Here is a 144179-nt window from a genome sequence, read left to right as displayed (position 1 = left end):
TCACCACACCACACTGAAACTTGGAAGCAGACAGCCTGGGGATGGGTACAATGCATGGGAGCTGTTACAGGACCACAAAGGCTATAGGCACCTTCGATTTGACTCAGCAGAGATGCTAAGGTAAATCAGCTGTCACCCCTTGTCTTTGATCTCCGAAAAGCATTTGAAGATTAATTTAAACATCAAAGGTAGACTACATGAACAGAATGCCTTCCAACTTCTGCCAACTATTATGTTTTTTTTTTTTTAGTTGAATCAGGTGTTTCAACCAAATTCACATCTAGGGGAGTTTCCGTCGTGGCACAGTGGTTAACGAATCAACTAGGAACCAGGAGGTTGTGGGTTCAATCCCTGGCCTCGCTCATTGGGTTAACCATCCAGCATTGCTGTGTGAGCTGTGGTGTAGGTTGCAGACGCGGCTCGGATCCTGAGTTGCTGTGGCTCTGGTGTAGGCCGGTGACTACAGCTCCGATTCGACCCCTAACCTGGGAACCTCCATATGCCGAGAGAGCGGCCCAAAAAAAAAAAAAAAGAAAGAAAGAAAAGAACAAATTCACATCTAGGATTAAGTGCCCTTCCCTTCCTCAAATTCTTTAAATCTGTTAGAAAACTCTGAGCTGTTTAAACCTTTAGATCAAAACAGTGTTAACTTTTAAACACCTGAAGCTAAAATAAGCTCTGAAGAATTTAGAAAAACCTCTGGCAGCATGTAGTTTAGGCTTAGCCTTCATTGGATCTTCCAAGATTTTCATTAAATTATTAATTTGCTTTTTCTTCAGAGCCTTTGTAATACATTTCCTGGATAAAAGCCTAAACCCTAAATTCAGTTTTATAGAAGCTTGTACACAACTCTAACATATATACTTACACAAACACATAGAGTAATCCATTATTACATTCAAATTCTTAGCTCATGATTTTAACGAAAACTTTTGGCCTTGATTTTACTATATTTGTATACACATTTAATATTCTTAAATGTATTCCATAATTGAGCACACATTCAAGGATGGGCAATAAATACTGCTTCAACTTTAGTTTCAATCATCTTGTTCAAAATATGATTATGAAATAATTTCTAAGAATTTAATGTTTCTTTCCTCAGATAATCTCTTTGGGATAACTAGATTATTTAATCTTGTATTTTAAGCTCCTTTTATTCCTAGGCATCTGGATTAAACAATTTCGTTGATAACAAAAAGTATTCATTCCATTGTTCTGCTCTCACAGGCGGGACTGCATTAACTATCTGTTTCCAAATGCCTAAAACAGTGGCTGGCTTACAGCTAGTGTTCAATAAATAAATGTTTATAAAATTAATGACAATTTAAAAGTACTGGCCTTTGGGGTGAAGAAGTGAATAAGAAGCTCATTCAATAAAAACTGTAATATGAAAAGGCTTCAAATCACTTTCCTAATGTATATGTGAGACACTACATCTTCAATAGAAAATATTTAGATAAGAAACACATGCCAATTTACCTAGGTAACACATTAGATATATATCCAGGTTTTTTTGAGTATTGGATATATTGCCTCAAGCTTTAGCAATGTTCAAACTTTAAGCCAAAACCAGTAAATAGGGATTGAAAACCTGAGAGCACATGAAAGCACTGAGTTTGTGGCGTGAATTTGAGATGGTTGAAAAGGAGACTGCATTTTCCAAAATGAAAATATAATTCTCAGAAAACAAGAGCAACACTGATCTTTTGAAAGTGAAGATTGTCTTTACACAATTTGGCTTTTGTGCTCTAATGTAGTTTACCCAAGATAAGGTCTGTACACACAGAACCTGCTCTGGGAAAGCCATAGTGGTTTCCTCCATAAGTGGAGAAGGATATGGGACTTTGGGGAACACTAGCCTGACACTGAACTTCTTGCTCTGACATCCCTGGAATAAGGATTCCACCCTAGAGGTCACGGCACACTCACGCAGTGGTGCAGCCCCGCTCAGTTCTGGGTTGCCATGAATGAACTGCATTGAAGGAGGATTTCAAAAGTAGCTATTTGTTGTCAGTTATGGCATGAAATTGCTGATGATCACTTAAATGAGAGATTGGTCCATTATTATCTTCCTATTTCACACTGTTTGAGCTCAGGTCCTATAAGGAGATAAGGAGCCTTTCATTTCACTCTTAAATGATTTCCTGGTCTTCCAAGGAAAAGGCGAAGTGCTCTAGAACAAGACAGTAGCTGGTCCTCTCAAGGAAACAGGCTGGGGGGCTAAAGAGGGATGTCCCAGCTCCTTAAAATGTTCCTTACATTCTTGCTCCATCCCTTTCCTCCCCACTTAGAAAGAAAGAAATAGTGGATGCTGTCAAATAATTTCCCAAATCCCTAGGGCAGCCATTATCCTCAGACCACGAGTCACAACAATCAGGTCCAGATCCATGGGGTCAACCAGTCACCTACCATCCTCTAGGGTGACTGTTATTCAGAATCTGTAAACAAAGACCCTGGGCAGGTATGAACCTCCCAGCCCAGCACCTGGAATGAAATACATGCTCAGGAAACAGTGTTTATTATTTAACCTTGTGTCCCTTATGGAAGTGAAACTATCACATTTGCATTTGAGAAAGAAGAAAGATCAAAAGCATCCACACCCCTTAGGAGAAGGAAGGGCCCTTCATGTCAATGAAGTCTTTAAGAAGAGCCTTAGTAATGAAGTGGGGATCAGGGCCTGAAATGCTGACCTGACCGGACACAGCCAGGGTGAAGTCTGCGTGGGGCAAGGGTCCTGGCCTGCTTTGCCCCTCCCTCCTCAATAGCCCTAAGTCGCACCTGGAGAGCAGACTTGACAGCTTCGGGGGCCAGGGTTACCAAAGAGAGCAGCGCCACTGTAAGAAGCGGCATGAGTCTGCTGCTTCAGAGAACCTGCTGAGGGTGGTGGGGAGTGAGGTCAGATGGGAGGGCAACACTCATGCCACCCCCCTCAGTGGGGCCCTGCCGCTCTATATTGGGAACTCTCCAGCTGTCCCACACTCCATCTCTCACAAGGTATGGCCCATAAGAGCAGCACTGCCCAAGTGCTTTCCGATCTCCCCACCTGCTCCTCTAGAAAGAACCAAACAATCCAGTGCTTTGAAAACAGTCCCCTTGGAGATTCAGAACAGATCTGAAGGATTCGAAAACCTCAGCAATGGAGGCGCTTGTTGTATTTTGTTCAACAGAACATATTCCAAGTGTCTTTAGCCAAGAGCTCTTTTAAATCCTAACCCCCATTGGCTTCCCCCGGAACTCCCTTTCAGAAATATCTAAAGAGGCTGAAGATAGAACACATTGGGCCCTTAGACAGGAAAAATATGTACATCTTTATTTTCACTCACCACTAACTAAAGTTCAGCATTTCCTTCCATTATGAATGCAGGCAGCCCACCAAAGTGAGTGGTACCTGTGTCCTCATCACCAAGAGAAATCATATTTTCATTTTTATTTTATTTCATTTCATTTTCATTTTCATTCCAATTCAACAATTATTGCAAATACCATTCACATTCATCACTACTTCTTCTTTTTTTTTTAGGGCCTCACCCATGGCATATGGAGGTTCCCAGGTTAGGGGTCAAGTCAAGAGTTGTAGCCACTGGCCTATACCACAGTCATAGCAACGTGAGATCTGAGCTGCATCTGCAACCCACAGCACAGCTCACAGCAATGCCAGATCCTTAACCCACTGAGCAAGGCCAGGGATTGAACCTGCCTCCTTTTGGATACTGGTCAGATTTGTTTCCGCTGAGCCACAGCAGGAACTCCCCATCACTACTTCTAAATCATCTTGGTCACTGATGCATGGCCAGTGCCATTAATCCATTAATAAAGCACATATGTTAGTATATCACAAATTTATTCTTTTAATAGTTAGATACTGCATTTTAACATAATTAGTTTCTCTGCAAATTTAGGGCTTTGTACATTTAAAAACATTATTCTAAGAAGGGGTCCATGCACTTCACAAGAATAGCCCAAGAGATCCAGGGCACAGAAAAGGTAAATAACCCTATTTTGCTTGCCTTTGAATGGGGTGGCCAGGCAGCCAGATCACCATGTACTATTTTCTTAAAAGTCTAAGGCTACGTCAGAGGCTGCTTTTGGAAACGTGAGACCAGTGTGAGGCCAGTAAACAGGGACACTGATGTCAGTAAAGAGCTGGGAGGGCCCTGTGAGAAGGTGAGCAAAGGGCAGAGCTTCAGGACAGGGCCAAGAGGCCACACCGCTCCCTTTGCCTCCATTGTCAGGAGCGCCTCCACTGTCAGGAGCGCCCAGTAGGTCTCAAGGTCCAGAGCTGGAGGTCTATAGGCTACCATCTCCTGGCTCGAAGAGAAAATGGCAGAATGTAGAAAGGACAGGAACCCTTCCAAGTTAAAAAGGACAGGAAACTCCCAAGGTTCATCTGAGAGCAAATGTTGGAAAGGCATGGTCTCATGGCTGCTGGCTGGTCTGAGGTTCCCTTCTGCATCTTGCGAGGCAAATGCAAACGCCTGGCACAGGTGGAATTAGTTACACGTTCTCCTACAGCACCAGAAGGATTAAACCTCCATAGTAACTTGGTTACTGAAGATGAAATGGTCATGAATTCAACTGACAGACAGGATGAAGTTCATCAAAATGCCATGGTACCACATGATGAATAACTGCAGAACAAATAATTGTTGAGAAGTAATTATTAATATAAATCTGGCGTAAGGTGGAGAAGACACTCCTGTCCATAAATACAGTTGTTGCATGAGTACCTCCACTGGAAGAAGGAAAGAAAATGCCTCACCCCAAAGTAATGGTTTTCCTTTTGAAATGGGATTTTTTTTTTTTTTTTTGTCTTTTTGCCTTTTCTAGGGCCGCTCCCATGGCATATGGAGGTTCCCAGGCGAAGGGTCAACTCAGAGCTGTAGCCACCAGCCTACACCAGAGCCACAGCAACGTGGGATCTGAGCCACGTCTGCGACCCACACCACAGCTCATGGCAACGCCAGATCCTTAACCCACTGAGCAAGGCCAGGGACCGAACCTGCAACCTCATGGTTCCTAGCCGGATTCGTTAACCACTGCGCCACGATGGGGACTCCTTGAAATGGAAATTTTAAAATCACCAGTGTCTGGTTCCCCCAGCACAGCACAGCTGAATCAGAATGAAATCAGAATGCACATGCTTCTCTAGGTTCCCAGGAGAGGATAAAGTGCTGCCAGGGACTCACACCCTACATTTATTGTTAGCTCAACCCATCAACTGTCTGTGACCTTCTCAGTTCAGAGGTGCCAAATGGGCCAGGATGCCAAGCAAGTTAACCAGCCCATCAGTTCGGGTGTGAGCATTGTAACCCAGCAATCTGTTAACAGCTATGCTGTCTTTACTAGCAGGAATATGCAAACTATCTTAACTGACCTCCACTCACTTGCTTTCCAGAGCTGTAACACTGTACCCCATGCCATACCCCAGCCCATGCGCCATGTTGGCAACATTTCCACTGCCTGATGTTTGCTGATTGAAAAAAAAAATCTCTGAGAAATTTCGGGGAGGGTAAGGTTGAAATGAGTTCGGGCTTTAGAGTCCAAAGAAAGAGGATCCAAAGTATGTATTTCCATTTAACTGTGTGCCTTTGAACAAATTACTTAACTTTTTAGAGGCTATTTCTTCATTTATAAAATAGGGATGATGGAAACTTCAATATTGGATTTTGAAGATTAAATGGGAGAATATGAATACCTTACTGGTACATATTAAATACATAAATTGAGAGAGGTTTTTTTTTTCTAGTAAGAAGCTCTCCCTCACCTATTTATTTTCATTATAATTGAAGCCAATTTCAATGTAGCTTATATTTACTAAAAACTGAAAATTTCCTAACATAAAATTTTTAAGTTATACACATCAGGGAGGGACCAACTCCACTGTTCTCTAGGAACAGAAACTGACAGCCACAGCCAGGTAATGCTCCTTTACTCAGCATCACTCACACAACAGTCCTAAATGGACTTTCATCTTGATTTCTTCATCATTTATTTTGCTAGGTCATCACAGATACCCATAGGATGACTTGGCTTCAGAACGTAATCACTCAAGTAAGAAGGAAAAATAAAAACGAAAGCAGAATTTGAAAAACTGCAATTTCATACTCGTTGTCATTTGATATATTTCATTTTTTCCTAATTATTTTCACTTCGTGACTTAGAGCAAAATAATTCTCTTAACAAACAGACCGTTTTCTCTAACTATATCTGTCCGTAATGAGAATAGAAGAAAAATAAAAGTTCTCTTCCAATTTATTCTATTATTATCAAATGCTAATTGAGAAGGATATAATTTGCATATTTCAGAAAGCTGTTAAATGAATTAGCTAATGATTAAGTACTTTTGAATTAAAAACTAAACAATATTAGTAGGAAGGAGAAAGTACTTCGGCAGTTCTCCATTTCACACCATCAACCAAACAGGAAGACAGTAAAGAATAACATGAAGACTATGCTGGAAACTGGAGTAACAGTAGTGCCACAAAGGGTTCCTAACTATGCCTTTGCTTGTAGAAATGATGCCGATGACCTAAGTTGGTGATGCATACGTGGTAAATAATCAGTGACTGAATTGCTTTACCTTCGGAGTGAATTTTCCTACATAAGGGATAGAATTTGAGAAAATGACCAGAGGGACTCCTTGTGGGAAAGGCCAAGGGCACTGAGGGACCCCCAACCAGGAGGGTTTCCGAGGTGCCAACTGATGTTTCCATCTTGATTTCCCCCAAAGGCAGCATCAGAACAGTTTAGGCCTAGTGGGTGAAAGAGGTACCAGCAAGAGTCTGGGGTGTTAGTGGGAAGCTAGGAACAAAGATCAGGGATCCCTACTGTGAGGCTTCCTGGCTTCCCTTGGTCTGTTTGTGGCTTATTGCTAAGCTCTTTCTCCACCAAGATGAGCAATTTAACTCCCAGAAACGGACCGCAGGGAAGGATGTGGTAAAACCTCTTCCTAAGTAACCCAGTGATGAAGCCCTGGGGAAGAAAAGAGAGGCCAGGACTCCAGGAGAGCATCCAAACTGGGCTCCCAAATTGGATTGGAAGAAGCTCCAAATCAGAAGGAGGCTGAAATGCTGAGGCCTCGGACAAGGGGACAAAAACCAGTCTGAACCATTTGTTTGAGGAAGGCCTGCCCCCTTCTTCTGGTTTGGAGCAGAGGCTGAGTCTGCAGCCACCTGCTGCAGGGTGAATGGCTGACTCAGTACAGGAAGTGTGGGCAGGTCTTTCAATAAATATGAAAGGAATGATTTTTCAGTCAACCAGGAACCAGTATGGGGAAACTTTGGTTCTTTTTTTTTTTTCTTAAGCTAGTTAAAGTTTTCATCATAAAAAGCAAAACCATACAATTACTAGAAGAAAATATAGGTAAATATTCCCATAACTTTATGAAAAAATGCTTTTTAATTCTGACACAAAAGGCAGAACCTATAAATAAAAAGACTGAAAGCTTAAATAATTAAAACATTTTCAAAAAAGTAAAAGTATAACCCTGCACATAAAATCCATATAATTAAAAATCAAAATGCAAACTGGAAATGGTCTACAAAAGATATACTATAAAAATGATCAATATGGTTAATATGTTTTAAAATTTCTTGGAAATAAATAATATATATGATCATCCTGGCAAAACCATAAGTAAAGAATAGACTAATTATAAAAGAATTTCCAGTGAATACACAAAAAGTGTTCTTCATTAATAAAAAGCATGAACCAAACCAAAAAAACACTATAATTATCTATCAAGTTGGCAAAAATATTTAAAAAAAAAATCTGGATACAAATCATTAGATATTTTCAGAGCATTTTATCAAAGGCATTAATAATACACAACCCTTTGGCCCAAAAATTCCACTACTAAAATTCATCCTAAGCAAATTATTGCATAATAAACAAAGAGCCTCAATAGGGGAGATTTACCATGCTGTTTCTAGAAAGAAAAAATTATAAGCAATCGAAATGTCCAACAATTAGCAATTAGTTGAGTAAATTACAAACAACATGTCATATAATAATATTTTTATTTATAATGATAAATGTACATCCACTGATAGGGAGAGATGTTTATTATCTATTAATTGAGAAGAGCAGAATACAGAAAAGTGTTTATAACATGATCCAGTTTTGTTTCTGAATTTATGGTTAAGCCTGTCCAGAAACGCAGTGGTTTTGTCTGATTGGTTGGTGAGATTCTGAGTGAGTTTTGTTGATATATCTAAATTTTCTCCAATGAATATTATTTATGTAATTTAAGAGCTTAAAAGAAAAAAAATCTTGATTATAGTGTAAGAGTTCAGCAGATGCATTTTAAGATTCCAAGCACAGATGGAAAGCGGACAGCAGATAAGAACATGTGACTCTCTATGACTGAGAGTTTCTACGTGAAGGAGGAAAAAAAATCTTTTCTCTCCTCTGAGGTTCTCAGCTGGGATTCTCCTTACAATAGACAGATGAACAAGAGAAAACAAACTGACTTTATTAACAAGTACAACTCACATAAACATGGGAGAAACAATGAGAAGAAGAACTCAAAAAGGGGGCAAGAACTTGGGCTTTGGGACCATCTGCAGGGAGTGAGGAGGCAAGTTGTGGTAAGGGGGCCAGGAAACTGGTAAACAAGATGTAGGTCATTGTCTTCTGCAAAGATCAGAGTCTCTTATGACCTAGAGACAACCGTCTCCTTCTACAGACTGGGAGACAACTTTACAAGGAAAGATTTCCTTTATAAATGTAAATTTCTTATAAAAGGGTAACTTACAGTCTGTTATCAGAGTTTCTCCTGTCTGCTGTTTCTTTAAAAATCAGTTCAAAACATTTGCAATGGCATATTCTGGTCTCCTACTGCTATTAGTCCTTTAATAAGCCAAGATTAAGGCTCTTTATAAGACATCCACATCAAGTCAGGTTCAAGCACAGAAAGACCTTATTACAGGTGAGTGTTGACAGCTCTCATTTTCAATATTAACTGAGCTAAAACCACGTTAATTCAAAATAAACATTTGTTTTTTTTAAATCCAAGGCATTAGTTGATCTTGGTTTTTATATGCACAAAGTTATATGTACAAGGAAATTGTCGGTCATTGTCCCCAAGGACATTTTAGAAAAAAGGAAAAATATTAATAAGCTTTATATTTTGTCTTCAGAGTGTGCTTGGTTACTTTTTTTGATTTGAAAAATTCTGCTCCAATTTATTTGTCATCGTTTTTGATGCCATCTTGAAAATTCAACAGGGATCATGCTGACCTCTTTTCCTTTGCAAAGAGCTTAATAAAAACTGGACAAAATTCGCATTTTAACAGCAGTAATATCTTAGCAAAAGAAAATGACTGTCTAAGTCTGCAAAAAAATCCATCTGGGTGTTTTTTGGACTTTATTTCTAATCAGACACAATATTTGAGAAGTAATTTATCCACTGCACAAAAAAAAACTTAAACTCTTCTTTAACCAATTAAGAAGAGTATTGTTTGGAGTTCCTGTCGTAGCTCAGTGGTTAACGAACCCAACTAGTATCCATGAGGATGTGGGTTTGATCCCTGGCCTCGCTCAGTGGGTTAAGGATCCGGTGTTGCTGTGAGCTGTGGTGTAAGTCGCAGATGCAGCTTGGATCCTGTGTTGCTGTGGCTCTGGCATAGGCCGGTGACTACGGCTCTGATTCAACTGCTAGCCTGGGAACCTCCATATGCCATGAAAGCGGCCCTAAAAAGACAAAAAAAAAAAAAAAAGTGTTGTTTTGTAGAATTTGAGAACAATGCTACCTAATATGTGATACGGGGCTGGACTGGGAGGCTAGGAAACCGTAAAGCTTCTCCCTGAGATCTTTACCTCTTTTCCTGCCATACTCAGTTTGAAAAATGGGGAAAAACAATTTCCATCTTTTTCCCGCCTCATAAGGATTAACTGGATAATCCGTCAACAGCAGGAATTGAGAATACTGAGCTCTGTAGAGTCTGCTTTCACATTAAATGAGCAAACGGAATTAAAAGAGCAATTTCATGCTTAGAGAAGGCTCAGGCTCTGGGGGTGATCCCCGTGCAGGTGGATAAGGGGAGGCCCCTCTTCAGTCTCAACCTCTCGCATGGAAAAAGGAAATGAGGTGCCCTCCCAAAGGATATGTTTTACCTAAAACCAAGCCTAATAATAGCCTGTGTTTTATTTTTTAAATTTTTTTGGCCACACCCATGGCATGTGGAAGCTCTGGGGCCAGGGATCCAATCCAATCCAGCAGTGACAATACCAGGTCCCTAATCCACTAAGCCACCAGGGAACTCCTGTGGTTATTTTTTAACATGCCATCTACCTGTGCTCCTATAGGTGCCACAGATGCCAACCCCACTTAAAACCAGCTGACAGGACTGTGATGGGTTAACTAAGAGGAACTAAGGAAAATGGAAGTTAAAAAAGCTAACTTCCTGCAACCTAAAATGAAATTATTAAGCTCCTCCTAGTGAAACAGACTATGACCCTATGGTCCTTCCCTCCCACCCCTTGTCCTCTGCCTGCCTTTTGTCTGTAGAAAAACTTTAGTCAAATAATAAGTTTAATCAGAGAAATGAGAAAATGGAGAAGCAAAGGAAAGCAGTCAAACAAGACCAAATAATAATAGTTTAGTCATTAAGCAAAGTCAAGGACCTTCAGTTTCTCCTCAAATGCTAAAGAAAATATTCTGAGCCATGTCCTGTGTGTGAGCTGCCTTGTAGATACTGAAACCACCACCAGGTGGAAGAAGTTAACTACATGATCACCAGATTGTCGCCATGACATCAGCTGCCACAACTTTAAGAACTGCCCTCAAGGAAATGGGAACAAACCAACCCTGGAGCTGAAGACTAACTGTACTTAAAACAATCAAGATAATGCTGATTAAACCACCACATGGCCAATTTCAAGATGACTGTCAAAGTTGACTGTGCTGTTTCTGCATGTAGCCCCCTCCCTCTGCTATACACCCCCTGAAACTCCTCTTGCCCACGGGTTGTCAGTGGGGAAAGTTGGCCTTTGGACAGAAGTCTGCCCTACCCCACCTCCACCAGTGGTCTCTGAAATAAAGCAAACGTTCCTTTCCACCAAACTTGCCTTTTTATTATCTGTAGAGCGTTATGCAGCTGGACCCCACTTTCTGGAACACTAGTGCTAGTTTAAGGCATAGTTTCTGCCTTCAAGGAGCTTGTGGTTTTGCCAGACTTATGTAGTTTCAACAGAGAGAAAGAGACAGAGAGAGAGTGAGACCTAATATCTGTACCAGATGAGAGAGCATGTCCCCCATTATCTCTCCAGTTCTCCGGATTGACCAAAAAAAGGTTAAAATCTCTAAGCCCTTAAACTGAAGAGCCGCCTTCCTATATATTTTACCTTTTCATGCAAGGAACAACTATCTGCTAAAGCTGACAGGCAGAAGAGTGAGTGCATTTGAAATGCTTGCACAAGCACGAGCGCATGCACGCACGCACACACACACACTCTGTAGGCACTACACAAAAGGCTAAAGAGAAATAAGCTATCTAGGTTTAATTTATGTTTTCTTTGTTTTTTTAACATTGTATTAATGCCCTGTGACTTGCTAAATGCAAATATATGAAAGGAAGACACTTATAGGGGAGGAAACGTTTGGTTCCAAAAAAACTACGATTTCAATCTATCACTGGTTGCATTTGAATAAACAGAAAAGCCATCTAAACCTTTTGAATTTTAATACATTTTAATGGCCTCTATATTCTTCCAAAGTGCCTTCATACTTATATAACATAATGAACTACCTACCTGATTCAAATTCTTTCACTGCCTAGTTAGATGTGGAATTTGAGCTGGCAGGCCAGCTGGAGAGAGTAGTAGCAGCTGTTGTAAATTCAAATGCATTTTTATAGGAAAAGATACAAACTTCACCCTGGATAATTTACTGTGCTGTTTATTGCACACCTGGGCACTGAGTTTCATTACCTGCCCACCCTGGTCAGAAATGGAAGAAAATGGCCATGAATCAATCTGGTTTGTCATCTGTATCTGGTTGGGGAGGTCTAGTTACTGCAACATTAGTTCAATCCAAATAATGAGCTAAAAGCTGGGCTGAAATGGAGCCATTCCTTAATCAAGGAGGACCAACCCCCCAGTGCAGAACAGTTGAGAGCCTCTTCACCTCCCGCCTCCCATCTTCCCAGGAAGCTGCTGGGAGTGGGAGGGGCTGGGACGGGGAGGGGCACTAACCTCACCAGCACTAAATGTAACAGTTAAATGGAAATCTGAGTTCGGGTCCAATAATGGGAAGAAGACTGGAGACCGGCTCAAAGGGATCACAGCAGCATTTCCTGAAAACACCGGAGCGGTGACTCCTTCCACCTTTGGAGATTATTTTAAGAATGTGCTGAGAGCTAAGGTCTGTCTCTCTAGCAGTTCAAGGCCATCCTGAAGGAGGCCATGACCCACGTTATACCACGCAAGAGAGACAGTCAGTTCTGAGGTGGCCCCAGACTTCCTCTGCCCTCATTCTGTGTGTACACAGTGCAGAAACTTCTAACAAAAATAGTGCTGAGGGCCCAGAAACAGGTACCTCTCTATCTTCTAAATAATCCTCACAACAGCCATGCCATCGGTGTTATTAACCCCAGCTCAAAATTGTGGAAACTGAGGCTGAGAGAGAGTAGGTCCATATTTGTCCAGGATACACAGCTAGTAAATGGCAGAAAATGTAGCCTCTACCCCAGAACCCCGGGGTCAGGCATCACCCTCCTCACACTGGCTCCCGTGAGGCAGGAACTTGATTTCAAAGAACCCAATTAAAAAAATAATGGACCAGAGCTCACAGGAGCCTTAGGCCCCTGAGCCCTCTGAGGCTGGGATGGCCCATGTCGCAAGCTGGGCATCAAGCCTGATCCCCAGTGAAATCTTTATAGCGCCATTTAATACCTGCGCTTAATCTCTGGGCCATAAATTTAAAAGGGAATAGGAAGAAAGACAGTTTTCATGAGCATTTCAGGACAAAGAAAGTCTTGATTATCAGTTATTTTGAACAAGTAACCAAGTCCATTATTCACATTTTACTTACATATCCTCTGTCATGTTCCAGAAATAACTTAAGGCAACTGTCCAGATTTTCTAATTCAACCCCTGGAAAGTTTTTTGTTTTTTTGTTTTTTTGTTTTTTTTTAGCTTTGTTTTTATTAACCAGTTTGGCACTCCCTGCAGCCTAAATTTACAGCATGAGTTTTATGCCTGCTCCTTCAGTTTGTATAAACCCACAACCTGACAATGAAACAAGTACATAAGTCATTTAGGGATCCAGTTGCCAAGAGGTTGTATGAGTCAGGGCTGGGATGTTACAGACGCCTGAGGCGGGACTCGCTGAAGGCAGCCTGGCAAGCAGGCCAGCAAAGATGTAGGAGGGTGTGTGCGCACGCGTGTGAGCTGTGTCTGTGCTTGAGTATACTTTAATTAGGCTCCTTCGGTCTACAGGGAGGAGAGACAAGAGTTTGCATCTGGTGATGAGGTTTATTGGAAAATATGTAGAGAAACAAGGACGCCCAGGCAATCCCTCCACAGGTGGTCAAGGAGGTCCCTGGGGACACAGGCTGTTCTGTCACTCACACTGTTTGCTCCCAGGGTTACTATGTCTGTGGTGTCTCCACTTCTAGGCTCCTCCAATGCCCCCTCCCCCTACCACCTTAACGGGATCAATCACCACCCACTAGGGGGCCCTCCAGCCAGGCTGTGCCTCCATCTCAGTCTGGCTTGTGTCCTGCAGGGTCCATAACCAGCTGTGTCCAGTACAGGGAGGTCACTGTTCAGATGGTGGTGACCCTAGAATAAACAACCATCCCATGGGTCCCCATCAGGCTCTCCTGAGATACAAGGGTCTGCTATTAGGACACTGGGACCACACGAGAGCCACCAGGGATCAAGGCAAGCCTCTCTCTTGGAGTTGTCATCACCCCCTGTGGCTTCTATCTGCATTATTCTGCCTCGTTAAAGGGCTTTGTCATCTCTGGCCTAAATTCTAGGGGAGCCAGTGTAGTTGGTTTATCAGGAAGAGCCCCAGAAACTGCCAGGTGACAAATGGATCAGGAACACGCTTGACAGTGGTGTCAGCTGGGCCCTGCCCTGCCCACATGGCTGGACTCCCTTCACAGAAGCCCCTCTAAGTCAGAGGGGACAGAGGGGGGAGCAAAACACTAACCACATAATCAGCAAATGACCCTGCACCTTCCTTCCCAGGTACGGGCCCATGAGAACTGCCAACATGAACTCAGATCCCCGTGGGCCAATGACTGCCACAGAATTGTTCACAACAGCCAAACGGTGGAAACAACCCAAGTGTCCATCACACGCATGGCATGGGAAACCAAAACGCACTCCATTCACAAAATGGAATGTTCTTCAGTCACAAAAAGGGGCAAAGGACTGAGAAATGCTACAAAATGGAAGAATCTTGAAACAATACACCAAGTGACAAGCCATACGGAAAACTAGAAAAATGGAAAAATTCACAGAGAAGGATGGGGGCTTGAGGTTACGAGGGCCTGGGGGAGGTGTGGGAGTCACTGCTTCAAGGTTAGAGGTTCTGCTTGCAGTGTTAAAAAAAAAAATGTTTTGGGGAGTTCCCATCGTGGCTCAGCAGAAACGAATCTGACTAGCATCCATGAGGACACAGGTTTGATTCCTAGCCTTGCTCAGTGCGTTAAGGATCCAGCATTACCGTGAGCTGTGGTGTAGGTCGAAGACGTGGCTCGGATCTGATGTTGCTGTGGCTGTGGCGTAGGCCAGAAGCTACAGCTCCGATTGACCCCTAGCCTGGGAACCTCCAGATGCCACGTGTGTGGCCCTAAAAGACAAAAAACAAAAAAACACAGTTTTGGAAACAGAGGTCATGGTTGCACAAGAGTGTGTGAATGTAATCAATACCACTGCCTTGTAAGGTTAAAATGGTGACATTTATGTTTTATTGTGGTTTTTATTGGCTTTGCCTATAGCACATGGAAGTTTTCCGGGCCAGGGATCGAACCAGCACCGCAGCAGCAACTCAGGCCGCTGCAGTGACAACACCATATCTTTAACCCACTGCGCCACAACAGAACCCCATATGTTTATTGTTTTACCACACACACACACATACACACAAAAAAAACCCTGCGGGCCTGGGGAGATGGAAGGAGCGGCAGCCACTGTGCTGGGATGTTGCTGCCTTAGGCGCAGAGACAGATATCTGTAGAGATGCCCAGTGGTCCCAGGTGGTCCTCCCTCTCCCTAGTTTCCTGCCCGCTGGGCTTGCTCCCCAGGGCAGCTCCCGGCAGTCACCTGGCAGAAGCCCTCAGAGGCCAGGTTCTCACAGAGATGCAGAAGTTTCTGCAATGCCCCCCCGCCTCCACCATCCTTTATGTACACCTGCAACCATGACCACACATCTCTGCACCTTCCCAGCAGCTCTGCCTGTCCACCTGCAGCAGATGAAACACGGGCAGGTCAGGTGACTGTTCTCTGACCCTTCCAGACATCCCCCTCCCAGGATCCTCCAGCTGGGAGGCTCCTAAGCCCACCTTTCATTCCTTGTTCCCAGAACACTTGAGGGACTCCTGGCTGGTAGAAGGACCCCACTCCTGGTCCCACTGAATGTTTTCCTTCGTGAAGAACAGGCTGCTTCTTCCTCTCTGATCAGGCAGCTGCAGATGGGGTCATTTCAACCACTATCTTGTGGGGCAGGGGTCCCATCACAATTGAGAAAAAGCATTTTCCACATGTATCACATCTCCACAATTGACAGGAATGTGTTATGAATTCCAGGAGATGAAACAGACTCAGAGGGGCCCCGGGAAGTTGCCAAAGTTGGGACGTGTTTTACAAGTGATTATTATTGAGCTCATTAGTGTTATCCTCTCTGTCTTTCACTGTTGTTATTGATTTTCAGATTCACCCATCACCGAGCATCTGGGCACATGTCCAAGGCAGATGCACGCTTAATTAAACCCCAGTACACACGCTCTTGCACTCACATGCATTTGTCCCTGAATAATAAATCAAGGGAATGTCAGGGTGGTCACGTGGCCCTGGAATCTCAGGAAGTGAAAGTTGCTAAACTCCAATAGGTCCCAACAACTTTGAAAGCTCACTGTTGGGTAAGTTCCTGTTGTGGCTCAGAGGGTTTAGGACCCAATAAGTATCCATGAGGATGTGGGTTCCATCCCTGGCCTCACTCAGTGGGTTAAGGATCTGACATTGCCACAAGCTGCAGTGTATGCCACAGATGTGACTCGGATTCAACCCTTAGCCTGGGAACATCCATGTGCTGCAAGTGCAGCCCTAAAAAGAAAAAAATAATACAATAAAAAAAAAAAAACTTCAAGGCCCTCGTGCAAGGCCCAAGGGGACAGAGCTTTTGACAGCATGAAAGCTCATCCAGTGTCTGTCCACACATGGTGACAGATTTCCCACTCTTCCCCAGGGAACTCAGGTTGAAATAGTTCACCTCTTCCAAGAGTATAAATTTTACTCATAGCTTAAAAAACTTTGGGCCAGAATCCAGTCTTAACCTGGGGCCTCTTTGCCTACACCCAAAGGACATTTGTCAATAACTGGAGACCTCTGAGGGTGCCATAAATGGATGGGGTTTCAGCTGGCCTCAGGTGGAGTGAGGCCTGAGGTCTTGCTGACTTCCCTGCAGTGCCCAGGATACCACAACAGCCAACCATCCAGCCAAGTGTCACCAGGCCCAAGAGGGAACCCCTACCCTATACTCATTGTTCTAAAGACTGTTAGAGGGTTAAAACAATTACAACTTACTTCATGTTTGGGGCTGCTACAACAGAATACCAAAGACTGAGTGGCTTGTAAAAAATGGAAATTTATTCCTCACCCTTATAACAGGCTGGAAGTCCTAGATCAAGGTTCACAGATGCCATCTTCTTGCTATGTCCTCATGTGGCAGAAGGGACAAAGGAGCTCTCTGGGGTCTCTGTTTTAAGGGCACTAATCCCATTGACAAGGACTCATGACTTAATCACCTCCCAAAGGCCCCACCTCCAAATACCATCACATTGGAGGTTAGCATATGAGTTTGAGGGGGACATAAATATTCAAGCCATAGTACACAGTACACATTGAACATTTTTACTTCTAACTTCAAACCAATCTGTCATGCCAGAAGTTCCCAGGCCAAGGATCAAACCCGGACCATAGCAATGACAATGCCTAATCCTTAACCCTCTGAGCCACCAGGGAACTCTCAACAGTAGTTTTTCTTACTTTGCAATTAAGAAATGAGAGGTTAGCAAAAGTGGAAAAGGGAACAAGGAAGGGATGAATGGTTGTGATAACTTCTTTGGTGAGGGTGAGGGGAAAAGCACAGAATACGATTTCCAGGTTTTTGAACTTTCCATCATACCTCAACACTGTAAACCTGGTGCCCTTCTAGCCATTCCAATTTATTGAAACTGGTTATCAAAACATGATGACCTCATCATTGACCAACCAAGCTGCTGATTTCAACCATTATCCTATTTGATTTGTCTGTAGTCTTTTTAGCCATTTGAATGTTTTCTTTTTTAAGGCACATTCAGTGTGCATTGTTTTTAAGTTTTAACACAAACAGTTTTAAGCTCATTCAGTTAAGCATAGGGGATAAAATGAACAAAATTCCCTCTCTCAATAAACGTAAAGTCTAGTGGGAAACAGCTATTAAGTGAGCAGTTATGCACATATGTCTTACATAACTGTGCTAAGTGCTATAAAGAAACAAGATCGCTCCAGGAGTTCCTCATAGGGAACCTCCCTTGTCTTGGAATAAAGGAAAAACTCCCTGAAGAAATGGTATGTCAACTGGGACATGAAAGCTATGTAGGAATTTACCAGATTATGGCGGACAGAAAACAAGAGCCAGAGGAAGCCACATGCAAATTCTGTGGACTGGGGAGGGCTCAGTGCATCATGGGAAGTGGAGGGGCCACTGTGACCCAGAGGAGGGATGGCCCGGGATTGTGGCCGGGGGAAGAGGAGAGTAGCAGAAGGGCTAGTCACCTTGGATCCTGTCCCCCACAATAAGAACTTTGAACCAAAGTCACAACAGGCCACTGACAGCCTACAGGCAAGAGAGGAACTTAATCAGATCTGCATTTTTAAAGCCACCATTGGACACAGTGTAGATAAGAGGCTGGCAGCGAGCAAGGGCCGATGGGGGGGCCAATTAGGAAGCAGTTCTTCATCCTTGAGTCAGGGGTAAGGGTGAGGAGAGGAGAGGGTTGGGCTGTGTAAGAGACAGAGGGAGACGCTGTATAAGTGACAGATACAAAGAGGGCACAGAGGGAGGCACCCTGTGAAGAAAAGTGGGAAAAAAGGGTTCGGTTTGGACCCCAGCAGATGTGGTGACATTTTAGTCTTGAGCTCAGAGGTGGAGCAGGAAGCCTCAGCGCTGTGCCTTATGGGCACCTTCCCTCCTCCCTCTGAACATCCCCACCACCACACACACACACACACTACAGACTTAATATCTCACCTGTGGTCCAGATCCACACACTGTAACTACCCCCAAACTTCTCCAGGTCCCCTTCTGTGTCTCAACAAACCCAAATCTGAATTAATTTTCTTTCATCAAAAAAGTGAAAGCAAAACCAAAGGCAAGGGCCTCTGTAGATGGCATTATTCTCTACTCCAAACTGGGCATCATCCTCCTCCTGAAAGCCAGTCATTCACAAAAAATGTCCTTTTGGATCCAAGCCTGCCCTGACCCCTCCTCGGGCCCAGTCCAGACACTGGGCTCCACGCTGATAGCCCAGTCTTTCCAAGTCCAGCAGAACCACATCGAACCAGCAGTACAACTTCAGCACCTGGAACCAACCACTGGTACCAACTGTGACATCTCTGCAGCCCCCTCTGAGGACACAGGGCTGAGCTGGGCACTTGGAGCACAGCGAGGGGGTGGGGTAGAGGGCACGAACAGGAACTATCTCCCACCCAGGCCCCACCTACAGCCCTGTCAACCCTTCAGACTCCCCACACACACCTTGAACGACCCTGCCACGCACCTGCTGCTCCCTCCCAACTGCCTGAGACCTCCAGGGTGGCCCTGCCTGCTCCAAAGGAGCCAGTGCCTCCTCTGGGCTCCCACGGGCCACACTCACAAATTTGTTGTCACAAGGACACAGTGTTTTGCAACTTCTGTGTTGGGTTGTCTGTGTTTTCAAAAGTCCCTGATGCCCTCTCTGAATCTTTAGGATAAAAGAAGCCAAGGGCTTATCCACCTGCTCTGAACCCTGGCTGGACACACCTAGGCCCCACCTTAAACACACACCTGCCTGGGCCTCCCCCTCGGAGACTCAGGTTTAAGTCAGGGAACCGGGCCTTGAGAGGGCCTTGGAGACCCCAGGAAGATGACATGCGCTCCAGCTGAGGACCACCGAGCAGCAAGGAAGGCATGCTCTTGGCAGAGCTTTTCAGGAAATGTGAGGGAGGGGCCACAGCAGGGAGACACCCTGCTCTCTGCACTGGACCAAAGGCTAGTGCTCCATCCAAGGGATTGGCAGTGAGCTGGAGGCTGGTGAGCTGGAGATCCTGTTATGTGTCTGAGCGGCTGTAATTTGCCTGAATGTGCTCAAACCAGATGGAGAAATTGGAGGCGAGAAGATTCTATGCCATAGAGCAGAGGTGTGTGAAGGAGTTCCTTATTTCTCCTTACACTGAACCCTTTTCTCAGGCTCTACACATAGGAAGGTATAGTTTGTGTTAAGCATGTCCCACATCTAAAACACAAGAGGTAATAATGTTTCTGCCCATTGAAGGTGCTTTGCAGGCATCTCAAGTACATGAAGGCAAGTTCATTACCAACAGGGTGAAAGGAGGCATTGGGCACCTAGCCACTCACACCAGGGCCCTTCAGCTGTTGCAGGGCCCACTCTCTATGCCAGGGGTCTTCATTTTTGTCTTTCTGTCCTCAGGGAATTTATTCCCACTGATTCTCTTGCCTCTGCTTCCGACAGGGCAGACGGATTCGCATGTGCGTGTGGATAAACAGGGATGTCTGCCTTTCTGTGATGGAAATAGTTCCAGCCCAGCTCAGCACCCACCTGGAGGACCTGAGCTCCACTGTCCACAGAGAAGCCAGCCAGGGAGACATCTGAAACCCTCACCCGTGGAAGACATGCGTGTGAGGAGAGGATGCCATTTGGGAGAGAACAAAATAGCACAACATGTAGGAAGTTGTGAGAGAAGGATTATTTAATCCTCTTCCAAAATGCTGGCCTCGCTCCAAGAGCAGCAGGCAGAAGACCAGTTTAGAAAAGTGAAAACTAATCTGAATAATGATGAGCGCGCCTGTGTCAGGAACCGGTGCTGCAAACTCATTTATAGCCTCATAAGTGAGGGAATAATTGAATCTTCCTGTGAAAATGAACATGCTGCATAAAAAGAGATCAAATTGGATTTTTCTCCCCAAGTCATAGGACAGCAATTCATATTGATGCCAAATGCAGTGGATAAACAATTACATAATCAAAGGAAAATCTCTCTTTAAAGTCTTACAAAGCCACTTAATTCCATTCTGTACGTTAGATTCCATTTAAACTAGTCCCAGGTTGAGTGGCCTGCGCCCCAAAGTTTTTTCTTAAATCCTGAAATAATGCTGCAGCTGAGGTCAGGTTCCGAAAGATATATTCTTGTATCAAAAACAAAAATAATGAGCGGCCTTCCTTAAACCTGGCTTCAGGTCCTGAGACCCTGTGTTCTATCCTTGAAAGAAGAAGCTGAGTGCTTGTGCCCGGGAAGTTCACCCCCGCCACTTCTGCCTCTTTTGCAAATGTCCACAAGGAACACAGTGACTTTGATCTGCTCCTTTGCTGGGGAACAGTTGAGAGCCTTTCCTAAGATTAATGGGGAAGGAGGTTTAGTTTGAACTTGGAATGCACCCTGAGCTGGACTAGCGAGGGGTCTGGTAGTGCAGTGTGAGAGCCTGCAGAGACTGGTTCCATTGTTGGAGTAGGTCTCTCCCTCCCCTTCTCCTCTGCTTAGAACCCAAATAGCATTTTCGAACTAGAATAGCTCACTTGTCTCAACACCCCCCACCCATCATCAACTGACAGGCACTATCTAAATAAAATACACAGAAATTATTTGTGACCAGAAAAAAAAACTCAAACATCATCATACTGAAAGAACATCGCAGGATAAGGGTTTGTGGATCTGGCCGTGAGTCTACACGGCAGTTTTCTAAGAAGCTGAACTTGGCTCCCAGGGTCAGCACCATGGCACTGATGGTCCCCACTGCTGGCTGGATGGTAGGCAGGGGTCCCAGTGCCTGAGCAGGCCACTCCTCTGTGCCCTCAAGGCCACCACGAGGCACTCGGTGGGAAGCAGCTGAGGCACAGAGAGGTTATTTATTTCCATCAGGATCACACAGCTGGTAAGCCAGCAGCCCAAGGCCAGAGCCCACGCACTTAGCGGCCACACTCTATTGATATTTTTCACACCCTCCTGAACAAGAAGCTGTACTAGAAATTTCACTACAAACTTCAAAGGTGGATGTTTATTGACCTCAAATTACAGATGAGGAAAATGAGGGTCTGTGGGGTCAGGGTAATATGACAATGATGGGGCATTTAGCCCCGGGGAGGGGGGGGCAGCACCAAGGCTAACCACCTGTGAGGTGGCTGCTGCAGCACATGAGTTATCTGGGACTCCCTCCAATCCCTGACTTGGCAGTCGTTCCCCAGTATGTCACTGCCACTTTGCCACTTTTCAGAAATCCACAAGTCCATGTCAAGTTCAAAATCCATTTCCCCCTTCTCCAGGACATTGTATGTGCACACATGTGGGTACATGTTATACATGCATATGAACACACATGCACACACATGGATGCACACACACAAATGCATGCGCACATGCAGGGCACACAGTCTAATCATTTGCCCACTTTAGAAACTTATCTTTCATACAAAAAGAAAATAAGATTGGTCTTTAGAATCATGGTTGCCTGCTAAGGAGGATGGGTACCATTCAAAAGAAATGCCTTTGGCTGAACACCATGATGAGCTTGTTATCTGGGTTTGGGAACAGGAGCTGGAGAGAGCTGATTTATTTCTGCATAAGAGAAGGATTAAGGTTGGAGTTCATGAGAATACCAAAGAAAAGGGCTGAGGAGATGGAGGGCCCAGTGGCACACGATGTGACCTCTCCCAGTGACCTCCCCATCCAGTTCATCACTTTCTTTGGGGCTTCCAACTTGGGTTTCAGGTCTGTCTGAAGGGCAACATAATGTATCAGGCCTGCCAGTCACAGCAGCTCCATTATCACCTTAATGAGCAGCATCGTGTCCAATTTAGTTTAACCACTATGAAGGGACCATTTTTCTTTTAAGAGCTTCTTGTTTCCATTATTCCAATCAAATATATCATCTCTTGCTTACTTTGGAGGTTATCCTATCTACCAGAATGTCATTAGTTACTGCTTTCAGGATTTTTATTAATAAGTGCTCACTGTGCTTATTATTTCTTTACTCAAACACATTTAATTAACACTCCCAGGTATCATCAGTGTTTGCCCCCCTTCCCAGCACTGCTGTTTGCTTTGCTGTGGATGCAAGTCATCTATTTATTTGTTTTCTCCATTAGCCACCTGGGAGCAGGCTGAAGGGTGGATGCCTGGAAGAAAAAAAATACCTTCTATACCGTTATGGTTTCCATTTTTCTGCCATTTTCTCACCCTTTTGTCATCCATCACTTATTCTGGCTTTCAAAACAACCCTGTTCGTTGACCCCAGCAGAGAAATAACTTCATAATTTTAATCCTATTTTCTGAAGCTTCCTCCCCACACACCTACCCTGAAATCATTCCCCACACTGATTCCCCATCAAGCAACCTCCTCCACAGACATTTTCGGAACAAATGAATACACACAGACTTTTTTTTTTTTTTTTGCCTAGACAGAGCACAAATCCCTAAATAGAAGTAAGAAATTACACTCACTGAAGAACATCAAAACCAAGATACATAACTTATAATGTAAGACTGGTCACAAAATTGAGGAGTAATTTGGCCATAAACAGAAATGATGAATATCTTTTCCAAGTGGAAAGGCCCAGACAGTGAGGCTATAAAAATCACATTACTATTGTTACATATTCATGTGACTAGAAATGCACCAGCAAACAGGCATGTGAGAGGCCATAGATTCTGTACATATGGAGACCATATGCCTTGGGTTTTCTGGGAAAGAAATATTATGTCCTGTGTACCCATACGTACCATCATCCTGCCTGGGCCATGTGTCCCAAATTTTGGCTGAGAAGATACGGCCACTATGGCTTATAGTACTGCAAACCCCGAGCAGTGTAAGGAGTGATATATAGCTGTGGTTGGTGCAGCAGAGTCTGCTGACAGAGAGGGAGGCCTTGGACATGACTCTGGGGTGAAGGACAGAGTCTCGTAAGCATCACATGATGTGGAAGAGCCAACAGTACATATTTTTGTGTATATGTTTTTTAAATGTTTCAACTACAGCAGTGCAGAGAAGAAACAATTAGAAGCAGTCATAGGCATTTTGCAGAAAACTTTGTAAAAAGCATCTCCAAATATATTGGCACTGGAGGGAAGTCTCGCCCCGGCATTGTGGAATTAGCAATTAAAGAACAGAAATAGCCAGAGAATCGGAAATGAAGTTAAGGAAGAGCTTTGAGGCTGAGCACTGAGCAACTGCAGACACGAGCAGCATGAAGCCACAGACTGGCAATTCTGATGACCCATGCCAGCAGCCAGGAGTGACCTTGGCCAAGAGGACAAGCATAAGAACGGGCATTTCCCCAGTTCCTCCAGAGATGCAAGGACAGACTGTTAGACCAGGATTATACAGTAGGCTTCTCCGACTACGATTTATTTCATTTCATGTATGGTTGTGTCTCAATTCATTATTTGGTCAAATACAGATGATTCTTTTCAGTTAATACCTTTATAAAAATCATGGTTAAGATTCAGCCTCTAGAAACATGTTCTGTGGCTCCGGGACCCAGCTTCCCCAGTGACAAAGTGTTACTTAACTGCTTTGTTTTCGTTTTTGTATCTGTAAAACGGAAAATAATTGCAGCAGCTACCTGTGTAGTAAAGAATTTATTCTGGCCCCCAGAAAGGTCTGGCCTCTGCCCTCTGCTTCAGGAGGGGGAGGGGTAGGAGGTGGTCTCTAAGTCCTTGGATGGTCTTTCCCAAGAGTGTTTTGCAGGTGTCATTAGAAAAGCATAGGAGCACAGGAGGGAAGGCGCAGCTGTGTGAGTTTTCAGCATTTCAAAAGAAATGCTACTGATGAAATCTGGGTATTTAGGGAACAAGTGTTCCCTCATTTAAAGACTAAACTTTGAACAACTGCAGGTAGAAAGTCTTGACATCAGAACACAAGTCACAAGGAACATGTGAGGAAGAGCTCCGTGGTTAAATGTGTTTGAGAATTCCCCGCCCTCCCAACCCCAGTGTCCGGCACTCAGGCACGGCTGCGTTCGTGGCCCAGGCATCTCCATTTGGAGCCTCTTTACTGGGCCAGAGACAGGGCCCTGGGCACCTCTGGGAGACCTGCTTCCAGGGGGAGGGAGAGGCTTTCTCCACTCCCAGCCCTGCCCGCCTGCAGCCCCAGGTCCACAAAATTCCCAGAGCCTTTTGGGGGGGTGCTCCCTCACAGATATAGGAGTGTGCTTGTCCACCTGAACCTCGACCAGTGTGATGTTTCAGGAAAGAAAATGGAACAGGGCCAGTGCTTCCTCTCTGAGCCTCCGGCTTGCACCATAGTAGTGAGAGTTTTAGTGTTACTTCCACTGCAGCTTGTGGTCTTAGCAGCTCCAATACAGGCAGCTCAGCTACCCCCCAACTCAACTGAGCCCCACTTTGCACATTAGAGCATGAGAGGCCCCAAAAAGTATATTACAGACCTACTGGATTGTGAAGCATTTTTGTTACATGACACCTACCAGTAATACTCTTTGTGAAACACAGAATTTCAATATAAACTCTGAGTTAAGGAAATGTCAACTCACTATAGGCCACACAGAGACACCAAGAACAATGAAAAAAAAAACACATATCAAAAATAGAAGCTGGAGTTCCCATCATGGCTCAGTGGAAACGAATCTGACTAGTATCCATGAGGATGCAGGTTCAATCCCTGACCTTGCTCAGTGGGTTAAGGATCCAGCATTGCCGTGAGCTGTGGTGTAGGTTGCAGACAAGGCTCATATCTAGTGTTACTGTGGCTGTGGTGTAGGCCAGTGTCTACAGCTCTGATTCGACCCCTAACCGGGGAACTTCCATACACCGTGGGTACGGCCCAAAAAAAAAAAAAAAAAAAAAACCAGAAAGTAGAAGCTGCCTAAACTATCCCTGGCCATGTAGTTTATAAGTCATTTAATTTGAAAGGCTGGGTTTTACCACCAGGACATTAAAGTTAACCGTCCTTGTATATGACTATAATCGCTCCATTCTCAAGTGCACCGTTAAAGAACTATACAGTTAATCACAAAGCATGGATTCATGCTTATTGAAAATACTTGAGTGATTTGGATAAAGTCTTGAATCAAAATATGCCTCCAATTTTGGAGTAGACTTAACCAGTTCTGGAGTAGAGTAACTAGCAGTGTGATTGGTCATCATATCGGATCAACAAGGTCAGCTGCCCTTGGCAGAATGCAGAGTCCGTGGCACTGTTTCTGGGGGGATATGCCATCTCCTATTCATGGCACAGTGAGGCCCTAAGAGGGGACACAGCAAGCAGGAGGCACCCGCTGACCCTCACTCCGTGTCTGTGGACTGACTCCCTCCCTATTTCTCATTACCACACCAGGAGCTAGAAGTGTTTTAAGTGTAAGTTGCAGGCCCACTTGTCAAAGAATATCAACTCCTCCTGGGAATTCCAAACTTTCTCAGGTGATTGTCAGAACACACGAACAGGAAGAAGACTGCATGAGTCCAGCGAGCAGCACGAATGTCAGTTTGGGTTCAAGGAGACAGATGTCATCAGGAGCTGGAGCATGTTTCTAAAATACAGTCTTGTGACCTCAGGTGTTCGAAGAACAGGAGCCCCAAGAGATGGGGCAGGAAGGACAAGGATGTGTGTGTTGAGCCCTGAGATGCTCTCTAAGCACCATGTCACAGGACGCAGTGCAGAGAATCACCAACTTTCAGGAAAGATCCAGATACCAGGTCCCCATACCGCAGAGCTAGGAGCAAAGGTATAAAAGCCTCTGAAAAGGTGTCTCTTACGACAGCAGAAGAGATTTAGTAGCAGACACATAAAAAGCAAGCAAGTTTACTGAGAGCATTTAATTCATGGTGAGAAGGGGACAAGAGCTGAGATGAGAGCTTTTAACCAGGAAAGTACAGGAGGGCATCAGTGCTCCCAGCCAAGAGCAGGAAGAATGGTGACTGAAGCTCCCTTGTTGTGTTGGAATATGAAATCAGTGATTCCTAAAGAATTCCACAATGAGCTGAGGAACTACTGTCTTGTTTTTGTTTTTGTTTGTTTTTTTAGGGCTGCACCTATGGCATATGGAAGTTCCCAGGCTAGGGGTCAAATTGGAGCTAAAGGTGCCAGCCTACACCACAGCCATTGCAATGTGGGATCCAAGCCTCATCTGCGACCTACACCACAGCTCACGGCAACACCAGATCCTTAACCTACTGAGTAAGGCCAGAGATCGAACCCACATCCTCACGGATCCTAGTGGGTTCCTTAGCCACTGAGCCACAAAGGGAATTCCCAGGAACCACTGTCTTAAAGCCACGGATGGAGCTACATTTTCAGATGGACAACGCGCTAACTTTGGTCTCAAGGACATGCTGAGAGTCTAAGAAGGACAGGCTGTGTGACGGGTGTTGGCACAGGAGACAGGATGCCTGTATCACAATGTTTTTTAAAAACACTCCTGCCTTAATTTCAGTTGAATTGGTAATTCCTCTTAGTTAATAGAATTCCTCAGGACCCAATGTTCCCACTGATAGCAGACTCGAGGGTATTCTCCAAAGCACTGTCTACAATTAGGTTATGGTGCAAACACAAACACTCCTGGGAAATAAGAAAAGGAAATGTGCTCAAGCCCATAAACCTGGCATGATGCTTCGTCCAGCTTTTGGTCCTCAAGATGCTGAGGAAAGTTGGTACTTTGCTTCTCTGGCTCTTTCTACCAGTCAACATCTTTCCCCACCTCCCCTGCCCCAGGTATCTGGGGCTCTGACTGTAACAGTAGCTAGAAAGGACTGGACTTGCTCAAAGGGGCTACACACAGTCAAGGAAAACAGAAACCACTCCTCACCCTGGTCATTCTCATCCTCAGAGCCAGCACCTGCAAGTTGAGTCCTTCTCACTGGGTATCACTCTCACCTCCTCTTCTGTTCCCCTTTTCCACAACCTGGTAGTTACACTGCTCCCACCCGGGATAATCCAGATAATCCAGGATAATCTCCTCATCTCAAAATCTTTAACCTAATCACACCAGCAAAAACCCTCCTGCCAGTAGAGCACCCATCACAGGTTCTGGGAATTATGACATTGTGAAGGGACATGACTCTGCCTCTTACTCTGGGCTCCTGGAACTTCATGTCCCTGGGGAATCTGCCATCCAAAGTTCCCAGGCAGATGATGTCCCTCCAACCTGAGGCCCCAAGAGGATCTTCCTGCAGCTCATCATCACCACCGCAAGGCAGGCAACCCATTTCCTCTCAGGAAAATGAGGAAGGGCAGAGCTGCTTGTTCCACTGCTGGGAGAGACCTCTCATTTTTGGTGGGAAGTGACCACAGCAAATTTAAGCCCAAATCCCGCCTCATTACATGTCATCTACTTGACTGTGTGGTGTACATGACAACTCCACAACACACAGGAGTATAACCTTAGGATTCTCACTGACATTCATGCATGTACCTCATATGGTTCATTCACCACATTAAATATTTACTCCTCGAGGAGCTCCTGCTACTTTCCTTGTTATAGTGTATAAACTACCTTATTGTGGATTTATTAGTAAATCGTCTGTGGTCCACAGGTTGAGCCAAGGTGATTACCATCAACCTACTTTTGTGACCCTACAGTTAAGCACAAGGGAAGTTGTTTTGTGCCACATTTAACTCTTCAGTCACATCAGACCCTGCTGTCTCATATTTCACTGTCAACAAGCAAAGTTTTCCCAGAATGAAAGTAATCATTATTTGGCCCCAAAAGTCAGTGTGTAGGACTAACAAAGCATAAACAAAGTCTATATTGTGAAAAAAAAAAAACTCTGAAATGGGGGGAGGATGTCCAGATGAATTTAGCTAAGGCAAAAATCTCCACTGGACCAGAAAAGCTGGATGCCTCCTTACTTCATCAATGCCTGGGTTGCACCAACCACATCCCCAGCCCCACAAAGAAACTGATTTGCAAGGGTGTGGAAGCTATGCTCAGAAATCAGAAGGGTCTGTACTGGAAAGCTGCCCCACCCATGGGAGCCCATGCCATCCCCGTTTATCACGTCCTAAGAGTGACAAAGAAGCTGGTTCAAGTATCTCCAAAGGCAGAAGGAAAGGGCAGGCAGATAACTGGAGAAGACTTTGGAGCCCCAATTCTGGACACTGTTATCCTACGAGGTCAGAGAATGGATGTGCCTCTGGGCTTGGTCTTTATGAACTGGCACACATCCTGAACGCTATGGCTGAGGCTCTAATGAGCGCCTCACCAGAGCCTACGGAGCACCCAGGCCCCTCATGTCCTGGTAAACAGAGCCATTTGGGCTCCAGGAACTTTCTGTGTGGTTTTGCATCTGGCTCCCTTAAATCTGTGTCCATCTCATTCATCCCCTCTTCCCGACTAAGTGACCAGTCTCTGCATCTCTAAGTTCGAATTCTCTTCCTTTCTCATAGGAGAAGTTTTCCAGGCATAATTTCCAGTTAATCCAGGTCCATCTTTCTTTCACTTACAGACAACTGTTTCTGGACTATCTTCTTATCCTGGAATAACTCTCCAGCATCTTTTAATGATATATTCCCAAGAGGCAGACTTCATGGCAAGCTTGCTGACTGTATCCCCTGAGGAGCATTACAGCACTCACTGAGCTATCACCCAGGGGAATATTTGTGAATTAACGCCTTTAAACTGGTTAGAATGGGCTAAACTTTGCATCGGTAACAAACCCCAAATCTCAGTGACTCAAAAGAGGTTTATTTGTCACCCACACAGCTCTAGGGACAAGGACAGCCCTCCACACGGCTCCTTAGGACACAGACTGCATTTCTCCCAACATGGAGATGCCCCTGTTGCTCCAACAGGGGTAAAGGAGAACCTAGAAAACTCAAACTCTTAAGTGCCTCAGACTGGAGGACCCCAGGGTCATTGTGCCCCACAGGCTAGAACCAGGCACAGGCTGGAAGTGGCATCTTCTCTGTGCCCCAGCCATGGAGGAAGCAGGGCCTGGGTGAGCCCTAGCCAGCCCTGACTTCCAGTAAAAAAGGGAAGGGGTGTTGGCCCAGAGTTTTCCCCATGATGACCCTCAGGGGCTTTGTGTTTGTGGCTGTGGGAGTCACTGAGAAGTTGGCACGGCAGAGGATGTGGGGAGAAAGGTACTTGGGTGTGGGAGGGCTGCGAGTGAAGCTGTGGAAAGTGAGTCCCAGGGCAAGGGGGGGGTGGTCAAAGGGGAAAATGAGGACACGGCAGAGGGGGGCCAAGAGCGGGGCCAGAAAGACCCTAGTCTTAACTAAGTTCATTCAGATTAGGGTGGTAAGGTGGGGAGTGTTCAGCCCCCAAATACCATCTACTGACTGGACACTCACTGATTCTGGTTCATTTAACTTTCGAATAACCTTTTCTCATGACTACCAGGGGGTGTGGACACTGCCCTGTTGTCCCATATTCCCCAAGATGCTGGAAGGGGAAGGGCCACACAGGTGCTAATTCGAGAAATGAGAGTCTCTTCTGCTCTGGGCCTTTGACTCAGAGCCATGCCGGGGGAGCAGGCAGGGATCTCAGACCAAGGATTCAGCTGAGAATTTCAGGGTGGGGGGCTGTGCTTCCCCCTGCTCACAGGGGGCAGGAGTCCCTCTGGCAGCCACAGTGGGTCTGCCCCCCAAGTCACCATGCCCTCATGTGGAGCACACCTCTGCTCTCCCGAACCTCCTCCTGCAGGAGGGGAAGGGTAACAGGAGGCTCTTGGATGCCTCCAGTTCACCAAGGAATAGCAGGGGGCCAGCCCAGCCAAGACACCACAATCCTCCTGCAAACAGATCAGCACCACCAAGGTGTGTCAAAAGCTTGGCACCCTCTCCCTGCCCATGTGTGCGCATGCATGTGTTTGTGTATATGTGCACATGTGCATGTCTGTGTGTGTGTGTGTGTGTGCAGTAAAGAGGCAGTTTCCCCATCAGCCTGAAGGACTCCTGCTTCCTGTAAGGAGCCTAAGAACTGAGGGCAGCTGGCCTGGATCAGACACCTCCAGGGAGCCTTGCAAGAGTCAATACAAGGTCACTGGGAGCCACTGGACCTGCCCAGAGATAGCTCCTCCTGCCCATGCACCCACCCCACGTCAACCAACTACAGCCTCCGGAGCAGTGAATTTGCCCAGATACAAGGCAACAATTAGACAAATAGCAACAACAACAAAAGAAGCAGCCACTACTAAAAGGGCATTGTGTGTGCAGCAGGCTCTGAAGCTAGATGCTCTCAATCTTGGTCCCCCAGCAAGCGGGTTCCGGAATGCCACGTGCTAGGTGGCCTAGAAGGAGAATGAATGCCACACAGAGCGTGTGGTCCCTGCCCTCAGGGGGCTCCACGCCTAATTTCACCAAGTTAATAACTTTCTATTTATTAACGAGATGAGATGGCTATAAATTCACATTTATCCACATTCCTAACTGGTAAATGTACCAACAGCTTGCTTATTAAAATAATCTGTCTCCATTTGTGTCTGGATACATTAAAAGTATAATTAATCTCCCCACTGTTATTTTTCAGAATTTTCCCTAAGAAAGGACCTATCGTTTCCACCAAGACACGATTTCTTGCTACCTAAACATCTCTCTGTATCCTTCTATGTGGACCTATTCTCTGAGACCCAGATCAAATCTCACCTCTTCTCTGAAGCCCTCTCAGGCCACCTAGATGGTTTTTCCTCTAAACCCTGATATCATGGACTCCTTGGGTCATGCACTAGTTATCTTTTCATGTGATTTATCTTACCATGTGTACTGGAGTATAAAATTCTTCATGTCGTACATTATAAATCAACAATAATTAATTTTTTTAATTCCTTATGTCAAATGGCATCAAATACATCCATCCATAGTACCTAGCATAATGTCTTATCAAGAATGGCTATTATGGGCTGAATCTTTGTGTCCCCCAAAATCCCCCTGGTGAAGCTCTAACCCATAAAGTGATGGTACTAGGAGAGATAATTAGGTTTCGACGAGGTCATGATGGATTCATGCCCTCACAAGAAAAGACCACAAAGCTTCTCTCTCACCATCCCCCATCCACCCAGCCCCTGCAACCACACCCCACCCCAGCACCATACAAGGACTCAGTAAGAAGGCTCTGATCAGAACCCAACCATGTGGTACTTGATCAACCTCCAGTCTCTCATAATAAATTCCTGTTGCCTAAGCACACAGTCTGTGGTATTTTGTTACTGTAGCCTGAGCAGACTTGAGACAGTAGTGCTCAAAACCCAGTTTTTAGTTGATCAGATTAATTCAGAGGACCAATATTGAGAGTTGTATAATATTATTAGCAATAATGGGAGAGTTGTATAATATTATTAGCAATAATGGGATGGAGCTAGAGAGACCGGAGTTCAATCTTAATCCACTAACCTTTCCATTGCACTTAGTCCAATGGAACACCTAACTCAGACCACCATGAAAGTTCTCAGTGCACGGCCTGTACCTGCCATCCTGGAAAGGAAGTGCTTAAATATTTGGCTGTGGTAGTCTAATACTGTCAACATTGATACTCCAGAAAAACACAATGATCATGGCTCTAAACAAAGGAAAACCACTTCCTAAAAATATAAAGGGTCTAAGATTTTACCCTATGTAGAAACAGTAACCTAACCTGTCACTCAGTCTCTATGGAAGCTAGCACAAGACATGAGACTTCGCTACTCACGGCAACAGCCAGAGCTTCGTGTTCTCATTGGTTCCCCCACGTCCCCATGTCTCATATAGGCAACAGGGCAGGCCTGAAATAAATGCCTGCACTTAAAAAAAAAAAAAAAAAAAAAAAAAAAAAAAAAAAAAAAAAGCCCCAGGCCCAGCGCTTTCTGAACAAAGAGTAAACACTGCAACAAGCAGCAAACAAGCCATTCCCCACCCTGGGAGCAAGCCGTGCCATAGAAGTGATGCTTTGGTCACCTTCACCTCCTGGAGATGGAAAAGCCTGCAGCCTGACACATTCATCAAGAATGTGCAGGACACTCAGGACTCTTGGCCAACTGCCTCCCCTGACACTCTCTCAAATGTAAAGTATTTTAATATTATCACATTAGATATTCTAGAAACCACTAGCTACTCAGGCATATCCAGCCAAACAGCAATTATGGGATTTGTTTATGGAAACTAAGCTTGGAAATGTTAAGATTTTGGCAAAAGATGTACACTTCTTCAAGAGACTGTCAGAGTTATCACCAATTATCTTGCTGTTCATTGACATCTAGGACCCAGCTCTACTCCTGACTTTGAATTATCTGCACCATATTCACTAACTTGTATTATAGCCAAATGCTTGCCCTTCGGAAAAGTCTGAGCCACTTCTGCTGAGTCAGAACATACTAATGGCTCATGAGGTGCAACTTGCTCCTGGTTGTTTATTGAGATTTCTGAGAAAAGGACACAGTGCTAAACGCTAATACAGCCAGTATAAAATGTCAGTGAGGCTTACAAATAAAACACACTGAGGGGTATCAAACTTCGAGCCAAACCCAACAGAGTTCATTGTGCTGAATCATAAGATAAATCCCATGATATTTTTTGGCCCCATTAAAACACAGAGTATTTTCAAGAAATATTTCCTAAGCCCTACGGAAAAGGTTGAAAAGTTCCAGAAGCAGGAATAAATGAGCTGGGACAGACTTTGTACATGAAAAATAATCTTACTAATGGCCAGCATATGTAAATTTGTAAATCTTATTAATGGCCAGCATATGTAAATATGAAAATAGTATATGGTGACATCAAATTTTTTAAAAGCTCCTGGAACAAGATTTAAAGAAATACTATTATGGAAATAAAGTAGTGGGTGGATGAGTCAGCATTCAATAAGAGAAGCAACATCGGTAGGACAATGGCTGTGAAGCCTGGAGCCACAGGACAGGCAGTGGGGAGGACTGTCCCCCTGGGGCAGCAGCTGAAGTTTCTGGTCCACAGTCAGGGAGCTGGGAAGGCACTATCAGAGCAGCTGGAGCCCCACAAGTGCAAGATGAGCCTGGAATCTCCAATGTCAGGGAAAGCTGAGCTCCTCTCCTAAAAGGCTTCCATCTGATGAGGCTGGCCCACGAGGTTACTCTCCCTCTGATTAACTCCAAGATAACGAATCAAAGACATCACATCTGCAAAGTTCCTTCCCAGCACAACTGAGTAGTGTTTGATTGAAGAAGTGGAGGAAGGCGTGTGTGCTCTACAAAACATGGTCCCACACCTCCTGTGTAGCCCACACTCCCCTGAGACACACTGGAGCACCTGTGACTGTTGCTCAGCCCAGCCCAACTGACATGTCACACCCTGTCTTGGCGTGAACGACTCAGGTTCAAATTCCAGCTCTGCACTACCTGGGGGAGGCTGGCTCAGTCACTTTGTCCATAAACTTCCACTTTTTTTGGAGGATGACCTAAGTGTCTCAGAGTTGTTTGTGGGGATTAGAGATATTTTATGAAAGTCCGCAGCTCAGTGTATGGTAACTCAGGAAGCGCCCCAGAAGATGTCATTAATATCACTTGTGTGTGTGTATCTGTGTTTCTTGAAAAGCATCTCCCTTTTCTTTACTTCTAACTAGTTTTTTTTTTTCATCATTTGAGATAACTCTTTGACCTCCAAGAGTCAGCGTGCCCAGAGCACTTTGTAAAGATGCTTCAACCTCAATATGAATGCCTTCCAGGTACATTTCCCTGACACTTGAGTTACATCGAGTTCTGCTACACATCCAGTGTCTAATCCACAGCATAAGGTCCCCTCCATTTGGTTTTCCCTGAAACTTTTATCTTTATTCACCCCTCCCTCCAAAGAGAAATTCGGCTCTTTGTAGCTTTTCACTTACAGGGTACAAAACAAAATCCCTAGCAAAGCAGAAGTTCTCCTAAGATTCACCCTCCAATCAGAATTGTCTACCTGAGCAAGCAACTTACTAAAATGGGATATTTGTATTCACTGCTTCCTTTGCTACTTTTCTAAAAAGATGAATCTCAATGTACAATTTAAATGTTCTATTTATATGCCGTATATTAATGGTGACTGTGTTTTCTGAACAAAGATCCATGTTCACAATTGGACAAGAATTTGTTTTTCTTTTTGAACTCATTTACATTAAAGTTTGTGAAATGTATAAAATTAAATCATAATCATTTAAAGATACAATAGAATGAAATCACTAACTGAAAACCTTAGTATTTCACAGGCTTCTTTTAATAAAACACAGCATATTTATACAGGAGTTGTCTTAGAGACTGAACATATAAATTGCCTCAAATACAGCAAAGAAAGAAACTCAACACATAGATATAAAAACTGAATGCCCTATAGAGAACTGCAGGACATAGTACATGACCTCAAGGAATTTGACCTCAAGGATAAATATACAAATGAAACAGTTAAATGAGGAAGAAAAAAGTGTTCTAAAAGAGGAAGGATGGGAAGATGTTGGAGCTGTGTAACTGGCCTGGTCAACAGTCACTAAACTATTAATCGTAATGTCTGGAGCTGTGTAATTGGCCTAGTCAATAATTACTAAAGTATTAATCATAATATCAATTGGGTCTTTTCAGTTCAAAATTTCTACTTAATGTTGTATGGAAATACTCTCTCATGGAATGAATGAATGAATGAATTTATTTATTTTTGTCTTTTACAGGCTCATCTGCAGTTTATGGAGCTTCCTAGGCTAGGGGTCTAATCACAGCTGCAGCTGCCAGCCTATAACACAGTCACAGCAACATGGGATCCAAGCCAATCTGCAACCTACACCACAGCTCCCAGCAATACCAAATCCTTAACCTACTGAGCTAGGCCAGGGATTGAACCTGCACTCTCATGGATACAAGCTGAGTTCGCTACTGCTGAGCCATGACAGGAACTCCCATCATGGAAATCTTATCAGGATAACAAAATATTTAGTAAGAAAAAAGGTCATACTATTGACTTAATAACTCCTTATGTGCAGTTAGCATTAGCCCAAATACGTATAGCAAATCACAGGCATGAAGAAATGAGGTTTGGCAGGCAGATGGAGTCGGGCTTAAATTCAGCCCTGCCTTGGTATGTGGCCTTACTCCTCTAAATCTCAGCAAAATATAATTAATAAAAATGTGTCCATCAAATTTAAAGTGCCTGGTGCTTAGTGGGTGTCCTGTCCCTTCCCGTGACAGAGGAGGCACCAGGAGCCACATGTCCCTGTGGGAGGCACCTCATGGGATGCAGAGTGATGGTGAAGCTGATGGTGGCTACACACATGGCAGATGCAGATTTACTGTGGCTTCTGGGCTGCCTTGTGCACACCAGGCTGCTGCAGACAGAACCACGAGGTGGTAGGAATGCTGGAATAACCCTGGTGGGGTTTCAAGAACCAGCCACCTTGGCGGTCACGGCTGAGGTGGTCACTGAGTGCTTCCTGACCCTCCGATACAGCCTCACTGCCCTTACCTCCCCAACTCTTCTCACGCTATGTAAACAGGACTCCCCTCCAGTAAATGCATAGATACTAATCAGCCATTTTCCTGCCCCCAATCAGGCTGATACTGCAGGCATCAAGCAAAATCAGCATCCTGCCTCGTGGAGCACAGGCCAATCCTCAGTCCAATGTTGCTAGGATCTGGCCTTCATCTGGATCCTTTCCTTTCTCCTTTACAACCTCATCACCAGCAGAGTTGTCCCTTTTCTCCCTTCAAGCTGCCCCACACGCCAGTTTGCTGCTTGAACCGATGTGCTCCTGTAGCGAGCTATCCACTATGGATTGCTCAGCATTTATCACTGTAACCAAAAACCTCCCCCACTAACCAACCATAATTATTCAACCTGTTGTTCTTCTGCTTTCTGATATTTTAATCTTTTCTCTTACTTAGTCTTAGTATAAAGCCAGGCAATGCAGGAAATGCAGGAGAAAGCTTAGGAAGCTGACATTTGTTAAGTGTGGCTCATGTGCATTTTCCTATAAGTTATCTCATTACTTCTCAGTACCAACCTGTGAAATGGGTATTACTATCCCCACCCCACAGCTGAGGACATGAAACCTTCATAACGTTAAGTAACTCATTAATGGCAGGGCTAGGACTTGAGCCCTGCTCTGCCTTCCATGCTTCTCACTGCAAGGGTGCAGCAGTGACTCTCTTGTGGGATATCAGAGAGTGTCCAGGGCTGGCGAGTGGGAAGGGGTTATCGATCACTGTTTGTTACAGCAGCAAAACCCATCTTTGAGCGTTGCCTAAAAAGTCACTCAACTGCTTAGTATCTATTCTTCCCATGGCTACTTCCTATGTTTCAACTACAAACAGCTCTGCAGCAAAGGGCCACCTGGGCATGAGCCATACCTGGCTGCCCCACTTGGGTTTTCGCCCTTAACAGAAATTCACACAAGGAACAAGTCCATGTCAGTGATGCTCTCCAGGCAGGTTTCAAAGCCCAGGATGCTTCAAAACTGTGATTCCAACTTTTCTCTGTGAAGGATTTTCCTCAATGGGCAGGTGCACTAACTGTATCTCTTCCAAGCACAGACCTCTGGAAAAAAACAAAGTTCCAGACTGACTTTCAGTAAGTGCAGAGGAAAACCTTCTGGGAACCAGGGACCCTCTTGCTTCTCACTGGCAAGGCCTGTGCCTAGATTAAGAAAAATCAAAGTTTCCTTGTCCCCAAAGTTAAGGAAGTCAGTGAAAACTAAGGTATGTCTTGATGAAAGAGCGAAAGTACCTGAAAATACTGAAAGGAATCATCTTGATAATATTTTTTAATGTGCTTATTCAAAATTTTATCAGAGAAAACTAAACTTTCTGTTGCAAAAATATTATTTGAGGTTTTCCCATTGTGGTTCGTTACTAGTGGTAATGAGCCCAACTAGTATCCATGAGGATGTAAGTTGGATCCCTGGCCTTGCTCAGCAGGTTAAGGATCCAATGATGCTGTGGCTGTGGCAGAGGTGGCAGCTGCAGCTCAGACTGGACTCCTAGCCTGGGAACTTCCATATGCCACAGGTCTGGTCCCAAAAAGCAAAAAACAAAAATAAAAATTACTTGAAACTCTCATAAGAAGAAATTACAAACATAGGATAGGCACTTTAACAGAAATTAGTGGCATGGAAATCTGGACTTTATGAGAAAATTACTATGATAATTAATGAATTACGCTAAAGATAAAGAAAAGATTTGTCAACAAAAATGCCTCTCTAGGTCAGAAAATGATGTATGTCCATCCATGTGACCTGGCAAAACTGAACCTCCTGAAAGATGGGGGACACTACAGGAGCTTTGCTTATTATTTTTCCCATCTTTCCTAAGATTCTATTTCCTTGGTGAGTATACACAAGAATTCTTCCCATTCAAAATAAAAGCCCTTATTTTTTCAAAGTCTAAGATGAGATTCTACAGTGTATAACCAAAAAAATGCTTTTTTTCTTAAAGAAAGGGGGACCGTTTTATATATTTCAAGTAGTACAGACACCAGTGACCTGACTCTGACTTCGAAGTAGGTCAGTGGTGTCTCTGGAGGGTGCCAGGCTGCAGCACCTCCCACCGCCACCCCGCCCTGTCCTCCCACCTGGGGACATTGGCCACCACCATTCATAGGCTGGTCTCTCCCATCCCCGCTTCATTAGTAGCTCACAGTTCAAGCTAAATTCCTCCACAGAACAAGCATCCACAAAACACTATGAGAAGGCTATTTCTGCCCCGGCAGCTTAACAGGTTTGTCAAAGACACCCTAAGATACACAAAGATATTTCATATTTCTCAAAAATTTTCACCAAAAAGTTTCTCTTATTCACGGCCCCTTGGAACTCTGGTACTGGAGACAGGGGCTGAGTGATGAGGGCTGTTATCTTCCTTCAAATCTATTCCAAAACACGGACAGCACTTATGTTTGAGAATTTATGTTATGTACTTTTCCGATACTTCTCAGCTAATAACACTTAGATTTTTTAAAAATGCTGTACCCAGTATAAAAGCTCAAAATATAAAGCCTTTAAAACAGAGAATATCTTTATAACCTTGGGGTAGGCGAAAATTTCTTAGGAAACAAAAGGCACTAAGCATGAAAGAAAAAAATGATTGAGTAATATAATTAAATCTTAAAATTCTGCTCTTCAAAAGGGACCATGCCTTCTTAAGGAAATAAGAAGACAAGATTAAGAATGGAGGAAATGTCTGAAGGACTTATATCTGGAATATACAGAAAACTCCAACACCTCAATAATAAAAAGAGAACCAGGAGTTCCCACTGTGGTACAGCAGGTTAAGAATCCAAATGCAGCAGTTCGGGTCACTGCAGAGGTATGGGTTCAATTCCCTGCCCAACACAGTGGGTTAAAGGATCCAATGGAGATCGCAGCTGTGGCTCAGATTCAATCCCTGGCCCAGGAACTTCCATATGCCATGCAATCAGCTAAATAAATAAATAAGCAACTCAATTTTTCAAAATGGTAAAGACTTAAATAGATATCTTACCAAAATTAAAGATGCAAGATGGCTACATATGAATAGCTGCTCACTCATCATCAAGGAAACAAAAATTAAAACCAGAGTCAGATACCACTGCCAAGCACCACAATGACTAAAATTTAAAAATTGATGTTATCTAGTGCTGACAAGGCTGAGGAGCAACCCTTACTCCCATGTGGTGCTGATGGGAGTGGACAACAGTCCACTGCTTTGGGAAACGATGTCGCAGTTTCTTATGAAGTTAAACATACATTTACAGTATAGCTCCAACAATTCCATTTCTTGGTAATTAATTGAAAGTAAGGCATATGTCCACAAAAAAAGACGTGCATACAAATGTTCATAGTAGTTTTATTTATGATAAAAAAATAAATCTTCAAACTGAAAAACCCAAATGTCCATCAACATGTGAACTGATAAATTCTATCATCATACAGCGGCATACCACTCGGTCAAAAACAAAGGAATATATTACTGATACATGCAACAGAGATGAACTTTAGAGGCCTCGTGAAGCTAAGTCACACACTAGAGAGTACATACCATATGATTCAATTTATATGAAGCTCTAGAATTAGACAAACTAAGCTACTGTGATAAAAACCTAAAAAGCAGTGGGTGGGCTAGAAAGAAACATGAGGAAACTTCTGGGGTAATAGAAATATTTTATATGTTGATAGGGTTGTGTCAAAAATTCCTCAAACTTACACTTAAAAATCTGTGTATTTTATTATGTACAAATTATACTTTTACTGAAAATTTTAAAATTGCTATAGCATTTTTGTTTCCTGAAGGTTTGCTTAATGATTTTTAACTTGCCTACAACTTGACTTAAAATTTTAAAAATCACACAGAGAAAACATTTACAAGCCCCAAATAAAGAGACTTTTTTTTGCTATTTCTAAATTCCTTTCCCATCCTCCTAACTGCATTTTTTTGTTTGTTTTACCCGCTAGTCATAGAAGTAGGAAAATTTATTAATGTCAAGTTTATGGGGAGGCCAAGTCTATATTAATATGGTATATCAATTATTCATGGATCACATATTATATATGATGTGGCTATACAGACTTTCTTCTTATCAAATGATGTTGCTATTAATTCACTGTCAGTCATATATGTCATTTCAATAATAGTGCACATGGTTTCCTTTAATTTATATAAAGTTGTGAGTAGACAATGATGCATGCATAGCAAGTAAGCATGTAAAAAACCAGGTGTGCAAGAAAGGTGATAATACACATATTGACTAGTCCTTCTACCTTGGGGTAATTAGGCACAAGTGAAAATTTACTCTAATGCCTATTTACATCTTTCTCTTACACTTTCAGTTTCTAAGAATGCAGAGTCTACATCAATATTATCAACCATCCCTGACAACACACACCTCTCAATCGCTGCATAAAAGGCAAAGAGAAACTTGCTTCTCATACATGTTGGAGGACCCTGAATCTTGCCCTCATACATGGGCAGTATCCCTGTGACTTGTTAAATGTCAGGAGGTGCTAAATTGTATTATTTTTGTAAATTAGTATTAATGTGCTACATTAGTTCCATGCACTCAGGAGAGTGTATTATTCACTTAATGTGGATTATAAATGCGTTAAAATTTTATTAAGAATTTTTATGTCTTTGCATTCATATTGGGCCTAAGATGTTCCTTTGGTTCAAGTTGGTATTTTTCCAGATGTTTTAGGGTGCGAATTGAAAGAAAAGTGAATTTTACCAAACCCCCTCAGGCCACACATGTAATAAAGTGATGTTATCATTAATATCAAGAATTATCAAAATTTTGGTCCCTACTAACATAATTTCCTCCATCAAAGTCTTTCAATTTTTTCTGGGAGTCCTCAGGAAGTGCTCTTGCTTTCTAAAGAGCAAGTCTGAGTTCCTCACTGACACCTGCTTGCAGAAAAGCCCAAGGAGGATGATCCCCAGCCCCCACCCCACCCCACATCAGGAACACTGCTTCCAGCATGAGAACGCTGCCTCCCAGACCTTTCCCCCAGGACTTCCCACATTGCACGCTGTTCAGGTGCTCCTCAGAGAACTGGGGAGAATGGCCCTTCCCCATCCAGCTGGTGTCCTTTATCATGGCGCCAAGCCACGCCCCTCACAAAGCCTCCCGTTATGGCAACCCCTGCTTCCACAAGGGCCAGACCATGAACAAGACAAAGTGAGCAGGATTCTAGACCTGACACCCACACGTGGCTATAACCACTACAAAAGAGAGAGATTTATTCTTTGTAGAGACTCTGGCTCATGAGAGAGAACAGGAGTAGGATTTCTGAAGCTGGGCATTCCACCAAACTCCCCTGGTCCTTGGAATTCTATGCAAGAAGGTGAGATCAAAACATTTTGGTCACTGTGAGCTCTCGACCAAGAAGGGGGACAGGGATCCAGTTAAAGATCCTTTAAATGGGGATCAAAGTCAGAGAGTCAGAACCTCAGCCTTAGGCACAGTTTATGACCCCTTGGCCAGGGAAGCTGGTACACCCTCCCCCTTATACCCTCATCTAGAGGCTTGGCTGGGAGTCAGCTGGGTAGGTGAGATCTCTCACGCTCCTTGGCCCGACTGCCAACACCGTTCCTACGGAAGAAAAGGAATCTGGCATCATGGGTGTCACACCAGTTCATGACTTGCCAGCTGTCACCAAATGCCCAAGCATCATCAACTTGGGCGAATGTTAACATGCCCTTGAAGAGGGGACCCAGCCACAGAGGGTCATGCATAGAGCAAGAAGCTCTGTGTGCTCAGTGGGGGAGCTGTCTTTCCTGATGTGCCAGGCCTGAGCCGGGTCTCTCAGCTCCTCTGGCCCAGCTGAGCAGCACCGTGGAAACAGAGCCCTGAGTGCTGGCTTCTCAGCTCCAGGGTTTGCTGAGCTCAGCCATGGGTCCTGTAGCTCCATCTCCTCCTTGTCTTCCCAGCCTTGGGTGGCAGTGGCTTCCTGCCACAGCTAATTTCTGGGAAGCTTTAGTGACATCCCTATCCCCCAAGTAACAAATTCATCCATTAAGTCCCTGTGATGTAAAAACTTGAAATGGTATCTTGGTTAGAAAATACATTTCTTTCTTTTTCTTTCTCTCTCCCTCTCTCTCTCTCTCTCTCTCTTTTTTTTTTTTCTTTGTGCTTTGCTCATGGCATATGGAAGTTCCTGGGTCAAGGATGAGCCCTATGCCACAGCAGTGACCAGAGCCACAGACAAGACAACAGCAGATCCCTAACCCACTGAGCCACCAGGGAACTCTGGAAAATACATTTATTGAAGTGGTTTCCTGGTTACAACCTTTTCCACTCCTCTTTGGTGAGGTAACAAATGACATGAGCAATTATCAGCTTTTCCAAAATATTTTAGGTGATTGCTTTAATTATAATTAAATATTTAACACCTACAACATGTGATTCTGGACTGGACTGTTTTCTCATAAACAGCATTATTGGGAAAACTGGTGAGACTTGAACAGAGCAGTAATAATATAGGTATTAACTTGCTGATGTTGATGACTGCACAATACAGGAAGTACTTCCTAGCGTATTCATGGGTGATGGCACATCAGGTTGGCAAATAATTCTCAAAATACAGGAAAATAAAAAGGTCTTTGTACTGTATTTTTAACTTCATTTTAAGTTTAAGATTGTTCCAAATTTTTTAAATTAAAATAAAAAATGTAAAAAGAATAAACTGTATTGCTCCTCAAAACGTGCCAATTGTTTCTGAAACTTTTTTTTCTGGCTTTTATTATCTACCTTTTCTTCTCTGCCATTATCCCAGAATTGTTTGTGTCTCTTCCTACCAATTGTAAAGCTTTTTTGGGGGGTGGGGGAGGTTTTTTAGGGCCATACCTGCAGCACATGGAAGTTCCTAAGCTAGGAGTGGAATCAGAACTACAGTTGCCGGCTACAGCCACAGCAATGTGGGATCCTAGCTGTGTTTGCAACCTATACCATAGCTCACAGCAATGCCGGATCCCCAATCCACTGAGTGAGGCCAGGGATCGAACCTGCATCCTCACAGATACTAGTCAGATTCGTTTCCGCTGTACCGCAACAGGAACTCCTGTAAAGCATTTTTAAGTTATTCAATCCTTCTGGAAACTCAAGTAAAATTCTTGTCAATCTATAGCCCTCAGCCTAAGAACTCCTGAAGATCATTTTTCTTCCAGACAGAAAGGAGATTCCTATCAAAAAAGAGTTTCTTATTCTCAACACAAAACATTCTGCAGATAATTTGTGTCAAGGTTGCTGAAAAGTTATTTGAAATAGAAATTAGAAACTGTCTTTTTCTTACTCTGCCCTTTCGCTAACCCTTCCTTCATCTGGATGGCAGACATGCATACAATATTTCACTTGTCACTCAGGTTTACAGAAATCCAGAGACACACAGAAAGCAAGGTGTCTAATTGATCACACTGAAGATATATATCATAACATGTCCAGAGTGTCAGGTTTTACTCCATTCATGCTAAAATAAATGACTCTGTTTTATTTCCAGGCATCTAAAAATCATCGGCAATGAAGTTCTATTTACTCAAGCTGCATAAATTATCAAAAATAATTTTAAAAACTAAGGCAGGAAAGACCAGTAAACATACAGTTTTTCATTCCAGGTCCTGTTGTGTTATTCAAAGTGTGATATTCCTGCCTCTTGCTGACTATTGTAGATATGCCCGTGAAATACATCTCACACTTTTAATATTCCACCCAGGCAGATCACACACACATACAGCTCTCTGCCAGATAAAAATGAGACTGTTAGAAAAGCCTCTTAATTAGTGCATCACTCATGTAGCAGGATCAGGGCTGCTGAGCTAATGGCTGGTAAATACTTCCCTCTTGTTTCAGTACTTTCATCTCTCCTTGTTACCCCAGTGTGGTCAGGGACAACCTTTTTTATGGCCACAGAAGTCAATGGTTTTCCCTACACAGGCCTAAGATACACACCCACACACACACCCACACACACACACACACACACACACACACACACACACACACACACACAAGAAGAGGAATTAAAATACTTTCTCAGTATTGAACACACAAAAAAAAAACCCCAAATAGTAAGCAGTGTCCTTCTGAATATTAAGGTCTTAGAATTAAACTAGTGTTGTCAACTTTGGAAGAAAAATCGACTTATTCTATTTCATTTTCTGCACATTGTAAGAGAAAATATTCTGAATGCTGGGAAGTGGTTACCATTCTCAGATGACCAATGATGCAAAATTACCATTTCCTGCACTGAGTGTTTTGAACATAATTAATATTGTCTGTATGTGTACAAGGTGTATGGAATCCCTACTGTTCCATGCTAGGAACCGTGCTGGGTAGTGGCAAACAAAGACAGATAAAAAAGAATTCTGTCCTAATGACTTCATGAACAGCCTAACAGCCAAGGAGTCTAGGGGTCTGGGCAAACATGCTAAGAACTCTGATGGGTCCGGTGGGGGTGGGAAGCAAGAAGAATCAGCCCTTTGGATGATAAGTACCCGTGGGACCAGGTCTTACAGGAGTTTATTAGGCCAAATGGGAAGGACAAAGAGGGAAGAGCCTGCTGGGTCCGGCACACGGCTGCAGGTGCCTTTGGGAGCATCGGGTGCCTTTGGGAGCATCGGGTGGTTCTGAGTGGCTGAAGGCTGAGAGCGGGGCAGGCACTGGCGCCTGAGACTGTCAGAGAGAAAAAGCCACACCTTCCAGCCCCTCACTTGCCATGTTTAAAGAGCACTGACTTGGGTAGGTACAAAGCTCAGCACACTGCCCTAAATTAGCCACCAAGGGTCCATATAAACCCTGTAACTAGTCACCAAAGGTATGTCATCAATGCAACAATGGTCTGATCTGCTTTGGTCCAAACTGGTTTATTGTTATTCTGTAAGGAACTGACCAGTTTGATGTAATGTTGAAGACTAATCGGCAACTGGACTTAAGATTTAGTTCTTATTGGTTCCTGCGGTCAAAGACAGAGGGCAGAGAACTTAAACAGAAAGTTACCATCATGAAATTTCACTAATTTAGCGAATCTGGGGGAAGCATTTTAATACAGTTGATCCTTCAGCAATGCAGGGGATGGGGTGCCCACTCCCCTCAAGGTCAAAAACTGACTTTACAGCTGACCCTCCATATCCCTGGTTCTGCATCTGTTACCTCATCCAGCCACAGAGCACGCCCTACTGTGGTGGTATTTATTGAAAAAAATCAGGATAGAAGTGGACCTGTGTTGTTCAAGGCTCAACTGCATTGTGGATTATTAGAAGCCCTAAATATTTATTTTTTCATGGCCTCGGGTACATAAGCCAGTCTGGCAGAGTGACACAGAGGATACACTAAGTTATGGTGATGCCTACATGTGGATGTCTTGGGACCAACCCATGGTCCCATCTCTTCCCTCTTCCCTGCCAAGCTTCTCCAAGGACAATGCTGTGTGTGGCCCTGGTTCCCTTCCTGCCACTTAGTCCTCAGGTCAGCTCCCACTGTCCTGAAACTGCTCCAAGCTCACCTCTTAACTCCCACTAGGTCCTCATCCTGTCCACTAGACTGACAGCTCATATTTTAAAAAGACAGCCACAAAATGTCCCCCACCTTATGTTCTCTTCTTACAATATGACTTATGACCTTGTCACAGTCACATCAAGAGGTGGGGTCTATGTCCCCTCCCTGTGATCTGGGGACTGTGAAGACTTTCATCACTATCTTGACTATCAGTACAACAAAGTGGCACTATGTGACTTCTGGGGCAAGGTCACAGAGGGCAAAACAGTTAGCGCTCTCTCTCTCTGTCCCTCCTTCCCTTCCCAGGGCACTCACCATGAGGAAGTCCAGGCCACACCAAGAGGATGACATTGACAGATATGGTTACTACCCTCAGAGGGGTCACTGCTTAGTGAAAGAGTGAGGTCATTTCACTCAATAATGTCTTCATTGTAAACATGTATTGAGTAGGATGATACAAAGATGGCTGTCTGGTATGTGGGGCCACAACCCAAGAATTAAAGAAGAGAGGGGAGTTCCCCTTATGGCTCAGTGGGTTAAGGACCCGAAGTTGTCTCTATGAGGATATGGATTCCATCCCTGGCCTCGCTCAGTGGGTTAAGGATCCAGCACTGATGCAAGCTGAGGCATAGGTTTCAGATGCAGCTTGGATCTGGTGTTGCTGTGGCGGAAGCCAGCAGGTGCAGCTCCAATTCGACGCCTAGCCCAGGAATTCCCATATGCCATGGGTGCAGCAAAAAAAAAAAAAAAAAAAAAAAAAAAATACAGTGAGTTTGACAAGGTAAGGAATACAAATTTGGGAGAAGGTGAATTTGAGATACCCTTAATCACTTAATTGGAGACTGGCAATTGAAAATAGGGTTCAAGAAAGCACTCCAGGCTAAAGATGGTAGTACAGCCTTGTGGCGGTACAGCATGGTGGTGGTACAGCCTGGTGATGGTGCAGGCTAGTGGTGGTATATAGCATGACAGCAGTATGGCACGGGCCTTAAGCACCCATGGACTGGCATCAGATTGAGCTGAGTTCAAATCCAAGCTCCACCACCTCTTAGCTGTGTGATCTTGGGCAGCGCACTTACCATCTCCCAGCCTCAGTTTCCCCGTCTGTGAAATGGGGGTGAAAGTAGGATCTTCTGCAAAGAGATTCCATGAGGGTAAATACAACAGCACTATCATCTTGGAGGCATGTTGTTCACCATTATGTTCGGAATGACTCAAACTTACGTCTTAGCATTTGGAGAGGAAAAACAATTTGTCTCCCTTAAATTTGGGCATTCTTCCTACTGGCTAAAGATACTTAAATAACATGACCGGTGCCTTTTGGTGTTGCTGCTGGGAGACTGAGTTAAATCCAACAGTCAGCTGTGGTAACCACGTGCAGCACATTAGCACAGAGAGTCTTCAGCTTCCTCTGCTTTCCTTATCACTTTGATTTTCTATTCTAATGGGTTTCCTCAAATATCACTTTATATCAAATTGCCTCAAATCCATTTTTGGAATCAAATGTAATATAAATAGAAATAAATAAAATTCATGGCGGGAAAATAACTTGGTGATACAAAAATACAAAATGTTTCTGCAATGCCTATTTGAAATAATGCAAATTCCTTTCAGTTCCTTATTTTATAAGCAGTCTCTAGCTACACAGCACAAACATACATGACCCCACACCTTCTGATCTGTCCCGTACTTTTTGGCCCGGTGAGACCACCCCCCCTCCCCCCGCCCCACTCCTGGCGTGTTTCCTCCTTTCCTCCTCCCTCTGCCCAGTCTATACTTTTTCCATGGGGATGTCCTATTCTGTGGCTTCAAATACGATTTTCACAATGAGGAGCTCAAATCTGAATGGCCAAGCTTCCTTCCTGAGCTCTGGATTCACACATCCATCTGCATCCTTAATATTTCCACTCAGGACGATAACAACCATTCTAATTCAGCACAGCCAAAACTATGCGTCCCCACCTTAGCACCTTGCCCTCCCACAAGCTGATCACTCCTCTTTATCTCCTTGACCTCCTCCAAGCTGTCATCACCATTCCCCTGGGCGGCTGTGACAGCCTGGCTCCACATGCAGCCAGGGGACCGGGTTAAAATCACGGCACCTCTGGTTAGCACTCCCCCCACTGAGAGACTAATGTCAGAACTTCCAATGGTTCCTGCCACAAACACCGTAAAAGCTAACCCTCCTGCAGGAATTTTCCAGGTCCCACATAATGAGCTCGCCCCTCCATCCCTCTGCTGGTTCCTTTCTGTGTCTGGACTTTCTGGTTGGAAGGTTCACCTCTGGGTTCACTTCATGCCTCCTCTCAGCACTGGGATCTCCGCTCAAATGCTACCCACTTGGGTAGCCCCTCCCCTGACCACCCTAAACCTTCCCCAGTGAAGGTAAGACTTCACTAGACATCTGAGGACCCTTCCTGCTTTGGGGGGAAGTTGAGGGCAGGGGACCAAGCTGTTCCCTCTCCTTCCCCCATCCCCTGAGCTGGAACATTTGCCCATCACCTTAGTAGGGTCTGTGCTGAGGGGTCAGAGGTTGGCAGGGGCCACGTGGAGTTGAATGTCAACAGTGGTAGGAAGTTGGGAGACACGGTGGTAGGAAGTTGGGAGAGACGGCATGTTGCTTCTAGGACAGGGTCTTGACCTGCCTCTCACTCCTGACCATCCTCCAGCAGATTCTGTGAGCAGCCTGTCACTGCTGCTTCCAAAGATCCTTTTCTGTTTCAGCTGACCAATCTGCGTTGTTTATTCCTAAGAACTGGTTCATACATACTGTTATCTAGGATTATGTGATTTTTTTTTTTTTTTTTTTGGCCACCCCCGCAGCATGTGCATGTTCCTGGGCCAGGGGAAGAATCTGAGCCATAGCTGCAACCTTTGCCACAGCTGTGGCAATGCTGGATTTTTAACCCACTGCGCTGGGCTGAGGATCAAATCTGAGCCACAGCAGAGACAACACCAGATCCTTAACCTGCTGTATCACAGCAGGAACTCTTATCTAGGACTATCTTATTTATGTATATTTTTATGTGTTTACTATCCCTCTTGCCATCTAAAAGGTAAACTTGTCCTCTCAACGGTATGATCCCAATACATGGCAGGGCCTCAAATCCTTGTCAGCTGCTTGGCTGAGATGAGTCCACAGCACTATGAACAGAAATATGCTGTATTCCATCTGCTCCCTTGTAGCCCTTAAGATACCAATATACAGGAGTTCCCATTGTGGCACAGTGGTTAACGAATCCGACTAGGAACCATGAGGTTGCGGGTTCGATCCCTGGCCTCACTCAGTGGGTTAAGGATCCGGCATTGCCGTGAGCTGTAGTGTGGGTCACAGACGTGGCTCCGATCCCGTGTTGCTGTGGCTCTGGCGAACGCCAGCACCTACAGCTCCGATTCGACCCCTAGCCTGGGAACTTCCATATGCCGCGGCAGCGGCCCAAGAAATGGCAAAAAATACAAAAAAAAAAAAAAGATACCAATATACATTTTAAAAAGGACAAATTTATATTTAAATTCTGGAGATAATAAGCTTTTAAAAAGTTTTTTAAATGATTTTGAGATGGTAAAGAAACTGATGCCAAGACCAAGAACCACAGACCTCTGATTCAGCCACTGGGATCCACACCAGAAGCAGCTAAAATGAACTGCAAATGTGGGAGCTGGGAAGTGATCTCCCATCTTTCAAGTCCAAGCCTTTGGCATTGGTGTCTGGGTGGTAATGCATTGCAGGGCCTCCAGGGAAGGCTCTGCTTGCTACATCCTTCCTTGGGGCAAGTACCAAATTCCATTTCAGCAAGACTCCAGTGTGCTTTTGTCTCTAGTCACCATCACTCCCTGAGAGGCGTCTGGGAAGGTCAGAACCAGGCTGACAGTGAGCACTCCATGCACCCAGTGATTGAAGGTTACCAGGCACCTTGGTTCTATAACCCTTCCTCCAGGCTCTTCCAGAACATTCCACATTGGTGCTCACCCAGAAGCTGTGGGTTTGGAACAACCCCCTTTCCTAAGGATGAAGTACACAGCCTCCAGGAGACAAATGGGAAATGAGAAAGACAGATAAACTACACTCAGGGCTACAGGACTTGGGACAACACTCAGCTCTTTTCCCAGAACCAGGAAGAACCAATTAATGCAGCACAAAGCCCTGGTCCATGTTAGTAAAAGCCACTCGAGAATATGAATGAAAGGACCAGAGCTTATTCAGCTCTCCCTACTTCCAGGCACTTCCTAACAGAAGTCACAGATTCCCTGGAAGGGATATGATGGATGCTACAGACCCTTGCTCCTGGAAAATTCGCAGTGACCACCTTGATGAATATGTCACAGGATATAAGTGCCTTCGTGATGCATCCAAGCAAGTTCTTAGGGTCCCTAGAATCCTCATACCCAGTTTAAAAAACTGAGCCCAGGTTTCACCAACATTAAAAGCATTTTAAGGAAGGAAAAGGGGAGGATGGTGGTAGAGAAAGATCAGTCTTAAGATTTGGGAAATGAAGGTGTGAGAACCAGAGCAGCCTGGGGTCAGGAAATGTCACCTCTGAGCCTCCATGTGCCCCACACATGCAGTGGGAGGGACCTCTCACTTTGTCGAACTCTGTCTTTTTTCATCTGTAAAACAACAGCAGTTGGAATGGCTGATTCCAAGATCCCTTCCAGCTCCCAAATCCAGTGACATGCTACAGTCCCAGCTGAAATTTTCCTCTCTGTCAAGCCATCATCACGTTGACAAAGTTCTCTAGGAACCAAAAAAAAAAAAAAAAAAAAAAAAAAAAAAAAAAAGGCGCTAAAGTCTCCTATCCTTTTAGGAAAAAAAAAAATTCCAAAAATAAGGTGTTCCCTTAAATAGATATCTGCCAGTCTCAGTAGGGAGTTGTCACTTGAGAATACATGTAAAAGAATCAAGAAGCTTCATAAATATTCCCAGCTTGTGCCTCCCACCATCTCCATAAAGCTCTGCAAAGCTCTGGTTATGACAGCAAGCACCAGCAGGGTCTCCTTATGTAGAGGAGTAACAGCAGGGCCACCAATCGTCCTGCTTCAAATCAAGTGGTGTCATCAGCTTCAACAACAAATTCTAGCCTAAAAGCATTCCAACTTACCTTAGGAGATTCTTTTAAGTTGAAACTGACCTACTCATGTGATCAAATGAGAGGTGGTTTGGGCCACACCTACTCTCCAGGTCTGAGAAGCTCTGCGCTGAAGCCAGTGGCATGAACTTGGACCTGTGGAACAATTTGCCCAGAGGGGGATGGGGGATGACCTTAGACTTACTTTTCATGGAGGATAAAGCGGCAGAAATTTCCTCACCATAGAAAGGTCTGTGCTGATGGCTTTAGGCAGCAAGGCAGTTCATACAGGCTAAGTGTGTATATACTTCTTAAGAATCTCTCTTTTCATCTGGTACTTTTGAGGGAACAAAGGCTGAAACCCTTTGTCATAAGAGTAAAAAAAAAAAAAATCACTGCCAAATATCTTTATGTCATGTGTTTCTTCTTTGCTGGTGGGTGTTACCATCAGACCAAAGGTCTAATGATTTTCTCTCCAAAAGGCTTCCAAGTCCAAGTTTGTGGCACCTGCCCTACCCAGATCTCATCTCAGTGAAGGGCTGACAATGAGGACAGACCTCTTCCCATCGCCTGTTCTATTCCTTAGGCAGAGTCCTGCGGAACTGACTGCTCACAGAAGAACCACTTGTTTCAGGGCTACTGAGGAGTTCCCATTAAAAGAAATGGACTAAGGTGGGCATCAAATTCTAGGATGAAAAGGGGAACTGTCACAAAAGGCAGACACAGTGGAGCTGGTGGGGAGGTGGAGGGCATCTGTCCTCTTGAGGAACTTTGCAGGGAAAACCATTTCTACTCAGGGCCAAGGTCAGGACACCTGGCCTGGGATGCTCTGCATCTCAACCCTATCCAGTCAGTACAAATCAAGCAGTGCCTTTCTGCCTGCTCCCTCCAGCCTCACTCAGTCCCTCCCTCCCTCCCAGGCCATGCAATGCAGCCAAGTGACGAAGTCTTTGGACAACATCAATTTGGTACCCATGGGGTCAGTACAGTGCTGAGCATGGGAGACCCAGAAACAAACTAGACTCAGTCCCTGCTGCATCCCAGAAGAAAAAGATGGATGATGAAGACGTAAACAAATGAGGAACAAGACTGTATCAGCCAACAGCTCAGCAGATAGAGGCACCTTTAGTGTCATGGGGGTGGAGGTGGACACCTCCAGACTGGGCGCCCAGGGGTGCCTTTCCAGAAACTGCTGTTTGTGCCAGGACCTGAGTGGCCACCAGGTTATGCAGCCATGTGGCCTGGACAGGAACCCCACGTGGGTTTGTCCATCTCTCACCTCTACCCCCCCAAAATGCAAACTGACAAACTGTGAGGTTGAGAAAGTGAGACCCCAAACGATGTCACACCCTCCTTGGTAAAAATGATGGTCATAGGTAATGTTAATACTGCCCCCTGAGCTGCACATGGCCCCTGAAATGGACCAGTTTTTGGACTGTAAACTGTACAGTCATCCTAAATACTGTGCCTCTTTCTGGACCTGTCTCTCCCTTCCACCCTCATTAACACCTGCCCTCCAGATAGGACCTCAGAAAGGGTTTGATTCCCCATCGTGGAGACTGAATAATTCTGCAGTGAACGCGGGATACTAGGATCTCTTTAGGATCCTGATTTCAGTTCTTGTGGGTAAATACCCAGAAGGGAGACTGCTGGATCATATGATAGTTCTAGTTTATTTTTTATAGGAAGCATGAATGCACTTATATGAGATTTAAAATAGTCAAATTCAGAGAACCAAAGAGCAGAACAGCAGTTGTCAGGAGCTGGTGGCGGGGGGGTGCCACGAGAGGGGGTGAAGACCAAGAGTTACTAATCAACAGCACAAAGTCTCAGTTAAGCAAGATGAGTAAGTTCTAGAAATTGGCTAAACCACACTGTACCTATGTCTACAATAATGCCTGCACACTTCAAATCTGTTAAGAGGGCAGATCACATGTTGTGTTCTTACCACACTAAAATAAAATTTAGGAGTTCCCGTGTAGCTCAGACAGTTGAGGATACAGTGTTATCACTGCTATATCTTAGGTCACTGCTATGGTGCAGATTTGATCCCTGGCCTGGGAACTTCCACATCCTGTGGGTGCAACCAAAAATAAAAAAATAAATGTTTTTTAAAAGGGGGCAGGGAGACTTAACTAATTTACACAAAGGTGACAGTACTGGTAAAGGCAAAGTGATTCAGCACTTTGATGCATTTGTATTCATATTAAGAAAGGGTTTCAAGCAGGGCCTGTAGTTTTCTGAGGCTCCTCAAAACACCCTATGATAAAATTACTCTTCTGCCAGAAGGCTGTCCCCAGCACAGACACCCATGCAACGACCATGATCCCTACTTACATCAAGACCCAGTCACAGTACTTTCAAAGGGAAATGAACCAAAGCCACTGGCAGACTGAACTTGTGTGTGTGTGTACACGCATATGCACACGTGCCAGGAGGCTGGTCGGCAGTATCCATCGACCACCCACTGGGATTCAAATGTCATCAGCACAACTGTTGACAAGTGGTCCGAATACAGAATCCACCCAAATTCGTGGTCAAAGAGCACAGTGAGATTCCACACAGTGCCTGGGTCCTGGGATGAAACATGTGTTCCTACAATGTAAAACATCTGACTAATTATCTTCTGTCTGAGAGAAATTATGAGGAAGCAAAATAAGGTAGAAGGCAGAGGGCTCAGACCTGGAGGTTGTTTATTCAGACTTCATACTAAGGATAATAAAAGACAGTAAATCCTAAACTAAACGGAGACAGCAGCAGGGAGCTGCTCGAAATTTATTCTATTCTAGATTAGTAATGATTAAATCATACCGTGATTTATCTTAAAATACAGTGATTTTCAGTACTGTATGTGTTCAAAACATTCAGTTTTCTTCTTCAGCCTAAAATAAAGAACACAATCCCTTCATTTTTTTCAACAATAGTTCTTAGATGTTTCCTCTCCACAGCTGAAAAAGAGCTTTCTCGGCTGAAATTCAACTTCTGCATCCATAAAGCAAGTTCATTTATCCTTTATTGCATATAACTATATTGCATGAAAATGTACATGACTTTGCAAAGTAGGAACTTTCCATGAATCTAATGAGAATTTAAAGAGCCATCTGCATAGATTAATTATTGAATGTAGAGCAAATCAGAGAAGTGGGTAGTACTCCACCTCCCAGGCTCCCCCCTTCACCCCTCCACTTCTCCTTGTTCCCAACATCTGTGGGTCATGTCATCCTTCAGGGAAGGCCTAGGAGGAGGAAAGCAGACAGCCTTGGTCCTGACACGCAGTCCTGGATGAGGCAGGACTGGGACGGGCTCTGAGACCAAGGGACAGGGTGTGAGCAGACAGCATGGCACTCCCATTGGCTCTCTCTTCCCCAGCCTTCCCCAAGGATTTGGTCTTCCTCATGATTCTACTGATGCAGAGAGCTTTTTTGCACCCAGCGCAGTTCCAAATGTAGGTTCTCAGTAAGTACAAGTGGAATCAAGTGCATTTCCATCTGACAAATAGGCAATAAAGAGCTGAGAATTTGCCAAAGGTCTTTGTGCTATAAATTAAAACACCGTGTACATGCTGAGGGAAGTTCATGTTGGTCTGTCCATATGAGACATGAGACCTGCGCTTACACCTGATGCCACATGCATGCATTTGGAACATTCAGCTCTCACACACGGGCCTTGGATGCTCCACTGCCTTCTACCTTTTCCAGAGCCACAGGGTCCCCCAGATCCCACCCTCCAAAGCTGTACATTCACTGACCCACCCCCTCTCCTCACCATTTCCTTTAGCCCTTAATGTGTGGCAATTGGGGCAATCACATTATATCAGAGCCCCCTGGAAATCTCCACAGTGTTTTTTGTATATTTAAGTTCAGATATGGCTAAAATTATATAGTTCTTATTTTAGAATGAGTTTAGTCATTCCCAACCAACCTTGGTGTCCTTTTTAAATAAAGTCCCAAAATAAAGAACCATCTCAGCACTGTTCACAGGTAGATGCCTGGACCCAGGGGGTCCCTACCTGCCCGTGATAGTAGAGACTCAGGCCCCAAAGCCAAAACAGCACGTACTGAAGGAGGTCATTCTCCTGGGTCTGCTACTCAGTACAGCTGCAGAGGGCAGCCCAGAGGCAGACCCCTGAGTAGGATGGTGCGGTAGGAAGTGTATTGTCTTAAACATTTCCCACGTCCTAAAGCACACAGCGAGGACAGGTAATATATAACAGACTAGAAAAGATTTTTCATGGAAAGTTGGATAACTATCTATCTGATATGGCTGCAGTACAATCCTTCTTAAAGACGGGAAGGCGACTAGATGATTTAATAAAAAAAAAAAAATAACTCCCCACAATAATACATATAAACCATTTCAAACAAAAGCATTCTGTTTTTTAAATGCCCTACAAATGAGAAGCTATATGCTTTTCTTATAAGCTTCTGTAGCATTTAACAACCCTTCCTGACTCAAATGTTACTAGTAACACAAGTGGTAACTGTAGTAGAAGTGCTACTTCTAATTTCCAAGTGTTTCTCAACTTTTTTGCAGGTCATAGGTCTTGGTTTGAAAGCCAAGGACACCCTCCTCAGTGTAGTGAACTGATGTATATATGTATTTTGATTAAATAAGTGCAAATAAATATTAAAAGCCTGATTATAAAATATAAAGAATAATTGTTATGCATTGAATAGTATCCTCTCTAAATTCCTATGTTGAAGTCTATCACCGAGGCCCTCAGGAGGTGACCTTGTGAGGAGAGAGGGTCTTTTTTGTGTGTGTGTGTGTGTCTTTTTGCCATTTCTTGGGCCACTCTCACGGCATCTGGAGGTTCCCAGGCTAGGAGTCTAACCGGAGCTGTAGCCATTGGCCTACACCAGAGCCACAGCAACGCGGGACCTGAGTCGCGTCTGCAACCTACACCAAGCTCACGGCAACGTCGGGTCCTTAACCCACTGAGCAAGGCCAGGGATCGAACCCACAACCTCATGGTTCCTAGTCGGATTTGTTAACCACTGCACCACAACAGGAACTCCTGAGAGAGGGTCTTTAAAGAGGTAAGCAAGTTAAAGTGAGGTCTGGAGTAGGGGTCCTAGCCCAATATGACTGGTGTCCTTACCAAAAAAAGGGGACTTGTACACAAATACAGTCAGAAGGAGGGCCAAGTACAGATGCACTGGCAGGAGACAGTCACCTACAAGCCACAGAGAAAGGCCTAGACCAGATGCCACCCTCATAGCCCTGAGAAGAAACCAACCCTACAAGAACCCTGATTTGGCATTCTGGCCTCCAGAACTAGAGACTATAAATCTCCATGTGGAAACTGCCTGGTCTACAGTATTTTGTTAGGGCGGCTCAGCAAACTGATATAATTTTGTGAGATGCTCCCATGTTGATATGTGTACCTGTAGTTCATTTCCACGGCTGTCTGAACACACTAGAATGTGTCCACTCTGTTGCTGGTGGATAATTTCCAAAGTTTTGCAGTGCTGAAGGAGGCTGCTATGAACATAGTAATGCATGCCTCCCAGTTTATGCACAGAGTTTCTCTAGAAAACCCAGGACTAGGGTTGCTGGGTCAACATGTTTGTGTTTCTTTTATGCAGATTGTTTAGAAAGTGGATGGAGCAATTTTTATACCCACTGCTAGTATATAAAGGATTCCCTCTGCTCCTCAATCTTGCCAAAACTTAGTAACATCAGTTTTTTGCTTTTACCTGGTGTCAACTGTATTTCAATAGATGGATAGAGAGAGAGTTTCATTGACTGATTTACATTTAATATTATTATCAACATTATTTATGACATATATTGATTTCCAACTCATAAAAAATCATATGACTCGATATTACTATCTTATCTCAAAAGCTGTCAGTTTGTGATATGAGCACAGTTCCAAATGAGAGAATTGGTTAGCAGCCTTCTCAACAATGTCCACTCTCAATGACTCCCCAAAATATTTATTTCCATGCAAAATTGTAAGCTCGGGGGGATCGCCACAATTACAAGAAGCAGACCTGAGTTGGAGCACTTGTTGAAAATAAGTGCTATGTTGATGTATTTCTAGGTCAATGAAGTAAGTGTTGATCCACATTCATGGCTATAATTTTTGGTTATTTTATAATTTGGTATAGTGAGGGTTTGGGGGGCTTTTGGTTTTTGTTTTTGATGATGACAAAGTAGAAATTCAGCATAAATTTGAAAGAGACAGAGAGTGTACAAAAAAAAATTACATAAGCCAGAGAAAATGACCTTTAAAATTCTGGTGTATGCCGCAGTTGATAATCTCCAAAGGGCCATTATCAATCCTTTTTCACCCTGACATGCATTTCCTCCACTTACCCCTTGAATCTGGCTTTGTGATCCTTCTTGACCAATGGAATGGGCAGAGGCAATGCTGTGCCAGCATTAGGTCTAGTCTTTACAAGATCTGGTGGTTTCTGCCTTTTCTCAAGGGAGAAGCAGCCACCATGTAAAAACCCTAATCACCTCTGACCACCTTGATGTTGAGAAGCCTCAGCTGGCCATGTGGGAGAGGCCATGTGGAGAAGAGTGGAGCCACAGACCTGTGGGTGAAGGCTTCTGGGACCTAGCAGCCAAGTCCAACCCCAGTTGGGTACAGTCATGTGAGGGACCCACCCAACCACCAGTTAAGTCCACTCAAGCTACGGAATCATGAGAAATAAATGTTGTTGTTTTAGGCTACTGCATCTTTGCAGTCGATTGCTACTCAGCAATAGACAGCTAAGGCTTCACCCTCAGACATATTCCCCATATGCAAGACTGCAGGCCTTTGTGAGAGTCGAGAGCCATTTTGTACCCTGCTCATCTCACTAAGAAGCATTTTTCATTTTCTTCTTAGGGCTGTACCTGCATATGGAAGTTCCCACGCTAGGGGTTGAATCAGAGCCACAGCTGCAGGCCTACACCACAGCAACACCAGATCCGAGCTGCGTCTGTGGCCTACACCACAGCTTGAGGCAACGCCGGATCCTTAAGTCACTGAGCGAGGTCAGGGATCGAACCTGCATACTCAGGGACACTGTGTTGGGTTCTTAACCCACTGAGCCACAATGTGAACTCCACATTTTTCATTTTCATCAAATATCCCCATTCTTCTCTAATGAGACATTTTTAGTGGCAATACAGCATCTCCTCATGTGGTCACATCATGGTTCACCAGATTCTCGCATTACTGGGCAGAGAGGTGGCATCCACTGCATGACCATGGCTTCCTTCTGAGGTGAGCATTTCTACACACAAGTCTGTGTACAAACATTTCACCACATCCAGCGGACGACTTCCAGACATGTAATCAGCCTCCAAGGGTTAAACATTTTTGATAGTTCTGGTCAAATTACCTTGAACAAAAGGATACGGATTTGACCTCCACTCCTGGGATCTAACACCACCACGCATCTCTTTTATTACTCTTCCAACTTGGCAGATGAGAAAGGGCCCCTCCTTGTGTTTTTAATTTGCCTTTCATTAGCAGAAGGCTGGCCCTTTCTTCGTGAAGGCGACAAACGCCCCGTGTTCACCACACTCCGCTGCTCCAACCACGTGGTAATGCATACACAAGGTCCTCTCCCAGGCAAGGGCAAATGGACCACACCACGAGGAAAACGGCTTGATGGAGAGAGTGCTTTCAATACAAGGATGATAGGGATGATTTCAGAGCAGGGCCTAAAGAATCATAATCAATTTTTCTGACAGAAGCATTTCACAATCCATTGATTTAAAATCACATGGATGGATGAAGATGTTTCTAGAACATTTGTATCTGCCACTTATGTTTGTTACCTGTGTTTATAGGAAACTGTAAACCACTTCTTGGCAAACCATTAATTGGAAACATACATTTCAACCCAATTAAACTTCTGAAACAATTATTTTATAGTATAAAGTTTTAGTAACAGGAACTAATTCTCAAATTACTAAGATAACTGCACGATTTGAAAGCATCTACACGGCACCCAGCACACGATCATCGTTGGTTTCCGTTCTATTAGACTCTACAACTGGGTAAAGAGAACACAAAATTCTAAAGTTCCACAGTCATTCCAAAAAGTAAGTTGTTGTAAAATCTTCAAAAAGAACAAAGGGGCAGTTTTTGACTCCCATATAACTCGAAACAAGTTGAGAAAAAAAGGAGTAAGCACATTTTTGAAAGCATCAGATATGTTAGAAATGGGAGAAAACACTGTATCCTCTCTAGATCCTAGATTCCAATACAGTTTCTAATTATTCTAATAACTCTCTTTTATGGAGAGACCAAGTTATCATCAAATAAAATGATATCCTGTTAACATCTTATTAATAATAATTACATTCTTCAAAAATTGATGTATAAGACAGAATTCAATTGGTTCAGAAAGATACAACTTCACTGTATCATTTGCCTGGAAGTGTTCTGGCCACAGAATGTCCTTAATTACTGTAATTCTCTTCCTTGTTTGAGGCTGAAATTACACTGCTGATATCCCGTTAGCGACAAAGGCACTTTTAACAGACACAGAATTTTAGCTATGGCTTGTAAGTCTCCTTTGATTGGAAGTTTGTTGAATGCAGCTGCAATATTTCTGAGTTAAGCTATGCTCATATGTTCTCATTTTGGCTGGAACATTTCAGACTTTGTTGTTTTGATTGCAATATTGTCCACCAGGCCAGGCTTATGATTAATTCACGTTATTAAGATGACTAACACTCCTTTCAGATGGCAGTTGAAAACCCACAGCAAGAACAGCCTTGAAAGTGACCTGACTGCAGATGGAAGGAGGTGGAGGTTCCATGCTCGTTCCTTCTGCAATTGAGCAGCACTGAAGTGGGATGCATGCCATGTCCCACAGGCCACTGTGGTTTTCTCCAGGGCCCGAGGGGCTGGAGAAGAGTCATGTTTGCTGGTTTCCAAGGGAGCATGTGGCAAAGATCCGGACACAATCAGTCACTGATGAGATGAGCAAACTGGAGTCCCAGGTAGGAGGAAGCCGGAAGTGTGACTTTGGTAGAAACACCTGGGGTTCCTGCTCAACCCACCCTTCTTTAGAACCCCACCGGCGCCTGCAATAGGGGAGGCTCTTGGAGACACCCTGCACTGTGCCAGAGTGGGCACTGACCCAGGGGACTCACAGCATCACCTTTTAACCTTAAAGGTTTAAATTAAAAGTTTTAAAAAAATCCACCTGGACACAATTGTGCTGGGTACCAAGTCCTTAAATTTAACACAGAGCAGAGCCAGTAAACCACTTGTTTGCCAATGTTACAGGGTGGCGGCGGGGAGTGGGAAGAGCTAGGAAGCCCACAGGGAAACCAGTCAAGAGAAAACATCAAGCAGAAGCACCAAGAAAGGAACTTCTTGGGGGCAGGCTAGCACACTTGCCCAAGTTCTATAATCTGGGGCTGTGGGAATCCACTGTATTGTTATTTCATTTACCTCTAAGTGGGATAACAATAATGCCCCGAGTGCCACAGCCACAGGCCACCCCGCCCATCCTATCACCAGCCCGGGGTTCCACTGATGGGCAGGGGCAGTGGAAGCAAGCTTCTCCTGCTGAGGCTCTAAAGTGACAGGGTTTTGGCAGCTGAGGGTGTAACTGAGCTATGGCTGAATCACAAATCACTTTTTAAATCAAATGTTCTTTCACTACCTTAAAATATAATTCTTTCTTTGAGTTGCTTATCTGGATAATGCAGAAGTATAAAATTTGGAACCAGAAGTCGTGAGTTCAACTGCTGGCTTTACCGTTTCCTGTCTATATGCGATGGGAAATTACTTAATTGCCCTGAATTTCTATTTCCTCCTTTTAAAAAATAGAGATGAGCAAACCATTACATTTAGAATGGATAAGCAATGATGTCCTACTGCACAGCACAGGAAACTTGGGATAGAACATAATGGGGGATGATATGAGAAAAGAATGTGTGTGTATGTGTGTGTGTGTGTGTGTGTGTGTGTGTGTGTGTATATATATATATATATATATGCATGCCTGGGTCACTTTGCTGTACATCAGATATTGACACAACACTGTAAATCAACTATACTTTAATTAAAAATTCAAAAATAAATAATTAAAAATAGAGATGAGAAGTTCTCACTGTGGCACAGTGGGTTAAGAATCTGGCATTGCTGCAGCAGTGACACAGGTCACAGCTAAGGCTTGGATTCTATCCCTGGCCTGGAAACTTCCATTGCCACTTGAATGTGGCAAAAAAAAAAAAAATAGATGATATTACTATCTATCAACTATTTCTAGTTACCTCCTTTCAAAGCCTTCTCTAATTGTTCAAGATGGAATTAGTTTGAGAGGAACTTGGTTTATTTCTCTATAACAACAATGGACATTGTGATGGCTAATTTTATGTGTCAACTGGCCTGGGACATGGGTACAAAGACCTTTGGACAAATGCGATTCTGCATGTGTTATGATGATGTTCCTGGATGTGACGGACATTTGAATCAGTACATTGAGTAAAGCAGATGCCCCCCACTTCCACCCAGTCACTGGAAGGCCTGTTTAAAACAAAAGACTGACCCTTCACAGACTGCTTTCAATCTGGAGTGTTGGTTTTTCCTCCGCCTTTGGACTTGAACTGAAACATCAGCTTTTCCTGGGTCTGAAGCCTGTGGATGGCAGATCTTGAAACTCCTCAGCCTCCATAATCATGTGAGCCAATCCCTATAATAAATCTCTTTTTATACATGTTCACATCCTATGGTTCTGTTTGTCTGGAGAACCCTGACTAATAGACATGATCTATTATCATTCTCTGTGCTTTCTGGTTTTCTCCATCGAAACTACAAGGGCAGGAATTGTCTCACAACTGTAAGCACACAGCACAGAGCAAGGACTCAATAAATGCTGAATGAATAATGGTGGCTTTTTTGCTTTCAGGTTGGCTTTTTGGCTGTTTGGGAGGTATGCATAAAAGAAAAGATGTGTAAGTACTAGGCAAATGGTGCAGCTCCTCACGAGACTTAGGTCTTTCTCCATATCATTCTCCAAACCCATTCTCCCAGGAGAAAATCAAATCAAACCGAGATTCACTTATTTCTAACCTTTCTCTGTATTTCATTAATCTTGACTCATTCAAATATAATTAGCGACTGCCTCCTGGATGTGTGGCACTGTTCTAGGCACGAGGACAAACAATGTATACAAAGTCCCTCAGCTTCTATACTAGTAAGGTGGGAGGCCTGGGGGGAGCAAAATTAAACAAATAAACACATAATAAAGATGGTCATCGGCCATGGTAAGAACAGGACCGAAACCATGTGGTCATCCTGGGCGCAGGGGCTATGTTTAGTGGCACCATCTTCCCTACTAGGAGAACTCTCTTTTGTGTTTTCCAGTGTCATCTTAGCTGAATCTCAGTTTCTCCCACCTCCTAAAGGAGCTTTAAGCAAACTCTGAACTCATTCAAATTAGTTTTCCTACAACAGAATTCTGATCACATCATTCTCTTGCTTAAAAAGGGTGTGTTGGTTTCCCTTTTCCTACAAAGTAATGACCAAATGACTTACTGGCTTTTCTCTGCAGTTTGGTTTAAAGCTGTCTGCACCCTTCCATCTTGTTAGTCTTTGGTTATGCTGCCACATTCTGTTTCATGAACACCCCAAACCTTAACTCTGTACCTTTGCTCACTCCACACCCCTGAGAAGTCCCTTCTAACTTCCTCTGACCTTCATATTCGGCCATCAACATGGAGTCCATCTTTTCAGATCCAGACAACTGATCTTTGGCACTCATTATCTTCCTGACAAGTATTAGTTACTGCCTTCCATAGGAGAAGAAAACACTTGATCCTCCAAGTCTCATAGCACTTGGTCCAAAAATCCCTTATGGTATTTTTATGACTTTGTCCGATATTATCATTTTTTAGGAACAACTCGTGTCTTCCATCTGGATTATTATTTCCTTGGAAGGACAAATTGTTTTATTCAACTTTGTTTTTCCCATGGTCCAGTACAAAATGTTATTCAATAAATGTTTGCTGAATGCATGAGTTTGGTGAATAAACAAACAGCCCAGCAAGGAAATATGAAGCAGCTCAAACTTTTTCATATTTTTCTACTTCAACTTCTGATGTTGTATTTATAATAAATCTTATATAGATACATTCATCACTCTTTGCAGAGTGTGGTAATAAGCAGTCACCACAGAAGTTCTGAAAGTAAGAATAATTTCTTTTTACCAAGAGTAAGAACTTTGGTGACAGTTCAGAAAATTTTGTGCTGGGTATAATTATGAACCATGCCCAACAAAAACAAAAAAAAAGTAATTTTCAAGTTCTCTTTTATAGAAAATTCTAAGTTTTTGATTCTGGTGATTCTACTCCACAATTATCATAATACTTCTTGGCGAGAAGATATTCAGAACTCTAAAAGTGGCATAAGGGTTTGAACATCCTGCTAGATGCTATGGAATGGAGCCCAGTGGATGGCCAGCATGGCAGTGAGGCTGCCTTTGGCCATTGGACCCAAGGGAGCAATCAGGTGACCGGAGCCCCCAAGAAACCCCAGGCAAGACCAAAAGAGCTGCTCAGCTCTCCACCTGTTGTCCCACAGAATCACAAGCAAGTAAAATCATAAAGGTACAAATATGAGATAATGTATGTGCTGTCTATAAATAAGGAATAAGAAATATGAGGAAATAATTAAAATAAATAGGTACCTAAAAATTAATTTAAAAACTTCTCTAAATACTTAAGGAGAAAATACTCAGTGAGGAGACTAGGCAACTTTTTCAATTTGATATTCTTGTTTTTTCTCGAAACATATATTTTCTTCTCATCGCCAAAGGTGCCCATGTGTTTTCTATTAAACACACAGCTATCCTTACTATTTGTCATAATGTTTTCTCTTTTCCCTCCTTAGCACAGCAGAGGTCTCCATATTTTCACTCTCTTGTCCCCTAAGATAAACAAGAAGTACTATACCGTCAATGAAGCAGACCACTCTAAACATCCCCACATAAACAGAAGTCATAGAACATATTTTAAGACATGTAGTCTCATGGAAATATGCATCCTAAAATTCTCAGGGTGCTCATCACAGAGCTCAGCTAAATTAGGCAATTGTGTGAGTTCACCCCATTGATGTAGCATCAGCCGCATGGTCCCTCAAGACTCAGGCACCAGAGGGAATCCCCCTCTCCCCGTGTTCCCCACAAGCACAGCAGACTGGCTGTCACATCCACGTCACATGGTACAGACAACACCTGCACATCCAGAGCTTCCAGGCAGCTTCTGTCATCATTACTGTGTATAATAAAAACATAATGCCTTGAGCTGCCCCTCTAATTTAACTGAAAAAGCCAAATCTGAGGTTTAAAAGCATGCTCATCCCTGTTCCATCACAGAAACATGTACACACACTCAGCTGAGCATGAAGCCATTGGCCCAACAGTGGAGGGTTGGCAGGTCACAGGAAGGCTTAGCTCCCCTGGGCATCCTTTCTGGCCTCAGAACCATTCAGAGTTCCTAAGTTCCACCTGAAAATGGAAAGGAATGAGGGAGAGCAGCCCTTCACATGTGGGGCAGGTGGGATCCTGGGAGGGCTCTGTGCTGGTCAGGCACTGTTCTACAGACTGGAGAAGCAGGTGATGGCACCCGGATCCCAACCTGGTAACTGACAAGATTAAGATCTGAATCTGATTTGCTGAGGCTCCCAGGAGCTTATGCCTCCCACTTCATACTTCATCCTAACTTCATGGTTTACAGAGTACAGCTTCTCTAAGAAAGGCATACTGTTATGGTGACTCCATTTCCACGTACCCACAGCCAAAATGCAAAGGTGAGGGCAAAGATGCTTTCCTTTGGGGTCTAAGGCTCCTGGGTTTGTCCCCTTGGTGGGACCTGGCCCCTTCCAGGCCACCTAGGGCCCAGCTCAGCTCTCCCTGCACCCAACCCAGCGAGGTCCTGCTGCCACTCTTCTTGCCACCCAGCACCATGCGGGCCTTGGCAGCAAAGCACAAATGATGGTGACTCCCATTGCTCCTGACAAAATATGCCATCAAAACATAAGGCCACAACCTTTCATGTATAAAACTTCTCCAGAGCTTCTGCTCACTGGAGGCACGACTGTTTATTCTTTCCAAGGGCTTTAGGGCCTTCTGATGCACGCACTGTGCAGACAATGGTCAGAACTAAAAGGACAAGTCAAAGGATAAAAGGAAACAAGATAATAAAGCTATATATGCAAAGTCTCAGTCTGTCTTTCACTATCCAAGGCATCTATTTGCTTTGCAAATATTAAATGGCAATCATCTCCTTGACCTACATTAAGTACAAGCGTTATAAAACAGGCCACTGTATGTTCAGAAGTAACCGCCACATAGGTGCCACCCACTATGTCAGGCCAAGGTAGAAAATAATGGATTTCCATTCATTCGTTCATTAGGTAAATTACATTTTCATTGGCATTTACTGTGTGCCAGGCACTGTGGCGCATCAGTGTTTTGGTTCCAGGGGTGAACAACCTTTCAGCCTCCCAGCTGCACCCAGAAACAGATGTGGTAAATGACTCTTGTGGCACAACACCCCAATTCTAGTATCAGCTTATGCTGCACTTACAGTAGGAATGGCTGGTGAATAAGCGAGGGAACATTGGGAGCTTAGGAACCTAAAAGCAGATATAAGGACAGATGTTTTCCAATATTTCCATCTCAATTTCCATCTTTCTACTGCAGGGTAGCATAGTCCTATTTTCAGACCTTGTTTCCAGATTCCGAAGTTGATGCAAATGACCTTGAAATGCATTTCTAACTAGAAAGCAAAGGGAAGTGAGCCACGGGGTGGCGCTCACAACAAGCCCACCGGATTTATCCATCACCTGAAATGACTCTGCAAATTGGTACCTAATAAAGATGGGCCCCAGGGTAATGAGGGCAATCATTGCCTTAATGAGACCTTGTAGTTCTTCCCAGTCAAATCTGGAAGTGACAGCAGAGCTCTGAGTATAAGAATTAAGGACTCAGCCATTCACCACTGGCCACTTTTTCACATCAGAGATTATGCCTTGTTTAGCTTCAGTTCTAAAGCTGGAATCATTTCTTCAAATCAAAGATTAGGGACGTGGTGGAGTCTAACGTGTGGTAATCTCACATACGAAGGTAAAGACAGCAAAGCAATATCGTCGTATTGTTGTCCTGATAATTTCTATTTTGAAATTCAGACTGCAGACACTTTCTCAACCCAGTTGTTACATTTGAGGTTTCCTTTATGTTCACAACATCCTTTGTTCAGACCTTCAGGTGTGAGGGGTTGGCGTGGAGGGGCTGGGGTAGCAGGGGCTGTATGAAGGTCAGATGAAGAGAAGTCCATCCACTTTTTGGTCATTCACAGTGTTCTTGAGAACGGCCAACTGATGCGGTAAATGAGATTACAGATGTATGTATGTTTATATATTGCAAAGTTTTCTAAAAAACTTAGAAACTTTAATAAACTAAACTTTAAACTTTATATACATTAAACTATAATCAGGAAATCTCTATTTAATATAAGTCTATGAAATACAGTATGTCCTTACTAAGGAACACTAGAGATCTTAAAATTTAACATAGATAGATGATGGATGATAGATAGATGAATAAAGATAGATAGATAGATAGAGATGGATGAATAGATGGACAGAGATATAATATATACTAATGATGGTTTTAACTTCTACATGGAGTATTTCAAGCATAGTCACCTGGTCCCTTCTTAATACTTCACCATATTGGCTTTATATCACTTTTTTTAAAAGTATTCTCAGCCCCTTAACCTTCTTCCATCTCTCGCTATCAAAATTTAACCACTCATCTGAATTGAAGTGTATCAATCTCATGCATGTTTTTAATGCCTTACATGCATTTTTTCTTTTTTTTTTTTTTTTCCTTTTTACCACAGCACTTGCATATGGAAGTTCCTAGGCGCACTTGCATATGGAAGTTCCTAGGCCAGGGGTCAAATCGGAGCTACAGCTGTAGCCTACACATCCTCACAGAGACTACATCAGGTTCTTGACCCACTGAGCCACAATGGGAAGTCCTTAAATGCATTTTCTGTACACATATGTTTCCATAAAAATGTATATGAGTTGGTTTTGAAGGTTTTTAAACTTTATAAAAATTATATCACACTGTCATGCTATGTCTTTTGAGATTTACTCATGTTCATGCATGTAGCTCTGGTTCATTCACTTTAATTGCTGTATCACAGTCAATTTTACGAACATACCACAATTTCTGTTCACTTTCCTGTTGAACATACAGGATTTTTTCCAGTTTCTTGCTATCACAAACAACAGTGTTATAAATATTATACATGTCTCTCCATGCACATGTGCACGAATCTCCCACTGACATACACTGAGAATGGAACTGCTAGACTGTAGAGTCTAGCAATATTTAAACTTACTAGAGATGCAAAGTTATTTTCCAAAGTGGCATCAATTTGTACCCTCACCAGCAGGACACATGACTTTGTAGCCTCTACATTATCACTAATACTTGGAATTGTCAGATCTTTTCATTTCTGCCAACTGAAGAGTATGAACAGTTTATCACCCGGGTTTAATCTGAACTTCTCTAATGATGTGGATAATTGTGTTTATGTTCAGTGTGGATCCATAGTTGCTTTCCTGTGACTTCTCTATGTCCTTTATCATTTTCCTATCAGGTTTCTGGCCTTTAGGTTATGCTTTGAAGGAGTTTTAATATATTAAATACACTTAAATATAATGATGTATTTATATTTAATAAATATTTTAATATATTTGTCAGCTGTGTTTTACAAATATCTCTAAACCTATGGTTTGTGTTTTTGTTTATGAACAGAATTCTTCTTTGCATACAGTCATTAATTCATGCATTTTTCCTTTCCGTAATTTTTCTATATGTTATAATTTTAAAAATATTTTTAATTGTTTAAGAATGAATTGGACAGCATTCTCTGTTTTCATATGCTCTAGAACTGTTGACAAGTGTTGGTATTATCTGGTCCTTGAATAAAAAGTTAAAAAGCAACTTTAAATTCTTTAAACTTAGTGTGTTTTTTAAAAAATACATACATACATAGGGTTTTTGTTAATTGAATTTTTAATGATTATATTTCATTCATGTGTTTTATTTCTTACTGAATCAATTTTTGCTATATTTTTCTAAAAACATATTAGTTTTGTTTTCCATTGAAATAGATTAGTTCATGATCTCATATTTTTAAGTTTCTGTCATATTGGTACTTTTGCCCATTTTTTCATTGCTATTATTCTTTGGAGGTGATTTTTATTTTCCTCTTTGTACTTTTAAAATTTTTTACAGAAAGCATGTATTAGTTTTCTAATCCATGACAATCTAAAAAGTCTGTTTCAATTCTGGGAGGAAAAAAGGCTTCTGGGAATTCTTTCATATGTGAAGAAGCACCTCACCACGCCAAAAATCTCACCCTAACGTGTCTAGCTAACAATCTAACATCTCACAAATCAGGTTTTTTAAAAATACACTTCTGTACATGAAAATGGATGTCACATGACAGCTTTAAAAAAAAAAAAAAGGCACATACAGGAATGACCATCAAAGGAAAGAGATTCACCTCGTGTTCACATCCTCCCCAGAGCAGCGCAGGGCTCTGAGCCCGAAGGAAGGGCACTGCACCCCACCCCACTATCTTGGTCCCAAGGACCAGTGTCCTCATTCATTGCTTCCATGACCAAAGACTGTTGGGATCATCTGGGTACAGCCATGGAATTTTGGACAACATATTTAAAAAGGAACCTTCCCCCAATGGAAAGAGAGTAAACCGAGCTATTTTCACCCAACCCTAATATTCTGAGAGAATATAGGAATGCAATATATTAGGTAAATTACTTCATTTGTTATCTGTCAATTACTTGACTTCATTCTTGTCATAGCCTCTCAGTGTTTATTCTAAGTCATAGTACCATGTGATCTCAATTTATCTTTATCTTGTATTTTAAGCTGTGGAGCAAAATAAGTGAAAACATCATCCTCAGGTCAGCACTTAACTACACTTTCTTTTTCACTCCACACAGGCAGGCTCTCCAGCTCACCATCTCTTCTCCCCTCTTCGTCATGGCCTGCAGAGCTGATACATGACAAGGGAATTCTGCAGGTGGCAGGTGTGTGGATTTATTATCTGTAAGGTTCCTGGATTAGTGAAAGAGGACATATCCAATGTCTATCCCCATTATAGACATTTTCCTGAGACTGGCTCTGGCTGAGGAATTTCACAAAAGCTACATTCCCCAATATGAGCTATGAACTTCTCTGGACACAGCTGTGAAACGTGCAGGGAGCAGAGACTTAGGCACAATTTCCAGAATTCATTTGCCTCTAAAAATAACTTGCCTCATTACATAAACAAAGCACAGCTTTTCTAATGGATATTAGCAGTTTAATTGATTGAGTCAGGTTGGGAAAAGACTGTGTAACTGCATTCACTTCAACAAATTCACTTGGCTTGGGCACTTGCTGACTGCCTACCATGTGATGGTGACATCCATGTATCTCAGTCATTTCTTTCCTGTGGCAAGTTCAGTGAAGCATAGGCTTCATCAGATCAACGTGTCCTCTCTGCCAGCTTTATCTGGCACGCTCTCCTGGTCCACATCCTCTTCTAAATGCCATCTTGGAGCTCATTCTGAAGGTGGACTGCAGAGTGAGAACCAGGAGCAACCCCCTCTACTCCCTCTTCACTGCCCAGATGGTTACAGCGAACACCGGCCCGGTGCGATCACAATGCTCTCAACTTCCCAAAATGGAAAACTTTCAGCTGCATCCTGCCTTCCTCATCCACACGGCTCACATCTTCCTTTCCAGTTCTCAGGGTTCAGTGCTGAGGAGGAGGGAGAGGATGACGTGCGGCATCAATGCCATCTGCAGCTGGTGTTAAATATATCGGATTTCCGATCCCAGGATGGGCAGCACTGACTTCCTTTCATATGGAACAACTTCTCTAAGACTCCAACTCAGGGAGTGGAGAACAGTTACGGGCCCAGTGTAATTCCTGGGGCGTTTCAATTTCCTCATTGAAAGCTGTCCGGGAAATTTCATTTGAGCTCTGAAAATTCAGGCATGTCTTCAAGTGAAATAGACATTGAAGGGTGAAAACAGGGACATTTCCGATGAATCATGGACAAATGTTATTAGTGACTGCAAAAGAGTAAGTGCTATAAAGAGACAGGTAATCATCGTACCCGCTCTGTACCCAGGAAATATTTGTTGTATGGAATTTAACAACTCAGGAAGGAGCCTGAATAAAGTAGCTCTCTCCATGCTGCCACAGCTGTGATTCCTCCTGCACTCCTCAGCCTTAGAGCCTGTCCTCCACCTGACTTTCTAGAACACATTATTAGCTCCCCTAGAGACCCTCCTCTCATTACCCTATGACATGTCATACATACACCGTGTCAGTGGGACAGCAAGAACACAGTTAGCTTCCTGAGGAAGAGTTCCTGGTGCCTTGATTTACAATTCAGGACTCTAGGAAATCTTTTCCCAGAAAATTATCCAGTTAATGTTTCCGGTGGAATGGGGCAGGAGCTGGCCCAGGGTCTGTTTGTGCATTAAGAGCTGCAGTAGGTGTTTGCCAGCTGCCAAATCTACACCCACCCACCCCACCCCCTGCAAATTTTATTCAAGGATCACCTCTGTCCTGTGGCACTGCGCTTGTGCCACAGCAGACTTTCATCACTCATCGGTTTCTTTGGAGAACTCCGCTCTGCTTATACAGGACACGTGGGTTCTCGCAGTGCACAAAGTGCATAAGCTTGGCCGCTCAGAGCACAGCACCCCTGTTCACAGCAGAATGATGGAGGGAACAGTGTTAGCCTCTTGGAACCACTAAGCTTCTGGAACATTCACTTCTGGCCTCCTCCTCCCAGCCAGGCAGTCTTCCCTGGTCTAGACCGGGCCCTCAGGTGGCAGGGATGCCTTGGCCCAGCTGCAGCATGGGCCCCCACCTTTGAGGCCACAGGTCCCTACAGAGTCCCTGGCTAGGCTGTGCATGTCCTGAAGGCAGGAAGGTCTGGGATACCCCCCTCCATGTACACAGGATAACAGTCGCAGAACTTAGGGAGGGTTCTGCGAATGAATGATTGAATGAATAAATGCAGAGCTCTCAGATTTCCTCTGCTAGCGGCAGTTTCTCAGGAGGAAATGTACAGGTTGTGCCCAGTTGGCTTCAGGGCAGACAGAGAAGAAAAGTCTTCCTTCCCTGTCATTACAAAGGAGTCAGCTGTATAATGATACTCAGGCTGCAGAAGATGCGAGGTGGGGGTGCAGGCATCAGGGACATAAAGTGGGTGCTGAGCAGGAAGAGGAGGCCCAGCCAGTGGGCAGCAGGGACAGAGTCATCAGGGTACCCAGAGAATGGCAACCAATGGGAGGCCACATATTTATGATTAATTTTAAGGAACTGGCTCGGTTGTTTGTGGGGTGAGTAAGTCCAAAAGCCAAAGGCCAGACCTGCAGGCTGACCCTCCGGCAGGAACTGTGCTGCAGGATTGAGGCCAAAGACCTCCCTCTGCAGAAAACCATTTACACTGAAGTGATAATAAGATAATGAGGCAAATCTCCTCCACTTACAATCTACGATGCAGGTGTTAACTGCCAGCTACAAAACACCTTCACAGCAGCAGCAGTTAGTGTTCGATTAAACCACAAGTTCTGCAGCCCAGCCACCACGACACTAAGACCAGCATCACAGACCCAGGGTCAGACCTCACTGGGTGGGGACTTTCTGAGGACCAGCATCACATCCGACAGTCCCACTAAGACTGCAGTTTCCAGGACTCAAGTCCCAGCAAAGGCAGAAAACCTGAGGTTCCAGCATAGCATCTCCGTTCCAGGCAAACAGGCCAGAGGGGAACATCAAACAGATCTATTTTGATGCTTGCACTAGTCACTGAAGTCAATAAGTAGTTACTGAACAGCTACTAAAGCACAAATTGGGCACTGGGAAAATTCAGTGTGTAGGACAGAATCCCTAACCTGACAGTCATTGAAAGTTATTAGCAAAATTATTATGGAGTCTGCATTTGACAAATACTTATTAATACATTCTGTTCTGTATTAACCTGTCTAACACTTTAATCATTCAATTACATTAATCCCCCTCCATCAGGAAAAACAGTTGAAGAATTATACTGGGGGTATAACCTCCTTCCCCAGCATTTCTAGAGAAATCTGGAAAACATCTGGGCAGGGATGTCTACCACCAAATTTTATTAGGAAGCTAACCTGTCAGAAACTACAACACAGCACAGGGAGACAAGCATCTGTGCCACATTGGAGGGTGTGGCTCAGACAGGGGCAGTAAGGTCTGCCCCCACCCTCCCCAGCGTCCAATCACCAAGCTCAGGGGCCCAAGCAGTTCTGGAGTGTCCCTTGTGCCCACCTGCCAGTTCCATGCCTGTGCAGAGAAAGTGAAAAGGGGTGGGAAGAGGTGGAGTCTGGCCCAAAGGCCACATCCTCAGGCTGTGCCTGAAGCCACAAGCACTGGAAGGGACAACACTGGTTCCTAAGCTTAGAGCACAGTAATTGCCCTTTTGTAAAGCACTCCCTCTAGCATGGGCCCCTGGGAGCTGATGAGAGACACTTTTGCCCCAGGCCCTCCGGGATCCCAAGCTGAACTTTCAGGAGATCTGCAGGTGAACCATCAGCACAGCAGTCACAGGTAGGGCTGCAGGTGGACAGATGCAGAGGGGAGCAAGGCTAGAGCTGGAGGCCTCTCCTTCCCTATCACTGCTTTTAAAAAACTCTAAACCTTTAAGCCTAGAGTGGTGCCTGTGCTACTCGGAAGAGAGAGGAGGAAAGAGCCTCCGCACCTAGGGCAACTGTGAACCCCCACCCCCCAACATAACCCATCCCCCATCCCTCCCATGCACACAGTTTTCTATTGTCCTTCCCAGGCTCTTTCCAGCCTTTGCCTCCAGTCATCCCTGACTTCCATCAAAGTAATAGTGACAGAGCAGAATAATTAGTCAGTTTGGAAATCCCACTAGGGGGTTAAAGACAGAAGGGGAATTTTGAGAGAGTTTGGGAGACCATTATAAGCTAGTGACCACTCAAGAAAAGAGTCCAGTAACCTAGCAACCACCTACACCACCCTGAAGGAAGACCAGGTGCATTTAAGTGTCAGATATACCCAAGCCACAAACCCTGAGAATTAGAACATAAGTCAATAGACATGGGGTCTGAATATTGTTACACAAAGTCAGGGAGTTAGTGGTTCTTGGAAAAGAACATTTCTGTATGTAGCCAAGACAGGAATATAAGGAGTTCCTATCGTGGCTCAGCAGAAACGAATCTGACTAGCATCCATGAGGTTGCAGGTTCGATCCCTGGCCTCACTCAGTGGGTTAAGGATCCAGCATTGCAGTGAGCTGTGGTATAGGTCACAGACATGGCTAGGATCCTACATTGCTGTGGCTGTGGCATAGGCCAGTGGCTATAGCTCCAACTGGACCCCAAGCCTGGGAATCTCCATGTCACAGGTGCAGCCCTAAAAAAAAAAAAAAAAAAAAAAAAAAAAAAAGATAAAAGATAAAAAGACAGGAATATAGATGAAAGGGGGAAAAACTAGGTCAAAGGGGACAGTATACCAAAACCTGAAATGAATTAACATAGTATATGCTGTCTCCCTTTTGCGTATGATTTAAATAGCACAATGACAGTCCAGGTTGAACTATGTAGGGTCAAAAGAAGAACTGACAATGTGAGCCTTGATATCTACCCAAAACAAGGAAGAAGATCTTTTCTCCTGATTTTTCCTTGATTATAAAAAATCTTTCTTCTCAGGTGTCTGCCTTCCTTTGGTAGCCCACCTGTGTTTCTCACACATGTCCTACACTAATAAATTCACTCTCTGCCCCCATGCTGCCTCATGCTAAACTCTTCCTGCAACGAAACAAGAAAGCCTGAGCTTCAGTAAGTCCTAACACCAGGTGAGCTGTTTCCATTAAAAGACAGTGGGTTCAGAGTTCCTGCTGTGGCTCAGAGGGTTAAGAAACTGACTAGTATCCATGAGGATGCAGGTTCAATCCCTGGCCCTGCTCAGTGGGTTAAGTATCCAACATTGCTGTGGCTATGGTGTAGGCTGGCAACTGCAGCTGATTCGATCCCTAGCCTTGGAACTTCCAGAGACCACAAGTGTGGCCCTAAAAAGAAAAAGAGTGAGTTCGAATCCCCTCTTTGTCAGGGTTCATGGGTTTGAGTCCTAATCTGAATTTCGGCTGGATTCGAGGCCCACCCAAGAAGAAGTGTGGTTTTGAAAGGATGGCAGTTATTAAGTTAAATAAATGCTAGGGTCTCAGCATTTAAAAAGCAACAGCCACTTCCACTGAGGGGACACTGGTCTGCTTTCGCCTCTCCTAGACAAACAGGATGAAAAATTAACCTCCTTGCTCACACCAGCCCTCACGCTGCACAGAGAGGCCCCTTGACCCACAGCGATCACATCTGAAATCCACTGCTTCCTTCCACGGGTAGGAACAGACTGAGGAAACTAAGGGAGGTTACGAAACCTGCCCAAGGTCACAGGACCATGGCATGTCAGAGCCAGGATGTGAACTCGCACAGGCCTGCATGGCCTGTACCTGCAGGCCAGGGCTTGACCAGTCTGCTCTGCGGCCCAACCATCCACAGACTGGTGGGGGGGCACGCCGCACACAGAAGTAGTGCTCCCTGTTGCCATTAGTTTTTCAACATAAATCACAGTGATTCAGACACATGGTTATACTTCCTAATTTAACAACACCCTTGAGGAATAAATGTGATGGTGACATAAATCCATGAGAGTGCGTCACGCTGCTCTCTGCCTCCAGAATGAAACTTTGAACCTCTTCCTAGTACCAGGGTGGAAAGTTTCACATTTGTGTCCCTCCATGAAACAAAGTTTTGCCATCTGGGGACTTTTTCCTACAGATGGCTTTGAGAAGCTCATTTAAAAATAGTTATAAACGTATCATAAGTATCTCCTCATGCAAGAAGAGCGTCCAGTTTACAACCAGGCATCTCACGGCCCTATTTTCACTGCACAGAGAGCAGGAAGTAAACAGAAACATCTGCATGGCCACTTCAGAAACAAAGCTCTCTTGGGTGACCATTCATTCTACCTGGGAAGAACAGAGAATGGGGCAAATCAGCAATTGAGTGGTGGGGCAGTGGCCAACAGAATCTTATTTTTTTTGTCATTTTTTTTTTGTTTTTTGTTTTTGTCTTTTTGTCTTTTGAGGGCCACACCTGGAGGCACATGAAGGTTCCCAGACCAGTGGTCGAATTGGAGCTACAGCTGCCAGCCTATGCTACAGCTACAGCAACGCCAGATCCAAGCCTCATCTGCGACCTACACCACAGCTCATGGTAACACCGGATCCCTAACCCACCAAGCGAGGCCAGGGATGGAACCCGCAACCTCATGGTTCCTAGTCGGATTTGCCTCTGCTGCTCCACGACAGCAACTCCCCCCAACAGAATCTTATTACAGAAATAAAGTACCTTGTTCTGGGAAAATGGGTGGATGGGGTTTATAAATCTGTATGAGATACTGCTTACTTACCATAACAACTGCAATTTTCTTGGGCCCTAATCAAAGGCAAGGAATCAGTAGGTATTAGAAAAACACAAGAACCGGGGCAACAGAGGACTATTCGGGTGTAGACTGTATGTAAAAAAAAGATCAAATAATTTTTATTTCAGCCTCCATAGTCTAGTTACATCAGAATTTAACAGTAGAGTTCACAACCATGACTCAATTTCAGATTTTTAAATATCTTATTATATTATACAGCAACATTAACAGAATTACAAGTAAAATGCACTCATAATCCCACGACTTCAACAAATCAAACTGCATTTGTCCATTTTTCTTTCTAGTCCCTGTTAAAGGAAAATATCTAATTTTTGCATAGCTTGAAGCACACTGCAGTAAAGAAGTACTTGACTTTTGGAATCAATACAGGGTGTTTTAACCCCACCATTTTGACCCTGAGAATGTTTATAGACTATTTATCAATAAAAAAAATTTTCCTTAGAATTTAGCAATATTAAATGCCATTAAACCAGCATAATCCTTTGATCAGCTTTCCAGAGCACACAAGTAAACTGTGCGTATTTTTTTCATCTTCATCAGGACCAATCCCTTTCTATGGGTATTTCACAGTACAGATTAACTTTTTTTTTTTTTCCGTCTCTATCAAATTCAACAAATTAACATTTTTTTGCCACTAAGCATTTTCTTACATCCTCATTATTTCTTTCAAGTCTAATGTTCTTATGTGAAGATTTGGGGTCTTATTTGGGGTTTACTATTTCCACCAAATCTAAGTTTTCCTAATAATGTATGCAATCAAAACATCACTGTAGCTAAAATGGTCGAGTCCAGCTATTTTCTCAGAGGGCTAATAATCTGTGACTGCCTGAGGTTTCCTCAGGAGTAATTTAGGTTACTTCTGGGGCTTCCTCAGGTGATGTTTGAGACCTGCCTTGGATTCCCTGTAAAAACAGCAAAGGCAGGACCAGCTGGGATCAGACTTACTCTGGGCATCTCCAGAGGGGAAACTATGGCCAGTAGGTCACATTTTTCTTTAATGCAGTTACTCAGAGGCAGGTGTTGGTACAACACATGGAGGAATCCTCAGCAAGAGCTATCAAAAGAGGGAGTGTGTTTCCTAGACAATGAGGGTCCTGTTTCTAAGAGTTAAAAAATGGTGCCTGAGTTGAGTGCCCATCAGGGATGCTGGCACATGGAAATACTGCCCATACTGTCTTTTTTAAATAGTGGTGAGAACACTTCATTTGAGATCTATCTTCTTAATAAATGTTTAAGTATATGATATAGTACTGTTAACTACCACAGAGCTCTCAGACTTAACTGCCCTGTGTAACTGGAAACTTACTCCTATTGAACAGCCACTCACCGCCTCCCCCCCGGCGTGGCCCCTGGCAGCCACCATTTTATTCTACTCTCTGCTTCCGTGAGCCTGACTAGTTTAGATTCCTCTTGCAACTGGAATCATCCAGTTTTGTCCTTGTGTGACTGGCTTATTTCAATTAGCATAACATCTTATAGGTTCACCCATAGAGGGCAGGATTTCCTTCCTTTTTAAGACTGGAACGTATTTTATTGTATGTATATACCATGTTTTCTTTAGCCATTCATCTGTTGATGGATATTTAGACTGTTTCCATATCTTGTCTGTTGTGAATATTGCTGCAATGAATGGGGGGGCACATTCTGATTTTAATTCCTTCGGATATACACCCAGAAGTGGGATTGTTGGATCACATGGTAGGTCTCTTAATTTTTTAGGAAACTTCATACTGTCTTCCACAGTGGCTGTACCAATTTACATTCCCACCAAGAGTACACAAGGGTTCTGGTTTCTCCACATCCTCAATGACACTAGGTCTTTTTGAGGATAGATGTCCTAATAGGTGTGAGCTGACATCTCACTGTGGCTCTGACTGCATTTTCCTGATGATTGGTGAGGTTGAGCACCTTTTCACACACCTGTGGGCCATCTGTATGCTTTCTTTGGAGAAACTTCTATCAGGTCTTCAGCCTGTTTTTAAAGCAAGTTGTCTGTCTATATGTTCTTGAGTTGTAGGATGCCCACACAGTCTGCCAGAAGCTTTTTTACTGCCTTTCACACTTAGGTCTATAGCCTAGCAGGAATGTTTCTGGGCGTGCTGTGAGCGAGCCCACTTTTCTCTGTCTTTTTTTTTTTTTTTTTTTTTTTTAATTCATGCTTTTTAGTGCCATTCCCAAGGCATAAGAAAGTTCCCAGGCTAGGGGTCAAATCAGAACTACAGCTGCCGGCCTACACCACAGCCACAGCAATGTGGGATCTGAGCTATATCTGTGACCTAAACCACAGGTCACAGCAACACCAGATCCTTAACCCACTGAGCGAGGCCAGGGATCAAACACACATCCTTATGATTACCAGTCAGATTTGTTTCTGCTGCACAACAATGGGAACTCGTGAGCCCACTTTTATTTCCTGCAGACAACTGCCTAGCTGTCACAGTGCCATTTGTTAAAGCTGCCCCCCTTCCTGCCCTGCTGCCTCCTTTACTGTCACATGTGTATCTGTGCCAGTCTGTGTCTCAGCTCTGTCTTCTGTTCCATTTGTCCGTTCTTCTCTTACACGAAAGGGCATGTTCATGTTTCCCAGCTACCGCACAAGCCTTTCTCATGGCAGAGCAGGTCTGCCTCCTTAGCTTCTTTAAAATGACTGAGTTACCCTCAGTCTTTATGCTGCTATACACCAATGTTTCACTGATTTAAGGCATAAGTCTTCTAAACAGTTGTATCCTTATTACGCAGAACTAGCTTCACTATACACATTTATTTACGCAATGCTAACTATCTACTTGATGTTTTCATGTATTAAATGTTTGCAATGGTCCTTCTCCCTCCCAGCACCACAGAACACATTGTGCACACAGGTGGCACCAGCTAGGGAGCCATCTCTGGGCATTTAACCTCTGAGCCTCAGATCCTTGTTGTATAATGTCATTATTGTACCACTGACCCCAGAGGGTTTTCTAAAAAGGTTACAAGCTTGCTGCACAGTTCTGGCACATGATAAGACTCCTTTTTTTTTTTTTGGCTTTTTGCCATTTCTTGGGCTGCTCCCACGGAATATGGAGGTTCCCAGGCTGGCCTACACCACAGCCACAGCAACACGGGATTCGAGCTGCGTCTGCAACCTACACCACAACTCACGGCAACGCCGGATCCTTAGTCCACTGAGTGAGGCCAGGGATCAAACCCACAACCTCATGGTTCCTAGTTGGATTCGTTAACCACTGAGTCACGACGGGAACTCCAAAGACTCCCATTTTTTAAAGGAACGCTATTATTATTAATCATGGTGAATTTCTCACTTTCTCCCAGGGCAGCATTAGTCAATGAGAGATCACAGGTGTTTCATCTCCAGTCCATGGGCACTTTTCTGGAGCAGACACATAAGAATGAATATATTTTTTTACACCCATTTCAACCATATGACACATTTGCCTTTGGTGCAGCTTCCGGCATTCACTGTATAACCCCCAAGAGGCTAGGAACTGAAGGGAGAGGGTTAACCAAAGCCAGCAGCCCAGGCTGAGCTGAGCCGGTTCAGGGACTCTAAAATCCGATGTTGCAAAAGCAAATCCCAACTTTTACACGTTTCTCAGAGCAGGCACTCAACCTTCTGCCATTTTCAGGTACAGAACATCATTTTATGTGCACATAAAGGATGGATGTGAACCTGAGGGCCTGCATGAGTAACCAGCTTCTCACATTCTGAGGGCTAGGCTGGTCGCTGTCTGCTGCTATCCTGTAAATCCATCCTAGGCCCTGGCCTGCCCACAATGGAGACACACCACTCAGCCTCCTGAAGGGTACCACTGCGTTCTCCCTGTTCCTTTGCACATCCTGTCCCTCTTCCCCATGTCTGGTCAACCGTGCTGCACTCAGTGAGCAGGGCTGTCAGCCCTACTGGCATCTGCAGCCCAGGATGTGGACCTGTCTAGTGGGAGCTCATAGAAAATCCTGGTGTTATTCTTTGAAACCGCAGGAGACCACAAAAGACATCCAGTGCTAAAGCTGGATGGGGTATACTACCCCACGTTCAAAACGTACTTGGTGTGCAGGATCATCACCTTTGCATGCAATTTTTTAAAGGCACATTTCTTTTCACTACAAACATTGGAAAAACATTTTGCACATAGTGATTTTCTTGTGTGAACACTTTCTGTAGCACTTATAATCATTAGACTGATAAGGAGATGTTAGTAAAAATGAGACAAATACTGAGTCTCATAAAAATCATTTTTGCAAAGGCTGGTCAGATCTGTGGTTTGACTTTAAATCAGACAAGATTTTACATGTAGAGTATACCTGAAATAAAAGTATATCCCTTTGATTGCATACTAGTGGTAGATACGTTTCTCTGTGTGTAACTCACACTTGCCTCCTTTGCCAACTGCATAATGAAGAGTTTGCACCTGCTCCTTTTCTTGAGTTGATTCAACTCAATAAGCTCTGCTTCTCCATCCTCTGTCTTTTAAGATACTCCAGCATTATAATTCCTCTTGCTGTGCAGACAAAATGGCTTCCTTTCTGACAGAGGAGTATTAGTAAATGCTTTTATTTCCCATTACATAATTTCAATACATTCAATATTGAGATGGCCAGCACACCCAAAGCGTTATATTATTTACATTGAGCATAATCTGTAAACACTGAATACAGTGTTAATATGTTAATCCCTGAGGATTCGCCCCTTCTGCCATGTCCATTCCCAAGGCAGGAATCTACGGGCCGAGGGGGAAGGTCTGCATGGCCCAGGTCGGGTGAGAAGGGGTGGGGGCCTGAAGCGTGAGGCACTGAGGCCCTGGCAGAGTGAAAAAGGTTTCTTTGGGGAAGAGAACCCAACCGCAGGGTGCCAGAGCTGGTAAGGGAGCAAGGGGGAGGGAAGGGAGACGGAGTTGAAATGCCACCTTTCCAGTTCCTCCACTGCGGACTCAGTGTCCTTTCCTCTGTAAGAGTACCTTGTGGCAAGACCATCTGAGACTATGTCAGAAGCTCATTTCTCATCATACTTTCACCCACAAATTGAGCACTCAGTGATGATTCTTGCTATGGTTTTGCCAAATGGTGATGATGAAAACTTTTTGAAAACTAAAACTTGATAACCCGAGAGACCTGTGTGCAGCACTGCTGATTGCAGCCTGAAGGCCAAATTCAGCCTGCCACCTGTTTTAGTAAATCAAGGTTTCCTAGAACACAGGTACCTTCACCTGTGTATTTATATCTGTAGCCGATTTCATGCTCAATGGCATAGCTGAGTAGATATGACACCGTATGTCCCACAATAGCCAAAACTGCCATTGGGCCCTTTACAGAAATTTTGCCAACCCCTGCCTTCCAGTAAAGTCTGAGTTTATGAAGTAGGTACAGACTGGATTTTTTTTTTTTTTTTGTATTTTTGCATTTTCTAGGGCCGCTTCCAGCAGCATATGGAGGTTCCCAGGCTAGGGGTCTAATCGGAGCTGTAGCTACCAGCCTATGCCAGAGCCACAGCAACTCGAGATCCGAGCTGCGTCTGCAACCTACACCACAGCTCACGGCCTCTGAACAAGGCCAGGGATCAAACCCACAACCTCATGGTTCCTAGTCGGATTTGTTAACCACTGCGCCACGACGGGAACTCCAGAAGTAGGTACAGAATGTTTTATATGGAACTAGAAAAGATATTCTTATATAAAGACCTGGTTCATCAAAATAAAAAAAAGAAAATAGAAGGTTGAAAAAGAAAATTGAGACACTATTACAGAAAGCAGAACAAAGGACTAAAAAGATAAGAGATTTCAAAGGATCAACCCAGAAAGGATGACAGTTGATTAATAAGCTAAAGAAAAATAGAACAGAGAAAACACTGACAGATTTTTTTTTTATTCCGTAGCTGAAGTACACAAATTCTTAGATTAAAATGATCCATAATGAATGATAAAGAACTGCTCCAAGGAACATCATCTTGAAATTTCAAAATACCAAGAGTAACTTCCAAAACCACAGGATAAATGCTCATGAAAAAATAAATGTCTTCGCAGTTCTAAGTGAAAACATTCTTCCTCCTTCAATTTGTACCCAATTAAACTATCAGATATTTTCAGAAACGCATGGATCCCAAATGCATCTCTCATTCACTTCTTGGAGAAGCAGGAGAGTGCGTGTCACTGAGGAAAGGATATACAGTTGACCCTGAACAAGAATGGCTCTGAACTGTGTGGGTCCACTCAAACTCAGATTTTTTTTTCAGTAGTAACTACTACTGCACTACATGATCTGAGGTTGGTTGAATCAGCAGATGTTGAGGAAACTCAGGTATGGAGGTTTAAGTTATACTCGGATCTTCAACTGTGCAGAAATCGACACAGGCATCATTCAAGGCTCAACTGTAAATCAAGAATGAAGAAAAATTCCATAAGACAAGATTCACAAAGGAAACTTCCCAGAATGACAGTTGTCCAGCATGGCTAGAGAGAACTTTAGATTAAAGCAAAGAGAGATAGAACTCTGAGCTGAGCAGGGGTGGGGGTGGGGGGGGGAGTAGATTTTAGACATTATTTTGATATGTGTAAGCATTCACAGGGGAAAAAAAAACACTGAAAAATTGACCAACATATGAAAGATTGGACAGATCTTTAAAAAAAATTGTAGGTTCACTGAAAACCATGCAAGTGAAAAAAGAAAGCAATTACTAATCTAAGAATAAAAAGTTGTAAAAGGGAAAAGCATCACTGGGAACATCATAGTCATAATAATAAACCATAACAGCAGATCTTAAATTGCAGTATTTATCTGGTATGATGCAACGGTGGCTGATGTAAAAGAGCTATATTTTATCTATCATCAGTCAATATGTGCTAGAACTGGAGTTCCTGTCGTGACTCAGTGATGATGAACCTAACTAGTACTCATGAAGACATAGGTTCAATCCCTGGCCCCAGTCCAGGAAGTAGCACCTCCCTGTGCTCTCAACAAGTGACACAGATCTCAGGTGTCTCCCTGTCCAACAGCTGCAGCCAAGACCTAGGAGGGCAGAGAGTAACTATGGTTTCAGAGCAGGAATCCTTTTTACTCATGTTTTTTTGCTCAAGAACTTGGAGTTCCTGTTGTGGCTCAGGGGGTTAAGAAACCAATGTAGCCTCCATGAAGATGCGGGTTGCTCAGTGGGTTAAGGTTCAGGAGTTGCCACAAGCTGTTGTGTAGGTCACAGGTGCAGCTCAGATCCCACTTTGCTATGCCTGTGGCACAGGCCAGCAGCTGCAGCTCTCATTCAATCCCTGGCCCAGCAACTTCCATATGCCACAGGTATGGCCATTTAGAAAAAAAAGAACTTAATGTCTATCCCAAATCTTTTATTGCTATCCTCAAGCTTTTTTACACACACACACACACACACACACACACACACACACACACACACCCCTCAAGAGAAAAGTGACCAGATAATAAGAAGAAAAAGAAATATAGGGAGGGGATAATCACTCACACCCCACGGGAACACCACCACATTTAAAAATCACTTCTGAGAATAACTTTAAATGGACCAGAACACAACAAAAACCAATCAATACAATGTAAAGCAATTTTAAAACCAAATCCCTGAAAAAAACATGCTTAGGTGCATGTCACTTCCTCTGAACCCCAGGTGTCTTTAGGAGACTAAAGCATTTCTACAGAGGAGTATTTGTCCAGCCCCGACACCACTGATGGAGAGCTGGGTATCTTAACTTTATTTGCATCACACTTTGCTCTTCTAAGGAAGAGCAATTTCTTATGATTCCAGATGTGCACCTTTCCTTGTGAAACAGGTAATCTGTCTATCTTACTTTGTTTTATTGAACACTAGTGTGGCTGCTAAATGCCATGAATAAAGCACTTTCTAATTGCAATGAATGTTATGAAGTTCATAATTAAATATATTTCCTTATTTGGAATTCTAATCAATAAAGAAAAAAATCACACACACACACACACAGGCTTATCACATGATCAAATGCTTAAGTGGAATTTGTTTTTTCAATTGTTAGGTCAGGATAGAAGCAAATATCTTTTTTCTTTTATTTTATATGACTTTCTACTGTGATGTACTACTTTCATGTTTTTAAAATTTAACTTAATCTTCTAAACATTAACATCAGTCAGGAAACATGATTTCTAATGTGAAATAAGAGGACATCAAACAGACTACTGCTTTATTTTAACTTCCAACAAACACCACAAACAAAACTGGTTAGTCCAAAATAAACAAATAACAACAATAATTGGCCAGGTACAGCTAACGCTTAGTATTTCGTCCCAAACCAATGGTTTACTTTTGCTACGCGCAGGTAAAGCACCAGGCTGACAATAAGGTATTCTTCCGTCTCTTGGAGCCACAGCAGCTCCACGTGCACCTTGCCTTCCGAGTCGACGTAGTCCACATAGTATGTCTCCCCCAAGAAATTGGGGCCATCAGAGGGCCTGGACGAGGATTGAATGCAAACTGGGGAACTGAAACACCAGAAGGGTTTCCCATACTCATCCAAAAGAGTTACATCCATTATAGAGCAACTCTACAAAATAAACACAAGCACCTGTAAGTGTCAGGACAAAATGGCCAATTAGGCCTGGTCTGATAGATGCATAGATGAAGCCCCGGCAGGAAGGATGAACAAGAGGATGAAAGAGGAGGGATAAGAGGAAAGAGAACAAAATCACAGAAGAGAGAACAGCATGTGCAAAGCACAAGAAATTCCTCCATTGGGTGTGGGTGGGGGGGAGGGCAGGGAGGGAGTCAGGTCAGCTCTGTCCATCACTGAACCTCTGTGGTCCACATGCAGCAATCGGTACCAATAAATGCATGTTGCATAAATGACTTGAAACCCTGTTTTGCTGCAAACCTGCCTGTGTGAGTTGCATGTTTAGCGACCTGCATGATCACTGCCAGAGTGTACCCTCAAGCGCTGCCCTCAGTTCCCGTGAGTGAGCCCTGTGAGCAGCGCTGTAGGAAGTCTGCTGCTGCACTGGTTGTGGGAATGCTCTGAGGCCTGATCCTTCATGTAGCTCACCTGCCCCACATAAAGTTCCCTTGGGGACGTGTTTCTAATGGGCAGAGCTGGGGTAAAGTTTCATTTCCTTGTACAATTACAATGCTCCCCTTTCGCCCCTACATATCTGCTCTCAATTACTAAGAAACACAAAATGAATTATATTATTTGTAAATTATGCTGACCCTTTAAGTCTGCTGTGCTGATACTCCTTCTTGGTCGTAGAGGTCTACTGTGAGTACAGCATTTTAGTACATATTTTTGTAAGACCCATCTAAATCCAATTTAAAAAGTCAGGTCTGTGCTCTCAAGAACTTGAAAAATATTCTTCTGTATGGTGATAAATCTACCAAAGTTTAAACACCTGTTTACAGATAAACGGAATTAATAAAACATCTATTACACCAAACAGCAAGTGGCTTGACAGAGGCTTTGTAATGACAATGAAGTCCTTATCATGCTCAGTGACTGCACTGCTCTTGGCCTCGGCCATCACCCTACTCACACTGACAAGGTGTCCATGCTCATAGAGCAGAATAAAGCCAGGAGACTGGAGGCTCTGCGCATTCCCAGGAGACCCATCCTGTGAAAGTCTGCTCATCCCACAAAATACAGATGGAGAGTAACAGGAAACTTGGGATCCTTGGGCACAGGTACCACATTAAAACGAGCCTCTTCCCTGCCGATTCCCAGCCACCACATCATCTCTCCCCTCCATGAGCCTAGTTTTTCATAGAGGTATAAATTGATTTAACTGTCCAAGGAAATAATCTGTATCCTGGAAGTTATAACTGCAATAAACTTTAAATTGCTGTATGAGTAATTAAGAAACTTTTGAGTAAATGCTACTTGCCTGGTCCAACCTACAGCTCTACTCTTTCTCCACCAATCAAGTAACTAGAAGGGCTGGAGGGAATGAAGGGGTGCAGTCAACACTGCTGGGAAATGGGACTGCATGCCCCTCCCACTTAGTCCACCGTGCTCAGTGAAAAACAGGGCACTTAGGAAGCATCTGATCAATCAACTCCCTGTCACTGGCCAAGAGGACATGCAGAGTCTTCAGACACCAGAATAACACACGTAGACTTTCAAAGCGGCATCGTGTATTTACACCAACAGACATGTTTTTATACCAAAACCAGGTACTTTAGGAAAAGAAGACAATGAATTACCTTTATATAGCCATCAAAAATATTAGTTTTCCAAGAAAGGCCAACTTTTCCAATAAGAGGTAGGTGTTCTGTGCTATTTTTAAAACTTATCACAATGAGCTTCACATATTCATTTTCAATGTACCCTGGAAAGAGTTAAGATATTTAAAATTACTATATACATCTGATGCAGGACAACAAGTCAGGATTCCTCAGTCTGCTGCTCCACACAGGAAGCCTCATGTAGCTCAGCATGACATTTGGGGATGAGGGGAACACCTGCAGAGCTGACACAGGTCTGCTGGCAGCCAGGGCAGCACAACACATATCTGAGCTACAGAGGCAGAGAACAAGTGTGTCTCAAAGGTGAGATGGGCAGATACCAGGAGTGAACCAGGACACCACCCTGTCACTGATGGAGAGGTCCCTACAAGGCAAGGGTTCTGCTGATTTGATTAAACAAACAGGAAGGAAAATGGAAAACCAGAGATACAGAACTTAAGACGCCAAAAACTGCACAGAAAGGGCATGAAACATGAGGGAGGAGAGACGTCCAAAACAAGGAAGGGTGAGAGCAGGTGAAACAGAGGAGGAAAGGCAGGAGCCCAGCACACAGCACCCTCGAAGGAACGTATAAACAAGCACACGCAGAGGTCCTGGAAGTCCTGGCACTGCTGACCAAGAGCTGAAACCAGAGCCCTGCCCTCCCAGCCCTGCTCTGAGCTGCTCCGGAGCAGCCCCACTACCTACAGCTGTCACAGCCCAGGTGCACGCATGCCCAGGGGCTGCTGGATGGCTGAGCCTCACACACCCACTTGAATGTGTCCTGTAAAGACAGCACCATACATAACAAAGTTGGAGGGCTTCCCATGCACAAGGATTCAGAGGAGACACCTGAACATGGTGAGATATGAGTCATGGATGGAGTAGATGCCCTCTGACCTTACACTGCTTATTTCACAGGACAAAATGAACAAAGCCAAGCTGCCTGGGAAGCCAGAGCCCCACCCTAGAAACTCTCCACAGCATCCTCACACAAGTGCAGCTGAAAGACCAGAAGGGGGACATGGGCTCTGAGCAGGCCCCCTAGGCAGTGCAGAGCCAGCTTGCAGCCTGCCAGCCCTTCTGGTCCAAGGACCCAGGTAGCCCAGACTCCCTCCTCCACTGCCCCTTCCCCAGGTGACACCAACCCCTCCCAGAAGCATCCCTACCCTCACCTCAAGAAGAGGCGCAGTAAAGACATCCTAAATGGGGCAGACATGGCCCTGCTCTGCCCTGAGTCACTGCCAGGCCACACGCAGAATGGAGAGGCCTCTGACTGCTGGATTGTCCTTAGGACTCCACAGAAAATGGACCCCAAGGCACCTCAGCCAAAAACAAATCAGCTCAATGGCATTTGTCTGAGTTAATAAATATGCAGTCTCTGCAGGGAGACTGGTGCTCTTCTGTTACCACCTGACATCCTCCCTCAGAACGACTACAACACTGTGGTATCTTAGAAGGTCAGAGCCCTTTCCACCGACCCTGTGTAACTGCTTCAATCTCTAAGATAGAAAAGCTTACGCTCTTCCTACATATAAGCAATCTGCATACAGAACACATGTGTGAGGGTAAGTGTAAATATAGGTCATCTTTTGAGTATTTATTGGACACCAAGCATGTGTTAAGCACTTTGTGTAAGCAGTTTTAAAAAAATACCTTAGAAAAGTGCTATTAATTACACAGTGATTCTCCGAGCTCACAGGTGAGAATGCTGTGGGCAGAAAGGTAAAGACTGCCTAGCCCAAGGCCACACTGCTGGTAAGCATTGAAAAGGTGACCCACACCGTGCTCTGTGTCTGGAGTCCACGTCACAAGAGGTTAAAACAGATACAAAGGAAGGGAAACAGGATCACCTACTGGTTTAAATTACTAGCTGAGAATAATAATGGAGATTTAGAGTCCCATGAAGTTTTGTTTTCATTTCACTGCCAATAGAGAAAAATCTATGAATGCATAGATAGTATGCACTGGGGACCGCAGAGCTCCCCAAACTGTTGCCGATTTCTCCATGCCCACTACCTCCCATCCTCAACCTTTCTCTGACTAGATCACCAGTGGCCTGGCTCCTTTGCTAAGATACACGCCTGCTCAGCTGGGTCAGAGTGAGCAGTAGAGGAGGGAGCAGAAGGAAAACCACTTCTGGCAGATGTAGGTCCCCATTCCTTGGAGCCGGCATGCACAGTGCCCTGGAGTCAACTATAGAGTACAACAGGAGAAGCTGCAGTGTGTCACACATACAAAAAAAACAGAACCTACTCTCCCAGACAGACCGTGAGCTAAAACCCCCTTAATAAATTCCTGGGCTGCCTAAGCCATTCAGAACAGATGGCTAGAGACTCTAACCTTAACCTACCAACACCTAAGACCATCCTCCAAACACAGAGAAATACAACTCGAGGCTCACTACCCTTGGCTTCCAGTGACATGCACTTACAAGAATGGACTTCAGAGTCATAAGGACCTCTTTCCAAACCCTACCCAGGCATTTACCAGTTGTGTGATCATGGTGAAGCTCCAAGCCAAGCAAAATGAGATACAAATAGAAAGTTGTGATTAATGGAACTAATAGTAAATAGTAACATTACAGGGTAAATTGTTATAAATGCCAAGCTAAGGTTGCTAAAGAACTTTAAATGTGTTATCTCAACAATAATACTACATCTAAAGAGCCAAGCCTACTGCCACAGAAAACAAAGGCATACCATGTTCATGCATGGTAAGACTCAACACTGCTAAGACATCCATTTACCTGAATTGATATATAGACTTAATACACTCCCAGTCATAATCCCAGAAAGAATTTTAATAACTTAAAAATACATAAATAGTAAGATGTGACAAGCTGATTCTAAAATTCATATGGAAATGCTAAGAACCTAAAATAGCCACACAATCTTGAAAAACAAAAAATAATTGACTTCAAGACTTTCTATACAGCTATAGCAATCAATACACTGTGGTATTACTATAAAGACACACAAATAGATCAAAAACATAGAACAGATGGGTCCAGAAACACACCAACACTTTTACAAGCAACTGATTTTTGACAATGACATCAAAATAATTCAATGAGAAAAGAAAGCCTTTCCACAAATGGTGTGAGAATGTGCTATTCATATGGAAAAATTAAATGAACCTCAATCCTCGCCTCATACTTCACACAAAAATTAATTAGGGATGGATTATAGATCTAAATATAAAAGCTAAAACCATAAAACCAGCTGGAAGAAAGAAAAGATCCATAATCTGGAGTAGGAAAAGTTTTTAAGACAGAAAAAAGAAAATACCATAAAATTTTAAAATAACAAATTTGATTTCATCAAAATGAGAAACTTCTGATCATTAAAAGATATTATTAAGAAAATGAATAAACAAGCCATGAACTGGGGGGGAAAGTATTTGCAAACCATATATCTGACAAAGGACGGTTATCCAGAATATATAAAGAACTCCTACGGTTAAAGAATAAAGAGACAAACTCTAATTTAAAAAAATATTAAAAGACACTTCAAAAAAAGATATGCAAATGGTAAAGGCATGTGAAAGAGTGCTGAGTGCTTAACATTACTGGCCATTAGGGGATGCAAATCAACACCACACACCAGATCACCTAAAATTTAAAAGACTATTAATAACATCATGGTTGCTTGGGATATGGAGCAACCAGAACATTTATACACAGATCATGGGAGTGTAAAATGGTAAAACCACTCTAAAAAAAAGAAATTTGGAAATTTCTAATACACAAAAATCTCTTGCACATGAAAAAAAATGGTTTGGCAACTTTTAATCCATAAACCTGCCCTAAGAGCCAACATTCCAGTGCTAGGTATTTAGCAACATGAAACTGTATGCCCATAAAAAAGACTTTCACAAGAATTCCAAAGCAGCTTTATTCATAACCAAAAACAGTAAACAACCAAGTTCCCTCTCTATTAACAGTAAAAGAGGTAAGCAAATTCTAATCTATTCACTCAATGTAATACAACTCATCAATAAACAGAAATGACTATCAACCTCACATCATTATAGATGCATATCAGAGACACTGCGCTGAAAGAAAGAATCTGGACACAAACCCACACTGTACAATCCCATTTATACAAAGTCCTAGAACAAGCAAAACTAATTTCTAGTGAGAAAAAATTTTTGCTAACGTATATGGGAGTTCTTGTACTATTTCTGTAATTTTTCCCAAGTTGGAAAGTATGTCAGAAAGTTAAAAAAAGAGCATCACTCAATAGAGTTAGTTGCAACCTTCCTCTGAAGACCCCTCTGCGTGTGTGCGCTGGCTCCTCCTTTCCTATCCAACCTGTAACCCTGGACATGCCCACCTGTGTCCTCAGATCATGCCTCTCATCCTCCTTGCCTCAGGGAGTTCACCAGTCACCTCTGTGGCTGACAAGATCCTTCTTTCCACAGCATCTCTTCCTTTCCTAAACCCTACACACTTGCACATTTAAATATACTGGATCTGTTTCCTAAAATAACCCACGGTCTTTGGAATAAAAGGTTGTATCTTCCGTGGCATGTTAATGGCACCACTGATAACATTTCTCATTTCTCAGCTATGACTAGAGATCATTTCTTGCATCATAAATAGAACACAGAAAAAAAGGGAAGTAAAGAAAGTGAGGAGGAGAGATTGGTGATTTGATTTTCCTAGGTCAAACAGAGATGAGGGAAGGGGGTTAAATTAGATTAAAACTGCCTGAGGTAAGGACAGCAGAGAACAGGTTAACTAAACAGATAAACCCAATGATGGAAAACTGAATGAGACAGAACCTTAGACCACCATCTGGAGACAACTAGTAACACAAATAAATGGCCATCAGGAAACAACACTCAGATGTCTGTGTAATTCCTAGATAAAAGAGGTAGGGAGACCTGTGTTATAAAAGCAAAAATATTTGCCACAAAGTATTAACAATTTATAGCTGCAGAGGCCTGAGGCTACAAAGTAATAATTAGTAACAAGATGGTACAATCATTAGCCTCTAATAATCAAATGGAATTGGCACTAATTTTTAAGGAGAGAAAACCTGTACTATCTCCCATTCCCTGTTAGGCATAAATCTCCCAATGGCATATACATGGTTTTTCTATTTTTCTTAATTATTTCCAAGATACCTCTGTTACTTCCCAAGCCCCTGATATACATAAGATGTAAATGGTTAAATACAGTCACAGACCGCAGACTAGTCATAGATCAGGTCCCTGAACATGACAATGATCAGTTCTGCTTCCACTTCCTTTTGCTACGTAGGCTGCAAAAGTGAAATAAATTGGAGCTATCCTGGTGGAAGGCTGGAAAATAGAACTTTCAAATCTTTTGAACAATTTGCATCATTTCAAGCCTGGACCCAAACAACTTCTATCTTGGTGGACATAATGTCATCAATAAAATCTCTTACAATCTTCTGAGAAGGAGGGTTTCTACTTCTTTAATATTAAGTAGGACTTCAACAGCTAACATTTTCTGGTAGTATCATTCCTGATATTGGTGACAAATAACTTGATTTTAAAGAGAATAAATTGGAATTCCCATTGTGGCTCAATGGTAACAAACCCGCCTAGTATCCATGAGGATGCGGGTTCAATCCCTGGCCCTGCTCAGTGGGCTAAGGATCCGGCATTGACATGAGCTGTAGTGTAGGTCACAGATGGGGCTCAGATCCCGCATTGCTGTGGCTGTGGTGTAGGCCAGCAGCTACAGCTCCAATTTTCCAATTTGACCCCTAGCCTGAGAACTTCCATAAGCTGTAGGTGTGGTCCCTAAAAAGACAAAAAAAAAAAAAAAAAGAGAAGAAGTATGTATTTAGACTCTTTAAAACTTCATTGTTCATCAATTCAATAGTGCTTGTAAATATCTTTTTCTATTGCTGCATTTAAAGGTTCAGGCCAGTATTTTCACAACACTTGGTTCAATTTTTCTGCCTTTGGACCAATTTTCTATCAGTCCAGTCCATCTGAGCATAAATTTTTTCTAGATTTCTCCTTCTAAAGACATTTAAAGGGAAAATATGTGGATATTAGTTTGTGGGTCTCCAACACCTGTTCTGCTTCCCCTGCTAAGAATATTCCAGTAACCAGGGACACACAGCCAGGTCTGTGCCCGGGCTTCAAGTGGGAGAAGCCAGCTCCATCATGGAATCCAATCCATCTGGCCACTGACTGAGTCAGGGATGGTGTCTAACCCCAGCAGAGCCAAGGAGATGCCAAGAGGCTCTTGGGTGGGTTGTGGGGGGAGCTTGGGAGGAAGAACTTTGGCCTTAGAGGTGGGATCTAGAGCCAGTCAGAGCTGCCCTGGGTGGAAGAAGCAAGAGTCGTCAGCATGGGAGAGAGAAGGAAGGATGGACAGGCTGCTGGATACAGCCAGCCCCAGCGACAGGCAATGAGCTCACCCAGCAAACTGCACTTGAAATAGGACCTCCCCCTAAATTTTCAACATGAGTCCTTTTTGCTAAGCCAGTTTTAGGTTAGGTATTCTAGGTATTAAATTAGGTTCTAGGTAGCTTTCAACCAAAAAATATTTTTTTTAATCTATACAGAAGTTCTTTTTCCTTTTAAAATAATTTTTGAATCAGAAAACATGAATACATTTGTAAATGGAAGAAGAGTTGATGGAAAACAGGTTTGTGATGTTGAAGAGCTAAGAGACCAATGGCTAAATAAAGGTCCCTGAACAGGTAGGAGCAGATATATTTAGCAATAGAAATTGGGAAATCTGTTGGAAAATAAGTGAGACGTCTCTTTCTCTGAAATAGGAAAAAAACAGGACACCAAAAAGACTGTGATACCATGAAAATGTGATGGCAGATGAGGAAGACTGGGAAGCACAAGCATTTTTCTTAGTATAACAGGTAGTAAACCCAGTGAGCAAGGAGCGTGACTAAGATTGTATTTAATCACTATCCCTGTAAACAAAAATATAAATAACTCATATCCTTCCTTCTAAATGATTAAAAGAACTCAAATCACCAGAGAGAAAGATCAAAATTTGAGGTCAAATCTCAAACAGAAGTGTCCACAAATGCAAAAGAGGAGGAAAGGTCCACATAAAGGATCTTAGACCCAGGGGTCCTCCTCGTGAGTCCTGCGTTACCAGCAGGGCTGGCTTCGGGGGCCATAACCTGTGTGGTCTGCAAAGGACTCCTCTTGTTTTAAGTGCTGCTGTCACCATTCTGAACTTGGTAATATACTAACCAGGAGCTCCACGGTTTCATTTTGCATTGGGCCACACAAATCACATCGCCCATCCCTGCTTCAGGGAAAGTACCATGGACCCTGCTGAGCTCTGACATACAGTGTATGGAGACTGCAGCCTCCCATTCTGTGAACAGTGATCTGTAATGTTGATTTGTCATAGTGGGTCACCAAATGGGCAAAACAGGAAAAATGTTCCAACAACCACTGGTGAAAATACTATAAAGAATTATCGGTTCTAATTTTTCTGGATAATCACCACATAGAAAGTACTGTACTGTTTCTAATGCCTTCCTGTTATAAATGCTTAGGGAGGATAATCTGACCTAGAAACATAGCAAGTAATTAGTTATCAAGGAACAGAGGGAAAAAGAAGTATCTATTTTTGGAATCACAAAAATAAAAATGGGATAACATGCTATATGTGAAAATTGTCTCAAACAAACAATAAAAATTTTTAAAGTTACAATTTCTTAAAGAGAGGTTATCTGGGCTTACCAGTTTCTGCTGCTGAAGAGCAGAACAACCCTATTTTTGTAGGATAAAAAGTTCCTAAGGCCCATAACTTCTTTCAAACCCCTCAATATTTTCTATTGTGGCCTTACAAAGTAAGGCACTGAATATTTATTATTTAATCAGTATTTTAATGAAAAGTATATTGCAGAATCTCTATAGGATATGGGAACAAATCTAGCAAATGGATAATGGAAACATAATCTGAAAGTATTTACTCACAATGGCAACACAAAATGAGAAAGGTGCAGGACCTATATAAAAAACATTTCTCCTAAGGACAGTGAAGAAAACTTAAATAAGTGGATAGTCCAAAACCCTGAACAAAAACGCATCAGTTCCTTCCAAATTAATGTACACATTGAATATAAATCTGATCAATATCCAAATAAGATATTTAAAATCTGGCCAAGTGATTATTGGATGTACCTAAAAGAATAAATGGATGGAGATAACTGAGAGATTTTTTTATAAAAGTTCATTAGTAAGAATGTCTACACTGGGGGAGGGACACATTTTCATAACAATATAGACAAGTAAAGCTTGAAATATCTTCCTACCTAGTGGGGATACAAGAGGAAGGGGCACAGATCCTCAGCAGAAAAAAAGGAATCCTAAGAGGCAAAGCACGGGAATCTGCAGGCTGTGTATGATTTTATATTAAATCAAAAGGAAACATGGGTTTAAAAGATGAAGAGAAATATTCACCTATGATCTAAAGGAAACATAGGTGAATATTCGCCTGATCTTGGAGAGTGCTTTCTATGTGTAAAAATTTTGGAAGAAACGACATGAAAAAAAGACAAATTACATACAGCTAAAAACTTCTGAGTGATCCAAAACAATATAAACCAAGTTAAAAGGCAAAAGACAAAATGGAGAAAATAACGTGCAACAAATATAACTCATATAAATCTTGCAAACATTTAGGAGTTCCCGTCATGGCACAGCAGAAACGAATCCGACTAGTGACCACGAGGTTGCGGCTTCGATTCCTAGTCTTGCTCAATGGGTCAGGAGTCCAGCATTGCTGTGGCTGTGGCGTAGGCTGGCAGCTACAGCTCTGATTCGAGCCCTAGCCTGGGAACCTCCATATGCCGCAGGTGTGGCCCTAAACAGCAAAAAAAAAAAAAAAAAAAAAAAATCTTGCAAACATTTAAAACAACAGAATCAACCAAACATGAACAAATGAAAAATTAATTAGGAAATATAAAAACAAGACAACACAAGCAAAGTGTCCACCTCCTAGAAGCCTCCTTATTTCCTCACTTCAGTCCTTGAGGAGCCTTATGTGGTGGGTTCTCTTGTTACCACACCGTAGCACACCGGGGACAGATGTGTCTAAGGCTTAAGCCAATGAAGACGGCCCTTAAAAAGAGCCTAGCCGGTAGCTGCTATAACCACAAACCTCGACAGGCTTTTTTAAACAGTTCACCTAACATTCAACATATGCAAATGCAAAATGATTAGATGTCATTTTCACTTCTCAAATCATCATATATTTTTCAAAATAATGCCGAAGATAATAGTGCTATGGTCATGAAAATGGAGACCTAAATGCCCAACAGAAGAAGAATGAGTCAATAAATCATGATAAAGCCAAACCATGGGGTGTCATACAACTTCTCAAAATCTAATTTTTCAAAGACTATTTAGTGAGATGAAGAAAAAGCAGTCATTGTTCAAACAATGTGGTTCACAGATATAGATTTGAAAATGAACCAAAATATAAATAGTTGTCCTTGAATGATTTGTATTTGCTTCTTTACAAATTTCCATACATTCAGAATTTTCAAATACTATAATAAGAAAAAGACTTTGTTCTTAAAGGCATTTTTATAACAACTCAAATAAATGACAGAACCACATATTCTGTTATTTAAAAATTCTTTCCCTTTGCTTCAACATTTCTCTCTCAATATTGATAAAAAGACTACGACATGCTGTAGACCTTTTTCCTTCAGCTTCTCAAAATTGGTAATAATTAGCTTGATACAAAGATCAAAAAACACACATTCTTTCATACTTTGCACTGCTGATCATGCTCTTTTTGAAGCTCTACTGACACTTCAAAGACACACTGGACTACTTCCGGTCTGCTCTTCCGCAGGGCTGCACCCACCCTCATCCTGAGACATCTATTCTTAGAAAGGCCTGCTTACAAGGTGGCCCTTGGCTGGCGTCAAGGAATGGATGTTGGGAGTGTTCCCACCTCCGCATCCATCTCTGATAGGAGTGGGTCGGTCCCTCGCCTTAGCCATTAATACAACTGTGCCCTGAGTCCTGTAGGTCCTCCCAGGAGGTCACTAAACCTGGGTTGGGCTTGGGGACCCAAATCCAATGGTCCATTCACATTTGCAAAAGAACAGAAAACAATGTGCACAGGAAAATCCACACTCCAAGTTTTCACTCATAAATCATTTCTCTTATAAATCCAATTCAGGTAATAAAATATGTTTTCATCTAAATGTCCTTTTAGTTTAATTTTAGTGTCCATACACAAAGAAGAAGGTTACAAATGTGGACAGACTCAAGGATCATGAATTTTTCTTTGAAAAAAAGGAATTACTGTTCCCTTTAAGAACATTCTTAATGCAGTCATGACTTGTCAAAGTGGCAGAACATAAAAATACAAAGAGAGAAAATGTCCCGGGCCACTGGGGGAGGAATATGACAGAGGTCCAAGGAGAAGCAAGTAAAATAAAGCTTCAGAGAAAGAAGAAGGACATGGATCCTCTAGATTCATGGTCAGCAGTGCTGAGAGGGAGAAAGTCCTTCCCGGGACCATGTCTGACTGAGGGACAACAAGGCCCAGCATTCGGGCTCTGAGCTCTGCTCTAGGAAACTGAGGGCCAGGCGGAGCCATCAGCAGGAGCTGCTCTGACCAAAAGGCAGAGAAGGAGAACAGTACAGCAGGCCACAGTGTCACCAGCTGAGTTGAGCCACCAAAGATGAATGCAAAGCCCAGAGGCATCAGCTGCAGCCACAAAGGTCTACGGCAAGTAGGGAGCCTGCGGGCACTCAGCCCTCCAGGGTCATCTGGAGCACCAGCCTTGCCTCTGGGTCCCAAGGATCACACCCCAGCTCCAAGAACTAACTAGGGTCATCCAGTTTGATCTCAATAACATGTATTGTAATCCCCCCCAAAAAATTCAAAGCATCTTGCAGCAAACAACAAAGAGACATTAATAAAACAGAACAAAGAGACATTTTATTCTGAGAAAATTCTGTGACCAAGAGACAGAGAGCATCCAGTGGCCAGTACTCATTCCTAATGCTTCGCAGGGATTGATCTGTTCTGTCTGGATACAAACATAGCAGGAACCCTTTATTTGTATTCCCTGCCTATGAATTGACTGCTGATTGCATAGTCAGTTCTAGAGATCTTTTAAGCCAAACTTAGGCAAATTATTCTATACAATGCATTCTATACTAACACTCTAAAGAAATATATACATATCCCCTAAAGGATGAAGAAATGCTCAGATTTATAGACATATCATGGTATGATTAAAATAGCTAATTCCTACAAATCCAGTATTTATCTGACAAGAGGATCTGAAACTGTAGCAGGTGTATGCCGTGTCGACACACTGGGTATCGGCTGCTTCAGTGGCGCCTTGCTTTCTCAGTGACGGTGGCTTCATTGTGTGCTTAACATTCAGTAAGGCCAGTCATTCTCTTATTATTTTCAAATTTTAGTCAAGAGCTGGATGGTTGTCACACAGGGGTCTGCTTTATGATCATTTGTTTCATATCTTTATGCGTCATTTAAAAATACAAAAAAGTTGAATTACAAAAAGAAAAAGAAAAAAAGACAAGAAAAGCAAGGGAACAATACAGAATCAGCAGAAAGGGATGGAGGTGCTTTGAAGCACATAGGTGGCTTCAAAGTCACTGGTAAGAACCTATTTCTTAAACTGGGTGGTGCCTACATCGGTTTTTTAATTGTTGGTTTTTCAGTAGTCTAAAACACATATCATTCATAAAAAAGATACTATCTCACAATTAAAAATGTAAAACAAAAATTTTATCAGCCGTTTTATATGCATATGCATATTTCTAAATGGATTTTAGACTTGACTTTGCAAGTTCGGATTTTTTTTAACTAGAACTGCAAAGAATTTCTGGACTAAACTGGTACATCTGCAAAGTTATTAAAGATGGAATGCTGGGAAGTGGTCCTACAAAATGGCCAAATCGAGACTCTGTTCATCAATTACACCATATTTAATGTTGTGTCCTGTCCACTACAGGACCCTTACTCACAGAGTTTGGACCACTCTCCATTAGCCTGTCTAACCATCACCAATAGTTGCTTTACACCATTCCCAGCTCCTCCTGGCCCACCCTTCCTTGGATCCCTGAAGGAACCCCAGAGCCACCCACCCCAACCCTCCCGGACCAGGTGACCTGGCCTGGCAGGCTTCTCCTGCCTATTGTGGAGTGGCCACATACCTCCTGCATTCAGTAACTATTTGTTAATGAATGAACCAAATACACAAAGGGGCTGCCTCATCCCCTTTACTTCTACTTCCTGCCACTCCCTATAGGCCACCTCCCTAGAGTCAGGCCAGGATGCTCAAGCTCATGATTACAGTAGACAGAGCCCTCTCAATTCTAGGAACATGAGGATAAAATATTTTATCCTTGAAAGGGAGAAAGTGTTCTTAAAAAACAGAGGCACAGTGCTGTCATCCCCTACCACAACAACATAGCTGGAATTTACTAAATATACCACCAGGTACCACAAGAGAGTTTCTCAAAAATCATAGAGGACATTTGGTTTGTACTTTTCGAAAATGTGATGACTCTGATGGCAAGAGCGCCCTCTGCTGATGGCTAGTCACAGAACTGCACAGAGAGGAACCACAGAAGTCTTTTGTCAAGTCTTAGGGTGAAAATGTTTCTCACTGTGGAAACAGGTGAAAGGTGAATTATTCCATCACAGTTTTCCATTCTCCTTCATTTACCCTCTTGCATGTACTAATAATCATATAACCCTCTCAGGGCTGTGTCAGCATTAACAGAAAATTGGCTTCCATGGCACTTCAGCAAGCCAGCAGAGAAAGGCCCTACTGGCCAGCAGAGAAAGGCCCTACTGGCCAGCAGAGAAGGGCCCTTAAGATGCCAATACCTGGGAAAGACAGGGTCACACACATACCAGATACACCCCAGAAGCAGGTCACTGGAAAGTACTAGTGCACAGGAGACAGGAGCCCAGGGTTTAAGACCCTCAGCTCTGGAGCCAGACTCGGGAGCAGATGGAGCTTGAGACTGGCCTCCACAGTTGGCTTCAGCCACCCCACCAATGACACGGTAAGATCACAGGCTTGCTATGAAGATTCACATAAATACAAAACATGCAGCAAGAACCGATGACGAGGCGCCATAAACACTCTGTCACCATCATCCTCCTCATCATCAAGGGCACAGCCTAGGTGTGAGGAATGCATACAAAGTGTAATCAACATGATGCTGTATTTGCTGAGAATGAGGTGGGGGTTCTTCTTCTCAGAAGTTTGAGGCAGCCTACTCCCTCACTCAAGACAGACCTTGACCCAGCCCTGGAGAACAGACATGCTGTCAGGTAGGAAATGGTGGAAGTGGGAGTTCCTGTTGTGGTGAAACGGAGGCAAATCCAACTAGTATCCATGAGAATGTCAGTTCCATCCCTGGCCTCGCTCAATAGGTTAAGGATCTGGCGTTGTCATGAGCTGTGGTGTAGGCTACCGACGTGGCTCAGACCCTGCGTTGCTGTGGCTATGGCTGGCAGCTGTAGCTCTGATTCGACCCCTAGCCTGGGAACTTCCATATGCCACGAGTGTGGCCCTAAAAAGCAAAAAAAAAAAAAAAAATAGAAAAGAAAAGAAAAGAAAGAAAGAAATGGGGGGAGTAAAGGGCACAGAGGACATAGTGCAAGAGAGCAAGTTCTCAGCCAACACCGGCCAGAGCACCTGAGTGTGTGCCTTTGGTGTAGACAGGGGCATGTTAGCAGTCCCCTCAACAGTGACACTGGGAAAAGGAATGAGATTTCATTCTCCACTTTTAAATAACAGAATAAAGGTAAATGGGTTGAAGTACAGAGAAAGTAATTGGGGCTCAATAAAAGGCAGAATCTTCATACCTTCCCAAAAGTGCATAAGCTGATTCTGGGCAGAGCAAATTCAGGCCTAGGAGAGGTCATTCTCCAGATTGCCTTTCAGTCCCTTTCTAATTCTGAGCGTCCAAAATTCTAAGCATAGCTAAAAGAGCACTAAAGAAAAACAAGAACGTGTGAAAATTAAACAACCTAAGCAGTCAACTCAGAAAGCTAGAAAAAGGTCAAAATAAACCTAAAGAAAACAGATGATTTCTAGGAAATCATATAAACTAAAATGAATCAATGAAAAGTAGAAAAGCTGACTTTAACTGGGTCAGAAACAGATTTTTAAAATTAAAAAATGAAAAATATAGGTATTCGGTGACTTTAAATGGAAAGAGTAAAAACCAAATAACCTAAACTAGTAGCTTAAAAATAAGCATATATATGACAAGAGAAGCTGAGAGATTCTAGGATGTTAACAGAAAATGTAGTAATGAAATCCACTATATTAAAAGCGGGGAGTGTAAGTGTAAAGTGTAAAAGTGTAAAGTGTAAAGCGGGGAGTTCCCATCGTGGCTCAGTGGTTAACGAATCCGACTAGGAACCACGGGGTTGCGGGTTCAATCCCTGGCCTTGCTCAGTGGGTTAACGATCCGGGCGTTGCAGTGAGCTGTGGTGTAGGTCGCAGACGCGGCTCGAATCCCAAGTTGCTGTGGCTCTGGCGTAGGCTGGCGGCTCAGCTCCAACTAGACCCTTAGCCTGGGAACCTCCATGTGCCGTGGGAAGTGGCCCTACAAAAGGCAAAAAGACAAAAAAAAAAAAAAAAGTGTAAAGGAGAAAAAATATATCAATAGTTGCCCAAATGTATTTGATAACATTTAATAATCATTCCTGATTTTTAAAAAAAAACTTTCTTAATTTGTAAGAACACATAACAAAAATACCAAACAAACATACTTAGTGGAAACATATTTTATTAAATTAACTCCTCATTTAGTTGCAAATACCCTCAGAGAGGAATTTGCCAGTGTCTTTCAAAATTATACATGCATTTACACTTTGAGCTAGCCATCTTATTTCTAAGAAAGTATCCCAGAGATAAGCTAGCATAATATAAAGTGATGTAGGAACAAGGCAATTCACTATGTATTCATTATATCACTATCTGTAACAGCAAAGGCTGTAAACCATGGAAAAAAGACATTAATGAACTACCTACCTACAGATGTTTTCAAAAAAGAGAAAGATCTGTATTTCATTCTAAAAACTAATCTCCAGAATATATTATTAATTGGGGAAAATTAAGAAACTTAAAAGGGAGTGTAGTATGATTTTTTTAAGAAACTGGGAGAAGCGTGAATATATTGATGTGTAGAAACATTTAAAGAACAAACCTTAGAGAGAGAAAGAACAGAAGTGAAGCAAACATCTCTGAACCACATTGTTTTATAACCTCAACTCTGGACCATATAAATATGGTATGTAATATTTTAATGTAAAAATAGAACCAAAGCAACCCTGAAAAATAAAAAAATCAACTGAAACAAATTACTCTAATTGCATATCATAACCACACAGAGCAGAATTATTTTAGGTGACTCACTTTTTCTCTCTAACATGATATATCCTAAGCACATAAAGAACCACAAGGAAAATATTAACTAAAAGAACATTCAATAGGTTATTAGTAATAATATCAGTATTATTGTTTGAAATCATTATATACTTTGATATTGTTTCAGCATAAGAAATGCAAGTATATAACCAAAAAAAGTTCATTAAAAATGCTAAGATCTGTAATTTAAATGAATGAATGATTTATTTCTACACCTAATAAAAATCTATAAAGTTCAAGGCTCTGCCCACTGAAAAGGAATGAAAACCCAAGAGCAATGTCCATCCCCAAGACCCAGCTCATGGTCTCTAAACACCACAGTGTGAGAACTAAAAGGGACCACAGTTCCTAGGGAGAATGGCCAGCTCCAGGTCTGGGCAGGAAACAGCAAGGAGAGTTTGAGGTATCTTGCAGTGTTAGAACACAAACAAGTTAAAAAAAAAAAAGAAAAAAAAGAACACAAATAAATTACCAAAGATGACTAGAGTCAAGTTAAAAGAACAGGAGCAAATGACCAATGACAGGACAATCTGAACATCACAACAACAGTAATAAGAACAATGACTGCAAGTAGACTAAAATGTATAACTTATATTTTAGGTTTAAATTTTAATCCATGAAATCATATTAATACTCTCCTTCCAAAAAAAACCTTACGAGTTGTCTTTAAAGACTATTTCAGCATTAATCCCTATTCTGTGAATTAATAAAGAATCAAGCATGTACCATGCCTTTCCTATATCAATTATATTTTATGGCAACTAAATAGTTGATAAGAGAAAACTTCTTTACAAAAGAGTGCTAATTCTAGGTTTAGAAGGAATGGCAGAATGGCATTTTGCAATTTCTAATAAAATACTAGATAGAAGTATCCATCGTCTAATAAACATTTATGATAGAAGGAGCAGATTGAAAAATCACTGAACCCACTGATCAATCTTAACATAATTAATATTTAAACAAATTTCTTGAAAGATACAAAATACCAAATCTCACACAAGAAAAAATAGATAACCTAAATAGCCCTACACCTACGAAAGAAATTGAAACTGTAGTTTAAAATCTCCCCACATGGAGTTCCCGTCGTGGCTCAGTGATTAACGAATCCAACTAGGAACCATGAGGTTGCAGGTTCAATCCCTGGCCTTACTCAGTGGGTTAAGGATCCAATGTTGCCATGAGCTGTGGTGTAGGTCGCAGGCACGGCTCGAATCCCGCATTGCTGTGGCTCTGGCGTAGGACAGTGGCTACAGCTCTGATTAGACCCGTAGCCTGGGAACCTCCATATGCCGCAGTAGCAGCCCTAGAAAAGACAAAAAAAAATTAATTAATTAATTAGTTAATTAAATAAAATCTCCCCACAAAGCAAGCTTCAGGCCTTGATGGCTTCACAGGTGAATTCCACTAACCACTTAAGAAAGAAATACTGCCAGTTCTATGAAGAATCCTCAAAAAAGTCAACAGTTAGGAATACTTCCCAATGCATTCTCTGAGATCAGCAGTGGCCTGAGACAAAAACCACATAAAGACATCACAAAACAGAATATATATCAGAAGAGAGGTAACAAAGATGACATTAAAAATCTCAATAAATGTGCAAAATTAGTATGAAGAAAATTCTGATACACTCCCAAAAGACACAAAAGTATTTGTTAACAAATTGACAGATATTCCACATTATTGGGTTAGGACAATTCAACAACAAAGTTGTCAATTCGCCGCATGTTAATATACACATTTAGCATATTCTTATAAAAGTGCGAATAAGCACAGAAAAACCTGTATCTTCTGAACCAAATGCAAAGAAGACTCAGAGAAGGAGGGAAGTGTATGTAAATGGCACAAAAACCAGCCTGAAGTAGATTCCCTGTGACCAAACAGGACAATGTTAGCTTCACAAAGAATAATGTCTGTAATTTATTATAAATTATTGAATTAAAAAAAACCCAAGAGTCCAAAGTGACACTACACAAGAAAGACAGAGAGGAGAGCACACCCTCAAAAATCATTCCCACCCTAGGAAGTAACTATTACATCAATTTCCTAATCTGAAAATTGGTGGCTAAAAGAGAAAGGATTAAAACATTCATTCTGCCATTATAAGAATTTACCCAGTTGATGAGGGAAAGATCTTTACAAAAGCTCAGCTAACCAAGGTGGACTTAATGACACAATTTCAAAATCACCATTTTCTAAACTCAAAAAAAACTGATTTAGGCAAGGAGTCTTAATGCATGTCAAATCCATTAGGTGAAAGAATTTGGGGGAACAATATATGTAGAAATGAAGTACATAATTTTGCCTATAAAATAGTCTTACAACAAATGTTAAACTTGAATCTATGCAAGTCTCTACATCAAATTTCAAGTTTATGGGATGCAGAGGAATGACACCAAGACAAAATAATCAGAGAAGCCAGAACTGCAAGCTGCATTCCTTCTTTCCCTCCTCTTGACTGAAGTCCCCTCCCTCCATCTACTCCAGTCTGTGTCTCAGCCTTGGTGAGAGTGATAAATGCTGGTGAGTTACAGACAGAGGGCTCATTTTCTTTCTTCTTATCCTGGATGGGCCCTACACTGGCCCTATTGGCAAATTTACCAAATTCCTTTGAGAAAGAGGAGAAGAAATCGGGGTGGAAGGTAGGGGGGATGTGGAGGGGCAAAGCGATAAGGAAAGTATCAGGAGAAGGCTGAATAGAGAATATTCCAAAAGTAGAGCAGGGGCAGTGGTGAGGAAGGAGACGGAGCCAGCATCTGAAGAGAAGAGATCTGGCTAAGGAACCTCCCCAGTCCTGGTGATTAGGGGTCTCGGTGGATGGAGGGCCAGTCTGAGGCGATTCTTAACTTAGATAGAAAAATGGGCCCCCTCGCCTCGTCAGCCTTTTCATTTCACAGTGAAACAAAACTCAATGAGTTTCACCTTTCTTGGTGAAGAGGTTGTCAAATGTACCACACAGGCAGAAAACTCCCCCGCTGTGCATATCGACATGGAGTTGGTAGCCATGCAGTCCATACTCTGGGCTATCATCCAAAAAGGGGGTATGAGGAGGCAGCTCGTAGGGGCTAAAAAAGCAAAACAAAACATACATGCGATCTGTCAACATCAGAGGTAAATCCTTGAACTGGAAATACTCTTTAAAAAAATAACTCTCATTCAAAGCACCAGCTCCCATCAACCTTCTATTGATTTCCAGTAACGTTCAATAATATAGGCTCACAAGAACGGCCCCGAGTTCATTTTACCACCTTCTATACAAACAGGGAAAGATGTGGGCTCCCAGGGCATCCGCCAGGCCACCAAGGCAGGACATGGCACTGAGGTGAGACCCTACCAGGGACAGCAGCTCTGCTCCCCATGGTCTTGGTGTCCAGAGGCCTGAACATTCAGCAGGAAAATGTCCCAAACAAACTTACACTCAGGAACCCAGCAAAAGACCCAAAGCCAGGATGACCAGGGTTTCATTCAGTAAGAAACATGTTACGACATAAGGTAACAAACTCAGAAGCATTCAGGAGCTTTTCAGGTTAAAAAATAAATTTAAAAAAGGCACGTGGGAGTCAGCCCCAGGGGAGGGGCGAGAGTTGCAGTGAAACAGAAAGCACAACCCCACCTGACAACCATCAAGTTCATTAATAGACACGCTGTACCCACCGAGTAAAAACACATCTGCAGGCCAGACCCAGTGGGCACAAGTCTGCCTGCCTCCCAGGCATGAAAATGCACATCAGTGCAAAGAACTTGAGGTATCTGGAGGCACTGGCATCCTGTAGCCAGGAAGCCACCCTGCCCTACAAATCACATTCCATGAAGTGCGGCATCTCTAACCCCAGCAAAAAAAGCAAAGAGCTACTTGTGGATAATCCAGTTATTTTAGCAACAGCTAAGTAATTATGCCTGTTGGCGTATGTGTGATGATTAAAAACAGAATGCTTTGCAGCTACTCTCAGGATATTAAGATGGTATTAACTACGAATCCTTTACACTGACTTTACAAAACAATACACCACATACAGATACATACACAGCAGCCGAGCCTAATGTGCTCCTCTCCACAAGGTGATGGAAATGAAGATTTGCCATAACAAAAGCCAGTTCTTCCTCCCTCTGAAAAGGTAATTTAAAAGAAGACAATTTTCAACTGAAATATTTTAATTTTTCACAAGGTCTCTGTGAAGAGCTCAGCACATTCATCTTACAGATACATGAGTTTTCTTACAACTCTAAGATTACCGCAGAGCAAGCGCATTATCACTGTCTAATAAGAATCATGTGTCATACCAACAGCAGGAGCACAAGGCACCCAAATATGTAGAGCATGTGGTACCAGGACTAACACCCTAGCACTTGTGAAACACCAAAGTGCTGTGCTCCATGCGATGACTGTGAAAAGACATACTGTTACTTCTAGGCTGTTTCAAACTCTTCCAAGATAAAGATGCCACTGGTAAGACCTTCACAAGGTCAGTCCCGAGGACCTGCTGGACCTACAAAGCCCACTCATATTGCAGGCTGGGCAACGGGACATGGGATCGCACAGGAGCCACACCCTTCCTCCCGGCACAGCTGCCCTGGCAGGTGTAGGTGACCCAGATGGTGAACTGATGCTGCCCTTTTCCAGTGGCTGACAGGACAATCAGGTCAACCAGGTCCTGGCATCTGCTCAGCCAACCCAAATGACCACTTCAAGAGCCCAGAGCAAGACAAGTGCTGCCTGGCCCCCAGCCACCTTGCACGGAGGCGTTGAGGGAACAAAGGCTGACCTGACAGCTACAGTGGGACAAGGGGAAAAAAGGCTGGGGAGGCTGTTGTGGAGACCTTGGTTCTACCCGGTCATCGTGTGCAGACACAAATCAACCAACCTCACAGCCACAGGTGCAGGCTTGAGAAGCTCAGGATACTGTCAGCTTCTCACTGAAGCTACTGGCCAGAAGATGGCCCCAGAGGAGAAGCCAGCGGACAAGAAGCCTCAGCGGGTGGGAAAGGAAACTCCTGACCACTGGGGCCTGGGGTCAAACACACAGGAAGATGCTCTGGCAGAGGAAGGACGAGAAAGCAGCAGAAGGCAGGCATGTGGACTGGCTGGCAAGAGAAAGGGGAAAGTCCCAGGCTATTAAAGGAGGCAGGTGACCTAACCACTCAGGTAGGAGCCAGCTGCACTATGGGCAGGGCAGAACAGCAGAGTACAGGGCCAGGTGGCTGGGGGCAGGAAGGTGGCAGGAGGGAGCCATCAGAGTCAGTGAGAGCCTAATGAGCTAAACCCTGTGCTTACCTGCCAGAGCCCCACCACGAGGCCAGGGTTCAGGCAGAAGATCCGGATGAGCCTGTCACAGCCAATCATGGTGGACTCAGTTAAATGACTCAGGTCATACTTTGCAATTAAAGAATGCCATCGAGGTCTTTGAACATCCATCAAAATAAAGGAGAGAGAAAAATGAGTTTTTGCATCTCTGTGTAGTCAATTCTCTTTTGTGTTTCTAAAAGAACTTTTAACCACATGCTAATCACATGGTGCTAATAAGGGCAAACAACCCATAGAAATAAAAGGCAAAATGGCTAAGTCCAAACTTCTCACCAATTATCTTATTCTTCCCTGCCCACCCCCATACTGTCAACTCTATGGCCCAGGCAGCAGTGAGCTGAAGAGGAAGAACCTCTTCTAGCCTCGCCCCCTCAAACCCTACACAACACTATGATCAGATCAGAAGTAGATTCTAAATACACAGCACTAGGTCAGGGAGGGAAACAATGAGCAAAGATGAAATCCCTTGAATGACACAAGAGTGGGTGGTCCAGAAGTGAGAATGAAGCCCACAGGTGGGGCTACGGCATATAAGGCAGTGAGAACAACGCCTGGGATGTGAACTGCAAAGTCAGAGTGGGCCGAGAGCACAAGGGAAGTGGCCAGAACAGTAAATCAATGCTGGAAGAGGAGGAGGAGGCAGCTACCACCTTCACAAGGGTTGTGCATTTTATGTCAGGAAGTCAGGATACTACACGCGCCACAGGTCAGCTTTTGGAAGAAAATTACCAGTGGTGAGAAAGTGAGCACAAGAGATTTCTTAGGAAAAGCAAAAGCCTTGTAATGAGTATGAACCCAAGGAAAAGCCACCTCATAAGAGAACATTAATAAGTACTCAGTGGGCATCAGCAAGAGGACACCCATGTATCTGATTTATGCATTTAACAATGAAATCTCTTGATCTTCACAGCAGCCATGCATTCTAAATGCTACACCATGACTGTCATCACCCAATTTTACAGATAAGGAAGGCATCAAGAGAGTAAGTCACCTGCACAAGACCACATATCCAGCAAGTTCAACAGAAAAGTATATTAAAAAATTAGTAATTATGACTTTATGATCTAATATTTAAATCATGATTACTGTATCATTTACTAAAGATGGAAAACATAATAGTTTTATATATCTTTGTGTTACAATGGTTAAAACTAAAATCCTCAAAAGGTCAGCCATCAATCACCCAGGAAATTGTTATGAGAATATCATTCCCTAAGCTATGGACAACCAGAAGAGGGAGCCAAGCTTAGGTTTAACCATCATTGTGATATACCCATTTTTTTTCCTATTCTAGAGTGATCCAGATTAAAGAGAGGCTTGAGGAAGCAATCAAATTAAAATACACCAGTGAGGAGTTCCCGTCGTGGCGCAGTGGTTAACGAATCTGACTAGGAACCATGAGGTTGCGGGTTCAGTCCCTGCCCTTGCTCAGTGGGTTAACGATCCAGCGTTGCCGTGAGCTGTGGTGTAGGTTGCAGACGCGGCTCGGATCCCGCGTTGCTGTGGCTCTGGCGTAGGCCAGTGGCTACATCTCCGATTGGACCCCTAGCCCGGGAACCTCCGTATGCTGTGGGAGCGGCCCAAGAAATAGAAAAAAAAAAAGAAAAAAAAGACAAACAAATAAAATAAAATAAAATAAAATACACCAGTGATATTTTTCAATGACAAAAGTACTACTAATTGGTATTTACATATAAGATGCTGTCACCTGAAAGTTCTGCTGAATCAGTACTTACCTGTTCTTGGTGGGGATTTTAGACCGGTCCATAAACACTGGTGTTACCCCACACAAATCTAAGGTTGACAGTGTGGCAAGACTCGGCCAGTTTTTGCCATACCACACAATCGTGACTGATGAATCGTTGATGGAAAGATCAACATGCTCCATAGTGTATTCTTTTCCACTTTTTTCTTTCACTATAATTACCCAACCTAAACCAGATATTCTGAAGAAAGAAAAGCAAGCAAAAATGTTTGCCTTGTGGCAAAACAAAACAAAAAAACCCCAAACCCACAGTCTATCACATGTCATCTCTAAAAGTACTGTGTTCCCTAAAAGCCAAAGTTCTGAGAACATAGCCGACATGGATTTTCAAGTCACTCACAGTTCTCTCCTAGGACCTTTCTCCTCACCTAACACACACTCGTGGGACAGCTGTGTGTCCCATGCTCTCTACAGAGACAAATAAAACAGAAGCGCTGCCCAGAGGAGGGTGCCTTGACGGTTTCTGCTGCACTAGAGCTGATTAGGCTGCTTCTGCTTTTCATAAACCTTTGGACCACATATAAAGCACAGGAAAATACTATGTATTTTGCAGATACACAAGAACACACACAGTATCAAACAGTCCGTCACAACATAAACTGCACATATGTCCTACATACACACTACTCTGGGCTTATTCCACCTTCTTTTTTAAAGCAACTGTACATTTAGCTGTGTAATAGTCTTCAGGGTGACCATATGCCCACCTCAGGAAGACAGGCATACCTGAGGGCCTCTTTGGTCTTAACCGGGAGGCCTGTGTAAGGGTTGACTGGTTTGAGAACTCGAGCTAGAGCTGCTTTTACAGATGCTATCTGTTTTGTAATATATTCTTTCTTCCAATATCCAGCTTCTTTATCCCCAACTGATAGTAAGTTCATAGACACGGCTGTCTTCTCTACTGAATTAACTTTCCAATTAGATCTTTTAGGTGAAAAGGCAGTTGAGTAGATTCTGATCCAAATAAAACTGGGGGGAAAGAGGATATATGTTAACTAAGAGACATTGCTGTGCACCTGTAATAGTAATATATTAAATGAGATAAATGGAAATTTTTGAATAGTCTAGTTCCAAGAACAAGTCAAGCTGAACATTTATAGTTGTTCATATATTAAGGTGAACTGTAGTTTGAGATAAGTGTTAGATTCACCAACACTAGAAACACATATTAACTGGAAAATCTTGTTTCCCAGGGTTGAGTTAAAATGAGCAATCTCATATTATCTGACATCATCCCAAATAAGAATCACCTTCTTACACCAATAATTGAATAGAAGATCTATTACAGAAAAAAGAAGTATACAACATGATTTCTTATCTTAAATATGTAGGTTATTTAAAAGATTTATACATACAGAGAGAAATATCAACAGTAACTGAACTGCATGTTATTTTTGTTTTCTGTATTTTAATTTTTTACCAATGAACAAGACTGCTTACACCAAAAAGGAAAAATGAAGACTATTAATAAAAAGTAACATGACAGTTAACATTTTTGAGTGTATATGTTAAGCACTGCTTCAGCACTCTGTGTGCATTAACTCATTCAACCCTCCCAGCAAACCTGTGAGGAAGCTACTACGATTGTCCCCACTGAACAGATGATGTGACTGAGCCCAGATGCAAAGTGACCTAGCCCAGGTGTGTGTTTGTAAGTCATGGAAGCAGCACTAAACCCATGCAGCCTTGGCCCCTGCCTCTCACTGCCTCTTCAACAGCACAAAGAAATGGGCTCAAGGAAAATAAACAACTGCATCCACACTCAGAGAGCCAATGGGCCACAACGCTGGAATTCCACTTCAGCTTCATCCCCAAGTCTGTGATCCTCCCACTCAGCACAAAGGGCCCAGGAAGGCATGGGAGAGAGTGGTGAGGGGGACTGGGCCCAGGGTCCCCCTCAGCCAACTTCTCCCCATTGGGAAGAGAAGTAGCATTTGTGAGGAAACTGAAGCAGGGTAGGTTAACATCAATGTCCTGATGTGAATGGCCAATTTTACGTAAATAAATGCAATTATTTGCTAACTTCTGTCTCTACATTTCTATTTAATGCAGAAAGGGGTGAGATGGCTAGTGGCCAAGAGAGAGCATGAGAAGGTGGCCCACTATAGGAGAGAGCGTGGAAGGAGGCTACCCCCTACAGAAGTGGGGGTGGGGGGCAGTGGGTACTGAGCATCAGGCCAGGTAGCCGCTGGAATGACCCTCTCAGGCTGGGCAGTATCTACAGCTTCTCAAACACAAGACTGGGGGAGGGTTGCCTCCAGGCATTCCTCAGATCTTCCAACAAATCCACAGGCAGTCATACCCCTACAGACATCCCTTTCTAGTACCAGTTTTCCAGGTCACTTCTCCCTTCACAAAAATCACTTCACACCAGGATTTTTACCTTATTTATGTTTCAGCTCAAAAATTTCTGGGCTTTCATACATGGCCTAATAGATGCAAAGTGATGATTAGTTGAGTATACGTAAGTCTTAGCTGTTTCATCAAGACCCCTTGAAGAGACACTTTTAAAAACTTCCTCTGCATAAAACCTTGCTCATGTTTTCTTCTAATTTATTTTACTCCTCATCTCACTCCACTTAAGTGTTCTTTTACTTCAGTAACATCTTCACTGAGTCCCATATCCCCACATCAGCACTACAGGAACTGCAGCTAATCATATTTTTTAGGCGCTTGAGTGAACAAAAACTGCAGAACCAACAGGGTCCCAGAGAAAGGCGGGGAATCTGCTGCCCCACACACCCTCTGGTACAATAACTACCCAACACTCATTTGATGAACCACTTTCACACATGTTACCTCAATTTACCATCAGTGGAGCCTCAAGAGGAAAAAATGTCGTATAGAATTAAAATGTTATATACATCTTGTTCCCCTTGATTATTTATAAAATACAAATGTCAAGTTTAAGATGCTTTGAACAGTCCCCAAACCCCCTTCCATTCATTTCTTGATCAAAAAATGCTCCACCTTGTTAAAAAGCTAAAGTGGGTTTAAGGACAAGAGAAATTTGTCCAAGGGATCATCAGTCAAGCAGAAAAACTTCAATCACATTGCTTAGGAAATGGGGCCAATTTAATGGTCTGATAAACAGTGTTTCCCAGAGGGCTGGGAAACAAAAAGCCCATGTGATGATCCAGATCCAGACGGACCCCTGCTTTCCCATCATCTCCACGTGGGACCGGTGCTCACACTGAGGGCTGCCCTGTACCAGGCAGGGAGGCATCCCCACTGACACAAGTGGGGCACAAGGGAGACCCCACCCCTATGACATGTCTCCTCATAAGTCAACAGTGTAACTGGCTACACTGTGTGCTCCTGCCCTCTCTTCAAAGCAAGCCTTAGAAAGTACCATTAGCTTTTCATCTATCATTTGCCTATCCAATTGTTAATACATCTGAGGTCAGACCAGTCTGAGGACTGCCTGGGAAATCAGACTATGACTCTCAAAAATACAATTCAACTTGTACAATTATGATTCATCCTCAAAAAATAAAATAAACATAAGAGTAACTTCATAAGAAGCTCAGTTTTTACAGGACAACATTCCAGAAAGTGGGAAAGACACATAATCAATAATAAAAGTCTGCCAAGAACAGGACCCAAACCTCAGCATAAGCCCAAACCTGCTGAGAGGCCCAGTGCCTAAACCATGTGGGCCTTGAAGTTAAGTGCACAGAGGGTTAGAAATTAAGAAATTTATCACTGATTATCTAAAGAGTCTGAGTTCTATGCTTGAATAAAGAATCTCCAAAAAGCTGCAGTTTGGGACATTTAGTTGGAAAATGCCTCACTGCACTTTGCCTTAGTGAATGTCTTCAACTCTTACTGAGGGTCATTAAGAAAGAGAACCCCCAAGTGCTCTGCATTACTTCCAGAACTATTTCATGAAAGGATGCTATGTGTGTAAACTGACACAGAAATGTATTCTCTAGTATAGAAAAAAAACCTTTTAAAATTAAGAACCATCCTGTCCAGAGAACAGTATATGGCCTTTCTTATTAGCATGACCTGGAAAAATGTTTAAAACACAGACTGCAGAGCAGAGAGTCAGAATCTGAAGAAATGTACACCAGGGATCCAAATGTCTTTTGTAAACCCTCCCACCCCCCAGCTGGTTCTGGTGCAGTCATTCTGGGGAACCACTGGACAGGTGCCTCTTGTTCGCTGTGTTCCAAGACCCACAACATCAAGCCCTGCCTCCGTCACTCTCGTTTCCTCACCTATTTAACCACTGGGAAAATCTGCATTCCCCCATCCTGACCTTTTCCCTGGTTGATATGGTGGAATCTCTGTAGAAGCAATACATGTCTGATCTTTTGATGCTGACCGGGAGAGGGACCTCAAAGTGAAGATGCCATAACACTTACCAGAAGTTAGCAGAATTCCATTGCCTTGTCACCAAGATAAAACTGAGGTGAAGGAGTTCCTGTTGTGGTTAACGAATCCGACTAGGAACCATGAGATTGCGGGTTCGATCCCTGGCCGCACTCAGTGGGTTAAGGATCCAGTGTTGCCAATAAGCTGTGGTGTAGGTCACAGACACGGCTAGGATCTTGAGTTGTTGTGGCTCTGGTGAAGGTCGGCAGCTACAGCTCCAATTAGACCCCTAGCCTGGGAACCTCCATATGCTGCACATGCAGCCCTAGAAAAGACAAAAAAAAAAAACTGCAGACAAAGATCACAGCGATGGAACAGAAGAGGGGTCTCACTCCTCTTTCTGCAGATGCCCAGGCAAGCTCTGCTGGCTCCAGTCCCCAGAAGCAAAGGCCTATGAGTGCACTCTCTCACCTGGCCCACCCCCACACTTCCCAGCAAGCAAGGTTCATGGCTGGCAGGCCTGGGTTCTCCCCAAGCCTCCCTAATGGAGCCACATTCTTATCTTCTTTTAGGACCTGCTTCTGAGGCCAGGGCTAGGGTTAATCAGAGAAGGCCCCTCAGGGCCCCCGCAGACTGGGTGCCCTTAGGGAAGAGCAAGACCTCCTGGCCAACAGACCAAAAGCCACTTTCACCAACAGCTACACCAATAACAAGCGTGATCTTTTTCAGTTCATGTAGTATTTCTTTCTTCAAGTACATCAATACAAATCTTTGAAAATATCATACATTAGACATATTTCTACTCATGTCCAAACCTACTTTTGAAATTCTTTTGAATTTTTTAAAAAACGGTTAAAAAGCTCTTAACTAGTCTTTACAACTTTCATCAAGACACCATCAAATACAACAGAGAGGTTTGGTTTTCTCCTTACTTGTCATTGGCCAGATGATAAAAGCGCCTGTTCACACATCCCATGCACAGCAAGGTCACAGCATCCAAGTAGAACAAGATCTTCAGCAGGATTTCTGAAGGCAGACTGAGAGGGGAGAGGTCAGAGGGGTGCCCAGAAAACCACTGGCCTCAAGGCAGTAACACAAGATCACTGAGCACAGATTGGCAACAGCGCTGGAAATACTGTGGCAATAAACAAATGGTGATGCAGAGACAGAAGTTGAGACAATGATGTTGGAAAATGGTGCTGACAGATGTGCTGATGCAGGGTGGTCACAAAGCTTCAGTTTGTTTTAAAAAAAAATGCACTATCTGTGAAGCATAAAGTGAAGCACAAGGAAATAGGGTCTGTGTTAATAAGAAAAACTCACAATCCCCCTCCCATGCTAGAGACAGCAAAGTTGCAAAAAAAAAAAAAAAAAAAAAAAAACACACTTTGTGACCTTTTAAATTATCCAGTGCATACAGTTTTTATATTTTGATTCAACTATTTCACAAAAAGTCATAGTCATTACTTTTTAAATCAGTGTTTTTAAACAAACATAATTGGGCTTAAATAAAACATTTCAGAAAGGTATCTAGTAACTGTAAGAATCACTTAATTGGGGAGTTCCCATCATGGCTCAGCAAAAACGACTCTGACTAGCATCCATGAGGATGCAGGTACAATCTCTGGCATTACTCAGTGAGTTAAGGATCCAGAGTTGCAGTGAGCTGTGGTATAGGTCAAAGACACAGCTCAGATCCAATTTGACCCCTAGCCTGGGAACCTCCATATGCTGTGATTGTGGCCCTAAAAGAAAAAAACAAAAAAAAAAGAATTATTTAATTGGACTAAAACCTCATTCAAGATGGGCATTAGCCAGGTTTTACTCTCCTACCCACAGACAAACATAGAAGGGATGGGGAGTTCCCGTCGTGGCGCAGTGGTTAACGAACCCGACTAGGAACCATGAGGTTGCGGGTTCGGTCCCTGCCCTTGCTCAGTGGGTTAACGATCTGGTGTTGCCGTGAGCTGTGGTGTAGGTTGCAGACGCGGCTCGGATCCCACGTTGCTGTGGCTCTGGTGTAGGCCGGTGGCTACAACTCCAATTCGACCCCTAGCCTGGGAACCTCCATATGCCGCGGGAGCGGCCCAAGAAATAGCTAAAAAGACAAAAAAAAAAAAGGGGGATGGGAGGGTCCTCTCCAGGTACTTCCAGCAAAAGAAGAAAACCTCCATTTCATGGTTAAAAGAGTTGATCTCAAAGATGTTCTTGTTATGATCTCATAACAGTTCTTCAAAGCTGGTACAATGTTCACACCCATACTGGGTTCCTTTCTATTGGATTCTAGAAAGGAACAGGTGGGGATGGGGTCAGTGGGGAGAGAAAGAGACAGAGGAAGGTGAGGGGTAGGACAATAAGAAAATCTGCTCAAGAAAGTGTCATCTGTGATGCTCATTCTCAGCTTGTGGCAACCCCAAAGACCCACTGCAGTCCTTCACAGCTGTCCTGCTCCCTGTTCCCTTGGGAAAGCCCACCCCTGCAAAGCTGCATCTGGACCCACGATCAGGTCCTCAGGCCCTTTCCTACCCAGGGGTTCAGCCCTTCCAGCCCTGCCTCCCCCTCCTGCTACTGCTCTTCCCCATCACCCACATCAGCCTCCAAAGACCCTCCCCAAATGCCACATCCTAAAATGATGCTCTCCTGACCCCATCTTCCCCCACAACTGCCAAGCTTCTGGGAAAGAACCAAAGAAAATTCCAAAGCCCTGTCCACAGCTGCTGCCTCCCCTACCTTGCCTTCCACCTTCTTTTTGTTTTTTACATTTCAGGGTAAAAAATAATCATCTAGCCCCCATTACTTTCCACTGGCCTGAAACAGCTTTGAGGCTGCCCCCCTCCACTGCCCTCAGCACCACCTATCCAGCAGCCATCCCTCTCCTGGTCACACAACACCCCTTCTCCTTTCTAGGACCTCTCTGGTCTTTCCTGGCTCCCCAGCTGGTTTTAAACATCCTAGGCCCTCTGCACTTGCTCCCAAGTCCCCTCCACTTTCACCTCTGCACTCTGCCCAAGATGTCCCATTGCCTCTCATAGCTGTGGACCTCACAGACCTGCCCCAAACCAGCCCACCATCCATCAGCATCCCACTCCTGTGTCCAGGAGTCTGCTGTCATGCTCCTGCTCCCAATCCCAGTGCTTTCCAGCCCAACAAGCAGCACCTCCATGTACACACCACTCAAGCCAATAGTTTGGGACATATGTCTGCTTCCACATCTAATTCACAAACAAGTCATGTCAGTTATGCCCAAATATATCTCAATTTTGCCAGTGTTTCCCCATCCCCCCATCTTTTAGAGAAGAGAGACAGGTGAACAAGGTAATTCTAGAAATCAAATGACATCACACCTCTGTGCTTAAAATCGTCACATTGTGAATAAGATCCAGACTCCTACCCACATCCTGGGAGGCCTGGGGCCGCCTCCCTTCATTCACCCACTGCCCGCTGCCTGGCACCGATGCTCCTCCTGCAAGGCAAGGCCTGCTCTCTGCCCACCTGGATTCCCCACTCTGGATGTACTTCTCCGAGCTTTCATCTCCATCTTCATTCTCAGCTTAAATGTCAGCTTCTCAGAGAAGTCCTTCCTGCCCACCCACCCCCACTGCGCCAGATTATGGAGCCCATGTGTTTTCTCAATAACACATATCCCAGCTTCTAATCCATTGCTTGTTTTAATCTATCTCCCATAAGACCGTAAGCCTCATGAGGACATAGACAAAGAGGGACCCTCTGTCTTCCCCCCGAGGCACAGCCCTGGTGCAGAGAAGGTCCTTGGATTCTGATGGATGGATCAGCTGAAGGAAACCTTGTTCCATCTCTCACATCAGATTATTTCATGACAGGTTCTATCCCAAGTTTACAGTTCAAAGCTTACACTGATGTTCTTAATTAAATCTTTCTTTTTTGGCTTTTTGTTTCTTTTTAAAAACACAATAAAAGTGCGCACACTCTCAGCTGAGCTAGTTATGATATGGTATTAAAAGCCCAAACCCTGAAATCAGGCAGCTTAGTATGAATCTGAATTTCCCAGTGGGTAGACCATGTGAGCCTCACTCCCTGCACTGTAAGATGCCCACAGCAGCACCAGCTCGCAGGCCTCTAAAGAATGCTTAGCACATAGCTAGTGCTCCAAAAATGTTAGGACAGTAAGAATTCGCAGGCCTTTCAGCATTAATTTCAAATAATAAATTTTTATTAAGTTTCTACAGATCCTGTTGCTGAAGGTCACAGCACGAATGTACCATGGCAAAATGGGTTCCCAAAATACTGAGAGCTGAGAGGTTCAGAAACATCCTGAGCTTTCAGAAGAACAGACTTTAATCTTCTTCCTCCTTTTTTAAGGGTCTTTATCAACTGGAAAGTGAATAATTTTGAAGAAGACTTTTCACAAAGGAAAATTAAATTAATTGTCACTTTTAGAAGTTTAACTTCATGAAACTAGTCTAACGATGACAGTGGTGACAGGCTGATGACTCACATCAAATTCTCTGTGTTGTACATTCTTCCCACACAATTCTATTCTTAGAGAACCTGAAAATAGCAACCTGGTATATCCAGCATTAAACTTTCTCTACTAACTCCCCCCAAGAGCCCTGGTGGGTGGCAGACTACGCCTGCCCCTTACCTGTCCAGAGACACAGAGCAGCCAGTGTGGAATTTCTCACAGCGCACATCCCGTTGGACACAGTGATTCTGAGCAGCACAGCCTGCAGCCAGTCTGACACCCAGGCCCATTCTGAAAGCAGATGTGGAAAATACAAATTACAATGAAAGGTAAACTGTCTGTTCCTGTTTACAAAACTCTAGACTGTTCCCTGGGACGCTCCATCTAAAGAAAGAGAGGGAGGGACGAAGAGAGGGAGGGAGGGAGGGACTATGAAACATTCAGTGTCCCATGTAAACCTGAAAACTGGCCTCACTCTGATGAAGTTTATTACAGGCTGTCACCCCATCAAAGGGATGCTTAAAACGTACTGAATGGATACAAAAAAGAAAAAGATAAGCTCTACCAATGGTCCAGTTCCAATAACACAACAGAAACCTAGTAAACATAACATCAGTAGAGGAAAAACAACTTCTGTGAACCAGAGCTGCTATCCCAATCCCAGACTGCTGATCTTTGAGGGAAAAGGCCGACTCCAGCTCTTCCTTTGGCTGTCACAGCCACAGGTGTGCCAAACACTCATCCTCAACTCTGTCTACATTCTAACATCTCCTGTTCAATGGAATAGGTCAATAGGTCTTAATTGGTCATCTTTTTTTATTTTAGTGGTAAATAATAAACATAAAATAATAGTGAATCTTACAATCAATGGCTTTTAATATTTGATGAAATAGAATATGATATTTTATGCAGTTAGTCCTTTTCAGGGGTTCCTAAAATATATTTACATTAAAATCAGTCCTCAAAACCAGCAGTACTCAACAGCAGCTTGGCAGGGGTCTGAAGTGCCCAGAAAGCTATGGAGCTCACAGCCTCTCACTTGCAGGCAGCTGCCCACAGAGAGCACTCCTGGTGCACATGTGACTTCTCTTGGTAAGATTTAGAATCTGATTCTTTACCCCCTCACTCCCCACCCTCTCCACACACACCAGTCATTGACCCACCTACGGGCCAGTGTGCTAAAATCTAGAGTGCAAACCATCCACATGTTAGTTCATCAGCTCTATGGCTCTAAGTATGTACTTTGTTCACCAAAATTTAACCACCCCTACACGTTTTTCCTACCAAGATGATTTCATGGGATTTTTCTTTTCAGAAACAAGCATAACGCCTGGCACGTGGTAAGACCACAATAAACAGTAGCTATCCTCTGCACACTGGCATCTCAACCGAGGAGAGGCTGAAAACAGTAAACCCTCCCAGTTCCTGCTGCTAGCCATGCCTCTCCAGTGAGCTTCAGCAAAAGGCACTCAAGGTGCTCTTCATCTTTTCTAACTTCCTAGCCAACGAGTAAGAGCAGAACCAGTGGTTTTCAATCTGTGCTCTGCAGAAAGTGCAGAAAGGGGGTGGAGGGTGGGGCCAGCGAGAGAGGCTAATTTGGAAAGCTTCACAATCTCCCTCTCCCCCTTTAATCAGAGAAGTCCACCTCTGCTTCTGCTGACAATTTTATTTAAGCGAAGATTCACACAATAGAAAAGCTTCAAGTCCACGGACCTGGCTCTAACACAGTAATCAGAGATAAAATACAATTTCCTAATTGTATTATTTTCCTAGAGCTGCCTTAACAAAGTATCTTAAACTAGTTGGCTTAGTACAAAAGAAACTTACTGTCTCACAGACCTTCGAGTCAAAAGCCCCAAAACCAGGTGTTGGGAAAGCCACACTTCCTCCCAAGGCTCTAGGGCAGACCTTCCTCACCTGTCCCCTCTGGGAGTTGCCCACAATCCTTGCTGTTAATTTGCAGCAGCTAAGCTAGCTCCAATCTCTGCTCTATCCTTACATGGCCATCTTCCTACTGATGATCGTCACATTCAGTTTAGGACACACCCTAATTCAGCATGACCTCATCTTAATTAATTACATCTGCAGAAACCCTATTTCCAACTAAAGTCACATCCTGAGGTTCTGAGTGGACATGAATTTTGGAGGAAAGAGAACCTCTTCCCAATTCAACACAATATACAGTTTTTTCAAGTATTTTAAAGTGATTTAAAAGCATTCTGTATTTTAAGTGGTTAACTACTCTTGTAAACTCTACATGACCTGTCTTACATATTCAAAGAGAATATCTTCAGGAGACAAAGGTTTCTGATACTTAAGTTTTAAGTAAACAGAATTTCTATTACTCTTCCATCAAATAATAGTATCTATTCAGAGTTCCCAGTCAGTGGCTTTTAGACTCCTACAAGTGTGAAGGGTCATGACAAGAAGACTGAGTCTGAATGACTGAGGAACGACTGAGGGACGTCTCTCACTGATACTATTTTTTAAACTTAATATTGCTGTGGTTGATCAAATATAAATTTGTTTATAGCAGCATTGGTAAACTGATAATAGCTTTTTGCCATTATGTATTTCCTTAATCAAAAGATGCCAAAAGAAAATCAAAATTACTCTAAGCCTTTCCAAGGGAATGGAAGAAAACATAAATTAATACAATATATCGACCAATTTCAATCTACCGCATTGGCAAAGACCAAATAAATGTAAGGACAGGGTAGCTCTGTTGCAAACAAACAAGTATTCTCCTTCACTGCTGAGAGCACAAATTGCTACAAACGGTATGGAAAGCCAAGTCCAGTATATATCAAGATCCTTAAAAGACACCTATGTTTTCTGTAGGCCAAGGATTCCACACTTTGAAATAAATTCCAAGGCAAGAAAATGAGCCCAAAGACTTCGCTCCAGAACCTCCATCACTCAAGTTCCTGCTGTGGTAGTGGGTTAAGGATCCGACATCGCCGCAGCTGTGGCATAGGTCACAACTCCTGCATAGATTCAGTCCTTGACATGGGAACTTCCTGTAAGCCAAGGGTGCAAGTGAACAAGAAAAAAAAAAAAAAAAAGGCAGCTTGGGAGTACGGTAGTACAGTTTCACAGCACAATTCTTTAGGCTGGAGCTGTGATTCTCAAAGATCTCCACACCATTCTGGGTACCAGGCCCCCCAAATCTGGGAGAATAGCCTGCAGAAAGCTCAAAACTTCCTTAAATCCCTTATTTAATATTAAAAATTAATGCAAATGTTGCATTCTATTGTATTATGTGTCTTGCAAAAACACATCATAGGGAGTTCCCTGATGGTCTAGTGATTAGGATTCAGCTTTTTCACCACTGTGAACCAGGTTCAATCCCTGGTCTGAGAACTGAGATCCCACATCAAGCTGATGCACATGGCAGCCAAAAAAAAAAAGAGTATTCTATCACTCACCATTTATTTAATATTTTTCACCAAAGTTGTGACATTAATTTTCCATGTCAGGAAGGTGTCCCTCTGCATCCCCTGCCCACTGGCTCCTATCTATTTGAGAAGTACAGCCTATTTGTCACTGTTTTGTTTCCCCATAATTAAAATAGGTCTCTGGAGTCCCTCATTTCCAGAACAGAAGACTGAGGCTCTAAGGAGGTGACCAACAGCGACTTTGTTAAGGTCCCAGCTGGAGGCCAAGAGACCCAGGACCCTCCCTTCCTGATTGTCCTTCCAGAGCTCTTTCTACTTTGTTATTATACATATTATCAGAATGGATTTTCAGAGCACATCTCTATTTCTCCAAAAAATAAACTAACTGCTCACTTTAAAGGGCCACACAATTAACAATCAGTAAGTTCCATACACGTCCTCACATAGATCCATATATCTACAAAGTACAGTACATATTTGGCTGATATAATCAGTAAGATGACATTTAGTTTAAAATGGCGTTGGTTGCCCTGTGGTTCTATGAGCTAAGGATTCAGTGCTGTCACTGCTGTGGCTCTATCTACAACTGTGGTATAGGTTTTTCACCTGACCCAGAAATTTCTGCACGCCACAGGTATGCCAAAAAATAAATACATAAATAAATAAAACTGCTTTTTTTTTTCAAGTGACAAACTTTACCTTATCACTTCGAATAAGTTCAGAATTTTAAAAACCAACTTCCTAGGCCTGATTTTTAATATCTGATAAATCAAAGAAATTAGACCAAAAATTAATCCATCTTGGGAGTTTCCGTCATGGCTCAGTGGTTAAAGAATCTGACTAAGAACCTTGAGGTTGCGGGTTCGATTCCTGGCCTTGCTCAGTGGGTCAGGGATCCGGCGTTGCCATGAGCTGTGGTGTAGGTCGCAGACGCGGCTCGGATCCCGGCCTTGCTGTGGCTGTGGCATAGGCCGGTGGCTACAGCTCCGATTGGACCCCTAGCCTGGGAACCTCCATATGCCGTGGGAGCAACCCAAGAAATAGCAAAAAAGACAAAAAAAAAATTAATCCATCTTGATATGATTTCTGCTATATTTCTTACAATTTAAGATATTTATTCATATTCACATTTTATGTTAAAAAGATTTACACATATCACATATTTTGTGTGATTCCTTGTTAAAATCTAATTTTTCTTCATTGAGACATTAAAAATAACCACCTACTTTGACTATAATCAATCATTCTTAGGAGCTGACTTTTCTTTAACAAAAGAACTTATATATCACTAAATCACAGCTTGACATGCAGACTCCCATGCCAGGCATAATTACAGGCACTCTAATTACACCATTTCAACAAAAAGTTCACTCAACTTACAAAGTAATAGAAGATTCATCATATAACAATCATTCTGCTTCCCACTAACAGCATTATATATAAAAACTAATTTTAGTAGCAGTGGCAAATTGATTTAAAGTTCAAGCTTCCTATTTTAAATTCCAGTCTCTCTCTCCTACATAATAGAAATTTTGCAGGCATTGTCACCATTTTGTCATAAGGCTTGTGATTTGTCTAACATTATAGCTGTTGTTAAGAATTGACTATTACTGTGTTACTAAGGGACAGGACTGCTTCTGAAACCTGAGTAAGTGGGGTAACAGGTCCTAGGATGAATGTAAGACATAGTTCTGGAGATTCCGGTGGAATATATAACTTAAGTAGTTGAGCTGATAAGTAACAGAATACTTTTTTATGCTTAAACATAGATATTTGGTTTATTAGAAGGCATAATATGTGTGACTTTTTGTGTCCACAAATTGAGAAGACTTACAACCAAAAAGGCAGTGCTCAAGAATGAAAACGGTAAACTCTGGTCATGGCACAGAGGAAATGAATCTGACTAGTATCCATGAGGACACAGGCTTGATACCTGGCCTTGCTCAGCGGGTTAAGGATCTGGTGTTGCTGTGAGTTGAGGTGTAGGTCACAGACCCAGCTCGGATCCAGCGTTGCTGTGGCTGTGGTGTAGGCCATCAGCTACAGTTTCAATTAAACCCCCAGCCTGGGCACTTCCATATGCCCCAGGTGCAGCCCTAAAAAGACAAAAAAAAAAAAAAGAATGCAAACGGTCTTTAGCATTAACCCTCCACCTGCTAATCTAACTGGAATGATGGGTGCAGAGCTAAGAACAGCTCACGATAAAAGAGGGATTTAATACGGTATCACAATAGTATTCAGATGCTTTTGACAAACTGGGTCTCTCACTTTGTGAAGTAAGCCATTAACCTTGGAGTTAAGCTGCCAAGTTCCTTTTGGAAAGCAACTGCTTCCTCCTGTCCCCTGTTCCTTCCTCATCTCACCCTTCAAAGCTGCCTTTTCTCATTGTAGAAGAGGGGCACTCTTCAATTCCAGGGTACTCCGTAAGAAATGGAGCAGAGATGAGCCCCCCAGACACCAGAACTTGATACCATACGCCCCGCCCTAGCGCCTGGGCAGGAAAACGGCAGAAAAGGACTAGGGGCTGAGCACTAACGGGTGTCTGTCTAGAAAGCAACCCTCCTAGGTTTGCTTTGGAAAGCAGACTGGCCTTGAGGTCGGAAGTGCAGCTCCCAGACCAACCTGCCTAACAAAGAGTTATCTGGTTAGGGGTTGAGCATTAACCCTCCACCTGCTAATCTAACTGGAATGATGGGTGCAGAGCTAAGAACAGCTTACAAACCGCGCTCAGGAGAAAAAACATTTTTAAGAGTATATTCTACTTCTCTAGGATATAAAGTCAAGAAAAAGACAAAATGTGATTCCTGGTGCCAGAATAAGGAAGCAACTTCGGGAACACGTTCCGTAGAGGGGGCCGCTCGCACCTACCTCCGCAGGTGGAGCGCATCAACGCTGCGCCTCTCCCGAGGGCTGCTCGGGGTCTCGGGCTTACACGCCCCAGCTTCGGGCAGGGCCCATTAACTTAATGAACTGAGGGGAAAATATTCCCGAGAAGCTCCACTACTTGAATTTATTTGGGGTAGCCCCAAGCTCCCAAGCTTTAGAAACTTTTTCCCGCCGGCCTTCCAGACATTTCTCGCGCTAAAAGCAGCGGGGCAGAACCAATGAAAATCAAAGGAAAGGGAGGCGGGGGAGTAAGAAACTTCCCTTACGGGGGACTCCCTGGGCTCACACCCCCGCCGGCAGTACCCTGCCCGCGGCCCCCGAGAGTCACCTGAACCCCGCGCTCCTGGCGGCTTCTCCCGCGCTCCCGGGGGCCCAGAAGTCGCCGCCAATCCGCGGGCGCCGAGCCAGGAGGCCGAGCCAGTACTGCTGCAGGAGCCGGCCGCGTCCAGTCGCCATGGAGACCCAGCTGGAGCACCAGCAGCGCCCTCCTCCTTCCTACCGTCGCACCGCCCAGGGTCACGCCCACTCGACGCCAGCGCACGCCCCGACGTGCGTACGCAACGGAGGGGCGGGGTCAAGAACCACACCGCCTTTCCACTCGGAGTGGTTCTAGGAACGTATGGGGCCCGGTTTCTAGCAACTGCTGGAAGTCCTGACGCCTAGCAAGTGTATCGCCTGGACTTTACGGCGGCTACGCCCTTGCCCCTCCCCCTTGCTGACTCTGGCACTTTGCGGCTGCTTCCTGTCTGATTTCCTTGGAGAAACAAATACAAAGGCTGTGACACTTGGCCTTAAGGAAAGGCATAGCCACAGTCACACCGAGAACTTCCCAGTTTACATAGCCCTCTTTAGAGGGTTGTAAGAACTTGCAGTTTCTAATTGCTAACTTGACCTTCCTAGGTGCGTTTTGTGCTACGCAGAGCAGGGAGCCCCGCCCACCGTCCCAACATGGTCTCGCCTTTCTGTCGCGCCCAGTACGTGCGGTGTGTGCGCAGGCGGCCACGCAGAGGAGCTTGGGAGGCAGCCTTGGACTGTGGGAGATGTAGGCCTAAGGCCACTGCCCTTGCAGCAACTCTGTGAGGGGTGCTGCCCTCAAACTACAATTCCCAGGATTCTTAGGGGCTTCCTAGGTTACTTTGCAAAGGCCTGGCGGGGACAATGTGAATGTCAGCATAGAAAGTAATGAAAGCACATTAATTCAAGTAAAAAGAGGGCCGGAGAGAAGGGAAAGTGGACGTCAGCTCCTTTACGGAGACTTTTTGTCTTGATTTATGCTCCTTGTTTTTTTTTTTTTGCCGGACACGCAGTGCAGAACTACCGATGTGAATGCGGACTTAAGTCCGCCTCTGGCCGGGTGTGGAGTTGGTAGTGAAGATTTGCTCATCTTAGCTGGCATCTTCCCTCAGCGGAGCGGCTTTCTGTGAACATGATTTGTACCTTACTACGAGCTGTACGGTGCACGGGAAAGCTGCACAGCTTCTCGGGGAAGCAGTTGTTTTTGCCACACTTTGTACTTAACAAAGCTTGCTTGAAGACTGTGCCCAGTTTGAGGTGGGCTCTGCAAGAGCAGAAGACGGTACGACCTAGGTGTATTTGGGGAGTCACCCAGAAGACCATCTGGACGCAAGGACAGAGCACGCAGAGAGCGAAAGAGGACAGCGACAAACAAGTGTCTGTGCACAGAAGTCAGGGCGGGGATACTGCCGTCTCAACGTCACAGAAAGGTAAAAAGGAATTCCCTGTAACTATCAGTCTTTCAGCCAACGTGACGAGAGCTGCTACTGCCCTTCTACACAAGTTCAGTGCTGAGCATAAACAGCTTACACAAATTAAAAGGTAGAACCATTACACAGTTAAGAATTAGAGCATATGAGCCTACAGGTCTTTTCACAAATTCGAACTGAAATATGAAAGTTGATTTTGATAAAACTTAGTTGAATTGTGTCTGTAAATTTTTTCTCAACTTTTACTTGTGGAAAGAACTATGTAAAACTTAACCGTTGTTTAATACTTTACAATAGATAAGTACATTTCCCAGATGTTATTTCATCTCATTTGAGTCTCACATTTACTCTTTCAGACGTTAGTATTCATTAGTATGTACGAAGCATATTTGCCCAATTTCACACAATTCAAAATTGAATGTGAGTCTTCCTTATCCTCAGTTTTCTAATATCCAGGCCAGTGCTTTTTAAAACAACCACCCCTGTGTCTTTAGTCTTTGATAACACTGTCTCTGCCATTCTCTCTTAGATGTGATACTGTTTTTGATTTACTATCTTGGTCAGTGGGAGGCAGTTTCAGAGGCTTCCATTGGATTTTTCCCATTATAGTAGCTCTTAACCCACCTCCAAAGGAAGTAAAGAAGGGCCTGTTGTTGCCAATTACCACGCATATCCATTCCATTTCTACATTGGAAATCAGGGAAATGACTATCAGAGAAGGCGGTGGACCCAGCTATGAACCTCTTCCAGGCCAGGCTCTTTATCACATTGCCACCATAATGACTCTTTAGGGTTGATGTCAGCTCAGACTCTGTCTGGCAGACCTTGAAATGTTTGGGTAGTCCCCTTTCCCAGCATGCAGTTAATGGCATAGGTCTCTGATGAAGGGCCAGGGGAATCATATATAGTTACTCAGGTGCCCCCTGATAGAGGTTGGCCTCCCTTGGGTAAATGGATTCCAGGTCTGAAGACTGACTCAGGTCGAGAAACCAAGCCATTCATTGTGATGGTTGCTTCCCCCTGGCTTCACTACCATAGCTGCCCCCATGGCTTTCAGGACAGCTTGTTCTGTGACAATGTGAACGGTGGTTTCCAGACCCTTCTACATGACAGTCAGCTGGTGGGTTTCTGCCTCTGTCCTCTCTTGCAGACCCACTCTCTGTGACTTTTGATCATTTCCTACACAGTTTTCCATGGCAGTTCTGTTATTTTTGCTTCACTTAAGGTAGACCATGCTCTCTCCATCTTTCTAAGAGCGAGCCTAGCTGTGCATCTGCTCCCAGCCCGCTTGTCAGACTTTAGTTTCTAATCTGAGGAGCGTGCTCCCTTATTGATCAAGTCTCACTTTTCCCGTTCTGTATTCTTTGCCCCTTCATGATGCCCTTCATTCTGTGTCTCCTGGCTCTGCTGGTGGAGCCTCCAGCCTGTTTAGGAGTGGCTCATGTCCTCCTTCCCCTAGTTATGTTGCAGCCTGCCTAGAGCATAGGTCTTGCTAGATGGAAGCCCCAACCAGGTCTTCAAAGAAGAGGAAGAGCTAGCCTTTCCCTGGGAGGTGAGAGCTGCTGCTTCACACTGGAGGGTTCAGGAGAATCTGCAGATTCAAGATTTGAGATGCATCAGCCTCGATACACCACTGCCAAGCTTCAGGTTCCTTCCCAAGTCATGACCCTGGCCTCGGTGTGGGAAAGCTGGTGGGATTGAAAGTCCAGCCTCTCTGCTACTCTTTAGCCTGGGCCTTGCCCTCAGTGTTTTCTGCTCTCTGGGTGCAACGAATGAGTCTCTGGTTTTGCTCTCAAGGAGGCCTCTGCCTTTTACACTTGACCTTCATTAGTGATCAGTTACCTTTGTCTTCTTTCTTCAGTGTATTGGTGGCCCTCAACTACAGCCATCCAATCTGAGTCCTTCCAATTGCTTATTTCTCCTAAATTCCCAAAATATGACACCCACTAGGGCATTCCCTCCCACCAGTTTCCCAGGTCATCTGTGAGAGGCGAGACAGTTGTGCTATCACTGCTTGCCACCAGGGGTGGAGTCCTCAAGGCCAGCCGGCAGCCAGTGATGCAGCTCCAAAATCCCAATTTGGAGCACCTTCCCAGGACCACTCCTGCAGGCCCCACCGTAGGGCGAGTTCCAAGGAAGCCAACTCTGTACAGTTCGTCAGCGGGAGGTTTGAGGGCGTGTTTTCAGAATGCCTCTGTGAGGGCGAGGGAGGCAGGACTGGGCAGAAGGAGAAGCTGAAGCACAGGGTGTTTGCCTCAGCTGTTTCTGCAGGAGCTCAGGAACTGGGCTGGCCCTTGAAGTCCTCATCTCCAGGGGTGGGGGGCATCCACACCAGCCAAGCACTGGATATGGGCAGCGCCAGGGCTTTGGTGAGCAGGCTCTCTTCAGGTGCAGGAATTCCGTCAGCCAGCCAGCAGCCCGAGGGACTCCCCATGCTGGGGGAATGAGAGCCTCGGTCCTGAGAGGAGCATGTGGGTGCTCACCATAGCACCCCTAATTGCAGAGACAGATGGCACAAGGGTTTTGTATGAAAGTGTAGAGTCTGAAAGGGTCAAGGAGAGGAAGTAGGCAAAGAGCAGCTTCCACTGAAGACAACTATGAAATAACACTTAAGCTTTAAAAATGTGTGGATGGTGGGCTTTACATAGAATATATACAGTAGACATTTGTGGTTGAATTAATGGGGAAGAGGCCTCCCGGAAAGTCTAAGTGAGGCAGCAGTGACTGTGCTGGGAGGGCAGCCTCGCCATGACATGAGCCTTGCTCAGTGACTGTGTGGATCAGGCCCATGAACTACACATATTTTGGCAGATGCAATCTTTTTGTTATTTGAATCGCATCTTTTTAGTTAGGAATCCATACTGAAAGCTGGAAGGATTGCACTGTGCTAAAGAGTACTCTTAAATAAGTGTTATTTCAGAGTTCCCTTCATGGCTCAGTGGTTAACAAACCCAACTAGGAACCATGAGGATGCGAGTTCAATCCCTGGCCTCACTCAGTGGATTAAGGATCCAGCGTTGCCATGAGCACTGGTGTAGGATGCAGACCTGGCTTAGATCCCAAGTTGCTGTGGCTATGGCCCAAAGCTGTAGCTCCAATCCGACCCCTAGCCTGAGAACTTCCATATGCTGCTAGTGTGGCCCTAAAAAGAAAAAAAAAAAAAAAAGTGTTATTTCATAAAAGAAGTAGTAGCTTACTTTACAAAAGGGGAAAGTGAAGCAAACAATGGCTTCTGTTAATATTTTGTTTTTCTGAAAAAAAAAAAGTTCATGTTCTAGAAATCATAAGTTCTTAATGTGGTGAGTAAATCAGTCTGTAAATATAGGAAGCCATTCGTTTTTTTCAGCACCAGTTGGAAACTATGGTTGTACCTGTAATGTCTGAGCTCTTTGCATGTGTATAGATAGGTATATCCATATATGTTGAGAAACATACATATATGCTCTGTCCCGTGGTATTATCTTGATTGAATTTATTTAGCTCTCAGAACTTCCATTTAATCCATATGCACATCTTTTATTAGCTTTGAGAAAAAAGTGCAGTATCTGTGCAAGTTCTTCATTTTCCCAAATCTGTCTGGATGGGCAAACTCCTGTTCTGAATTCAATTCTGTTTCGTTGTTTCACAGCCACCAGGTCACTGACAATTGACCCCAGGGTTGAGGCCCACTTTGATCCCTTTGACTGCAGCTGACAAAGCCAACACTTTTTTTTTTTTAATATAGTGATTTTTATTTTTTTCCATTATATCTGGTTTATAGTGTTCTGTCAATTTTCCACTGTACAGCATGGTGATGCAGTTACATATACATGTATACATTCTTTTTTCTCCCATTATCATGCTCCATCATAAGTGACCAGACATAGTTCCCAGTGTTACACAGCAGGATCTCATTGCTAATCCATTCCAAAGCCAATAGTCTGCATCTATTAACCCCAACCTCCCAACCCATCCCATCCCCACCATTTGGCAACCACAAGTCTGTTCTCCAAGTCCATGATTTTCTTTTCTGTGGAAAGGTTCATTTGTGCCGTATATTAGGTTCCAGATATAAGTGATATCATATGGTATTTGTCTTTCTCTTTCTGACTTACTTCGCTCAGTATGAGAGTCTCTAGTTCCATCCATGTTGCTTCAAATGGCATTATTTCATTCTTTTTTATGGCTGAGTAGTATTCCATTGTGTATATATACCACATCTTCCTAATCCAATCATCTGTCAAACATTTGGAGTATTTCCATGTCTTGGCTATTGTGAATAGTGCTGCAATGAACATACAGGTGCACATGTCTTTTTTAAGGAGAGTTGTCCGGATATATGCCCAAGAGTGGGATTGCTGGGTCATATGGTAGTTCTATGTATAGTTTTATAAGGTTTCTCCATAGTGGTTGTGCCAGCTTACATTCCCACCAACAGTGCAGGAGTTCTCCACACCCGCTCCAGTGTTTGTTATTTGTGGACTTAATGATGGCCATTCTGACTGGTGTGAGGTGGTATCTCATGGTAGTTTTGATTTGCATTTCTCTAATAATCAGGGATGTTGAGCATTTTTTCATGTGCTTGTTGGCCATCTGTATATCTTCCTTGAAGAAATATCTATTCAGGTCTTTTGCCCATTTTTCCATTGGGTGGTTGGCTTTTTTGCTGTTGAGTTGTATACATAGTTTGTGTATTTGAGAGATAAAGCCCTTGTCAGTTGCATCATTTGAAAATATTTTCTCCCATTCTGTAAGTTGTCTTTTTGGTTTCCTTTGCTGTGCAAAAGCTTGTCAGTTTGATTAGGTCCCATTGGTTTATTTTTGCTTTTATTTCTGTTGCTTTGGGACCTGAGAAAGCATTTGTAAGGTTGATGTCAGAGAATGTTTTGCCTATGTTCTCTTCCAGGAGTTTGATGGTGTCTTGTCTTATATTTAAGCCTTTCAGCCATTTTGAGTTTATTTTCGTGCATGGTGTGAGGGTGTGTTCTAGTTTCATTGATTTGCATGCAGCTGTCCAGGTTTCCCAGAAATACTTGCTAAAAAGACTGTCTTTTTCCCATGTTATGTTCTTGCCTCCTTTGTCAAAGATTAATTGATCATAGGTGTCTGGGTTTATTTCTGGGTTCTCTTTTCTTTTCCATTGGTCTGTCTGTATATCTGTTTTGGTACCAGTAGCACACTGTTTTGATGAGTGTGGCTTTGTAATATTGCTTGAATTTTGGGAGAGTTATGCCTCCTGCTTGGTTTTTGTTTCTCAGGATTGCTGTGGCAATTCTGCGCCTTTTGTCGTTCCATATAAATTTTTGGATTGTTTGTCCTAGTTCTGTGAAAAATGTCATGGGTAATTTGATAGGGATTGCATTGAATCTGTAGATCGCTTTGGGAAGTATGGCCATTTTTACAATATTAATTCTTCCAACCCAGGGGCATGGAATATCTTTCCATTTCTTTGCATCTTCTTTAATTTACTTGATTAATGTTTTACAGTTCTCAGCATTTAAGTCTTTCATCTCCTTGGTCAGGTGTATTCCCAGATATTTGATTTTTGGGGTGCAATTTTAAAAGGTATTTTATTTTTGTATTCCTTTTCTACTATTTTATTGTTAGTATACAAAAGTGTGACTGATTTCTGAATGTTAATCTTATATCTTGCTATTTTGCTGAATTTGTTGATCAGTTCAAGTAGTTTTGGGGTTGAGTTCTTAGGGTTTTCTATGTATAGTATCATGTCATCTGCATACAGTGACAGTTTTATCTCTTCTCTTCCTATTTGGATGCCTTTTATTTCTTTCGTCTGATTGCTGTGGCTAGGACTTCCAATACTGTGTTGAATAAGAGTGGTGAGAGTGGGCATCCTTGTCTTGTTTCAGATTTTAGTGGGAAGGCTTTCAGCTTTTCTCCAGTGAGTATTGTATTTGCTATGGGTTTGTCATAAATGGTTTTTATTATGTTAAGGTATGTTCCCTCTATACTCACTTTGGTAAGAGTTTTGATCATGAATGGATGTTGGACTTTGTCAAATGCTTTTTTTGCATCTATTGAGATAGGTGGCGGACTGACTCCAGAGATGGTCGTGGCCCACTACCACTAGGGGTCCCTGAAGAGGCACCACCTGCGGTTCCACTCATCTCAGAGGAGGGCATTGCAATCGAACACTAGTTGTTGTTGCTCTCACTCCCCTGGGAACTAACGCACCCTGCTGCTGCTATTGCCAACACGTCTCATAATCTGTGAACAGCAGACTGTGTCCATGGTGCCTACTCTGGGGCAAGTGTTTCCACTCTGAGCAGCACAGATTTCCTAGCTTCAGACAATAAGGAGGCATTAAAATCAAAATACTACCTAAAGTGTGCATTCTTAAGCCCTGATCCCAGATTTCTGCTGCAGGTCATTTAAAAGGAGTCTTTAGGTGGTTCTGATTCACAGAGAGCTCTGACAGCAACTGCTTCAGAACAGGTGCAGACCCCATCATGGGTCCAGAGCCCACTCACCTGCTGGAGATCCTGAAGCCAGGAGCATCCCTGCTCATATCCGGCGTGTGTGTAATCAGTTGTGTTTTCTCATTTGCAGTAAAAGAAGCTGGAAGAGACTTGACCTATCTAGTAGTGGTACTTGTTGGAATCACCATTACAGGTTGAAAACACAGCAAGTATAAAACCCCTGAAATATCTTTTTCACTTTCTGTTTGTCTCGCTCTTGCTTTGTTTAATCTTCTTTCTCTGTGATTTTCAGGTGGCTTGTTCTACACGATCTTCAGAGAACTTTTTTCCTCATCTAGTCCTAATAAGATATATGGAAAAGCCCTAGAAAAATGCAGATCACATCCTGAGGTTAGTCCTCAAGATTGAGTTACACAGACTCGGTAACAGGAAGGGAAATCTTGGGAGATGGGGACGAGCAGAAATCACGTACTGGTTCTGAAACTAGTGAAATTTATATAATAAAAAATCATAATACTTGGATTGTGATTATATTATTAGCTCCCAGTTCTGTGCTTGAAATGCTTTAATTATGAGCAGCATGCATGATCTGTGCGAGGCTGTTTCCATCCTAGTTGTACAAGACCTATTTGACTTGCTGTCACAGATAATAAAAGCTTAGGATATACCAGAGTACTAAATTCATGCAATAAGTTTCTAGCCTTTTTGTCTTTTTTTTTTTTTAGGGCCATACCTGCAGCATATGGAGTCCAATTGGAGCTTTAGCTGCCATCCTACACCACAGCTAACGGCAACGCCAGATCCTTAACCCACTGAGTGAAGCCAGGGATCGAACCCGCAACCTCATGGTTCCTAGTTGGGATTCGTTTGTGCTGAGCCACGACAGGAACTCCCAATAAGTTTCTAGTCTTTTCAAAAATCTGATTCTTGACTTCGTGATCATAATAGTAATTATTGATGCTTATTGAGCGCATATCGTGTGCCAGGCACTCTGCTCAGTATTTGAGCCAGTCATCTTTATTCAGCCTTACTAGAACCCCTTGTGTTGGGTGTAATTATCCTATTTGCAGAAGGAAACTGACATTTAAAGAGATTAAATAACTAAGATCACTGAGCCAGTGAGAGGGAGAGCCAGAACCTGAATCCAATTCTGTCTGATTCAAAAATTAGGTTCTTAAGCATAGCCTGCCTAAACTGCTGCCCGGGAGGAAGTAGACATGGAAAAGCCACCCCAGTTCTTTGAAGGATCCTCCACATGGAGCTTTACCTGAGGCTTTCCAGCCACAGGTAGAAAGCCAACGTGGCCTCTGCAGTGCTGTGTCTCCCTCCCTGGGTGGAGAGCCTCAGCATTGAAAAACATTACTCACTGAAGTCTGAATTCTTGTCCTTTGAAAGGAAATAGCAGATAAAAATCATAAATATCAGGGCTATTTCTCACTCTGACCAAGGAGTGATGTCAACAGATGTGCAGTCCCTGGGGAGGGAGGGTTTCAAAGCCACAAATGCTCTTGCCTAGAAGTCGAGCACTGGGTTTCCCTGGGGCACCACCTCTGAGCATTCAGGGCAGAAATCTCGGGAGCCAGCAGCCTCTGGCATCCCTCTTGTTGACTGAACCCTGGGCACTCTGAGAACCAGGGAGGAGGAAGCAGGACGGAGATGCCATTCTGAGTATGTTGAAACTCAGCAGAGAATAAAGGAGGTTCCCATTATAGTTATTGGAGTCCTAATTATACCTGACAGCAAATGCTTTACAGACTACAAAAATAAATATGAGGAGAGCATAATTAAATGTTAGGATGCATTTCTAAAAGAACATGAAGAGTAGCTGTGTTATTCACAGACTTAGCTTCTCATGGATCTTCAGCATTTTGAACAAAAGAACTTCACAGAATAAACACAGAGTGGGGTATTGAGGTCATAATTTGCTGCCTAAAAGAGCTCTACAAAAAATAAACTTTAACAATTCTATTTTGTTAACATTATTAGGGGCCTGTTCTTTGCTGGGCACTGTGCCTGGTTGAAAGATGGGAAATACTAATATTCTGATACTGACATGTTTAGTCTTTTGAATCATTTGAACAAATTGTTCAGATACACAGTTCTTATATATGCTCATCTTACATATTATTCCTTACTTATGGATGAAATTTTTGATACTAAAGATGCCCAATAGACAAAGTAAAAATTTCCAGAATTGAAAAAATGCTTGTTTTAGTTTGATGTCAAGTATCTATTTTTTGAAAAGATTCTAAAGTATTTGCATTTTAAATTCAATAAAATTACATTTCCACCTCATTGTGAGTTTTCCCATTAGGCATAATTGATTCATGCCTCTTGACCTAGAACATTTTAAATAGTTTACTTGTTTCTATTTGGGTGTTTAGTGATTTTAAAAATCATTTTTTACCTCATAGCTTTTAGTATTAGACCCCCATGTGACAAATTTCGCTAAAAATGTTGGGACATACAAGTATTTGAACACTTTGTTTCATGGTGTTTGTTGTAAAAGGCAAGTGGAAAGAGCTCCCTTCAGCCTATGCTGCTCTGAAACTACCAGTAACACCATAAAGTGACCTATTTCAGTCTCTCTTCATGAAATGTTTGTTAATCATGGGATGATTTTTGCATAACTTTTCCCCCAGCTTTCTTATCATTGGAGGTGTCATTTCGAAAGAGTCCCAAACTTATTTTTTTCTAAGATAAATCTTTCTAAGATAAAAATTTATCTTTTTCTAAGATAAATACTTGGTTTGTCAGGAAAAACTGCCCTTGGAAGCGATAACACTGACTGAGACTTGTCCTCACTCTGCAGGTCATCAGTGTCTTTGGCGAGCCGGTCAAAGGCTATGGGGAGACAACGAGACGTGGTCGACGGCAGCACGTCAGGTACTGCACTCGGCTTGGACTCTGAAAGTTCAGGGGTGACTTTTTTAAGTAAGAGGAATTTAGACGCATGTTTTGCACTTTCTTGACAGTTTTATTGAATACGTAAAAGATGGGCTGAAGCACATGCGTGTGAAGTTCTACATCCAGGGCTCTGAGCCTGGGAAGCAAGGAACTGTGCACCTTGAAGTGAAAGAGGTGAGGGACTAGGTGCAGGAATAGGCGGGCCACACAGGGACTTATGTAAAGCACCAGGAGCTAAGCCACACCTTGTATTTTTTTTTTTTTTCCAGAATCCAGAAAGTGGCGAATATGAATTTCGATATATATTTGTAGAACTGGAACCCTATTCTAGAACTATTGTCATTGAAGATAATCGATCCTAAGACAACTAAAAGAGCAAGCAAGTCTGTGTTTCCTGATGGACGTGGAAAGGTGCAGGCTCTGATGTTCACAGCCCTCGTCTGAGTCTATTTTAAATAAAACAAGAAAGAGTCTAGCTTATAAAAATGAAGGCAACTGGGTAGTTGTTGCATTTAAACAAACTGAATTAGAGGTTTTCTTGTAGAGTAAAAAATCATGAAATAGAGCATACTTTACGTTATCTCATTGACTTACTGATCACGGGCAGTGTTTCTGCTCTACTTAACATCTTTTATGATAAATTTTTGGTATTAAAAACTTTGCACCATGTAAATAAGAAAATAGAGTTCAGCATTTTATGATTTTTTTTATGTTATGTAACTATAAAATCTGTGAAATAAAATTAAAGCTAACAAAAAGATGTCAAAAGCAGCTTCCTTCCATATATTTTGGACATGAACATTTGAAAATATTTGAGAACTCTGGGGAACCAAGTGATAAAAATACTCTTCAAAATCATAGACAGGTGTGCCCCTTGCATGGATTTAGTAATCTGGTTTGTCTCGTATTTCCCCCTCGGTGAACTGGGTCATTGTACATGCTAGGACAGGGGCACACTCTAAAGCCAGGTGGACCTGGGCTCTCAGCAGATGTGTGGGCCTCTGCAGATACCTTAACCTCGTCAGACCTGCCTGCATGAGCACCCAGAACAAACTACTGGATATGTAAGAGCAAAAACCTGGCAAGTTGGGGCAGAAGAGTGATTTTTAAAATACTGGGATATTCCGTTTCAGTTATGGTCTTAAAAGTTGTATCTCTGCAAAATTTTTACATTGAAATCCTAACCCCTAAGGTGATGGTATTAGGAGGTGGGAGGTGATGGGTCATGAGGGTGGAGCCCTCATGAATGGGATTAGTGTCCTATAAAAGAGACCCTGAGAGCTCCCTCCCTCCTTACTGATGTGAGGACATGGCAGGAAGTCTGCAGCCTGGAAGACGACCTGAGTGTGTCCTCAGCCTAGTCCTGGCCTTAGATTTTATCTCCCTTATTACCCTGAATCCTCAAGTCTCCCCAAACATTCTGCATTAGTATACAGATATGTGAAAACCCTGTTTTCTGTTCTTCTACACTGTAACCAAAATTAGATCAAATTTTAAAGTTTTGGGCTACACATTTTTTCTCCCTACATGCATTCCCCTGCCCCCGGTCCCACCCTCACCCACTCCCTGCCCCTTGTGTGCTGGTTGTTCCCAGCTACTTTCAGTCAGGAAGGTAGAATCGGCTCTCTGCCCCTTTCTCTCCCCAAGTAACCTTCCCTCCTCACTGCATAGGAGCCGCTTTCCAAACTCTGGTCTGATTGCACCCTGATCCCACTCTCATCCCTCAAGAGAGTCCCAACTGACCTGAAAGTGCCAAATCCCATCAACAAAGCCATGAATGTAGTCAGGTCCCAGGGTTCTGCCATAGTCCCCCCCACCCCCACCCCATCCCCACATCCACCCTCCCCTAACCTGTCCAGCCACCCTGGACCTGCTCAGACTCCATGGGATCACTCCTTCAGACCCTTACATTCCAAAGTCCCCCTGGGAGACTTTTTAAGACTGTTATGTGTGTTTTACTACTGAGCGTTCTCAGGTTCTCAGAATTTTCTTAATGCTTAATTGAGCCACTCGCATTCCTTCTTACCAAAGTAGTTATGGTAGCTATGGTTTTCTTGGGTAGGATTTCTCCTCCCCTCAGTGGCATTTTCAAAAGCCTTTACAGAATCCCATACAATTCCACATGGAAATTGTGGTCACGAGGCATTGTTTTTGTCCCAGAATTATTGGCAATGCATTGACAGCACACAAAAAGACTGCAAAATCTCCCACAGCACACACACAAACACACACCCCGTGCCATGTATTCACACAGCCACAAGCACTTCTTATCAGACATGATCTCATTGGGTCCTCACAGCCATGTAGGGCCAACAAGGGCCTCTAGTCTTACTGACAGGAAACATGGGGCTTTATTATTCCTTAGGAACCAGAAACAAGATTTCTCACCCATGCATTCAAACTTTTAGCATCTTTTAACACCTTCTGGGTCCACCTGATGTGGAACAAGAGCGAGGAGTTGCTACCCACCCTGGGATTGGAACCAACCTCTTCTGGTTCCCATTTGTGCCTCCCAGACCCTCATCATACTACATAGGACATACATACAACATGCCAACAAAGCAGGAGGTAGTGACAGCAGAGGGAGAACCACTACAGAAGTGCTCAACATGAAGGTCACGGGGCTGGTAAACACCAGACCAACCACATGAGAGAAGTAAGGACAAAGCCTCCACCAACATGAAATCCCAGGCTGAATCACGCTCTACCCACTGAAATCCACGTGGCCAAGTCCTTGGCTGAACCCCATAACCCAGGATGAACTCACAACATGGACATATCCTTTGGGGCCCGGCCATTCAGAAGCAACCAAGTGTGTCTGCTAGAGCACATGGCTCAAGCTCATCTACTTTGTGTGACTTTGGAACCAGGGATCTGAAGTAGGCTTGTCTGACTCACATCCTGGGTACTCAGCCTGACGTTGCCTTTCCCATTTCTTTACCTCTTGGCAATTCAGTTTCCTCATCTCTCAAATGAGGACCCTCCTAAGGTTTTTATAAGGATTCCATGAGGTGGTACAGGAGGCATTTCCCTCAACAACTGGTACCCGGTTCTTTGTAGCTCTTGGCAGAGAAGGTATCATTTTCATTTTTTTTCACCTCCAGTACTTAAAGTACTTAGAAGATAGTAGGTTCTCAAAAGTCCCATACATCTAAAACCTTGGCAACACAATTCTCAGAAGGTGACCTAACAAGCTGCTGAATTCCTAGTATGGCAGCTCTAAGAAATAGATGACTGCATAAATTATGGGGCAGTCTTGTCAAATCCAAAAGCATTCCTGCCTTAGCAAAATAGCAACCGAAACAACATAAATCTAATGCCTCTAGAAGGCTGATATTCTTTCAGGAACAGCATTGGGAAAGGGAAAACACACACTGCTCTTCAGAATATATGTATTCTTAATATATGTATGTGTATGTATGCATGCACATAGCAAAAGATGGTTCATGAAACAACCAGCTTGTAAGACTACCTCATAATATGATAAAACAAAAATGCAAAGGAAAGTAATATTTTGATCAAATAGTAGAACCACAGTAAATGCTGTGATTCATGTCTATTGATTTGATCCTATTTTGTGCACTTTTAGAAAGTAATGTTTTAATGGTAGAACTTTCTTTGACCACAGCGAAAATAGCGTAACTGTTTACCTTAAACCTCCAACATAGGCAGCTCAGAATAACCATTTGCGTTAGATACACTGGATATTCTACAGGTATTCACGGAGCGTGCAGGGCGGCATCCTAGCCCCACCTGGCTTCTCACCTCGAGGCTTAGGATGACACCAGCAGTCTGTGATTTACACACAACCTGTAAGAAGGGTGCTCCCCAGATTCCTGACACCAGACCACTTGTTGGGGCACTGCCCTCTCCACCAATAGTCCGTTTCCAGGCTCCACATCCACCCTAGAAAGAGATCAGTCAGTGCTTCTCTGTTTACAGTTATCACACTAAAATCTTTGGCAGATTATAAGATGCCTCTCCTCTTTTTCATGAAGTTTATGGTGAACTTTTGCCAAAAACAGTTAATAGCAATGCAAATACCTCAAGTGTTTCATATGTATCAATCTCATTGATTGCTTTACGATCAGAGGAATTTTTAAAATGATGATAAAAGGCAGTATGCCAAAAATGAAAACTTAGTTGAAAAGGTCAAATTCTTGGGCTAGAGAATCTGAGCAACTGGTATCAATCAGGGCATGTATTACTCACATGAATGAGATTTGATTGTGTTGGAGCGTCAGATCATGGGGAACGGGCAGCCCAACAATGAATGACTGCTGTCAATAATGACACTAGTCCAAGGCGAGCCTCATTTATGAGAACTCATTTTTCACATCCACTTACTGTTGCTGCCATGTGAGAACGTGGAAATGGGAATGTTCATTTATTTAAGCAAAATTGTCAGCACTGTTTCAGAGAGAAGAAAATGCTATAAAACAAATGCATGCTGAGTTGGGCACATGGCTTTCTGCCTGCAGAGGAGACCCTAAAGGATTATGTATTGATTTCTCAAGGAATTAAACAGGCACAGATGATGAAAACCGGCGACATTTTTCCAGGAAGCCACTGGCTGCTGTGTGTGATAGGCTGCCAGTAAATGCTGCCAATTTTATTTAGGAACAATTCAGATAAAAACCATAAACCCATTAAGCTAAATGTCACAGTCATTGATATCAATTTGTATTTAACCTATAGTTATATGAAATGGACATAATACATAAAAATAATATATCATTTCAAATAGCTCCAAATAACATAGTTGGATTGTAATAGGTTCATTATTTTTCATGTCAAGGAGTTATAAAAATGTTCATTTTTGTCTTTATTAAACATGATGGCATCATTGTGGTATTAATAATGACTTATTGTATTTCTAATTTATGTAACCAGAGCATGCCATTGCATGTGCTAAGACCGTGTGGAAGCTTCTCATCAGTGATGCCACCTGGCAACTACCTTATGGGTGAACTCACTTTATGCTATAACAATGGGGGATGTGAGTGCTGGCTTGGTTGCTTCTGTTCTTTGGAGTGTTCTTGATTGGGCTCCTGTGGTTGCAGCCTGAGAACGTTTATTAAGTGGGCTGCTGCAAAGGGCCCCTGCAAACTTCTACAGTCTGGACTAGAGATTTGGGATTCCAGGGAAGGGAGTACATGAAGCCACACATTTCAGTACGCAGGTGATGTCACGTAGAAGTTCATGCCCCAGGGAAACAGTGGGATGCAATTTTTAAGTCTCTTTTCAAGCCCATCAAGCCTCAGTTTCCCCCACATTTCCTGCTCAGTGTGTCCCCTTTTCTCCATCACTGTCTCTGACTCTCCATCTCTCTTCTCTACAGCCTCCCTCCTCCATTTCCTCATTTTCTCTGTATTTGCTCCTTAACAGACTGGAATAAAGACTTACAAGCAGTTCCCCTCATGGCTCAGTGGAAATGAACCCAACTAGTATCCATGAGGATGGGGGATCAATCCCTAGCCTCGCTCAGTGGGTTAAGGATCCACTGTTGCCATGAGCTGTGGTGTAGGTTGCAGATGCAGCTTGGATCCCTTGTTACTGTTGCTGTGGCGTAGGCCCACAGCTGTAGCTCCAGTTTGACCCTTAGCCTAGAAACCTCCATGTGCCACACGTGCAGACATAAAAAGCAAAAAACAAAAAAAGCAAAAAACACTAGCAAATGTTTCTGCCCCTTCTTCCTGATCTAAATTGGGCAAGACAGAGCATGTGGGTCTCACTAGATCAGGAGAGGTGAGGCTGTCTTACCAACAAGAAGCATAGAACTAGAAATGCATCATTTCACCAAGTCATTTAAGTGACACTGAAAACCCTGCCAATCTCACTATCACTAGGACCCCATCTTACTCTCAAATTTGATCCTCAAAATTTTGTTTACTTATTTTCAGTAAATGGGTGCTGGGACTCAATCTACTTTCAAAAAAAAAAAAAAAGCCGTATAATTTTACAATCAAGCATTTGGGCTCAGGACTCACAGTCTTTGCTGACTTAAAGTCCCAACTTTGCCTACCACTGTGACAGGTAATTTACCTCCCTGTAAAATGGGGTAATAATAGTACCTATCTCATGACTTCTGATAATTATATGTAAAGTGCTTAGGAGATAAAGTACTTAGGAAAAAAACATATGAAGAAGCATGCAAGAAGCGCATAAAGAATAATTTAACATTCTACTGAGGAAGAAGAAAAAGTCTGGAATAAAGGAAAAGGTATACACTATTTGAGGGAAAATATTAATTCCTTAGTGTAGCTCATCTCACTGTGCCTACACATACTAAATACTCAGGTGAAAGAAACATTGAGAACAAGAGACCTCACGTGACAAATCCCCATAGTCCCAACAACTTCTATAGCAAGCTCCAGCCCATAGAAATAAAAATATAAACAAAGTATTGAAAAATAATGCAGATGGAGTTCCCGTCATGGCGCAGTGGTTAACGAATCCAACTAGGAACCATGAGGTTGCGGGTTCGGTCCTTGCCCTTGCTCAGTGGGTTAACGATCTGGCGTTGCCGTGAGCTGTGGTGTAGGTTGCAGACGTGGCTCGGATCCAGTGTTGCTGTGGCTCTGGCGTAGGCCGGTGGCTGCAGCTCTGATTCGACCCCTGGCCTGGGAACCTCCATATGCCGTGGGAGCGGCCCAAGAAATAGTAACAACAACAACAAAAGACAAAAAGACAAAAAAAATAAATAAAATAAAAAAATAAAGAAAAATAATGCAGATGGATGGCAAACAAGCATATGAAAAGATGCTTCACATCACATGTCATCAGAAAAATTCAAAACAATGAGACACCACCTCACACTTATTAGAATGGACAAAATCCAGAACACTGACAACACCAAATGCTGACGAGGATGTGGAACTTAAGGAACGCTCATTTATTGCTGGTGGAAATGCAAAATGGTGCAGCCACTTTGGAAGGCAGTTTGACAGTTTCTTACAAAACAAAAATACTCTTTCCATTTAACCCAGCCATCATGCTTGGTATCTACCCAAAGGAGTTAAACATTTATGCCCACACAAAAACTTGTCCACAGATGTTTATAGCAGATTTACTCATAATTGCCAAAACTTGGAAGCAACCAAGATGTCCTTTAGTAGGTGAAAGGGTAAGGCAACTGTGGTCCATTCAGACAATGGATTATTAATCACTACTAAAATGAAATGAGCTGTCAAGCCATGAAAAGACATGGAGGAACTTTAGACACATATGTCTAAGTGAAAGAAGACAATCTGAAAAGACTCCATGCTTTATAATTGCACTATATGACATTCTGGAAAAGGCAAAACTGTGGAGACAGTGAGAAGATGAGTGGTTGCCGGGGTGGAGGGGGAGAGTGGCAAGGCCGGCCAGCACAAGGGATGCTTAGGGCAGTGCAATGATTCCATGGGCTTCTACAATGAATACGTGTCCTTGCACAACTGTCTAAACCCACAGAATAAACACCAAAAGAACACATGTCTACTACAGTCTTTGGGAGATAATTATGTGTCACTGTAGAGCTACCAGTTGTGATAAATGTACCATCTGATGGGGGTGGTGACAATAATGGGGGGGCTGTGCATGGGAAGGAAGGGATTTGTGGGACCTCTCTGTACCTTCCCCTCGACTTTACTGTGAACCCAAAATTGCTCTAAAAAAGTAAAGAGTTAATGTTTAAAATAAAGCAGAAGGAGTTCCTGCTGTGTGGCTCAGTGGTTAACGAATCTGACTAGGAACCACGGGTTCAATCACTGGCCTTGCTCAGTGGGTTAAGGATCTGGTGTTGCCATGAGCTGTGGTGTAGGTCACAGACGTGGCTCGGATCCCCAGCTGCTGTGATGTAGGCTGGCGGCTACCACTCTGATTGAATCCCTAGCCTGGGAACCTCCATATGCCGCGGGAGCGGCCCAAGAAATGGCAAAATGACAAAAAAATAAAAAATAAATAAATAAATAAAATAAAGCAGAAAAATGTCACAAGTAGAGAAGTCAAGTTCTGAGGAACAAAAGAAGGAGCATCTATTAGGGGGTGGGACTGGGCTTCACATTGTTTCCAGGAGCCAGGCCTGGGGAAGCATGAAGAGGCCAGCAGTGCTCAGCCATCAGAGGCTGGACCATAAGGTCCCTGGAGGGAAGTAGTTAAAGCGGGGAAGGTACATCTGCATGTGCCCCCCACAGCCTGGCCAACCTGAGCGTCAGGTCTGCGTGAAAGAGGCCCAGCCCTCAAAGCTCTGTCTTACCTGCCACCTCCTCTCCTCCAGCTCCCTTTCCTCCTCTGGCTGCAGGCCCTCCTGGTTTCCCTGAACTCTCTCTGGTTCTGTCTCTGCTGCTCCTCCCTTCTCTTCTCATGGCCCAGCTCTATGGCTCTGAGGTCTGTCTTCCAGGGACCACCCACCCCTATCGTCCTGCCCCACCTCCAGACCTGCTGTCCTGCTTCCTTGGCCTCCAGGAAGCCTCCCACTTGAACCATAACCACCTTGGGATGGAGACTGGATATGAGGAGAAGGGGCTGTTGTCGGGAAAACGTTCGCTCCTCTGCTGAGGAGACTGTATTTCTTGCTCCAAGGGAGGGGCAGCATCGAAAGATTTTAGGAAAGAAAGTGATTTATGCTGAAGATATTCTGGCAGCAAAGTGAAGACTGGATGAAGGAGGCAGGATGTCATGAAGAGGGAGACTTGCTCAGAGACTGCAGTAGTCATGAGAGGTAGTGGAAGCCTGACGGAGGGATGGTGGAAACAGGGAAGGGGAGGCAGAAAGAGACCAGGCAGACACTAGAAAGGAGAATTTACAAGGAATGGAAACGTACACAGGAGAGACGGAGACCAGAAACCCCAGGTCCAGCTGCAGGCAGGGCCCCGCCCCTCAGGGGCTCCAAAGGGAAACCGCAGTTGCCTCTCTCCACCTCGGCTGGTTCTGACTTTCCCTGGGCTTGGCTGCATCACTCCAGGTGCTGTCTCCCTCATCACATGGCCTCTCTTTGTCTCTCCCCTTCTCATCCTTCAAAAAGACACTTGTCATTGGAAGTAGAGCTCAGAATGGTCTCATCCCAAGATGCTTAATTCCACTTGGAGGATCTTCCCAACAAGGCCACAATCACAGGGTCCAGCTATTTGAAGAGGGACATATTTTTGGGGGAGGGGCAGCATTTACTCCATGACAGGGTCATTTAAATGGATTCATATCCAACTAATAAGGATGCATTGGTAACAACCAGCCAAGGGAATGCCCATTATTGCTCTAACTGCCCATGGTGACCTGGCTACTCTCAGAGTTTCCCGTTTGTGTCAGGGTCTCTCTGATGAGGGACAATGCTGCACAGGGCTGTACTCACACAGCCTTTACTCCAGAACTCAAATGTCACATCTCAGTTGCCCCGCAGCCACACTTCTCAGGGGTCCACTCCCATCTGCTAACACGACATCTGCGGTCATTTAATAGAAACTGGCACACAGATGGTAACTCAGTTTGGGAAGAACGATTAACCTGCCACAGAGGTAAATTATTTGACTATACCTGGTGAGAGCGAAGAAGGTCGCCTTGAATGCAGCTTCTGTGGCCCAGGGCCCTCAAGCCGAGTCTGCCCTGTGCTGTAGGCAGTGGGAGAGCCAAGTGTCAAAAAGTAAAAAAAGAATAGGCTCTAAGCAACAAAGTGCCACAAAAATCTTGACTTTAATAGAGCTGTCTCTTTCTCCCCCTGAAAACCATAAAACCACAGATGATGTTACTCCACAGTCACGGGGCTCTGTAATGTACTGGATCAAGCATTAGGAGCTTTGGTTAGAAATAAACATAGGAGTTTCTAGGGTAGAGTTCGGTCACAGTAACCCATCTGCTCAAGATTAAAACTGCAGTGAATTTCTTGAGTTCAAAAACATAATTCAGGTCTTTGTTCCCTTCATGCCTTTTACAAATGTAACCATGAAGTCCTGGTGGCATGGTTGCCAGACAGAAATCCCACATGGGATTCTCCTGCTCACCTGCAATGGACTTTAGAAATCCCTTTGGCTCTTTATGAGAATTGTGACTTTACTGAGGTAGTATTCAAAGAAACCAATAATTACATTATAATTTGGAGGAACTCAGACTTCAGATTTGAGCATATTTGCAAAACAAGAAACAAGATAGAATTGTTTAATGTGCTTAAAGGGTTTGGCTTAATTAGATTCTGTCTTTTGGTGAAAATCATTTACATAGCAAAAAAAGAACTAAATCCTTAGCTCTAAAGCATTTCTAATATGCCATTCAAATATCTTGTTTGAAATTACTTGGAGTAGAACTATTTAGAGAAGTGTTCAAACTATTTTGTGTGTGTTTTAAAACCTTGTCATTGAGTTGAACTATGTTTTAAACTTATGGTCTGAATTTATCATGGAAAAGGAGAAATGGGTTCCTTGTGCTATAAACTCCTTCCAAGTCCACTGCAATCTGCACAGAACATTTTCTTTTATCTTTTTGTCTTTTTG

The 144179-nt window shown here is 43.3% G+C and overlaps 2 protein-coding genes across 10 annotated transcripts; one reads left to right on the top strand and one right to left on the bottom strand.

Annotated features, from left to right (window-relative positions):
* Positions 1-80779: 80779 nt before the first annotated feature.
* Positions 80780-123163, bottom strand: FBXO15 (F-box protein 15). 9 transcript variants are annotated; one of them, XM_084977007.1, is made up of 10 exons: positions 122649-123163; positions 116563-116673; positions 112874-112978; positions 108348-108590; positions 107593-107802; positions 105827-105953; positions 104579-104661; positions 103477-103619; positions 85115-85239; positions 80780-81302 (listed from the first exon to the last, which is right to left on the bottom strand). In XM_084977007.1, the coding sequence occupies exons 2-10, from the start codon at positions 116670-116672 to the stop codon at positions 81288-81290; spliced, it is 1161 nt and encodes a 386-aa protein (XP_084833133.1). In that variant the 5' UTR covers position 116673; positions 122649-123163; the 3' UTR covers positions 80780-81287. The 9 variants fall into 9 exon arrangements, with proteins under 9 accessions (XP_084833133.1, XP_005659885.1, XP_084833137.1 ...); XM_005659828.4 differs by having other exon boundaries at positions 122995-123163; XM_021099187.2 differs by lacking the exon at positions 80780-81302 and adding an exon at positions 83068-83468.
* Positions 123164-123786: 623 nt separating this feature from the next.
* Positions 123787-134474, top strand: TIMM21 (translocase of inner mitochondrial membrane 21). Its single transcript, XM_003353442.6, has 6 exons — positions 123787-124390; positions 130940-131002; positions 131102-131199; positions 133622-133695; positions 133785-133890; positions 133986-134474. The coding sequence occupies exons 1-6, from the start codon at positions 124093-124095 to the stop codon at positions 134076-134078; spliced, it is 732 nt and encodes a 243-aa protein (XP_003353490.2). The 5' UTR covers positions 123787-124092; the 3' UTR covers positions 134079-134474.
* The last annotated feature ends 9705 nt before the right edge of the window (positions 134475-144179 follow it).

The sequence above is a fragment of the Sus scrofa genome, chromosome 1, assembly GCF_054392235.1.
Source record: "Sus scrofa isolate SSC_HxYL_T2T_F1_AM1 chromosome 1, Sscrofa_HxYL_maternal_Yorkshire_Landrace_v2.0, whole genome shotgun sequence".
In the NCBI taxonomy this organism is placed as follows: Eukaryota; Metazoa; Chordata; class Mammalia; order Artiodactyla; family Suidae; genus Sus; species Sus scrofa.
Note: the sequence above shows the minus strand (reverse complement) of the source record. Positions and strands in the feature narration are given on the sequence as shown.

Coding starts and splice junctions, on each gene's coding strand:
- FBXO15 (XM_021099181.2), bottom strand. CDS start 123,122: ATGGCGACTGGACGCGGCCGGCTCCTGCAGCAGTACTGGCTCGGCCTC. Junction 112,979..116,562: donor TGCTCTGTGTCTCTGGACAG/GTAAGGGGCAGG, acceptor CTCCCCTCTCAG/TCTGCCTTCAGAAATCCTGC. Junction 103,620..104,578: donor ACATTAGGCTCGGCTGCTGT/GTATGTATCTGT, acceptor TTGCTTTTTTAG/CCCCTACGAGCTGCCTCCTC.
- TIMM21 (XM_003353442.6), top strand. CDS start 124,093: ATGATTTGTACCTTACTACGAGCTGTACGGTGCACGGGAAAGCTGCAC. Junction 131,003..131,101: donor TGTTGGAATCACCATTACAG/GTTGAAAACACA, acceptor TGTGATTTTCAG/GTGGCTTGTTCTACACGATC. Junction 131,200..133,621: donor AATGCAGATCACATCCTGAG/GTTAGTCCTCAA, acceptor CTCACTCTGCAG/GTCATCAGTGTCTTTGGCGA.